The following is a 135,288-nucleotide window of genomic DNA, read 5'->3' as shown; positions in this document are numbered from 1 at the left end:
TCCTCCACTCATGTCGAAGGGGGCATTTACCGGACATGTCTGGAAGGTGTAGGCAGCATCTTTACTGCATTATTCATGACGGTTTGCCCGCTCCATGTAGTCATACTTAAACGATGATTCTGCTTTAAGTTTTTTTTTGGTATTTTTTTTACATTTTTAAAGTCAAATGATGAATGTGCAGTAAGTTTTCAGAGTGTTTAGCAGCAAAAAAAGCAACATCCTCTGTTCCTCTTGGCCCCTGCTTGTCTCCGTCTTTTCTCCTACCGAGACCTGACATTATAATTTTCTTGAACATTTTAAGTGGGACTGCAGTTGTTGGAAAATCAGGCTAAATAACAATGACAATCAAGTTAATAACAATGATATTCTTATACATGTACTCTGTTTTGTATATTTTTATAATTGTAAACTGCACAATGATAGTGTGTTACTGAATAGTTTGTTTGGAGATTATGTTTGTGTGCTACAAATAAGAGCATCTGAGGAGTTCATTAAGAGGACATGTTCGTGTGCTTTACTATTTAACACCTGCATGTACTTGGAAGTCATCCAAAAAGTCACACAACGGTCAGGCTCAGAAAGCTGAAGAGTCCCAAAACTACAACTCAAATAATCAAAGTAAGAGGGAGCAAACCCCCCCCCCCCCCCCCCCCAAGATTTGTTTTTTTAAAAAAGAGGAAGAAACAAGAAGCGAGGCACGATCAGATAAGCTTGACCCCAGCTACTTGTGGAAAAAACCTAATGTGTGAGGTCGAAAAGAATAAGGGGGAGGAACAAGCGGGGTGGCCCTTGCCCAGTGGATAAATCCAGATGCTCAGCGGACTGTTAGTCAGTGTACAGGGTAGCAGTGTCATGCTGTGCACTCACCTTGGTGTTTGATTGTGGATCCAGAATTAAATGCTTTTTGATTTGAAGGACAACGGCTTCAACTGTTTATTATTTTTGCTGCAACAATAGCTGATGTATCAAGATGGAAAACTTAGTTGATTTTCTCAAGAAAACCCCACCACGACACAGTGATGGTTCCAATTTGAGAAAGCATCACCTTCAAAGCCTCTGTGCACCAATACTTCACTGTCACAGCATTGTTTTCTCATGGGTTCTTTGCACAGTAGCCATTTTTGACATGTTTTAACAGGAATAGCACAGGTGTTACTGCTCAGTGACAGTGAACCAGCACTGTTCACGCGCTCTTGCGCAAAAAAGGGCACATTGAACCTTCTTTCAGGACAATATGGGTGTGAACAAACTAAATTTGACTGACAGCTTAAGTCACAGGACTACAAATGGTGCTTTTCCACCACACAGTACGGCTCAACTCTGCACCTTTTTCTTGTTTTTCCATTAGCGATAGTACCTGGTATCTAGTACTTTTTCCAGTAGTAAGAGAGCTGGGCTAATACCATGTGTGATGTCACAGATTGTCATCACTGGAAGAGTCATGAACGCAATGTCAGACACAGAAATCAGACTTGACAATCCTGAAGACGTTAATCTCCAACATTTAGCAAGGAAATGTCTAAAATCTCAATATTATAAGTCAGAATAATATTGTCTGTGCTCCGGTCTTTGAGGAAGTACTGAACAAATCTTTTTAATTAACTGAGTCTAGTGATTCAGTACATCGAAAACAACTGCGTCGCCGCGTCGTTTGTGTGTGTCGCGTATAAAACCATGTCACAGCAGTTTCATGCAGCTGTGCTATGATGACTCCGCCCACGTTGAGTAGAGCCATGTCGTGCCGTGCCGCGACTGTACAGTGGAAAAGTGCCATTCATTTAATTTTAATTGATTAAAAACACCTGTGTGGCTTTGCTGAGCCTTTTAACGAAATTGGTGCATAATTTAAACCGTATCACACAAGTTGGCCAGCGCCATGTTGAGGTCTTGCAAGCAGTGGTTCAGAGGGATGACCTGCAAAATCATACGTGACCCACTTTATCATCTATTTTCCTCTAAATGGGACCAAAACTGCCAACATTTGTGATACGTTTGACTTGTGAGTGTGATTGTTCTTGGAGTCTTATCAAAATCATGGACACACTGAAGACAGGGACGGCTGAGTCTGCAAACACAGCTGGAGTAAGACAATCTTTAGTTACAGCTCATTTAATTACAGGTCAGCTGTACATGAACACACGCCCACACAGACATAACGTAACTTTCTACCCTCATTAAATAATTATGAGATCACACAGCTACAGTGCTAAATCATTTTATACTGTATGTGTGACTGTGGATGCAAATGCAAGAGGCAATGAAAGAAAGACAACAGCTGTATTATCCTCTAAAGTGAAAATGTTAGACTCTATGTAAAGGAAGTTGTGCTTTCCCCGCCTTGGACCTCATCAACACTCGGTGTAAATAAAAAAAAGTCCACACTGATCTTTTACCCAACACATGCACACACACAGTCATAACCACAATGTGGCGGTTGCTGAAGAACAAATCGGGAGGGTCTCTCAGCTGGTTATGTGCATGTTTTCACCAATATTTCCTTTTGTTACACAGAGGTGTTCTTTTTTAAATTGAATTCAAATACAAGTTAACCTCCTCACTGAAATGTAGAGTACTTCCTATGATAATGACCTACTACTACATGACACATGTTTGATGACTGCAGCAGCTGCAAAAATAAAGACAATTCCTGTTCTTTTTCTTCAGGAGGCTGAGGCTGTCTGAGAGATTTGTCTCTGTGAGTGTGTGTCCACATGCACATACAGTATGCGATGAGCTCAGAACATAGCTGTACTGTATGCGAGTAGCGTTGCAGAGTTGCAGCTCTTTGGCTCAGTGTTACATCAGCCTCACTTGAAGCAAATATACAGCTCTGTAGCAGTTTGAGCCAATGTATACCACCAGACCCACTGAGGCACATCAAGCCTCGGAGCTGCAAAGACGACTTGACAAATCCAAAGCTAAAGAGGGAACAAACCACAACTGAGTCAAAGCAAAGGAAATGTAAGCAACTTACCCAAACCACACACTGACACGACCAATTTAACTCAAACTGACCTAAACTAAGTTGATGTGCTCAGGAGACCATGCTGCTCTGTGAGGCCCATCACAATGACCATGAGCAAATGGTGCAAGAGCAACAAATGTCAAAGGGAAATCAAATACTAACACACAACAACACACGCCGAAAACACCAGCAAGCAATTACATGCCAAAACACACCAACACACGGCAGCACAGTAAAATACCCGCACACGTCAAAACACCTGAATACTAACATTGCTTGTTCTTCAAAACAAAATTTCATTCATCACTCTCTTCTACTTCTCAAAGCGTCCTCCTAGACATCCAGAAAACCCATACAGGATCCAATCATTCATTCATTCATCTCCCACCTTGTTTGCTGTTCCGGGTTGCAGGGAAGCTCCAATCAGACACACCCAACCCAAAACAACCGTGGACAAAATAAGAAATCAACCAACGAAGAGTCACTCAGTTAACCATTCAAACAAACAAAGACTGGTTTAAGACGGCTACCGTGACTCTGTGAGCAGACAACAGACTTTACAGCCCCTAAAGGTCAATAATCACACTTTTATCTTTTATTTTTAATATGCCAGGGTTCAACTAACTGTTTCTTTATCTTCATCGTCACATGACAGTGGTATCAAAGACTTACCAGCAAACTTTAACCCAATTATACTGAGAGACGGAGCAATGTATGTTGTTTTCACCACAGAAGAAAAACAGATAAATGAATATTTAATGTAATATAATTTAGTTTGACTAAAATACATAATAACAATATACTCAAGAGATAAGGCAGGTTAAATCTGGATCAATCTAAATGATCTGTTTCATCAAATATTTACAAATTGACTTTGTACTTAGGGAATAACAGAGTCTCTGAAGTCTTTGAATATCCTGGTTAGACAAAATAAAAACAGTGCTGGTGACTGTGTACCTGCGGCTTTCTGTAAAAGGCAACTAACTGAAGTGATTATTGGAAATGATAAATTGTGTTTTGACTGATGCACTTCCTGTACTGGCTCTCATGCTCAACTTAACTTCCTGTTTACAGCTCCAACATCCCACAAACCCCTGCTTCTCTAATAGAAAATGCTGCGCAGGCCTTCTTAGTTCACACTGGCCCGACGCAGCCACATTTGAATCAAGTTCCTGAGGAGATTTCATGATGGAGTTTCTGCACACGTGAAACCTGTAAAGTGTGGACAGTTTGCTCAGGATCTCAGTTTAGGTTGTGTGGAATGATTTGTTATGTAACGTCAGATGTCTAATTATGACAATTTCATGCTTTTATTTTATTGGAAGAAAGTGAATGAATATCTATATAAACCTGCAGATAAGACACACTTTTTTTGTCCCCTGTGTCTTCTATTGCATAAGGTCCTGGCATGAACATTGTGTTTGTGAACCATTCTTCTGCTTTCATGTACGGCATTTTTTTTTTATGACACGGTGCAGACACTTTGAGAACACTGACACAGTGACACCGGATTCTTTTGTCTTCAACAAAAACAGAACACAGGGAGTTTACACAGTTTGGAAATGTCTCACATTTTGTCCATGCAATCAGCTGTAGAGAGGTTGACATTAGCAAAGACAACAGTAGTAGTTTTGGAAGCATGTTTTGTCACCTTGACATGCAATACGAGACATGAGATGATTGGTGACTTTGTCTATCAAGCTGGAGTTTGTTTGTTAGTATTTTGGTCATATATACCGTATATATATATATACATGTACATATTTAAAGTTATGATTTCCTCTTCCCTTTCCTTTTTGATATCTTGTGCTGCTTTTCTTTTTCTTTCTTTCTCATTATGTCAAACGTGATTTAAAGTAAGTGTGGCAAAAGCCACACGTGTGTCTGTGAGGGCAAAAGGGCAAATGTACATGCATGCGTTTGAGGAAGTCTTTCTGTGTACATTTGACAAATACAGAACTGTCTCTTATAAATGCTTAAAGCTTGTAGGATGTGTCCTCCTCCACCAGACATTAAAAATTAAACTAATAGAAGGAGAAGAAGAAGTATAGAAGAACTATTATGAATTCAACTGAACACTTTTGACTTTACTTTGCTGCACAGCCCGGGCTCGTGCTGTGCCCTCGGGGTTAATCACAGGTTTGTCTCACACAACATATAATTGCTGGCATTTAACAGAGCAAACGCGTCATTCAGTGACTCACAGTCAGATTTAGTGTTACTCTGTGTTGTAATATTCCTCCAAACAAAATAAGCTGTTATTCCTCTATGGTCAAAGCCAAGTTAAATGACAAATCTCTTTGTTGATCAATTTCGTGTCGTTTTTTACATTGACATTGTTCCGGATTCTCCCAAAGCCACCGAATGAGCTGCTTTTAAAGAGAGCAAATAGCTCTTCGGGACGCTCGATGCAGATCACATCTGAATCTGATCTACAACTGAAGACAGTGAGGTCATTTCCTGGCGTTTTTCCTCGGGGTTTAGTAATTTTAGCAACAGGCAATTAAAACTTTACACACGGAGCACAAATTATGGGCAAACTGCACATTTCCAACTGAACACATTTTAAATGTGATTGCTTCATTCATTTGTCAGTCTCAAAGATTTGATATGGGGAATTGTATTCAGAGCAATAGACAGGATCTAGATTTATAATTTCAGATCTTGTAAAGCAGGACACACAAGCACTGTTGCCTCACAGAAAGAAGGTTGCTTGATGTTGTTGATGATATTACTGCCAAATATTGAGATAATCAGTTGATTTTCTGATGACATTAAGAGTTAAGTGAGGATTTAAATGTGTATATATGTCATTTCATGCTTCAGTAATAATGCAATGGCTTCTGTTTACACCGTGCATCGCCCTTGCCCCCACCAATCTGGATGATATGCTGTTAATGTGTTTCAAATGCAATGCAAATGTTTTACTCCAAACGCACCCCTGCTGAGAAACATCTCTCCAGTGGAAATATCGCTGTGTTTTGACGCATTTAAGTGATTCATCAGTGAAAGTGAGCCAAACAAGATCAAGTCCAGCTGTGCTGTATTTTTTTACCTGATTATCTGAAGCAGATTCGGAAATGAAATAACCTTAATTTTAGCACATGAAATTGAATTTGAACTGTATCTTCATAGAAATGTAAAATCACATTTAGCAAAGTCCTTGTGAAAGTCATATATTAGCCCAGCTTTATTGGATAAATACCAATTGGAGAAGATGTGAGAGATTAACAGCCTCACACTACACGTGAACCTCTCCTTCATAAGACTTCCTCCTTCCACTGTCATGTGCCTCATCACACAACAACCAGAATATTTCATCAGCTGTTTGACTCACTAAGAGACGGCAGAGGCATGCACGCAGGCAAACATGTCTAATCTCTGTGAAGCCTGTGAAAGACCTTTTAAACTCCACTTATGATTAAAAAATCAGGTGCTGTTGCAAAACCTCTGCCACAGGTTTCAGAATCAAAAGCTTTCACATCTTCAAAAACAGAAATATCAAAGCTGCTCGATCACCTCAGGCAACTACACGCTGCTAAAATGTTTTTTTGTGTGCTCAACTCTGGGGAAAATGATGAGAGATACACCTGATTAAAGTGAAAAATTTAAAGGCTTACGCAACAGTGTAAGGGTTTGTATGCGTTGCTTTTATTTACTTTAGATGTTCAGTATTGCAGTGTGGGTCCATAGTGTTGCGTTGTATTGTTTCAGGCTGTTTTGTTTTGTTGTTTTTACACTGCATTGGTTTACATTGTGTTTTGTGCTGTGCTTTGATACAAATGCACAAAACCGTCAGTAAATCTGCTCAGGGAGAAATAATAACAGTAACAATGTGTCAATCACAGTCAATTTAAAGGGACAATGAGCCTGCATTTGGAAGCTGAGAGTAGGTGAAATAAGTCAAAGCGGATCAACGAGGCCTGTACAAATCTGTGGGATCCTCTAAATGCAGCTAACAAATGCACAGCTTTAATGAGCAGCCCAGAATATCCCACAATTATTTGCAATACAGAAAAGATTTCTCTTTTCCCCAAACAAACGCCAAGAAGAGATTAGACTATTCTTAAAATGTTAAATGATAAATGAAAATGTTCTATGTAATTTGATAGCTTTATTATAATGTTAACTATTTATCCGTGATGAAATGTGTTTATTATTGAGTTTAAATATGTTTTAACCTATTATTTTGAATGAATGTTTGGTTTATTAGTGTTTGTACCATAAAATATAAATGATTTGTTATGTAACATATAATGTATAGCTAAGAGAATTCCTGGCTGCCATATGCTGTCATTGGTGATAAATAGAAAAATAAAAACTTAAAGTTCCACCAGTATAGAAAGAAGTGTTGTGAGTTACAGTAAAGGCCTGGACAGCTGGTGATAGAATAATACAGTTAAATAGAGACTGAGCCAGGTTGTTGAGTCCAGACAGAACTGCACAAATAAAATAAAATCACTGAAGGCGCTCTTTAAATACATTTATTTTCTACAGTCTATTCATCTGCATCAGAGACAAACTTTAGACACGACATCATGTGAAAACAACACAGAAAACATAGTAATGCAGATTAAATTTGAAAAGTTTGATATAATCAGTTTGTTTATTTATTAAAAAACTAAAGCACAGAGACTTAAGAGACACGCGTTTTTTTTAGAATCATTTCTGCTTCATTTTCTCTCAGCCGACAACCAGTGTGATTAATGTTTGATACGTGTCTGTGGAAATGAAGAAATGATGTGATTCTCGGTTACTGTGAGGGTGGAGGCTGTGCTGTGGTTCGGATCAGCAGTCGTTCTTGGGAACAGGAGGGCACTCAGTGCTTCCTGTATCCAGTCACCGTTGTTGTCTAACCCTGGTCAAATGATTCATATTTTAACCAGAAGTCATTTGAACACAAACTGCATCTCTAGCCAAGTGTAGTTTCCACTTAAAGCTGGGATAGACGACTTTTTGGCTGAAACTTTTCATTGTCTTGAAACTGATTCCACAGTTTTCACCTTCCATATTTACATTTGTCTCCATTATCTTATTCTCTTAGCATCTGGTATGAGGGTTTTTGTCCACAGAAAAATGACAACTTAATTTATAGCACAAAGGAACTGGATTATTCTGCATGAAAAACAAAGATGAGAATAGTTCTTACCTTGTGTCAGTGGCACTTTTCACACCGGCTCTGAGGAAAAATACCTTTTAGCTACTGAGGAAACAATGTCTGACCCGGAAAATTAAACTAATGATTCATATCAAAATAATACACAAGGGAAATTGATTAATTTTTTTAGAAAATAGAAAAGTAAAATTAAAAAAATGCAAGTTAACAGGAAAAGTCAGTTCACAAAGCTGGTTTACCTTCACTCACCACGTCTACTAAGACACCTTATTTTCCAAGAAATGAAAACCAAGATGGTCCAAATGAGGAAGTGGTGTCACATGTTTACAGTGCTATATGCTATTGTAAATGACTACATTTGTTTCAAGAATCACATGCTCAACCACAAACTGTGGTAATACGGGTACTCAAGTACAATGAGGTTTAGTTTTTCTGAGAAATCAGAAAATACATCAAAGCATCTGTGGAGAGGACACAGCAAACACCTGATTTGTGTTTGACACGGACTCGTCCATGTGTGGCAGACGATCTTTCATCAGAGGTTTGAGTTGGAAATCATTAGAATTTTCTGACTAATTAAGAAAAATGGATGTGTAACCTTCCACAGGTGGATGACCAGTCTACAACAAGGATCACCGGTTTAAGATATGAGTTTAAGATTGTTGCAGCAAACTGGGAAATTTGCATTTTTGTTAAAAAATACAGCAGAGTCACTTTTCTAATGAAACAATGTCTGCTGGTGCAGGTGCAGGTGCTGCAGCTGGTTCTGTTCACTACCAGCTGACAACCAGCTCCACACCCTAATTCATATTTTGCTTCCTCATCTACTTTACTGTAAATGGTGCAGAAAGTGGATATCATACTGCAATGTAGACCTGAAACTTGTGACATAAAATGTTTATTGATGTAATACATCAAGTGACATGTATTTTCTCATAGACTTAAGACATGTTTCTAACTGGAACTAGGTGTATTTCCACCACAGGGGGAACTAAATGGAAGTACCATTTGTTTTCTGGCGCCCATGGAAGTATGGAGCAACATTTTATTCAGTCTCCTTACGTTAAAAATACAGCAGTTCAGGTTTTTTTTTTTTTTAAATTGCTGGTCTCTTTACAGCAGCACGTGTTGAAACTCCTTCATGGTTAATGTTGCTGTTGGTTTATTTGTTTGTAAAGGGTCTGGACTGTGATGCTCTTGACACAGTTTAATATTAGGAAGAAAGTCCAGATGACAGATGAAGAACGAGTGACTGAGGCCAAATTGTATTTTTCCGTCACTGTTATACAGTGTTTACTTATTTCTTTATGATTTAAAAGAAATTATAAAGAATTTCTTTTTTTTCCATGACATGTGGGGAAAAAAACACTATTTTGTGGCCACTAAATGTAGACAACAAGTTACATAATTATACTACCTCTACTGTACATGATAATATACTGTCCTTGTGCTCTGGTCTCACTGACGACTGCACGTAGAGATCATTGTGGTTTCTCAGGCTCTTTTTGATAAAAATTAGGCTGTAGCTTGTTGTCTACATGACTATGATTCAAAATATGTCTGGCATGTGTTTCAACAATGTTTGTGTCAGTTTAAACCTAATAATGGGATGTCTGTTAGCTCTGCTGCTTTAACCGCAGTAGCATTGTTGCATTGCAATTTTGTTGTTTATTGTTTTTATTATTCTGCAGTCTTGGTCAGTCTATAGTCTTGAACTGCTATATTAGTTCCAGTTTTCAGTTTTTGCATTAAAACTGCATTAAAAACCCATGGGAAAGACACTATTTTCCTTGTGTTTGTCAGTTATTGTGAACACATGAGCTGTTCTGATGTGGACGCCGCACCTTCTTACAGTCACACCGACCACATCTAAAGGCCTCCTGTGGGGTCATGGAAACTTTGTGTCACTGAGCCAAACAAAAGCAAACAACCTGAAATGGGTTTGTTTCCCCGTCAGTCCTTGTCTTTCCCATAAACCCATGATGACGACCATTCTTTTTTTTGGGTGGGGGGTTTGTCTCTTGAACTTCCTCTTCTCTGTGTTTCAAAGTTTGTCAGATTAATTAACGGGTCTGTGATACAATAAGCTCCTCATTAGCAGCAGATCATGATAGTTCTTTTTTTAAGATAAGAGACTCTGAAAATAGGAAGCTTTGAGTGCCTTTAAAACCTTTAATGTTTGGGTGAAATTATTAGTTCATTTTCCAAAAAAGGAACAACAAGAATATTATGCACACACGCAGAGAGAGAGAGAGGGAGAGAGAGAGAGAGAGAGAGAGAGAGAGAGAGAGAGAGAGAGAGAGAGAGAGAGAGAAAGAGAGAGAGAGTGAGAGAGAGAGAGAGAGAGAGAGAGTTGACTTCAGACTCACCTAAAATCTTCAGGTACTTTCCATATGGATGAGTCCCGTGTTACTGGTAATCACACCATACTGCAAACCCCGCCTTTGTTTGTCTTTGCACCAATCAGTGAGCCCTTTGCCTCAGTCTGAAAATAAATCTGTTTTCGTGCTGAAGCTGCCAGGTGGATGAGCTAGTTCCTCCTCTGATGTCCAGGAGATTCTTCAAGTTCAGTTGGTAGGAGTGTGGTGCAGTGCCACTGTGTCTGCACAGTGACACTGCACCACAACAGACTAATAACTCTCTGATACGTCACCAGATTAACAGCAGATTTTTAGAATAATATTTGAATCATGCAATCCATAATGGTTTATTTTAAATGCCCAAAACATGTTAGATCCTAGACCATGTTTAGACCTTTTCTGTTTCCCCCTGGACATATCCTTCATGTCTGTGATATTTGTGTCTTTATTTTATTGCAGATGATGAACATTTGTTTGTTTTTTTAATTCTCCAGGTAACTTTCATTTTTCTGTTTCATTTTTTTCTCAATCTTTTCATTTTATACGTATTACATTTCAAAAGTCATATGGCAGCTAAGGTTGACAAAATGCCACCATGAATGACAATGACACTTCTTATCGCCATTTCACTATTTAACTGGAACTGGTTTTTTTCCCCCGTCCCCACATATGCATCATTTCCCATAAACAGTGTCTCATGACCAGAACGTTTTTTCATGTTTATTTGATGTTTTTGGTTTCACTTTCTGTATCTGTTGCAAGTATACTGTCCAGGCATTGTCCTCTGAACCAAAATAAAATTTGACTTTGTGTTGAATCAGGATGCAGAAATACCAGGGTGGATCATTTAACAGCATTAATCTAACAGCAGACTGACTGGTCATTTAGTCCAGTCACTTAAAAATGCTTTACAGTATTATTGAAAAGCCATTATTAACTTAAAACCCATGGAGCCGGGAGACGCCTGTGCAAACATATACAACCAACAATGAATAGCACACATTCTTTAGTTGTGAGTCTCTTGAAGAGTTTTCTTGGATCCTGTTTGCCTGCAATGATATTGCACTGTAACACACTTCTGCACTGGATACATTTTGCAAATCCAGAGTTCCCTTTTATTGTTTAGCTGTGTTATCATCACCGCATGTACTCGGTATCTGCAGTGAATGCCAAGTTTCTTTTAAAAACTTTAACAGGGCACAGAAAAATTAGTAAAACAAAGCTTCAGTGGGTAACAAAGTAAACGTGGAAACCAGGTGCATGTTGAGGATAACATCAATGGTCTTAGGAAAGAATGCATAGAGTGGCATTCCAAAAAGAAGGCGTGTGAGGCACTCTGAAGTAGAAAAATATAAAAGTCCCTTAATAAAACATGGACAACTTTAAAGTCTCACTACTAAAGTTGCATCTGTCTTTTTTCTTCATTAGCTTTTCTCTTTTTTATTGAATTGTGAGAATTGACTGTGAAAAATATATAGAATTTTTCCAATGATATGATTCAAATTAAACAATACAAATTCAAATTATGTGATTCAAATTCAGTTTTTTAATGCAATTATTCAAGTTTAGCTATTTAAATTCAAATATAAATGATTCAAATTCAAGTTTCTGGTGGCACATGCAGTATCTCAGCCCATATTTAGTTCTCAGTTGGAGACACTATTTTGTTAAATTTTTGCGAGCAAATGCACACTTTTCCCTTTACCATTTTTGACAAAGGAGGACTTGATTGGCGAGACTATTATGTTTAAATGTTTACATGCAAAGATTATTTTTTTCAGCAAAGAAGGACTTGATTTCATAGAGGCTCTTTGTTTTTGCAATGTACATCTTTAATTATTTGAGCAAGTATTTGTAAATACACTGTATGGTAAGTTTTAAAATGTTATAAAAGTATATAAATAGTATGCTACAAGTACTATGCTAAGCAAACTTACAAGTATACTTAAAGTATAACAACAAGTGCTTAAAATTATACTTAAAGTATACTTCAAGTGGACTACAAGCTAGTACAATGGCAGTATAAGAGTGTACTTGTGGTATACTTTAAGTATACTTCAATAAACTAAAATGTGGACTAGAAGTATAAACCTAGTACACAGTATATAGATGAGTGAACTTGTATACTTGAAAGTGCACTTGTATACTTAAAATGACCTTATAAAGTATACTTAAAGTATACTTTTATAAACATGAAATGTTCCAATTTAGTCCAAAGAAGTATTAAATTAGTATACTTTCTAGTACACTACTAGTACATCGTCCGTAGTATACTTGCTATACTTATACTTATACTCAAGCTTACTTAAAAGTGTTCTACTTTTTGCTAAGGGGTGGTTTCATCTGTTGAAATAATCTGTCCCTCTTTTTTGCCATATTGATACCATTCATGTTTTCTTTAACTCAATGCTTTTTGATACATTCGTGAAATTGTCTATTATATTTTATATATATGTATACTGTATATATACATATATAGTATATTATGATGATAGAAAAAGCGATATCCACATCGGTGCCATTACAGCCACGTTTTTCCCTCCAAAACTGCTTCTCCATTGAAAGTCCTGACTAGTTATTGGCTAGTGTGTCAGCCAATGAGGAGCTGTTGCCTGGTGACTCAGAACTCTTCCCATCCTAATCAGTGTCCTGCCCTTTTTTTTTTTCTTTTTTTTTTACCCACTGTTTCATTTTTCAAACTGGCAGCTCCGTGGTTGTGTGACTCGTGTCTCATGTGATTGGCCGGGCGTTTTTTTGTACAGGTATATAAACAACAGCAGATATTTTGGGCTTGTGTTCACATAGAGAGACAGAGCTCAGCAGTCAGTGTTTGAGTCTTTGACCCGGGTGGGGCCATGTTATAAGTCAATTACATAAACATTTGTTTGAATATTATGTTTAACTGTTACTAAAAATACCTTTCTAACATTTTATTGGTTTCTTTTGAACTGTGGATATTTTACAAGATTTTAAATGAGTTCAATGATTTATTAAAATATTGTGTTGTTAAACCCACAGTAGTGCTATTTGAAAAGATTATTAGCTACTCCAACAATGCAATATATGTTGCATAGTTTACAATAACTGCAGTAGATGATCTCATATTAATAAATGAGTTAACTTAAAGCATATAATGTAAATTTGTAAAGCCATGTTTTATATAATTATATAATAATATCGACATAATATCCAAGAAAAGCTCTGTGAGATGATTTACCTCTCCAACATGAGCTGTTACGTTATAAATGCGGAAACCATCAAGATATCGTGTAATTCAGTCAAACGTTCCAACACTTTTCTGATGATCTGTTTGTTTATCGGATTATAGTAATTGGCATCATAATATTGTTTTAAGTATACTGCAGAGGGATACAGGGATAATAGTACTACTCTATGTAGACAACATCTGCCATCGCTTCTTATTCCAGTAGAGATAAACACATATGGGGTCCATATGGCGGTATAGTGGCTAGCACTGTTGCCTCACAGCAAAAAAAAAAAAAAGCCAGGTTCAGGACCCATTCTGACCGAGGGCTTGCATTGTTCTCCACACTCGTGTGTTCTGGTTTTCTCCAGGTTCTCTGGTTTGCAGAGGTTAATTAGACACTAAAATTCACTGTAGTTGTGAGTGTGAATGGTGTTTGTCTCTGGTGTTACATTTAAATTGTTATGTTCTATGTTTGTTTTCATGTTTTAACATGATTTATAAACACACTTCTTGATCAATAAAAACAAGAATATAAGACTGTTTATTGAACACATTTAACTTAAACAGTGTCAGTGAACACACAAATACATCACATGCTTGTTTAAACATGTAATGTTGAGTTGACAATAGCGAAGGATTCATTTCCTTATTCAAAATAATGAACTGTAAGTGAATAAATAAATACCCTGAGGGAAGCAGCACACTCAGACTCAAGACAAAAACGGTGCTATGATATCATCCGCTTCTACGTCAGTGTGAGTTTGATTGCGCAGTTTCACATTTCAACATGTCTGCCTCTTGTTCGTTTTGTCTGAACAAGAAAAACAGAGTGTTTCCTCCACACACACACACACACACCGCTCTGTGTGTGTGTGTGTGTGTGTGTGTGTGTGTGTGTGTGACAGCAACAAACTTCTCCTTTTTAGCCAAAGCTCTTTCTTTTAACCCTTCACATATAACTTGACATGAGTTGTGAAAGTGCTTTTTCTCATGCACAAGTTCATTTCTTCAAGCAAAAAGGTGGTTATTTTTGATGTTTCTCTTCCACTTTTTTGTACTTATTCCACTATAGTAAGTAGCAACATAAAGATAAAAAAAAGTAAAATTTGACTCAAATGATCTTAAACCACACATGTTCAACTATGTAAAAACATTTATGTCATGTACAATATATCTCACACACTGCTCACATAAATGTTATCTATTTAGCTACTTTCAAAATTGTACATTGTGTCACGTGTGTGTGTGTGTGTGTGTGTGTGTGTGTGTGTGTGTAGGTGTAGGTGTAGGTGTGTGTGTGTGTTTCACATGTCAGGGCATGAGTTGACTCACTTTCCATTGAAACACTGTAGCAATTGTGTTCCCTGCACAAGTTTCAATAGTGTTACTCATCAATGTACTGTGTATGTATATGTGTATGTAGTGTTTATATACTACAAACCCCTTTTCCACAAATGTTGGGACACTTTGTCATATTGCAATTATAACTAAAATATGTATTTAATAGACAAATCAATGAAGAACAGCTTTACATAGTAAAGAGAATGTAATGCTTGCAGCACTTTCATTCATTTCAACTGAAAAGGTTACACAAGGAACACAGGGAAAAAGAGCGTCCACCAAAGGCTTAGTCTTTGCAGGCAAGGATTGGTGGTGGCTCATCTCAGCAAAATCCTTCAAAGAAATTTAAGGAATCAGGGGAAATGTCTGTGTGTAAAGGCCAACGGTAGAAATTGCAGCTGAATGTGTGTGAACATCAAGTCTTCAGGCTGTGTTGTATGAGAACTGCTGCATCCAACCTGAAACAGTTTGAAGCAAAGAAGAAACCATGTATCAGTTTTGTGCAGAAAGGCTGGACCCAAACTCATCTCAGTGGAACCAAAAGATAGTAAAAAAAAACAAAAAATGATGTTCTGTGGTCAGACGAGTCCACTTTTCAGCTTATTTTTGAGGGAAAATGAATGTGGGGTTCAAGTTGCCAAAGATGCAAAAGACAATCCACACTGTTATCAACGAATGGTTGATGCTATGGAGGTTTATTGGTGCCCATGGCATGGGTGAGCTGCGTATACTTTATATCAGGGGTCTCAAATTCAAACGACCTGGGCGAGTGTCTAGTTTGGTCAGTAGGGGGCCAGATGCAAAAAAAAGTCCAACTTTTGGAGAAAAATATATTAAAATAATCATATTTCTGATGATTTCACAGAATTCCAAACTTGAATAGTGATGAATAGTTCACAATATAATCATGTTTATGATGCAAACTGAATCTATTAATAAAAAAATAAATAAAAATAAAAATAACTCACCATAACTTGATATTAAGTGACAGGTTGCATGAAATTGATTGGTGGGGGCGCATGTTTTCCGCGGGCCACAAGTTTGAGACCTCTGCTTTATGTAAAGGTACCACTGATGCAGAGACATATTCTATACTGTCAGGGCGATGTCATTTCCCAGAAACGCCATGGCTATTTCAGCAGGACAATGCAAGGACTCATTGTGAATGAGTTAAAACAGTGTCACTTCATCCACTGCATGTGCTTGACTTGGTCTGTCCACAGTCCAAATCTGTCTCCTATTGGAAATGTATGGAACATCATGAAGAGACAAAGATGAGTCAAATAAAACAAGAACGGACAAACATGCATAACAAGTAAATAATAATGTAATGTAAAACAATTAGTATCTATGATAGTATTTATGATTAGATAATAGAATTAAATGTGACAGCAAAAACAATGAAAATCTTTTGTCCCAAACTTTCTGAAAATAGGTTTTGTAAATGGTTGTGAAATGACATGTGCGTAATGCAGAGTCACTAGTTTCCTCCTCTGTCTTGAGCAACATATCACATAATCGTGTTAGCAATGTCAGAGTCATGTCTTAGGAAACAACATGTGATTAGCCTGTAGAGTTAATGTACTAAATGAAATGAAAGAATGGGAAGAAAAAGATACGTGTATATCATGTAACAGAGGGCAGGAGAGAACAAAGAAGTTCACAAGAGGCTCACAACACACAACGTCTGCCTTTGGTTCTGAAAAGTCTTTGTCCATAATGAGAAGTTGTGCATCAGGCACATTTAAATATCTGATCACAAAGACAAAAGCTTTAGTTGTTGTTGGGCTACAGAGCTTGGCAATATATCCATATTACATTACATTACATTACATTACATTTGCTTTTATCCAAAGCGACTTACAAGGGAATTGAGTACAACCTGCCAGGGGTGGAGTTGAAATGATGTCTTTTGCACACAGGGTACCGGTCTTAACCACTGAACCCATATTATATCTATATTGTGATATGAAGATTATAGATATCATGATAAAGTATCCCTGATGACTTTTCCTGGTTTTAAAGGCTCTTAATATATTGTATTGTCTCTACCTTTGAGAAACACCTCAAAAGAAAACTTCTCGTGAGCCCAGATATCAGGATATAACCTATAGATATTGAGATATATTGATATTGAATGATATAAAAAAAGTTCCCATATCACCCAGCCCTAGACCAAAGTCTAAATTTGTGTGCTAACATGTTCCACTCTTTACTTAATTTCTCCTTTTTGTTTCTTTTTCTTCTTTTTTTTTGAGAAGTGCTTTCCTCTCATGTGATCACTACAGAGTTGCATGTGTTATTTGCAGATATGAACTGGACAAACTGAAGGCTGATGAGATGTGACTTGCAGCTTTTACCAATTGAAACTCTAAAAATAGATTTCAAAGTCATTTTAAAAGGATGGGTTCCCAAAGATTTAAAAACATATTTTCTCACTGAACACATCCACATCCACACCTGTGGATTATTAATGTGGTGCCAATCAAGAAAAGCCATAGGACATGTTGTCTTTGAGTTATTCAAGTGAATGTATCCATCGTGGGCCAATTCCCTAAGGTGAGATCTTCATTCCACCTATTTATACACACATTTCCACTGTTACAAAAGCATCAGTCAGTTGTATCTACTCTACATCCAAGTTTGACGTTACTCATCTGTGAGAAATGATGCTTGTCCAGCTCGAGAACTACAGAACATCAACATGTATTTAAATGTATTCATAATGCACCTCCACAAAGAGAAACGGGTGTGAAGTTATGTTGTGTGATTTGTGTGACAAGCTTATCTTTGAAGAGTGTGGCTCATATGTGTGATTTACTGAACTCCTCGCGGCTACAAGCATGTCGCTGAGGTCACGGTTGTTGTTAATTTTACCAGCACAGTGAGTCCTTTGCGTCTTATCTGGGCTATAAACCAGCTCGCACAGCTGTGTTTAATCCCACTGCATGGCTGTCTTTTATGGACGCATGAGTGGCACAGTCTGTGTGCAAGTGTGTGGACCAATTTGGCTGTAAGACCATTTGGGCTTGGATGCATTTGGCTATTTGAGATTTCAGATTGGTTAAGGTAAGGGTAAGGGTAAGCCATTTATTTGTGATAGTTAGGTTTTGGTTAGGGTTAAAATGTAGCACTCAGGGTTTTAGGATGGGCATGGACACAACATGTTTTATTCTAATACTAAATCCTTCGTAAAATCCTGTTCAGTGAAAAACATGGTTAATGAGAGTCCTTAGATAGGAGTAAGGCGTCTCTCTCTCTTCTGTGTGTGTGTGTGTGTGTGTGTGTGTGTGAGCAGTAGGACATGTCTGGGCGTATTCTCAGTCAGATTCAGTACTGCACAGAGGCCGAAGACATTGAAAACACTGACGCACACTGGCGTCTGTCATTCAGTGACGCATAAAAGACAACTGATTAAATCATGGAGATAAAAAACAAGTTAAAAAAAAACACTTAAAAAGCATGTTGGTCTCTATTTTATTTGGTGAAACTCATGACCTCTGTATTTGTTAAATGTAATCAGTCAAAGGTTTGGACACACTTTCTCATTCAATGGTTTGCTTTGTGTTTTTAAAGTTAATGGGAAAATGAGACATCAATAAATAGGTTCCAGAGGAGTTAATAGTCCCAATAGCTAGTTTTGGTTCTTCATGTCAATTGTTGATTGTGATTGTGATGTGACAATTGTGATGCAGCATGATGTCAATTGTGTCAATTATGTTCCCATTTAGAGGAAAATTGGCAATAAAAAATGGCAAATATATTATAAGTGGACGTGAGTGTGATTGACAGCTGGTATCTTCTAATAAAAACCTGGATACAAGTGACTTTGTGAACTTCCATTTGCAGAACGTCAACATGGCTCTCACAAATCTGGAGACTTTGGAACGGGAGTTCAGATTCTTATGGGTGACATCACGACAGGTTTTCACTTGCATTTAATATAAAGAAACATCAAAGTCCATCCATCCATCTTCTACCGCTTTATCCTCCACATGAGGCTCATGCCAGACGCTGGTGCCAATCAAAAGCGAAAAAGGCGGGGCACAACATGGACAGGTCAACAGTCCATCAAAGGGCCACACAGAGACAAACAACCATTCACTCTGTGTCCAATTTGCGTAATTCCCAAATCTGCATGTTTTTGGAGTGTGGGAGGAAAGCAGAGAACACCCACACATAACCACGCACACACGGGGAGATCATGCAAACTCCATGCAGAAAGGCCCTTGTTCCCACTGGGTCATAAACCCTGCAAGAAGAGTGCTAACCACTACACCAACCATGTGGGCCTTCAAACACCAAAGTCACAAGATAAAATATTTGAATATTTTCTTTGTGCTGAACATTCAAATCAAAACAAATATCTCAGGGCACTATACATGGTATGTCAATGAAAAGAAAGAAAGCCAACAGATCACACAATGAGAAAGCTATTGGCATCAAAAGAAAGAAAAAAATCTACATTTCTATTATTTTAAATTATTGAGAATAAGGTTTTTAAATGGGATTTGTTGGAGGTCAGTAGGGAGCGAGAGTGTTGGCGCTCTAATAGTAAAGGCTTGATCTCGTCTTGTTACAAATTGAGATTTGTTACAAGAGGATGGAGGCAGCAGTGGGAGACACAACTCTTGTGTGCTGTAATATAAAAGCCCTGGTTTTCTTAGTGGACTTTGGTGTGGGGAGAGTGAGTGGTTTACAAACTTGAGATTCCAACTGGAAAAGAGCTGTCTAACAGTGAGGAAAAGCATTGAAGAAACTCATGTAGGCAAGGCCGAAGCAAAACAGCACCATAGTAAGACGAAGTGGCAAACAGCTGGACTTTGGCGCCATGGAGCACCCCTAAAATGGATTTTATTAATAACCCCATCCAGTTGTTTGTTGCAGCTGGGTAGCAGAGAGGTGGCTGTGGTGCGAGGTCGCCATGTAGAGATGCCAGCTGTGTTTTGGTAATTACGTGGGAGAGATTTTATTAAGTGAGCCTTTTGTTAAGTGGCTGAAATCAGGTGTTTATTCTGTGCCCGTCAGCAGTTATCAGGGACAGTGAGTATCGAGCTGGTGCGTTTAGTGAGGTCTGTGTTGATAAACAGACACTCATTAACATCAGCATAAACAGCGGTAGCTGCACGTTAGAGGTGTGGTTCGTCTATGGCATGTTAGACTGACTGAGTCACCTGGAGGGGAGGCGGCACAGAGAGAAACCTGATGGTATCATGTTGACACTGTTTGTTTGGATGGAACAAAGCGCATTCACAAGTGTATGGAGAGTGTACAGCAGCATTTACATACACTTAAAGTGTCCAGGTGCCAGAGTACAAGTGAAGTACATCTTGATTAAAGTCTGTTTATGAGCCTCTTCTATTTTTTTTACAACAGAAATACTGCTGACTCATTGTTGTCAGGAGAGTGACCTGCGCTGCACCCGATCTCATGAACGCAGCAGAAGAGGTGGGGTATGACCGTTATTGAAAGCAAACAGGAGAAATTAAGATCCAGGTAGCTCCACAGTTTACACAGTAACAGTTTGTGTGTTCTAAATTAGGAAACCCTTTAGGACCACATCATGCTTGTTTATCTCTTTCCTTACTTAAAATCTGTTCATTTATGGTTTTCTTTCACCTTATCTAACCTTCAATGTGAACAGCTCCATCTTTGCATCCACAGTGAAACTTGTAAATCTGCTTTACCCTACACCAAAAGAAATATACATATCATTTTTAACTTAATTGTGATCCTTGGGCCATTTCCAGTCCTGCTCTACAGTTTGTATGTTGTGCTTTTTGTAAAACAAGACTTCAAGTATAAAATGTAAATGTGTCTAAAAGAGGGTCAATCTTTGGAGCAATCTGGAGGACAAAGTATAAATGTGTAACAACACTTACACTTTTAAAAGACATTTTTTTACTAAATAAATGATATTTATTCAAACATATAAACGTCTGGATGAGTTAGAGTGATGTTGGTGATTAGGGTAGGCATTATAAGCTCTTAAGTATTAATCCAACAGTATCTTTGTTGCATTTTTTCTTTTCTGTCGTTTTTGTTGTGAGATGACAATAAAAAACCCTCTTCAGTTTTGACCGTCTTACAGCCTGTTCTCCTGGAGGAAACAATAAAACTGCTATGAAACATTTCTACAAACCATCATACCATTACTGGTATGACCCCAGCGTGGTCGTGGTATGGGACTTCATCAGCAGACATGACTTTTAACAGCAAACATTGGACGATTTATTCTGTTGTATTAAGGGGATGATGTTGTGAAGTTATGAGGGAAAATAATTTTCCTGGTGATCACGTTACAATACGTGCCAAATTAGCCACAGGCAGTTAAAACATTGTCTGGTCGATAAATGTTGTAAACCATTTGTGAGTTAAAACAAACAATTTACTCAATAACATAACATAACATTTCATTTGTGAATGATTCTCACTGAAGCCGTGAACTTTTACTCCATGTTGGGCCACACGTGATGTGTGAGTGGACTCCTTTGTCTTATTTACAGATTATTTGCCACATTGCTGCACTTCTCTTCTTAAGATTCAGGGTTTTGCTCATTTTCTTGCACAGTTTCTACGTCTGTATGTCATAATTTGTATAGAAAGCACTCGAGTGTTTCTGTTCCCTGAGAGTATTCTATTTTTTTTTTTATTTGCACAATAAAACAAATATTCATAGAGATTTTCAAAGGTAGACCCCTATGTAAAACAGAGCAGCAGCTGCACAGCAGATCTGTGTGAGACGTGTTGTAGAGAAAAGTCAGTCTTTGGTACTGGACCTCTCTTTCAACAATTAACTTCTGTGGACAAGCTGAAATAAAGGAGTCTCAAAAGATTCAAAAAGGTCACCGGGGAAGATCAGAGTTTGACGCAAAAGTGTTTAATCTTTCAAAGAATACAAACTCCAGCTGAAATATTTATGTCTTCTGAAATGCTGACTCAGCTGGGCTCAGTGCCCATCCAGCTGGGCAGTGGCTCCACCTGATTATTTTTTTATTTTTTTGTAAGATCGATTCTTTCTTGTTTTCTAATGGTATCTTTTTCTTTTTTTTTCACACTGGCATTTCTGTGACGTGGAGTGGAGCTAACTATGTGGTGTGTGGTTTTCTCAGATCTGTCCACTCCACATGCTTCTTTTTCTCCCATTAGATCAAGGTCACACAGCTGTGTCTTTTTTTAAAAAAAAAAAAAAGAAGAAGAACGAAAGAGAAACACTTTCTGGACACTCCACACATCTTCTTAGCTGCTACTATAGGCCAAAAGATTACACCCGATTTAATTTAAGTTCAATGTATTGTCATTCAACACACAGAATACATGTTTAACACAGCTTTTATATGTCACATGTTTCTTTGGTCTCAGGCGTACAGAAAATGGAGCCATCATTTCATTGTGTGCTCCTTCAAACATCCAACAAGCAACAGCTTCCCCAGTTTGTCAAGTTTTATTGGTGTATTGTTATCTCTTACGGTCAGACTCAGGATTCACTTCTGCTGAACTTTACTCAACAAGCCCAGAATTAGAAATGAGAAGCATGCTGAGCTTTATAGGCAGACAAATATATCTCTGCCCCTCTTTCTCTCCCTCCCACTCCATCTCTTTCACACGCACACGCACACTCTTTCCTGTTCAGATCCTTGTTCTTCTCTTCTTACTTCGCGTACTCTCTTCAAGCACACATATGCACGGCTGTGTTCCTTGATCTTTTATTTTTGCCTTCAGGCTGTTGACAAGCTGCCGTTGTGCCATAAAGGTCTTAAAATAAAAAAGAAAAGGCCACAGTTTGAACTCCTCTCTCACAAGCACACACCGTACACAACAAGAAGCTGAGTTTTACCCCATCTGACGGTTCACACTGTCAATCACGTCATAGAAATGTCTTCTAAACTCCTCTGAAGGACGTTCTCTGACGTTACAAGAGAGAAGTAAGCTCATTATAGACGTGTACAACTGGCCTCTTCTTTCAGTTTGGACGTGTTTTCAGTGACCACTAAGGACATTTCATACTTGTTCTTCCTCTTTGTGTTAAAAAGCACCACCTCTGTCTGCACACTGAAAGTCAACCCTTGATGCAATTATTTTCTCTTCAGGCTTTAGGTGTTTTCTGTGAGATTGATTGTGTGTGTTTACGCTGCCTACTACATTTGAAAGTCCATCCATCCATCCGTCCATTTTAAACCATTTTATCCTCCACAGGAGGGTCGCGGGGGGTGCTGTGCCAATCTCAGCTGACACTGGGCGATAGGCGGGGTACACAGTTCGCCAGTCCATCGCAGGGACACAGAGACAAACAACCATACACTCTCACTTTCACACCTATGGTCAATTGTGTCCAATTAACCTAATCCCCATATTGCATGTTTATGCAATATGCTCAAGGGTCATACGTTTTCTTTGACTCATACTCTTAACTGTATTAAGAGCTGTGTCACAACATTCCAGCTCTACTCATCAGAAACAGTCACCCCATGAAAGTTGTTTGAAATCCAGTGATGTCTTTTTTATCATTAGGCTACGTACTTTTCAAACAGCAATATTTGCTAACCATGCAATTTAAAATGAACTTGCACTTTAAGTAATCATTTAATTACAAAAAAAAAACATGTGTAAATTGTGCAGTTTAAGGTTTTAAGAAAATATTGCATTATTTTACATAAAAACAGCATATCAGTGAGAAATAAACAATAAAGACGTCTATTCATGATAAAAAATATTTTTACTTTAACTTGTATTTCTCCCCTTTTCACACATAAAAATGTACAGAGAGGTGAATGTGTCTTAGAAAGTGTCACATCTGGTTTTGTCCACATAATTACGGAGGAATACACAGGCTCTAGGGGGAAATATCTTTTCGTTGTGTTTAAGCTGTGGTCACCACTGTCATGATTTCAACAGAATCAGCATTACTTCACAGGGTGTGGCGATTTTGCATCCAAAACAGCCCAAAAACAGTTTGGCAAGAAAAAGCCCTCAGCACCAGGATAATCACCGTCCTCCCACAGGTGCTTAATGGTCACTGCAACTGTCCAAATCTTATTTACTGCTTCTTCAAAACCTGATGAATGTGTTCTTCCTTTCAACATTTGTAAAAAAAAAAAAAAAGTACTTCCTGAGGCAATTCCACAGCACAAACCGCCACTCACAGCACCACCTCCTCTGTCGCTGCCTGTGGTCACATCCACCAGGCTTCCCATCTCATGATGATGATGTCATGGCCCCAAAGTGACTCAGCGACATCTCAACTGGAGCAGAGAAAGAGAAAAGGCAAACACAGGCAGACAGAATGTTAATCCGGGAAAATGACTTCAAATATAAGAACACGAGGTGGTGCATTGGAATATAATGTGCTCGGTTATCTCACCCTTAAGTGCATGATAACAACTAGTGAACAAATAAAAAGACATCAGTCTGCGAGAACACACAGTGCGGCATAAACTATTTATTTTTACCGCCGTCAAATAAACTTGTGTTTGTGAAAGAAACACAATTTGCTTCCCCAAAACAAAGCAGACAAGACCAACAACATGGACTAACAACATGGACCTGGATTTATCAGGGTTCCTCAAACTGAACCATGTGTCTTATAATCAGAGTTATAACTTTTCTGTCACAATCCACTCTGTGGAGCCAAGTGTGACACAATTATTTCAGGCTACATTCACATTACCTGCAATACTGTTCAATTCTATACCAATCAAATTCAGACATGAGGATCAGATTTCTGTGACCTCACAGGCCTGAAAACGTCACATCAGAGTCACTTTCATCTCCCAAAATCACTGGAGATTGATCATGTGTGTTTACGCTGCCTACTACATTTGAAAGTCCATCCATCCATCCGTCCATTTTATACCATTTTATCCTCCACAGGGTCGCGGGGGGTGCTGTGCCAATCTCAGCTGACACAGGGCGATAGGTGGGGTACACAGTTCGCCAGTCCATCGCAGGGACACATAGAGACAAACAACCATACACTCTCACTTTCACACCTATGGTCAATTTAGATTGTCCAATTAACCTAATCCCCATATTGCATGTTTGACTGTGGGAGGAAATCTCTTACAAAAGCTCAAGGGTCATACGTTTTCTTTGACTCATACTCTTAACTGTATTAAGAGCATTACTTATCAGAAACAGTCACCCCATGAAAGTTGTTTGAAATCCTTTCATCTCCAAAAATCACTGGTTAAGTTCGTAGTTGAACCAACTCAGTCATTTCCTGGAGAGTATGTGCATATGCACTCGCACTCACTGAACCCAGGAAGCAGATGTCAGCTTTAAAAATGAGGTGAGTTCAGATGAATTGTTTCTTTTTTAATTTGATGAATTTAATTACATGATATCCTGTATTTAGCCGTGGTTAGCGCTCTTGCCTTTGCGGCAAGTTGACCCCGGGTTTGAGCCCCGGTTGGAACAAGGGTCTTTCTGCATGGAGTTTGCATGTTCTCTCCGCGTGTGTGTGGGTTTTCTACAGGTTCTCCCGTTTCCTTCCACAATCCAAAAACAGGCAATATGGGGATTAGGTAAATTGGACAATCTAAATTAACCATGAGAGTGAATGGTTGAATGGTTGTTTGTATCTAAATGTGTGCAGGGTGTACCCCGCATATTGCCCTATGTCAGCTGGCACAGAACCCCCCCACGACCCTCCTGTGGCGGATAAAGCGATAGAAAATTGATTAATTTTATGTTTCACATGCAAATATGTTTTATTCTGTTTTTAACATTTGTCCCAGGTCAACGTAAACACACGGTTGCGTTTCTTTACCTATGTTCACAGATGTAAAATACTAAATGTTAAAAAAACAAGCTTAGGAAGCAGCCATTTAATGTCACTGATAAACAAGTTCATCATCACTGTATCTTAACCCTGAGAACACAGAGAATGTGCAACATAGAGTCTTTTATATCCTTTTGTCAGCATAGGCCAAAAATATTTTTTTTATTCTCATTTTTTTTTAAATCACATTCAATTTGTATACGTCAAAGTTCAAAGTTCACTTCTTCTGACTTCTGTAAATTATAGCTACTCTTTTTTTTGTTTTTGTTTTTTTAAATATGCGATATATAATTAATAATAACTGAATCAACAACGGAATACCCCCCCAGGATGTCCATAAGGAGTTGTGTATTATTATTGCGGCAATTTACCACTTAAGCAATTCGCATACAAATAATACATCCATTCATCGGCAGCAAAGATTCCTAAATAACCTTTGACACAGACAAATATGAATGAGTTTGTGACCGTCACAGCACAAAATCTGTACATAATCCTTGCAGAAGAAATGGGCAAAATCTGCACCACAGATGATGTATGAAAAAAAAAACACCTCTGCACCATAGTGAGACTGATACATTTCCATTATAAGATTAGGATTACCTGTAAAGACATGCTCTAATTTGTTTAATTTGTAATTCTGTCACTGTCTGAACGCCCAAACGTGCACTCAGCTCACTCTGACTCCCTCCTGATCCTGATCTGAGCCAATTATCTGTGCAGTCACAGTTTCACAGTGTTCCTTTGTTATTATTCACTTTAGAGCCTGAAACCATTCCATCCCTGCACAAATACAAAAACATGACTATGCCAAACTCTCATGTTCATTTTATTTACTGTTTGATTTCTCTTTTTTCACATTTTCACTTGGTATTTACTAAAGCAAAATGGTTCAAATGTGTTTACATGTTTGAGAAATAAAGCTCAAACACAACTTAAGTCAATTAAACTTTCCTGACACCAAAGCTTAAATTCACATAATTTACGTCAGATTTAATCACAGGCCTAATAATTAGGGTCACTTTGATTTGACCATGCTTTGCTTAGTCATGGCAGACCCTGTCTGCCCAGTCTAAACAGATTAAAGCAAAGACTTTTTCCTTTGAGGATTTGCTGGTTAAAGAAAAAGTGCCTTTCTCATTTTGGCTGAACAACAGACAATAGGACCTCCTCCCAAGAGCTCTGTGCATCACTGGAAAAGATGAAAGCAGATATTTATAGTTGAGGTTTTTAGCAGATGATATTCTGGAAAGCGTACGCTCACTGTCGTGTTGAAAAGTTTTTTGAGCTAACTTGATCGTAGCACAACGCTCTTCATGCGTGATATTTATTTTATCATGAAAGGTCCCTTAAATTAACTAAAGACACAACTAGCACTGGTGACCACATGTATGGCTCGCATACTCTCCTCAAAACACAGTGGTTAAATCACTCTTTTATTGTTGTGGCTGTTCATGTCTGACATTATGACTAATTTGTGCTCTGCTAATGTTGAAAACTAAACATATATATATATATATATATATATATTCATAAAGTGGACTAGTGATAAGAACCCTTCAGTTAAATGGATTGTGATAATGGTTTTCAGATGGTACTTCTAACCAAAAACATTGCCAAAATCTGGAAGCAGTGTTGGACATATCTGGGACCTGATTTTTCTTTGATTTTGAATACATTATTTTCTTTTTATTGTGGTCGTTTGCATGATAAGTTGGTGTTTTCAGTCGCAGACATGACATTGGGGATAAGAACTCTAATTTGTGGTCACAAAATAGGTATAACGTGCACCACAAAATATTAATTAGTGGGCACAAAATGGTAATTTGAGGCCCCGAAATAGGTATAATGTGCGCACAAAATACTGATTAATAATATTAACATCATTCATTCCCATGAATTACCTTGAGAGCCACGTAAGCAAAAAGGGGGAACACATGGCAAGCCTTGTATAAGATTGTACCATCTTATACACTCTACTTTATCAAATAAAGTGAATATAAAATGCAGGAGGGAACTTGAAAATGAATACAATGAGCATGAGTTATTGCTTGTATTAAAAATGAGTTCTCTTGCATTAGACTACAGGAAACTCAACACAAACATTTCCACAGATTACATATATAACTCTATATTCGTAATAAAATGGATCCGAAAAGATCTCCTCTATGTTTAAAATGTCTTTTCTGGCAGTGCAGATAAATGTCTGGATATTGGTTGTGTATATCCAAAGAGCTTAGTGGAATTTTTAAAACCAAAATTAGAAAATAGAGTCTAACTCTTTCTGCTAGGCCTGCCGTCTAAGGGCGTGTCATCATTTGTTGGATAAACTTATTTTTCTCGGCAAGAAAATGTGTTTTGTTAAAAAAGGATCCAAGATACACCTCCTACTGTGATCATGTGGTATAACGACATCTTTAATGTACTTCCTCATGAGAGGATTAGTGCTGTTCCTGAAAATCTGGAAGCCGCTTATGGACTATACCTCCCTGCTGAGACTGTTTGTCTCTTTTATTTTGAAGTCAAAAGGTTTTCATTACCTGTCCTACAGTGTGTAACTTGTATGACTGAATATTGGGGTATTTTTAATCTTTACTTATTCTCTCTCTCTCTCTCTCTCTCTCTCTGTATTATTGTTTATGTGCTTGTTCCTGATGTTATATTTGATTTTCTGTCCATTTGACTGATCAGTATACTGTAGATGAATGACATTGATTTATTTTATTATTGTTGTTGTTTAAAACTTAAATAAAAAAAAAACAGAAAGTGCAGATTGTCATTATTTATGACATCAGTGTTTTTCAAGCATGTGTTTGTGCAGAGGGAAATTTCCATTAAAGCTTATTAAGGCGTGTCACATTATAATAAATATTTTTTATTTAATTTCCCTGTGTAAATTTTCTTTTATGTAAGTGTTATATTATATAACTGTAACTAACCCTAACCCTGTGTTGTCTACCGGAACATATATTAATGCATTGTTCTTACTGTTTTATAATCCGTGTATTTCAGGCATATTGTCCTCTGTATAGTTCAGTGAGGCACAAAAAAAAGTCCAATGGACTTTATCGCTGTCATTTTTTTTATATTGTCCTGTCCTTTACAAAAGGAATTTCTGTCAATTTAAAATCCTATTTTCTCAAAGGTCTGTTCCTGACCCCAATCATACTCTGAATTTTCTGAAATAAATTCCTTGTCTGTCTGAAAACAACCTTAGAGGAAAAACTAGCTAAGATGTGTACGTGCAAAAAAAAAAACCTACCCTGAAGCCAAAATGAAAACCTCTTATAAATAGTGTGTGTTTAAGTGGATAATGCATACTAACACGCTCCTCACGCGCTATCTTTATCAAAACGAACAGGTTCCTCACCTGAGGACAAATGTCTTTCGGTGCATGACACTGTGATTAAAGACCTCGTACGAAGTGCAAGAAGATAAATTGCACTCTTCCATTTATAAAACAGCCTTTTCTCTCCTCACACCATTACACCCACAACAGACCCGACGGTTCGGAATTCCTCAACTGCAGTGATGCTTTTAATCATGCTGTTAAGAGCTGAGGAGATGAATTAGTTGACTGGCCTTTTTAAGTGGAAAACCACTTAGTCTCACGCTCGAGACATGACTGTGACAAAATGATTTGGATTGTTTGGATTTCTTTCAAAACTTTGGTCATTTTAACGCAGAATTTCACTGCAGGAGCTAAATGATTTTGCTCAAGCCAAAGAAAAAGACCTCAAAAATAAATGATTAGTTACCATGCCTATACTCAAACGCTCGCACCAACGTTTGACCGCCACGGTCTGCTTCTCTTCCAAAGTAAACAAGTGCATGGCGGTGGTTTTACAAGACATTCCAGAAAATGGGGATTAAACAGACGCACCCATTTACTCACAGTGATCTTTTTTTCCCAGCCAACAAAGACCCAGAACTATGATGAAGAATTTACTGAAGGGACAGGACCAGATTAACCAGTCTGATAGATGACTCTGTGCTTTGTCTTCCATGCCTGATAAAGTAGGTCCGTACAGCCAGTTTCACAAAATGACAGGATGCTTTTAAAGCGTGTAACTGATGATGTTACGATATTTAACAACATATCCTCACTCACAAGCACTATGATTACATATACAGCAATATTCTGATATCACCCAGACTAAGAATCTCAAACAGAATAAGGTCATACTCTGAATAAGCAATTATCAGATTGAGACGTGGATTATCCTGATCTTAGTACTATGTATCTATGTATCACATTTCACATTTCACATCTGAGTATAAGGTATAACTTGTTATAGCACTTGGGGACTTTATGTTAGCAGCTCATGTAAACATCCTGATTGAAATAATGTATAATTCAGAATAAGGTCATCCAAGGTCATTGTAAGTGTGTGGAGGGAGTTTAATAAGAGAAATTAGTAAAACACTGGACTAAAACACAATGCCTCAGCTGAACGTATAAAAGAGATATCATGTTCAGGCCCAAAACACAAAAACAGTGAGTCTAAGTGATCATCTGTGCCAATTTTAAGAGAATGATCTTGAGGAGTTATTCTTTGTGAGGTCACAGTGACTATTAACATCCATTGGCTATAAAACAATTTACAATGTACATTAGAAAAATAACATATTTATGTTTTCTGTATTGTTAACCTGTGACACCAGATAAAATCTTTCAGTGTTTTCTAACTCTTTATAATAATAAGACACCGTTTTGTGTTGATTGTGTAAGTGCACACGATTTTTGCTCATACATCTGAAAATATGATTAGCTCAGTGCAGCTCTGACCCTCGACCCCCCCCCCCCCCCCCCCCTCTGTTTGTGTGGACTAAGAGTGTGAATACAAATTGCATCCTGGTTAAAGATCAGAGGTGACGCATTTGAGTTTCTCCACTCTGTTCATTACTGGTGACGGGAGATTAACCACGGTGAGGGACGAGTCGACGTTTGGTCTTGTTGTCTCTTTTTTGACAAAGTGGGATTTTGCATCAGCAGCTTTACGAGGACGTAGCAGACGCTTTATGTATCGGCTGGAGATCAGAGGTGGAGGTGAGGGACCTCTGCAGTGGATTCATCATGTTGCTGCCAATCCTCACGTTCAAAGTAGTCAAGACCACACTAAAGCAAGCACAGGGATGCACTTAATGCTCATTCAATCCATTTTGTATGCAACATGCATAGCATTAACATTTGAGCTGTGACATGGAGCTCACTAATTGATTTCCTTTCCTGTGACTGTTTCACGTATATGTAGAAATAAATGTCAATCAAGAATGTAGTTTGTGGAAATGTCTTTTAATGTGAATTATATATTAGAAAAAACAGCTCGGCACAACACAATAAGGCATGGGTTTAAATCAGGTTATTAAAATGTAACTTTCATGAAGATATAGGAATACAAAGTCTGTATTTACTGTGTATATAGCACAGTAAATAGCACTCAAAGCTGCTTTATGTAACCATAGATCTTCTCAGAGAGGATGTGTTGTTAAATATCTAAAAGAAAAAGAAAAAGTAGGCTAGTGGAGCCTACAGCTGAGTCATCATCGCTAAATGCAGGACAGCAGATATACTGTACCTAATAATCTGACAACTGAGTCTATACGCCTGTGTTATGTGACAAGTATTTACTTAAAACCTGTATTAATTGTTTTGTATATTAATTCATATAGAGATTCTTTGTTATGATTATTCTGAAGTGGTTGTGACAAAACTGATGTTAATTATAACGTTCAGCAGTTAGCGATAATAGTTCCCAGTCCATTCTGTTTTGTAAATAACAAAGTTCAACTTTAAACTGTTAATAATTATTAAATGAAAGCAATAAGGAGAGTTCTGCGCTGTCTCGCAAAACACTTGACGTGATTAACATCCTGATATTTCACAACGAGAGAGTCAAAAGTGCTCCAGATATAATCCTTCTTCATGAAAACCTAATAACAGAGACACGATGCCTCCCATAAAACAAATGGGTGTTTAAAACTGATTCTCTGTGACCCGGGGGGGAGAATAATGCCTCCAAGAGAAACCACACAGAATATTTATTGCTGTCTTTGGTTTGAAGAGCAGCGGTTTACAGCTCACCAGTGCTGTTTCTCTGATTTCATTATGACTCATATCCCTCTTGACCAATATTTAGCAGCTTGTTCAAAAATTGAACATTGTCATCTTTTTAAGCTTCTTCAGAAAAGAATTCTCTAAAAGTATTTGAAGAGATTTTTTGTTCTCCACAGCCTCACATTCACGAGAACGTATGAGAACCGTATCGTGACGTGAAACCTCTTGTTTAGTTAGCTTGGACAAATTCTAGAGACCAACTGAATGATTAATCATCGACTGGACTCGTTTGACCAGCGCTTTTGTATTTCACAGGAAAATGTGCTCATTTGGATGTGGAGATAAAATATTTGAGCCCGTGATCAGAACAAGGTGTGACATTCATGGCAAAATGTGACACACTCAGCTGTCCAAACAAGTCGAGAAACAGTGGCTTTATGAGGGAAAATGAACATCTGTTGATTTTTGGCGTGATGGTTTTGTGTGTGTGTGAGTACACGTTTAACTTTTGCCAAGAGTTCTGTTTGGCACCGGACTGAGGGAAGATGTCTGGAAACAGTCATGAGGTTCTTTCAGTTTCTACCTTTTGAACACACAGATGGACAAAGGCCTCTCGCTCGTCCCTGGAGAACATTTTCCAAACGCCGCTTCAGAAGAGTGCAAAGCAGTGTAAGACTCGACCCACTCCGGACATAACTTTTTGTGAACTTTTGCCCTCTGGAAGACGTTCCAGAGCCATGAAAGCTTCTATTCCAGAGTCATGAGTGCACTCAACATGGACAGAGTGAACCCTTAATGATTTTGATTTCTTCTTTCCTCTTTTTTGACATGAAACAAATCACTTCCTGTGTGCAGCACAGGACTGCCCTCAGCTCAGTTCAACAGTCTAATTTGATACTTGCTGCTCTTAATTGTGCTAAACCAGGGGCCTCAAACTCAAAATGACCTGGGGGCCAGTGAACTTCTAGACTGGTCTAGAGGAGGCAGAGGGCACTAAAAATGAACTGTTTAGTGATCAGAGATTAAAATCACGTCTTGATAATCCATGATTAAAAATATTAAGAATGATATTTCACACCATTTCAAAGTAAAAGTGTTTGATTTTATACAAAGTTCAGTAAAAAAACAAAACATTTATGATACAAAATTAATCTGTAAACAACAAAAACGGACAGAAATTAAAGCAAATCTAATTTTAAATCAAAATAACATGTATACAGTACATTGTAATTAAAACACTAGACAAGCTTATATATAATTAAATAAAATTTAATTTAATTTAATTTAATTTAATTTAATTTAATTTAATTTAATTTAATTTAATTTAATTTAAAAAAAAAAACAATAATGTTAAATGATGGTCAGTTTTCGTTATAATTTTAAAATAAGTGTAAGGCCGCAGGACATGGACTGAAGGGGTCGCAAGTTTGAGACCCTATGCTAAACATACCTTCAACATAATAAAGTAAGCACCCTGATACCTTTAGTTTGTACCTACATGGACATGACTTTTGCGTCTACCAGGCTACATCAGTTTCCCTTATTCCTGCATGTGGGCATTTGTGCATGTCCTCACTTTGAACTCTCCCAGAGCTGCTTCTCCTCTCAGAACTCCTCTTCACTTCAAAGTGCCATGAAAACATGACCTTGCACCAGTAACAGTAAATAGAACTGTGTGTGTGTGTGTATCAATCTCTCTGTATATCAGTAAGTCTGTATGTCTATCTTTCCAGTGGCTTTGTTAAGATGTCGGCTGCCAAAAGTCTGACTAAAACCTGTCATTAAAATGTTCTCGTGATTCTTTTACATTTGGCGCGTTGTGCTTCAGCAAACACGGGCCGCTGTCATCAATCACATGAGCGACATGATCACACTTACATTATTGCGAGGAAAGTGTAAACATGCCGTGACAGGCCTTTATTGAAACAGTCAAAGCAGGCTACTGTACGTTAGTGTTATATAGTGTTCCAACACTGAACTCCAGCTGAAGGAATAATCACTGTGATGTAGTAATCAGTGAGAGGTTTATCTGAGTCCTGCAGCCACACTTTGTCACCTGTATTCTACAAATTCTGGCTCTGGCTTTTCCTCAACCACTCGACGCTTGCTGCAGTTTCACTCCACCCTCCTCTGCACTTTTCCCTGAACGCTTCGTCAGCTGCTTACACTGTTCACACTTTCTGTTTTTTGTTTCCACCAGTATGAGGCAATGACACTTACAGTATTGATCATCGAGCCTCTGCGATGAATGGATGTGTTGCACTTTGGTTAATTAATCTGAGCTGCTGCTGCTGCTGCTGCTGCTACTGCTGCTGCTGCTGCTGCTGCTGCTGCTGCTGCTGCTGCAGCCGCACTCACAGTCAGTCAAACAGGAGGAGGCAGACTTGACACTAGATTTGTTTTTACAGGCACTTATTAAAAGTCATATACTATAAATTATTAATATGATACAATATACGTATTTTGAACACTGGAAGCTGAAACTAAAGCTTATTTTGCACCTTCCTCTGTTTATAAAACATTGTGACATGAAAGGATAAATTGTGTTATCTTTCTGTCAGTTGTAGTTATTCCATATTTCCATGAACACGTATAGTACAAGGTTAAATTAGTCGTATGAAATTTCTTTCTGATTTCTTTCTTTAAAAGTTCTCCACAGTCCGACATTTGTTTGATTTGTTTTTCTAAATATGCATTTTACTCTTAGCCTGTATTGACTGTCCCTCATTTTAAACAACCTCTTGACACATGATTTGTATGAATGTATCTGCAAAATATTTAAATTTGACTAGGTTTAATTGAATAAATAGTGAGCTATTTGGCTTTTCAAATTCATATCGTGATTACTTACTATGACAGGCCCTTTATTCCGAGAACATTCAAACTTAAAACAGGTCACAGGTGCTGATGAGCTACATACATGTACATGTACAGTACATATCATTATTTTTATGTGTTCTCTTTTAAACTGAAGATTATATGGCTAATCTGTTTTGGTGATAAAAGGGGATACAATTCATTTGTTTTAGAAATAGGACCCATTTATGTCACATGACGTTGTCTATTTCTCCAGCTTTTTACAAAAAATAACAAAACCTGAACATGAACGTGAGCTTCACAGCAGTCACTTTTCATCTCCATATTTGAACTTTTCCCTCAAAGAGACTCAGTGAGTGTGAAACTATCAAATGACCTATTAGGGAAATTGTGATTGTGAATATTTCATTACATTCACAAATGTTTTTATAGATTTTATAGATCAAAGCCTGCACTGCATGGCCACACACACAACAACACGGGGGGAGCCTCTCTAATCTCTAATAAAACAAAGACCAGCACCAGAAAAGAGAACTTGAACGTGCGGTTGATGGAGAAATGACGTCATTGTGGGTTTGGAAAATCTTACTTAGTGCTGGAAATGATCAGAATAAAAAGTGAAATATCATGGAGGCTTGTAAACCTCATTAACTGCAGCACAGGGGCTTCCCTTGTTCCCTTTCCTAACTAACATCACCTGCTGAGCCTATAACTCCATCTTACACTATCTGTCACTACACAGCTGTAATAAAAAGCAAATGTTTTAACCATTAGGTCTGATGATGCACATGTTTGATGTGATCATAAAGGCACTGAACATGCTGTTGTATAAACTTCTGTCAGAGCTGCTTCTCTCAGGTGGTTTCCCCGCTGCCTGTCAGGATGGGCGAACGTGGTGAGAGCCAATGTGACAGTCCTGTGGTGAAACCGTTTCTCAATCCTGCGCCTGAGCCCTGCAAATAAGACCAAAAAGAAATCCCCATTATAACAAGTCACCACATCAAAGGCTTGAGTCCACAAAACATATTCATCAAAACAAGCAAATGACTCGCTTGAGCACAATATATGATGTACAACATGTGAAGGCAATTAGGACAACTGCACTGGAAAGAAATCCAATCAAATCCCTGCATGTTCGGTGGTAAATTAGGGCCTAACTATTTGGGTTAAAATTCCAAACTGCAATCTTTCTTCCATATATCGCGATAATAATTTGATTTATGAACATTTTAAATCAAGCTTTTAGTTCAGCATTCCCTGTTAGATTGCTAGACATGAGATACTGTCAAAATATAAACTACTCCAATCCAAGTTGAGAATTTAAGGGTACTAACATGTATGTATTGCTTTCTCAAATTTACATATAGAATATGGAATTAATTATGGCATCTGCAATTTTCTAATTGTGATTTTTGTCTTGAAAACATATTCATTGTTCAGCCCTGGTGGAAATCAGTCTCTGATTTGATGGTAGAGTGAAACATCAGTGCTCTGACTTATTATCCCACTTGAAATTGGAAAAGAGTTCAATCGCACTAATAATCATTCACACTCACATTCACACCTACAGTCCAAAATGGGAGACTCCCGTGAACCTAACCCTAACCCCCAGAGAATATACAAACTCCACACTATAGTATACAGTATATGCACTGCCAATTTAAATATTAAAATGACTTTAGTATTATGAACAAGTAGAAATAAGGATGGTGACACATAGCTGTCATGACTGTTGTGACATAAAATTAAATATTGCCCAATTTCTCTCTTGATGCTTTGATGACGATCAGTTTGTCTGATATCTCCCTCCATTCAGCTGACTCATAAATGTCTCTGTATGAATGGCACAGTGTGTGCGTTCAGTATACTCGGCGTTCTCTGATTGCGAAACACCATGTGGAAGAAGCGGCACGAGTTCTTCCATTTACGTGAGCACCTGCTGAACAGGCTCCACCGCTCAACCACACAGTATTTTGTTAAAATGCATACGTCTCACAGAAAACTCGATCAACACTGTTTCCACTGCTGCACCTCTTTCTTTTTTTTTCTAAAAGATGCCCTCATTGTAGAAATGGATCATCTCTCATGTGTGAACCACTGAAAGATGCTGGATGACTACACCTTGTTTCATGATTAAATGATACACATGCCAAATGTATGTGTGTGTGTGCTACAGTATCAGAGAAGCTCCTGAAATACCATTTTTTATCATCTATGTAATGTGTGCAGTAAACAACACAGAAGTGCTGTAAAAAAAAAAAAAAACAACCAGAGATCAAACTGTATATGACATGTGAGAAGAGATGTTGGATTGCAGTGAACATGTAAAGTGTATTGTTTACACCGTGTAGTCCATGAAAACTGACCTTTCTCTGATGCAAGGTCATTGGAGCTCTCCTATTTGTCTGAGCGTCAAAGTCTCACCATTCACATGTGTTGTGTCACATGAGCCCGTGTCTGAAAAGTCGTCCCACACAGCAGTCTGATGCACAGAGGTCTTTGTGTGGGCAGTGTTTTGATTAAACCTGAAACCTGTGTGTGTGTGTGTGTGTGATAAGATACTGGTTGTTTGAAGTAAAGATCAACATTTGAATCCCTCTAATAATGTAAATATATTTAAAAAGAAAGTAAATTCCTAATATTACTTCAGATAGCTATAGAGCTATGACTATGTATATGTATATATATATATGCATATATATGTATATGTATATGTATATGTATATATATATATATATATATACACACACATACATATATACATATACGTGTGTGTGTGTGTGTGTGTGTACAGAAGGTTATAATTATCTTTTATGCCTCCCAGTGATACCACAATAGATATATTCAGAAAAGTAGTGGGAAAAGACACTGTTATTTGTTTAATAACACAGTAAAATAAATTATTATATGGGAAACAGGGCCAATTGTTCTACATCCAGCTGATAAAAAGATGTGATGATATAAAACACAGACAGGACTATGTCAGGGAAGCCTCAAGACATTTACAGCTCTTCTCAGTGGCTTTGGTGCATTTCTCACATCACTATTAACATTTGCACAGCACTGCAAAAGCACGTCACTTGCTCAAAATGGATAGTCCATTCCTCAAAAGCAAGTATTCATGTCAATGAAACTGCCAGTGTCATCAAAATGAGAAGTCTTGACACCATTGTTTATGAACAAGATAGTCAAATGGCTCTGTCAAGTTTCCATTATGACAGTTTATTCTCTCAGTGTTTTCCAATGCAAAAAAAGGTCAGAACTCGGTGACACTACCTGAAAATGCTCAAGACAGCACTATACACTACTTACATACAGCCATTTGAAAACTACAGTAAAGTTATACATTGCTATACGTACGGTTTCACATTTTTACTGTATATGCTCTTTGCAATTCTCCAGCATTGTGCAAAAGAAAAATACACTACAGTCACTTATTTAGAACAAACATAAGAAACAGCCTGTGCACAAACGTGAACAATATAACAGTACATATTGTTACTGAACATAGGCGAATCATTCTGGAACATCCAGACGTTCCTGTCTGTCTGGCCACATATTTTCATCTACATCACATATCGTCATGTCATCCCTTGCAATGCAGTGAGGAAAGTATCTCCTGGAGTGGCGAATCCACCCTCTGCATGACTCTGCCATTTGCTTGACATCATTTCATAACTAGTTCAACAATTTTGTATGTCATGACTCAAGCGATGAAATGAAGACTAGTCGTTTTTATGGAGAACGACTATTCAGCGTCCATAAATATAGTTCATTTTGACTGACATGACATAAGCAAATGATAATGTAATAAAACAGCAGAGAATTGTATGAAAGCAACTCATACATGTCCAAAAACATTTGCAATTTGTTCCGAGGAAGGAGAAATTGCTACTATGATGTGCACAAATGACTAAAGTTGAGGAGGTTGAACTAATAGTGATGAGAATTGGGTAAAAGAAATGGGTAAAATCCTGTTAGTCGTGTCACAAACGATACACAAGCATCTCTGAGCCTGTCACCTCCTGAGAGTCTGTGCCAACATTAATGTGAACTGGAAGCTGTGACCTTTTATCATGAACTTCCTCAAGATGCACTCCCACGTGTATAGGTCTCTTTATAAGTGAAGGCATCTGCAGTGATCTCTGCTTTGAGTTGGTTGAAAAATATTACTCAAATAAAAATAATTGCCTTTAATGTATTAGGGAAAAAATTAGATGAAGGTCACAGACAGAACAACCACAAACGACCTACACGAAGTAAAAAGCTAACACATCGATGTCTATCTGTTCCAATCCATCTTTTTCAGTACTAGAATGAGCGAGCAGTAAAACAACGTGTCGGCTGGTAAACAAAGAGGCTTCAAAAAGGAAGTGAGAGGTTTAATATCAGTGAGCTGCTGAGGCGGCGAAGGACAGGGAAAATCCAAAAACAACACATTTCCCTTCTCAGTGCATGCATGACCTCCCCTGACATATTTACATTCAGCTGGGGCTTACACAGCAATACAGGTCAGCGTCTGCAGAAGCAAGGTGGAATGCTAGAACAAAAGCGACGCATGGAGACGACACAGCGCGCACACATCGCGTAATCACAAGTGAAATGGAATGGGGTCAAACACAGAATGCAGACAAGGAGCATGAAGTTTTGTTTTGTTCTGACACCCATATCGGGAGGAAAAAGTCCTTTTTCTGTCTCATGCTAAATTTTTACAAATCAAGTGACAATGGTGCAGATGAAGGTTATATAGGAGAGGGCAAAAAAAAAGACCTGCTTTGGGGAAATATCATTATCTGGATTTAAATAAGTCCTCTTAGTAAACGCTGTAGTCTGCAAGTGATTTCAAAAATCTATATTAAGTACTAATCACTTACAGGAAACACCCAATTTTATCATAATGAATAACTGAGGTAGGCAGGTCAGGGAGTGGAGAGGTACACCAGCGAATCAAAGCATTCAGTCTGAATAAAATGATTGGTCTTATTATTTTAGACATCTTATTTTCCTTTCTTTTTTGTTTTGTTTGAGAAAACAAATAACAATGTATAGCTTTATGGTTAGAGGTCCATTTGTGTTTGTCGTTAGAGTAATAATCTCACAGTCCAGCTATAAAAACATCAAGACTGTTGCAACCAGAGATGAAACTGTTACTGTTATCACAACTTTTCATAGTTGCATAATATGACACATGAAACAAATGTTTTACGTAACGTTTGACATTTTGCGCCACCAACCATTTTGTTGCCACTGATTTTTAATATGTTGTATATGTGTCATGATGTTAAACATCCACATATTCTAAGCCAGATTTCATGTCACTAAGAACTTTACGCTCCACTGTGGTCAACCCACTGTCCACTGTCCATGCCCTCAATTTATGTTGTCGGGTTTTCGCCCAGAATTTATTGTCTTCATCTCTTGCTAGGACTTGCCAAAGTTCCTCCAGAGCCGCCGCATGAGACATTATACAAGAGAGGCCATTGTGGACGACTTTGAATAACCAAATTAAACTGGTGGAGTTTCCCTTTAATGGAGCAAAATAAACCATAAACAATAAAAAAACAAAATGTCATTTTCCACATCTGCAGTTCATTTAGTGAGCTAGCGCTACAATAACAACGAGAAAGAAAAAATAATTTTCCAAAACACAGTCAGTCAGTCAGTAAGCCTGTTCTAGCACCTGTATACAGACAGGTGTGTAGGGCAGTGTGTGATGACTCACAGACACATTTAAAAAACAAAAACTCCACCTTTCATTATGGTATTTGTGAAGTCCTCCTGGCGTGCAACACACATATTCACAAACAACCACAACACGACCTGGACTGGTTGTCATTTTGAAGAAAATACACAGTTTTTTAATAAGTGCAAATTAATTTATGACACAATCAAAAAGCGATTGCTCCTGGTGTATGACAGTCAGTGCGGCGCAGGATGTTATGAAACGTGTCAGAAATCTATTAAATGTGTGTATTATCATAAATGTGACCGTGAGCCTCGGAGGATGGAGCAGTGTGTGCATGTGTGTGTGTGTGTCTGTCTGTCTGTCAACAGTGCCATATTATAGCGCTCTCATGGTTGCTATGGCTGCTTGATTACACAGCTTGTTAAATTCGGGCCCTGTCATCAGTGCCACTTGACAGTTTTGTCTGTCGACAAGCTAAAATTTACTGACTCAATGTACAAAATCAACACATGTGCACACCCATGCGCACACACACACACACACACACACACACTGTCTCTCTCTCTCTGGTGACATTGACGTACATTATAATACAATTTGTCAGTTTTACAAAGTAAACTGAAGTAACTGGACTTTCTGTATATGAACTTAATTTTAAATATACTGTAAGACAACTGCTATGAAGATTTCAATGTCCAAAACATATGGATCATTTATTTATTGCTACTTTCCAAACTATAATATTGACATTACAACACATGCTGTGAATCAACAACAGGTAACTGTATCAATACAGTATTTGCTGAAGTGACAGCAAAACACAATGAGGTGAAACGCTGACAAAGATTAAAACAATTCATTAAAACACAAGCCATAATACCATTACAGCTTGTGTTTTAATTAATTTACTTAATTATATGATGAGAGCCTTATGTTAAAAATGTTTAATCACTGAACAAAACATCATCAGGGATAGGCAGTAGATTTGATATATGTGTGTGTGTGTGTTTTAAATACGTGTTTTTTTTTGTCATTTGAACTTTATTGAGCTGATGTAAATGGCTTCATATTTTGCATCAAAATACTTCAATGCAATGTATTTTTAAAATACTTTAAAACAGTGGGATGACATCATAAGAACACACAATGCAATGGTGTTTGGTGACTATCTTAATTTGCCCGGATTAGTTAGAATCGCAAATATCAACACACTGACTAAGTCACAAGCTTTCATAGCCACACTGAAATTTGCCTTTTTATATATTTTTATTTATTCTCCACATCACTGGAGTTATAAGAATTGATCATTTATAGAAAACTTGACAAAGTCACGATTAGAATGTATTGATCATGTCATTCTAAGTAGCTTAATTGATTATATTGGAAGGTAGTAGGATGTTAAATTTAAATGTGACTACCTGATTTTTATTTATTTATTGTTGTATTTAGATAAATAGAGGTTGTGCAGGGTTATAGTTAACACAAATTAGGGTTAACACAAATATAATAAAGCAGCAGCAACAACGTATTGAAACTAAGTTACACTTTAAATGATATGGCATTATGCAAAGTGACAGGAACTGAATTAAACTGGAAGGTGATCATGAATCAGTTCTTCATGATGCATTCCAGTGTTAGTAGGAAGCCGGAATTTCCTGTAGAAGGAAATTGGATCTTCCAAAACTTGGCACAACCTCACCAACCCAAGATGGCTGCCGCTCAAACACTGCTTCTTTTACTGTTAATTGCTCTTCTGTCATATAAATCAGTTGTACACATAGTAATGTTCAATTATTATATGTGAACATGTACGTAGAGGGTTTTTATCGACCGGTATTACTAACAATTGCTAGCCTGAGCATCCATGCTTTGTTCCCTGACTTCTCGGGAATGTGGACAACTCAGAGGTGACATCACTTCTAGTTCCAACCTCCGACTTCCTGTGTTACTAGAAAACAGCATTATATCCAAAAGCAAAAGAAATGGCATAGCTATACAAAGAAATTCACAGTATTAGGTCCTATGTATTTAGGTTAAACCTGATGATATGATCAATATTTATCATTTCAGTTTCATTTTCCAGAGGCTAAAGATATCCAGAGACACACTGACCCACAGGAACAGTCAAATAAAATGAAACCTAAATTTCTTGTTACCTTAAGTGTCTTTAACTTTACTCCTTGCTGCATCTAAGTCATCGATTATTGTATAAAATGTACTTTTAAAGTTACATTGGAAATACAGAAACAGACACTATAGAGTTTGATGCATCCACATGAATCTAGATCGCAGACACTATGTCAACAAGAGAGCTACGAAGTACGAAAACATTTTAAAATTAAAATTAAATAATTATTTCTCAATTCTGTTCTGCAGCAAACTTTTAAAAAGTCACTGATTAAACCAAAATGTTTTTAACTCTAAATAATGCAACTCATAGACAAACATAGCAAAGCTTCCATATACCGTACAGTCAGCTCCGTGTTTACTTAGCTTTGTATTCACAGGGATAAACTAATAAATAAATAAAAAATATTTGTACTCATTATGTGTGTCACTATATTCCCTCAAGTAAAGATAGAAAACAAGTGGTGACATCTTTAGTGATATATCTTCCATGTATGTGGGTACATGCAGTATAGGAAATTTAAAAGACAAATATATTAATAACCGAGTAAATAAATTATTTCAAATCCCTTAAGTCTATTTATGTTTTGTGCTTTGTAGAAATTTACACAACTTCCTCTTTGTTTACGGTTAGACAGAATCCACTGATGGATATGTAAAAAATAAGACTAAGAGTCGTAGTCAAGGACTCAGACCTTCATTTTAATTTATGCAGTCACGCAGCAAGCCTATATTATCATCGTAAAAACAGAAAATAATCAATAATCAAGTCTTAAGGCTGAAAATTAGTAAATTCAGAAAACTGTAGCCCAAAAAAAGTTGATCATATCAGTCCAGTTCTCACATTCACGCTGGCTTCCTGTCATGTCAGCTGTGCATGGGAAATGTGAGGATTTTAACTTGATGTCAACAGAACATCACATGTGTTGAATGAGTCTTGTGTAACACAGTGTGTGTGTGTGTGTGTGTGTGTGTGTACTGTTGCAGCAGAGCCAGTGGTTATCTTTTCAAAAAAGCATGAAATCATGTGCCTCAAACGACGATATACACTTTCTGATTTGAATGTGTAAATGTCACCTGGGACAACTGACGAGCAGCGAGAAGAGGGAACAACCACTTTTCACTCATGTGAGTGCAGAAACATGAATACACACCATGCAGTATAAAGTGTATACAATACATACACACACACACACACTCTCAGATTCTCTAAAAATCTACACAACTACAAAACTAAAAATATATATATATATATATATATATATATTATTTTTTTAAATTATCATTTTGTTTAGTGGTGGTAATGAAAATAAATGGTCTGTCGTCATGGTGATCAGCCGGGTTTAGATGTGGTGATTATAAAAGCAGTAGCATGTTTCTCAAACTGTGGTACGAGCTTCCTCTGGTGGTACTTACTGTTCTACTGTATAAACCAGGTGTATGTGGAGTGGATACAATGAAACAAATAACATTTAATAATAAAATAATAATTTGAGTCACCTTATCTCTCGCTCCATCTTAACCCAGTTTCACTATACCAGTGTGTATATGTGAGGAAGAGGACGATGATGATGATGATGATGATGATGAGAAAGCAAATTATCTTATTGGAAATTAATCTGCTTCCTGTGTAACGTCTGTAGTTTAAACATTGGCAATAATGGTGTTACTTTAAGATTTCCTCAGGTGATATTTGGTATAAGAAGTTTGAGTTTGACCATGGATATGAAAGAATGAAAGAATCTGGTGTTGTGTTGATGTAAAAACACTTACATCACTAACATCTTATTACTAAAGAGCTTATACCTATATTAAATTGACAAAATTCTTGTTGTGTGTGTTATTGTGAGTATGAGTTCTGTTATTCGTGCGTGTATTTTTGTGTAACACCACATGTAGACCCCAGGAAGAATAGCAACTGTTACACACGACAGTAGCTAATGGGGATCTAAACAAGTTAAATCAAGCATCGACCCGAATTAGATCTGCTTATAATGTACTGATTCTTGTTAGTTTGTTTACTGTTTTCTTTGAATATGTCATCAATTTTTTTTTTATATTTTAATATTTAATATTTAATATTTATTACTAATAACATGTCATCCACCTGCATCTGAGGTAAACAAGGACACACAAATGCAGAGATACACATGGGCCCGCTGCATAGGTGCATTCCCCTGATATAACGATAGTGTAAATAATAGCTGATAAAAACATGCACACACACTTATGAACCAAAATATGGTCACGCAGAGCTGTAATGTAGTGCAGAACACTGTGTGCACCCACCCACACACACACACACACACACACACACACACACACACAGAACACAACATAAACAGACATACAAGTTAGATGATCACATAAATAGTAGTGACACAGTATTTACATATTTATACACACACACACACTTTGCTGCACAATTATTATTAATATATATGTATATATATGTATTTAACTACCACTCCTACACACACACACACACACACATACACTTACATACACACAGACCTCAAAAATATTTCACTACACACATGTTTACACACATTACGGTCATTGTACCCTAAATGCAAATAATGATATGCACACACACACACAAACACACAAATATACACCTCACATGCATGCATGAACGTACTGTACACACACACACACTAAACACACACAATAAACACAGCAGAGAAAAGTTGTGAGGTGATTAGTAAAACGGTTGCTCCAAAGTGATGCCACCCACAGCCTCGCAACACTGTCTGACTGAAACCATAAACATGTTTTTATTTACTTTTGATCAGGGAGACTGAACAACCAAGTGTTTGACATTCAAAATCTCAAAGTAACCTCATGCGTCGTCTGAAAACTCCCACAGGAGAATAATTAAGGTCAGAGATTTAAATTACAACAGCTAGAGTCTCATCTACAGTCAAATCATAAGACAATATTTATTCTTAATTATTTTATACATTTTGTTCCTGAACAACATCATAAAAAACACCAAGTAACTAGTAAAGTGGGTCATAATAATAAATAAAACAAAAAAAGATTAACAAAAATATGAGTCCTTACTGATATTTATCATGAATAATGTTTATATTAAACTACGGTTGAAATTGTATTTTGAGACCACAACTTTCCCTAAAAGCCACTCACAAAATATCTCGAGCACACGTCAAAGTGCGACTGCAGTAATCACAGCTGGCACATTATTCAAAATAAACTCTGTCAGTGTTGTATTTAAGGGAGCTGACGTATCATTTTGAAACTGCTCGCCTCGTAAAAACCAGAAAAAAAGTGATCAAACAGACACGAGACGTGAGAGAGAAATTTATATATAAAAAAAAAACGCTCAAATTAAACCGTGACGAGAAAAGAGAAGAGGTGAGTCAAAGACGTCGGCGTGATCCAACAGAATCTTCACTCTGCAGTGAGCCAACACAACAACCCTGACAATATTCACTCAGACACATTTCACTCTTTTTTCGTCTCTTTTCATCTTTTTTTTTTTTTTTTGCATTTGTTGTTGCTGAAAAGGTTAACAGATTTTTTTTTTTTCTTCTTTCCAGTCGAAAGTGAGTGGGTTGTCAGAGAAGTGAACATTTCACAAGGCAAATTTCCCCTGGTGCTCGGGTAATATTATCACTCCAAAGCATCATAGTTTCAGTTTGACTTATGGATTTATTTATAAGAAGAAAACAAGCCTGACACCAATTAACACAAAATACGGATGCAGCTTGTGTGTTCTGTTGTCTGGGCACATTTTTTTTTATGTGACATTTATGAAAAAAACAACTATCGAGATAATAAATGTCACATTACAGTTTCAGTTTCTGCTTTTCTCTCAATATGACTAATACTAATTTCAAAGATTAAATTAACGGTGCTCATATTGTAGGCTGTGTGTGTTGTTTATTCCTGTTAAATGAGAGTGAATCAAATTCACATGAACTGTCCCTTAAGACACATTAAGCTTTTGTCAGTCAGTAAAATCACTCTGTCATAAAAATTTAGATTGCACATTAAAAAGAAAATACCCGTTTGCCAACATTTAACACCACTCCGCCCACTGCTGAGCAGTTTATATGTCACCTTTAAAAGTCTCACGATCAAAGCAGATCTCATTTTGATTCAGAGTTTCACTATTACTGCGCATATTATTTATTAAAACACACAGACCTGAAGCAAACAAACCACACTTTGTGCAAAAGTCCATGTTCAAATAATTGTACTTCACCACCAGTGTAACTGACACCAACAGTCAACGTTTGTTTCTCACACTGACAACACTTCATGACACGTTCAGGGGCCTGTGACAAAAACAGCAGCTCCACACACCGACTACAATTTTCTAGCTCCTGACAAAAATGGTGAACACAAAGTCAGAGCAGAAATGAGGTGGACAATTTTTCCCCAGACGACAGAGACTGGGGTTGTCTCCGTGGGACGTGAACACTCGTCACTACAGACGATCGTCACCCACCGACCTATTTTACAAAGCACACCTGAAAAACATGACATAATGTGGCCTGACTGCGCCACCTAAAATATAAAGTGGAGACAGATCAGCTTTTACTCGACGTCTTTTAGTATCAAAATTAGTCAGAGAGCAAAAGAGAAGCCGTCGAGGCTGGGCTTTGATGCGATCAGGCAGCGTGTGTGTGTGTGTGTGTGTGTGTGTGTGTGTGCGTCTCAAAAAGTGAAAAGGAAGCTGAGAGGATGAGAGAGCGGTGGGTAGGAGAGCTGAAATCTGCTTTTCCTCTTTCTCTGACGCTGATATTTTCAAGTTGAAAGAGGCGAGAAAGTGGAAGAGAAAAGCAAAATAAAGACTTTCCACAAATTACAACAATTATAAACCTATTTACTTCTGCATTTGAAAGAAAGAAAGAAAACTGACTACAGCCTTATTTACAAACACTTTGAGAGCTCAAATTCACTTCCCTCTTTTTTTTTGTCTTGCAGATATTTTATGTAAATAAATACAAAGAAAATTTAAGAAGTAAAAAAGAAAGTAGACAATGGTGCGGTTGAATTATAAAACAGGTGAAACTATTTTTCTTTTAAAAAAAACAATAATTTGAGGGCTTTTAATGTGTTTATTTAAAAAAAAGAATGGTCATACATTCTCTGTTATATATACAAGGTTCAAATTTCACGGTGAAGCACTAGATTCTAAGACGTGGATTGAGTTTGTCTCATGTCACCTTTAATGCCTCATTGATCAAAGTAGTTCTCTTTTTGATTCAGTTTCACCACAAGCAGAGGAGGAGATGATTCTTCCTCTCTGACTTTTCTGTGGGTCTGGACGTTTTGAAGCAGAGACAAGAGAAAAGATTTGAAAAAAACAAGAAACGAGTGTGATGGAGAGAAGAGATGAGAAGAGAAGCAGAGCAGAGCAGAGCAGAGCAGAGCAGAGCAGAGAGAGAGAGACATGTTGGTTGAACTGTGGTGCAGCAGAGAAAGGTGGGAGGCTGAAGAGACAGAGACAAAAGTCCGCCAGAGAGCTGTGGTCTGAAAAACAGCTGCCTCCATTTTGAAGTGAGATGTGGGAACAACAGCGCCATCTGTAGAAAGAGCTGAAGAACGACTGAGCTGACAACTGCATCTGACAAGGCCTCACAAACATCCACACTAACTTTATCTCAACAATCTCTTTATTAAAACAAATAATATGTATATATATATATATATATATATATATATATATATATATATATATATATATATATATATATATACATATATACATGAATTCTGCTCCACATTTGAATATGTGACTTTCTGACAGTGTGATGTTGCAGTATTTTTCAAACAGTCCTGTAAATAATTAATCATTTAATCATTTAATCATTTAATCATTTAATCGTTTACACAGTGGTCTGAGTGAGTTCTGAATCATGTGGTGTTAAGGGTTAAATCAAGTGGTTTGGATTTACTCACTCATTGTGACTAATAACAAAACCTGACTGCCTGCCGCTGGCGTGAAATCAGACAAGCTCGGAAAATTGGAGAACATGAATGAGTAACGACCTCCACAACCTCAAAAATTGCATTATATCACTCCCGAGCAACTTGACATCATGTGACAGAGGGCGGTCGATGGTTGCCTTGCACAACGACCAACAGTGGACAGAGTACGGGTGGAGGGCACGGTCAGGCTGTTGCTGAGAATCAGCCGTGCATCTTTAGCTTTACATAAAGTATCATTTACATCCGTCAGTGCCGGAACAGTCAGTTGTCAACCACAACAAATGATAGTGATGTGTCGCTCACAGATGGATCCAGACCTCCATCTTGTTCAGATGGACTTTTTTAGATTCTCAGCTCCCCTAATGCACACGCTGAAGTGTCCCTGGGTAAGACACGTAACCCCACGTTGCACGTGTGAGTGGGCATGAAAGATGCATGATAGTCAATAGATACGCTGTATGAAAGTGTGAGTGAATGGGTGTGAATGGGTGAATGGCAAAGCTGTAGTGTAAAGCAGCTTTGAGTGTTCGTCGAGACTGGAAAAGCACTATATGAATTTAGACTATTTACAATCCTTCCATTCATCCTACAGCAGTTTAGGATAATTTAAATGTGTGAACCCAAACTGAGTCTGTTTCGGGTGGAAGTATTTTATGATAAAAACAAGATGGCTGTGGTCCTCGCTGCTGATGTGAAGAGCTTTTTTGATACTATAAGTCTACATTTCATGGCTCTGTTTGGTAATCTATCCACCTGAATCCCCCTTTACTATTATAAACTACTATAAATGCACAGAACAGAACATCTACTTATTACAATGATTCATGTCAGTGAAGGTATGAATTGATGACTACTACATTCTAAACCATTGTCAAATCAGTTCACACAGTTCCAAATGACTCTCTGTTTGTTTAGATCTTGTGTGTCCATGCTGCACACAGGAAGTGATTCGTTACATGTCAAGACAGATGGAGGCAACAGCAACATTGAGCTGTTTGCAGCAAGATAGCTGCAAACAGGTTGGAGAATGACTGAAAACACAAAGAAACGCCCACGGAAAGTTTCAGAAAAGAACTACTACTACTGCTAAAAACAGCAACAACAACAACAACAACAACTACTACAACAAATAACGGTTTAAATGTTTTTTTTTTATCACCACCTCTCCCTACACTGCTGGTGTATACACACAAATGCTCCCTCACTCAGGTCTTGTTTGACAAACACTGTTTTCAGATGAAGGACGCAGCAAACAAATAATGTCATATTGTTTCACTTTAGAAACGAATAATAATAATTAACACAAATCACCAGAAGTAACACACTGCAGCTTCAAATACGGGTTTGTAAGTTAGAAATATGCATCACACTTTATCTTGGACCCTATACAAAGCTACAGAGCATGACATGGGGGAAAAATCCTCTACCACTTTATCCTTCACATGAGGGTCGCGGGGGGGCACTGTGCCAGTCTCAGCTGATAGAGGGCGAGAGGCAGGTCACACCCTGGACAGTTCCCAGTCCATCACAGGGACAAACAACCATCCACTCTCACATTCAGTGTCCAATTTACCTAATGCCCATATTGCATGTTTTTGGACTGTGGGAGGAAACCGGAGAACCCAAAGAAAACCCACACACACACACACTCAGAGAAATAAGTATAATGTGAGCACGAAATTAATAATATTAATAACATTCTCATGAATTACCTGGAGAGCTGCACAAGTAAAGCGAGCAAAGAGGGCTGAAGCTTTGGGAGTGACTGATCAGTTCTTAAAGTAATTGGATTCTGTATGTCACTGTGCTTTGCGTTTTATTACTGGCTGCAGCTATCGCGTACATCATTGTTCCTTATATGCCGTCGCACATTGTCCTTCTTTGTATGTCCGTAGACTCTCTCACTGGCTGATTTTCATTTATAAATCCATTCTTGGACTTCTGCCTACATATTTGTGTTTACACATGTGTAGCAACCACAGTCGATATGGCCTGCGTTCTATGGACATCATACAGATGCAGGTCCCGAGAGTTAAACCTGAACTGGGCAAAAAGGCTTTTAAGTTTCCTGCCCCGTCTAACTGGAAAGCTGTGCAAAGAGACTTGAAATTGACACATCTTGTAGCTCAGGGGGAATTCAAGACTATTATAAAACCCAGAGAAATAAGCTCAATAGGTTTTTGTGATTGCATTGTGTAATCATGCAAATCCCACTCTTCTTTTCCTGCAGTGTGTGATTGTATTTTACTTGTGTCTTGTGTGTTTGGAGTAACATTGTGTATTTGTGCTGCCGTCTTGGCCAGGTCACTCTTGGAAAGTGAGTTTTTGACCTGGTTAAATAAAGGAAAATGAATGAAAAATGACAGAGATAGTGTGACTGAGTTTTCTTTTAGGTTGGCAATGAGTTTTTTTTTTTTCCCCATGTCATGTCTGGGGCTCCGTACAAAACAATTATACAAACATTTATGCAAAGTTATTAATAAAAGTAAGAACAACAAAGACCTGTAATATGTTGAAATAAAATAAACTGGAGAAACATTCAGGACAAACTGTGCTGTGCACATTGAGATTGAATTAAAACAAAAGCCACAAACATCCGTCCGGTATTTTACACATTGTGTCAGTTTTTCTAAGAGCAGAAACATGATGTTATCTGGTCAAGTAGGAGGTAAACTCACTGTCTGGTCGTTAAAAACCTTCACACTTTTATTTCTCCTCATGTATAAATGTGTGTGGTTGTAGCGTGCAGACATCTAGCTGTCCTCATGTGAAAGACTGCAGGCCTCCTACGGTCTGGGAGACGAGCTAACCACAAGTGGGAGTGGGCAAATTCACACGCACATACACACGTACATACACAAATACACAGACTCTCACTGTTAAGATTGAATGGTCCTTTTTAAACCTGGGCGTCTAATTAAAAAAAGAAAAAAAAAAAGACATCTACATTTAAGTAATAAAAAGGTGATATATTATTTTACTTCTGCAAGAATATTTAAAACAGAAAAAAAAGAAAGAGTTATTTTGTAGAGGAAACTCAAAGTGTCCTGACAAAAGTGAATTACTTTTTAAGTAGAATTATTATGCCGTTTTCTGCCACTGCCGATAACAACAGTAATTCATTATATGCCGATGACAAAGACTGTTGTTTACTGTGGTTGTGAAGCGGTGGGTCTTAGATACAGCAAGCAAAATCATCTTGAATTAACTGCATTTTCCCTTGAGGTGAAAATGAATAGCAACTTCATACGAGAAGCGCAGAGAAGAATGACATTTAACTCTGTGAGGGACCAAGGACAGAGGGTGTCACTTACTGCACAGACTGTAAATTGTGTTTGTGATGTTGGGTGATATAAATAAAAATGGACTTGACTTGACAAACAAACTGATGTATCAGTCTATTTCACAGACAGTCGAGCGTTTATAAAAAAAAAAAAGAAGAAGCCGCACAGCAACAGACTTTACAGAGAGACGCACGTCACAGCTAAAAGTCAAACATTTGCATATATTATGTGAAAAAAGACTGTGGTGCATCAGAGCTGCACTTCTATTTGTGCTGCTTTCACACTGATCTAAAAACTCTAATTTCAAGGGAACCAGATGGAAACAAACACTTGACAACAGGAAATAATATGAGCAACGGAGGCAAAATGTGCTTTAAATTTCATGATGAACGCAGTACTATATATACTGTGTGTTCAAACCACCTGTGCACTGCTGCAATTTACAGTAGGTCTATTATGGGCTGATTTAAGTCACAACTTTGTGATAAAATGACCAAAAACATGTTTAATAAATGTCACCTGACTACACATTTCCCCCACAGATGAAATGACCACAGTTAAATGTGTTATGTTGTGTCTTTAAAAGTCCTACATGCATTCAAACGAGGCTGCAGGTCAATGATTTGGCAACACCAAGCGTCACTAAATGTTTTGAAACATCTGCAAGTGACTACAACCCAGTCACAGTGGGAACAGTGATGTTTCGTTTCTGGTTCTGTTTTATAGTCATAACAGATCAGTTTCCTACTAAAGTCAGACTCGCATGTTAAAAACCACTGTGTGTGCCAATTCTGTTTTCTCTGGCAGCCGTAAATCCACCTCAGAATTGATCTTAAATTGTTTTTTGGATCAATCTAATAAACAGCAACATAATAGGGCTACTTCCTGATAAATTACAAAGATTCTGAACCAGCGCCAGTACACCCTGAAGCATCTCAGATGTATAATGCTGCACTGTGTAAAACCATGAGTGAGTCTTTAAATGGGAAGCCAGACGCATTAAATCATTTCTTAATAAAAAAAATAATAAAACCGTTCACTTCACGGTCTGTGAGCTCTTTATGAGATGTTCCTCACTAAAGCATGAAGATGTTATTTGTTTTTATTCCCTCCATCCATCCATCCATCATCACTGCTGGTCATCCAGGACCAGATTCCCACTAACAGCGGGTGAAAGGCAGGGTTGACCTGGGTCAGATCATCAGTCTAACAGTCACGTTTACATCTACAGAAATGTAGTGTCTGCAATTAAATGAACGTGAACGCACGCAGAGGCGTGGAGATGCCTCACAGTAAGGCCTTGGTCGTACTGTGATTCGATTGTTGAACCTTCCTGCCATGGGGCAACTCTGCTACCCACTGCACCACTACGCGGTAGTTTTACGTTTAACTTTGTCAAATGAGTTCAAATAATAATGATGACGCCTCCACACAACTCTCACTGTGTTTTAGCAACGTTTTATTGCTGTTTTATGTCAAGATAGTTTGAAGAAGGGATGTCACGATTATTTGATTTCACAATTACTCGGGGTATTAAACGCTACGGTAAATTAATCGTAAAGTTTCCTCAATACCGTCAGAAAAGATTATGCCTGAAGCCCGGAACCATATATAAGGTAGTTCAGCGCACCTCAAACGGAACGAAAACAAAGTTACACAACAACCGCGTGTTAGCGCTTGTGTTGCTTTGTTGTTGTTTCACGCAAGATGCAGAACAGAGCCATTCCCAAGAGGAAGAGTTATTCCCTCCAACAAAGCGCATCAAATCAGCCATGTGGGAGTTTTTCGGCTTAAAAAAAAAGCACAAGGTGTCATTGTGGATAACAGCGCGCCAGCCTGCAAACCATGCCACAAGAAATTGCTGTGAAAGGAGGAAATACGTATACTATGTTTCACCATCTGCGGGATAACCGCCCGGCTCTGTACGACTCCCTCAGTCAGGTCTGATAAGTTTTGCTTGAAAGAAAAAATCATGTTACTTTGTTTCTGTTCACAAAATAATAACATCAACAACAACAACAACAACAGAAAAATCACCCCGAGGCTGTACAGTGTAACTTTAAAGTATAATCATGCTTCTGTACCTTTGTCCACACAAAAATAATCAATCCAAACCAAACTTGGCAAGTTTGACTCAATTCCGGGTTCATGCAGTTTATGTCGGACAGTTTTATTGAGCCTTGAATGTGACTTCACTCAATTTATCTTTCATGTGAAATAAAAACATGAAAAATAAAAACAGCGGTGCATTTGTAAGCTTTCCTACACCAGCAATGCATCAATTATATGAGTGCACCAATCTAAACAAGAGATCTTGGAGCAGCATGTGCATCTTGTCCGCCTGCCATGCAATTCCCCCCCCCCCCCTTGTTTTGTCAGCTGGCAGCTTCCTCTGCAGTTTAAAGCTCTGCAACAATAAATCAAGATGGCAGCTCCTGCTCAATTCAACGTCCTTGTTATTTGCGCCGCCATGTGTGGATCCGTTGTGTCTCACGCAGCTAATGGCAGCAGACTGAGTCGCAGCACAACAAGTGTGTAGGTCCAAAACCTACAGCTGGATGGCATATGGTCAAAGAGTGTGAAAGAGGGCACGTAAGATAAAAGCGGCGTAAACACCTGATGACATCAGGACATATTTGCATTCTTTATCAGTTTGCCTCCCTCCTGTTCTCTGTGCTTCATATACAACATGTTAATACAACCAAATATCCAGTGAAGTCTGCTGCAAACAACGTCTGTGTCATTGGTTGTGTTTTTATTAAGTTGTAGTGTTTAATCGGTCGACACGCACACTGCAGTGCACTGATCCTCAGTAAGTCTGACGCGTGCATGTTGTTTTCTGTTTCGGTTCTCTGTCCCGTTAAAACTACACCTTATACAGCAGCCGCCACCAAAACCCTGACTTTACAGACAAAGACGTATCATTTAAAAAATAAATAAGCTTCAGACTTGGCTCTTAAATTAAAATATGTCTTATTAAATTCATGGTGAAAAGCAGCAAAGTGACAACACATAAGAACTATGGCTGTGTAGTGATTTTAACTTTATTGATCACACATGGAGAACTGTCGCTGTGGTCAGTGGAATGAGACACAGAGTTGTGTCTGCAGAGGCACGGCACGACTTCTCAGAGGTCAACACTGGCAACATTCTTCTGCAGAAAGTAGCCAAGGTTTTCCCAAAGAGTCACTAAATTAGTCATTTGAGTAAAGGGACAGTTTTATTAGTTCAAACGTTCCTTCTTCACCGCCTGTACTGAGATCCCTATTATCCCAGGCAACATTAAAGATACAGTGGGTATCTTGGGCATCATTAATCAATAATGCCATTACAACTTTATAAGTTGTATAAGTCAAGTGAGCTGGGGGAGAATAAAAATCTGCACCTGGTTTAGGTTCAGTTTTTAGTTTACATCCTTTGTTAAATCTGGCCAATCAGAGGAGACATTGACCAATCACTGGTCAGTTCACAGGGGAGGGGCTTATTGACTGATCTAGTACAACTACTCTGCATACAGGTCCCCTCCTCTATGGAAAGATTGCTTCTCTGCACACCCTTTAAAAGCAACTGCCAATGCTCCAAAGAAACCAAAATACAGGAGAGGATCAAAAAGAGTTGGAAAATAAAAGAACGTGTCAAAATCAGCAGAGACCTTAAGAGATGGAGAGGTTGCCCTGAGTCATCTGTCACAATCTTGCATACTGCAGCTTTAAAAATGTCCCTGCTGCAGCTAATGTCTTTGATAATCTTTATTACCTCATGGGTCGTGTCACGTGGGATCGAAAATCAGAAGGCGAATGACTTTTTAGAACTGAACCGATATTTGTTTGTATATTTTGTAACTATTGCTGGCTAAAATATACATTTGAATTGTTTTTTTAACTGCTTTTGATTATAAGGAACCACCTTGTGACCATCTGTCACAAGGTGGTTCCTTGCATGGCTTTCAGGGCGTAAAAACTGTCTCACCCACATTCAGAGGCTAAAGGTGCAGTCAGAGCAGATTTTCAGTAAGTTATTCTGTAACTGTAAAGGAACAAGAGTGACACACGTGTAGTCGGCTCAAACTTGTAAAATCTGAGGCGTTTCAGGCAGGATTGAGAGAAATAGCAGAGGCGACTTGCTGAGTGTTGGAATACATTAATAAATAAAATAGTGTTTGTTTGTTTTATTGATGTAACTGTTTCTGGGGAACAAACTGAGTACACTCTTCATTGTTTCAGAAAGGAAACCCGACACATTTCAGTTTTATCCTTTCAGACATTTTAAATATTTGACTGACACCCAAGCAGGTGCCATATAAATATAAAATCTTATATATAAAAGATTTTCAGATCCTGCGTGTAATAAAGATTGCTGAATATATTGCTGTATAAAACAATGGGAAAGTCCAGTTCCTGTCGACTGAGTCACAGTTCTGCTTGAACAAAGACGCAGCTTCAGATGAGTGAGATCAGATGAGCGGCGGGCAGTGAGCAGGTTCAGTAACTAACACATGATCACTTTACCTCAAATTAGCGTATTACTTCCTCACACGGCACGCCGTGACCGGCGAACAGGCACAGACATGTGATGGGGGAATCCATCACAAACCCTCTGTTTCTCATAAATAAACAGGTGATGAGTGGCGAGGATATGTTCCAGGGATGTGTCTATTTTGTCTGAAAACATTTGGTATTTATTCAGCTTCAAGGTGAAACAACAGGTTTTTTCTTTTGTTCTTTTTTTTTTTTTCTTTTTTCTCAAATCTTGTCAACTTCTGAAAAACAAAACCGAGAAAAGGTTTGTGGGTTTCAGGCGATGCTTTACTATTCAGGGAGACGTGTTTGACAGGAGGCAACGGTATTGCTGCATGCTGACATTTAACGTGTGTGTGCGTGTGTGTGTGAGTGTGTGCCACACACACACACGTGGAGGCAAACAAAGCCCACACACCTGAACTCTCGGCACCCAAATGTGACTTTTGCCTTCTTTCTTTTCTATTTTTTCTCCCTCTATTATACTCTAATTCACACCACGTGGAGGTTTATCTCTTGACAATTTGTGCTAATTGTCGAGCCGATTATTCAGTTCATCAGTTGACAGTAAATGAATCAGACACAGATGCTATTTTCTGGTTTATGTTTCAAATCAGAATCTCTTTTTTGTTTTTTGTTTTTTTTGATAAGCAGAGTAGAGAAACAACTTTCTTTAAATAAATGTCACCTCATTTAAGATCTTAGACAGGACTAAACAAATAAGGTTTGTTTATGAAAACCATTGTTTTAGATTATTTTTTCATCTTTTCATATACGATGTTGTATGTAAAGCTAAGCAGACTTGGGTTATAAGAGTGACTGGCTTGCTTATTTGCTAATAAAGCAACAGTTGTATACATGATAATGATCAAATGTTTCATTCTAACTTGAAAAACAAACAGTTTCTCTGCACAGATATCTATGCATGAACTCCGCCACTTCGTTTTTCAGTAATGTGGAAGTCCCACACACACCCCTGTAGATTCTTTTTTTTTTTAGACTCTTGCATACGCGGTGGCGCAGGAAAAACGTGCCTGTTATTCGCAGCTGTGTGCAAGATTCAAATAGTTTTCTTAATGTTCAATTTCAAAGGTCATGCTCATCTGCTCTAAATGCCATGCAAGCAACACGCGGAACATCAGGAAATGCTTCAAACTGCAGAGAGTAAAGTGACATTTTCTGACAGAGGAGCTCAGACAGGTGGTTACATGTCTCTCTGCTTTTACTGTAGTGACGGCAACGAGTCACTTTGCTGTGGATTTGCATTAAATTAGGGTTTAAATTTTGCAATCACCTACGTTCTACGAAAACCACGTCCTCCCTGCGCCTTCAAACTAGTAAAAGACTTTCTCAGACTTTTTATACCAAGAACCACCTGAGAAAATATTGAGCTCTCAAAGTAACACCATGATCACCAACGTTAAAATACAGTGGTGTAAATAAACCGGGCAAAGACAGCTACAGTTTTCACAGGAGGCCGATTTACTCCCTCATCATCCTCATCTTCCTCAAGTAAACTTCACACACTGATATAGTGTAATTAGATTAAGATGGAGCGAGAGATAAGTGACTCTAATTACTATTATTGAATGTATCATTAATATTTGTTTCATTTTCTTCTTTTGTGTTGTTGAGTCAAAGTTATGATTAATCTTGTATCACATTTTTAGTAGAGATATAATGTAGCAATAATTGCATAGAAGTCACAAAAGACAGAGTTTATCCTTCCGTATTTCCAAATTTCACAAATTCAATCAGATTTTACACATTTTTAGTATTTTTGCTCAGGTGTGTTTATATAATTGGTGAAATTATACAAACAATTTGGTGCTGAAAAAAACTGATATAAGACACTCTATGTTGCATATTCTTATAACCCCTGAATATACTGTACATTTTAACATAGGAATGGAAAAAAAAACAGCCGAAATACTCTGTGTACTAAGGGTTAACAGGCATTCAGGCAATAATATCAGCAAAGCTAATCTGTCAAGGTGACACATGAACATCCCCCCGTGTGCCAGACGTCCGTATAAATCACAAGTGGCACATCATCCACTCGGCAGACGTGTTTTCTAAGATGTACATGCTGATGGGAGCACACACTCATCGAGCGCTAGAGTATGTGGGTGTTTACCTGCGTGACTCTGTATGAGGGTGTTAGCAGATCCGGGTGTGTAGGTGTGCACTGTGGATGTGTGCTGTGAGTGGGACACGGTGGCTTCATGATAATAATCTCTCATTTCCATAGCTGGTTAGGCTTTACAGCGGGATCCTCGGCTGGTTTCCTCATGAAGCCTCAGCGAGTTGTTGCAAACCATCGGGTTTCAAACCCCCTGCGATGATACAAAGCCGGGACAGAACCTCAGCTGTACTGAGCGACGCACTTGTTTTAAAACAACTATATCTCTGATAGACGTCAATACTGGGACAGTGAAGTGTGTTTTTAATGCAGTTATTTATTCAACATCATCACACATGGAGGCCCTACACAACCTCCTGCACGACACACCACAGCATCAACATTACACTCAGCCAATCGTCCATTAAGGATGTTTGGGTAAAACGCCACAAAAAAATAAAAATAAAACTTGCTGTTTGTGCAAAATTTCAGTTTGATACGCAGTGTTTGCATTCCTTTTGACATTACATCAGATTAAGTTCTGTTTATTTGAAGTGTGGTTGTGTAACATGCAGTTTTAAGCGTGTCTGTCTAATGTTAGTCTTTAGTTTTTTGAATTAACTGTAGGCTGTTAAGTTTCAGGGGACTCATGAGGAAATAGAAATGTGTTCCATCTTGTAATTTTCTTGTATTTGCTGCAGCAGCAACGATACAAAGACATGTTTGATTTTGAATTTAATGTCACAGCCCGTGGGAGGAAAAGTATCTCCTATACTGATATTACATATTTTATTCTTACTCTATACCACAGGTTTATATATTAGGGCCATCAAATAAAAATCATAAGTGGACTTTTATCTGGTCTGTTATAATTCTTCTCCTGAGAGTGAAGTCCTGGTGATAAAACAGCTGCAGAAATTCAATTTATAAAACAAAACGGAATAAAAACAGCAGCAGGCAGGTGAACAAAACTGTAAGTTGTTGTTTTTTGCCTCCAGGCAGCAACAAAGAGGTGGAAAGAGCTGAAGTTCAACTTGAAATTGAAGGCTATGAGTGAGGAATAGTGTTTGCAGAGGACGGCGAGGGTGTTTAATGTCAGATATTTGCTTTACAACCGACTGATGTCTGATTCTGAGCAGCCAGTCCTATGAAAACATAGCACAGCCGGGAACAACAGCAGAACAGGTTTGACTTTGATGACCACCCCATGTTGTCTGACTGTTCGTGTCGCTTTATCCTGTCTGCAGTAAATATATTGGTCACATCTTTATTTATCTGACATTTTATTGTGATAATTACAGCTGTATATACAGATATATAATCATTGTATACTTGTGTGTCTATTTGAACAGTTTTTAATTTTATTGAACTTATAAATCTTCCTGCTTCCGCTCTATAAGAGTTTTAGGCTGTTTAAGATTTAGAGACAAGTAAAAAATGAAGATCTAAACTTTAAATTTGAGATCTTCTTTCTTTATTCTCCACGTCACATTTGCACTGTGTGGTTCCTGCGGGACACTGAGCCTCACTTTACTGTAACATAAGCCAGTGAACCAAATAAAAGTCCACCTCAGCAGGAAGAACCATTCTGCCCTCAGCAATTTTAATATCCACTTGATGCTGACTTAAAGTGAGAGACATCAGTGAGGTGAATATTATCTCCCTCACGACCGCAGGTGACTCAGAAACACACAAACACACTCACGGGAGAATAAAGATGTGAAACTTTATATATTCAAAGTTCAAAGAAAATGAAATTCAAACACTGGTGTGTTGTTTTTACAGATGGGTGCTTGTCTGAGTCGCTTTAAAGTGTGAGTTTCTATATTTTAGCCTTTATATCACATGGAAACATGACATGACTCAGGGCTGTGGAGGAGAACTGCTTTTCTGTGACACATGCTCCAAATTTAAATTTACAGAGAAAACACCAACGGTGTAAGTGAGTAAATGAATAATGTGTTGCCCATAAATGTTGACGGGGTTTCCAAGCACAGATTTGATCATTCTGCAATTCTGTCAAATTTTAAAGAAAATAAAAAAGTAAAAAAACACATTTGCAGCAGGTTTCCCCAAATAGAGAACAAACAAATGTAAAGATATAAACGTTATATTGTGATTTATTTACAAAAACACGTTCGTTAATCTCTGCTTTTATGGACTGTGAGAGAGAGAGAGAGAGAGAGAGAGAGAGAGAGAGAGAACAAAGACAAAATGTCTGCCCTGTCATCTCTCATGACACATACACTGTCGACCTGTGTCCTTTTCAGTGTCGTTTCTTGCTGTTATTGTTGTGATTATTATTGTTATTGTTGTTGTAGTAGCATCAAGTACACGTGGATTTTTGTCTGACATCGATTTTCATTCATCCATTCATCCATATTCTTCTCATCCAGTTACGGTGGATGTGTTTTTTTCAAATGTATATTTTATCCGATAACTTTATTTATTTTACTTACATCCTACGTTGTTTTACGTTAAAAAAAATACATCTCTACTTTTTACTTTTATAATTTGTATTTGTTATTACTGGAGTTTTTTATTTATGTTTTAAAGACGAATAAAAAGAACGTTTTCCGAAGTGCCTGTGCATATATAAAATACATAACATTATAACATTATGATTATATTAACAGCTTGATTAAAAAGTAATTAATACACTTCTGACGCTAAAACGCTTATTTTAAAAAAAAATGAAAAGTTAAAAAAGGGGCTGGAAAATGGCAGCTAAAGACCCTTGGTCTTGCATTTTTTTATATTTATTCAACCAAAAAAAATCTAGAAAGTATTTTGTTTGCCAATTTAAAAAAAATATATGAATTTCCTGCCTCTGATTTCAATAATAATATAATGCGAAGTGATGACGCACTTCAACAGTCCCGTGCGTCCATGTGCGTCTCTTCTTTTGGTTTGTTAAAGGTCATAAATAATATCATTCACTTCATCTAAAAAAGTGCGTCATTATATAAAAATCACACGTAAAACATAGAGAACGGGCTGCAATTATTAACGCCGAGTCATTCTCTTAGAAAATCACGCATGAAACGTGAAATAAACGCATGTAAAAAAATTATGTTTTTTTTCGTTTTTGTTATTTAAAAATAATTATAATTCACCTGCAGCAGTTTTTAAAATCCTGGTGATTAAAAAGACAACATATGGGCTGGACACATGATCTGTGGACACAACAACACACAATGGTTTTATAACAACAATAATATCCACACAAAAAAAGAAGAAGGAAAGAATCATGTGGGGACAATAAATACAAATATTAAAAGAAACGATATTAAAAAAAAAAGTCGTGCTGTTTGCGGAAGAAACGCAAGAGCGTTTTATTTGACTCTAGGGAATAAACATAAAAGATACTGAATATAAACGATTGTAAAGCACCTGAAAATATCTCTAACCTGTGTAAGAATGCATCACAGGTGCACAAGTGGAACTTTAAATTACACGGCTGTTGTATGTTGGTGTTGTGGACGATGTGAAGTGTTTTTTTTGACCGTCGGCCGATGCAAAAACTGTTGAAACTGAGCAGAGAATTAAAAAACCTGTGGAAACACAGACGTGGTGCTGCTCATGAAACTAAAACTGTGGTCGCTTTGTTGTCGTTTTGTTGTTATTGTACTTGTTGTTTGATCGAATTTGAAGAAAAAACGGGTCGAAAACAACGTTTAAATGTAACAAAGGGGTTTTAAAACGCAGGAACACTGAGGGTTTATGAGAAGAGGAAAAACACTAGTGGAGGCCCATAGGCTGCTTTCTATGGGGAGGCGTCGCCCTCTAGTGGATACAACACGAAACTACATCAATCCCCTTATCAACTGAACACACAGAGACACAAACACCCACTCAGAGAGTGAGTGTGTGTCACTCTGCTCTGGTTTCACTCAGAGCTGCTGCTGCTGCTGCTGCTGCTGCTGCATCAGCTCCCACAGACTCACACTCCACACACACGTGTGTCAACACTGTGCTCAAACACTGACACTGTTTCCTGGGACGCAGATGAAAACCCAGGTAACGTTTGGAGCAACACAAAACTGACTAAGTACCACACTCACAGCGGCAGCAGCAACATAAGCAGCAGCAGAGGGACGAGTTTATGCCACATGGTTCCAGTCTTTATCAGAACAAACACCTCAGACTCTGCTGTAGGTTCTCCAACATGATTCCTTACTTCTGTGCCTTTTTTTTTACTTTAATATTGTTGTAAACATGTGGTTCTTTTCATGATTAGCTGCATAAATAAACTTTGATTTTGACCTGAACGAAGCTAAATGTGTGTAAATATACTACAAAAAATAGACTTTCTTGTCTATTATTAAGAATGATAAATCGAGGTAGTATCGGTTAGATTGTTGGCTAAATACAAATGCCCTCAAATCCTAAAATAACATTAATTTTCATACAGTCCTTGCCACACAAACGATAGATAGATAGATAGATAGATAGATAGATAGATAGATAGATATGATGTACAGTATGAATTTATACTAAATTATTTAATAAATTGTCACAAATGACACGTTTATATCTACAAACCAATATAAAGTAAACTTCTAACTCTCATCAGTACATTGCATTTATGTATGTAGGTTTTTTTTATTCCACTACATCAAAAGTGACTGTTAGCTTTTAGGTTATGATTGAAATTGATACAATTATTAAATATAATAAATGACTCAAGATTAAACTGGTGGTTCTCAACCCGTCTGACTGTGTGATGTGACTGCTTACAAAATAAGAAGTAGCTGCTGAACCGACTTTCTTTAACTTATTTAGTAAAGAACAGGAGGGCATGAATTCTGCCAACATGCCAGACGGCTTCGTCCTGCAGCTGTTGCTTTAGCACTGACTGACGAGTCAATATTCCATAATTAATATAAACAAAACAAAGGTTTCTGCTGTAACCTCCTTGTGTAAAAAACGTGCTGTGGGCGACTTCCCTGTGTGCACTGCTGCTGTCTCTGCACGCTCTCACTTCCCACTGACATCACACACTGTTTGTGTTCAAGCCGAGTCAGGTTTAGACGTGGTCCCCACACTTAAAGCTGAAGAAGGTTAATAATAATAATAAACTGCTGCAAAGGTAAAAGCTAAAATTAGGTGAGCGGTCACATGACATCAGTCTATGATTTGTTTTTTCTAATGTTCTGTGACAACCGTTTTAAAGAGAATCTGCAGTGACTTTATATGCACCATCAAACCTTTTGCTTTTACTGTTACTGTGTATTTTTAGCTGCTGATACATGAATCAACAATACCTCATTTTATTGTTGAAAATGTAATAAATCAAGCAACTTTTGAAGCTACAGTCTGTAACATTTAATGCTCACGATACTTATAGGGCTGCAACTAATTATTATTACTATTTTCATAAGTGATTAATCCAGAGGTGTCAAACTGGTGGCTCGTGGGCCACATGCGGCCCCACAATCGACTACATGTGGCCCACCACCTAGTATCATGTCATGACAGCATGGCCAGAAATATTTGTCTTTAAACGATAGGTATATCACCCTATCGTTTAAAGATAAATATTGCTTAATTACAATTGTCCACAGTAGTTTTTACTTAGCTTTAGATTTATTTCTCTCTTCTGTTTTTGGTGTAACTAGATTTATTTAGCATCATAAATATGTCATTATTGTGAAGTATGTGTGGTTCCATATCAAAACAAACACTTTTATTTTGAAACTCTGTGGAATATGATCATGAATATAATTGTGATATCGTGACACCATATTGTGCTATAATCTTAAACTCATACTGTTTTTTCCCCACTTTTTCTTGTCTAGGTCGGCCCCCTTCTGACCAGACTAGACACTCAGGTCATTTGAGTTTGACACCTCTGGATTAATCTGTCAAATCTGTGCATAAAATAAAGATTTATTTACCAATGGGGCAAAAAAAAGAAGACTCAAATTGATTAATTCATTATCAAAATAGTTGGTGATGAATTGAGTTATCAATTAACAATCATAGAAGGACTAAATATATCTCCAAGCATTTGTTCTGCCATGTCAAATAGGGTTTTATCTAAATAGGAACAACTTCAACAGCAAATAAAGCAAAGTCAGTTAATCATTGCAAGGCAGTTAAAAGGCTTAATGCAGCACAGAGGCCACTAGAGGCTGACAGACGTCTCAGTGAAGAATTCTCATTCAGAGATGTCTATTCAAGTCCTCTGACTTTATCAACGTGGACACAGTCCAGGGTCAAAACAACAGAACGGATGGGTAAAAAAAATGCATAAAAGAGATGATGAAAAAAGAAACTTAAGGTGACAAACAACAACGATGACAGTGGAATATGAGCTTGTGAAAGCTTGTTTGTCATTTGTGACTTATCTTACAACTCCTGAGTAATGAGCAGAGAGAGGTTTGTGGTGTTCCTACTCATTTAATGTATCTGTATCTCACTAACACACACACACACACACCAACAAACGAGTAACCCGCTACTGTTTTCACCTTGACTGTGTGTTCAGCTTTGGCATTTATTGACCTCAAACCTGACGTCTGAGTCATGAGAGAACACAAAATGTTATCATCCAGACACAAACACCTGCTACACAAATGATTTAAAGCTTGACAGTTGTTAGACAATGTCAATCAATACACAACACACATTAAAACTCTCTAAATAAATGGTATATTGTCACGACACATTGCTGACTCGTGCATTTATACCATGACGAGGCATTTTAAGGGCAATGTCATGGTTTCACATTCGGGCCGGTCAACACCAGCGTGTGCTCTTTTGCTTGTTTTCATGGTCTTTTTTATTGAGTATTTCAAAATCGCTGTGACATTTGTTGAGTAATATTATGACGAAGAGTGATCTTAAAACTGAAAGAGCAGCGACCCTGTTCTGTGCAAAGTCATTTTCTGCTCTTTCATTTTAGCTGTAATTCTCGGATTTACACTCACTCACACATTCTCGCTACGTCCGGATCTGATCTTATCAGCGGGAACCAGATAAATCAAATCAAATAATCAAATAAAATATCATGTAACCGAACCACATAGTCAATAAGTTGACTAAACTGGAATGGTCTTAATGTGATAATGTGATATGAATTGGCTTTGAGCTTCTTCTTTTTTTTTTAATCCTGGGAGGTAGAATTTAATTTGATTCAACTGATCAGTCGAAACGATATTTAATATTAGAGTAATTCAAAATAAAGTCAATAGTTGGGTGGGTTCATATCCTGACTCCCATCTTAGCAAAAGAAGGCACCTCAGTTATGGTCAGGGACAGATCATAGGTTCACTTAAATATCATTAAACATGATGTTTCATGTCACCATTAATTTTTTTGTTTGGAAATACACTACATAAAATGTGAGTGCCTGGATGTGACCATAAAAGAGTTCATGTTGAGCTTGACTGCGCATCCTCCACCTTCACACTAACACAAGTTCATCTTCTGTAACAAAATAGTCATCATGCTGTATTGAAAACTTGAAAATTGATGATTGAGATCATTAACTGTGCAAGAAAATTATTGTTGTTGTTATAAATTAGACACACTAACTCACATTATTTAGCCACCAGTGGATGTAACCCTCTTTACTTGCATAATAACAAAGCCAGCCAAGCTACAAGGAATCCATTAATTATATTATATTATTAAATACTGTAGATTTGCAGGTACCTGCAGGTACCTAAGTTAGTCCTATAAGATTCTTTGGGAATAATAAGAGTTTATCCACTTGAACGACAGACACAGTCTTTTTCTGGTGGTAGGAGAGTGTTTGGTGCTTCTCTACCCGGCAACAAGGAGCTGAGTCATCTCTGTCACAGGCCTCCCACGCCTACCCACGCTGCACTGCTCTCAGTCTCTCTGTGTGGTGAAGGTGCACAGCCACGGACATGATACCAAAACTAACTGCATCACTTCATCCAGGCCCACGGATGAAAAACACTCATTTACCGTAAACTGGGGGGAGCCTTGACGGAACAGGGCTGGCATGAGTGGGTGTGACTGTGCCTTGTGATTTTTTTTTTATTATATATTTGCGCGTGTGACCTGACAGAAGCTCATTTCTGAAAAGCTGGTTTAATTTAGGGCTAATATTTTGTTTTGTGGTTAGATTAATTTTAGGATTAGACATTAGACAGTTAAGGTCAGGGATAATTGTCCTAAGAAGAATAGCTGCACAAATATGTGTGTGTCAACATTAATGACTGACTGAATTATTTTGGTTTCATTCATTCATTCATTCATTCATTCATACATTCATTCATTCATCCACTTTATTCGGCTAATAGTCGTGAGGGAGGAGGAGCCAATCCCAGCTGACAAAGGAATGCGAAAGGTGGTGAAGACCATAAACCAGGGGTGTCTAAAGTTATTTTTTAACGAGGGCCAGGGGCCAATGGTCCCTTCAGACCATATAAATGCACTGTTTTATAATCATTTTATTTTCATTGTCACAATCATCATTTTTAAATGGCAATGTAACCAAATCTAGAAAATGCAGGAGAATTCTAACCCTAACTCAAATGGGTTTTGAACCAGAGACTCTGAGCTGAGCTATTGGGGATGACACAAGACAGAAGCCAAATTTCTGTCCCACTCTAAATCTAACCAAGGGCAGTGATTGGCTTGAGGGCCGGACTTTGGACATGCCTGCCCTCGACATTCCACCAGTCCATCACACACACATTCACATCTATGGTCAATTTCACCCAACAATTACCCTAGACCTCAATCTTTGGACTGTGGGAGGAAGCTGAAGTACCCAAAGAGTTTCAAGTTTTTTGTTAAATTAGTTTCTCACAGGTTTGTAATTTGGCATTTTAAAAAGAAAAGACTAGAATCACAAAATATGTAAGGCATCTAAATGCAACCACTGCAGCTCATTCCCCCTTCTTATTGCCCTGAGTCTAAAAACATCTAATTTTGGTCTATGTTGGTCTTAAGCCATGGAATTATGGAAATACATGTGCACAGGCTCCATTTTTTGCAAATCCAGATGGAAAAGTGACCACACATTGTGAGAGAGTGTCGAAATGAGAGGACAATTTGTCCAAATCCTGCAGCTTTATAATTCTACTTCACATGCACAAAGAAGAGAGAGAGCGGAGAGGACATTAAAGAGATGTCGAGCTAAACAAAAATAGAGTATGTATGTCTGAACACTTGGCTTTTGGGCTCATAAACTAAAAATAAAGATGGATCATTTGTCACCAAAGGCAAATTCAAACCATCTGGATCATCGCCTGGAGACTGGCTGCAGTACAGCTCCTAAAGCCCACCTTCCCCATCCTAGTGGAGGGGACAAACTAAATCCATGTTTCTCACTACCCAACTTTCACAGTTGTAGGATTGCTGTGTGTTTCACATCGCTCTCCTGCGATGGGGATCTGTCATCATTGTGAGTTCACACTACACAACTGACTGGCAATAGTAGTGTAGTAGTACTAGTATGTCTCGTGTCTAAACTATGTTTGGTCATAACAGCAAGTGAGGCAAGGCGTGCAAAACTAGGTTTGATTCAGCCTAATTTCATGTCTACAGGTTGACGCCTGAACTCCGTGCTCGTGCTCATTCGTGTACCTGCTTAGCAATGCGAACCAGTGGAAAATTCTGGCTTCTCTCCATTTTTCCTCTTCCACTAAATTTCCCCGCAAAACCCACAGTTCTGAGAGAAACCCCACAAATATCATGAATGAAAATGTGCGATTTGCGGTGTGCTATTGTCTTTTCTAAGTCCATTACCAGCTAAAGTCCTGCACCCGACAACATTGGCACCAAGAAGCAGACATGATCAAAGGTTAGTTTTATACTCTCCTTCTTCTCTGTGATGGTCCTGAGTTTTATTTCCCATCATTTTTGATTCTTTTTAATGCTGTGAAAATGGGGTGAAACTTAGTGGTGCGAGTTTATTGGTAGAGCTTTAATACCGTGGCTCCAAGATCACCACTGCAGCCTTGGGTTCAAATGACCTGGTGATTATTGTAGAAACTAGCTCCTCCAAAAGCTACCCACACTGTGGGGACTTTTTCTATTTGTGTTTAGGAGCCAGTAGGAGCCAGTAGGAGCAGTCATGTGGCATAAGCTGGTCAATGGTACATATATGAGATGTAATGTGTGCGAGACACGTAAACTAAAATAAGAGCAGTGTAGCAATGCTACAATGGCTTATGAGTTCAGCCAGTCAATGTACACTTGTATCACTCATGGTTCCTGGTGAGCTGACAAAGTCTCGACCCTGAAGTAGGAGCTAAAAAAAACTCTACTGATGAAGTTCTTAGAATTACTATTGATTCCTGTTACTGTGCAGAGTGGCAACGCCCCAAAGGGAGGTATTCACTTGCTAGTTATCTACAAGCGGCTAATTAATACGACCCATAAATAATCACAATCATGTAAATCGCTTGTATTTAGACAGTGATTTTCACTCACACGTTCATGCATCACGGTTGCAAGCCGCTGTATTTTCTATCACACATCCATCAAACACATTCACGTGCTGCGGGCACAGCTGTCAAGCTCAGGGACGCAGACCAGCAGAGCCCAGGACTGAATCCCTGAACCTTGTGGTTGAAAGAAGTCAAGATGACTCACTCGAGACACTGATTCATGGCAGCCCATGAATGCCACATAAAGCTCAAATACACACATTGATGAAATAATATTAAAGATAATGTATAGCGTTCGGCGATCAAATACATTTCTGTGCTTCTCTCCATCTCCGACTTTCAACAAAACAACACAGAAGCATGCTGTGTCATTGATTCTGGCTGCTGGCGGTCTCCCACTCCCACAGCAAAGCCTTTCTGTTGATTCAAAAGGTGAAGCTGTATTGCAGCGCAGCACCTCATATGGCATACAGATCTTATATAATGTGCATCATTACAGATTGTGAAACTCTCGCAAACGTCACTAACAGACTCATTCCTGTACACCGATTGATGAAGGTGACGCAGGTGCTCCTGAGCTGGAGCTCTCCACCTGAGTCCATCTGCTGTAAATATCACCAGGAGTGACAACAGCGAAACTTTCACTGCAGCCCTTCAGAGGTCCGGTCGCTGCGTCACACCATTATCACATGACTACTTTTGGAGGAACTTGCCAAAACAAAGCCAATAATTGCCACAGCCGAACCAACTTTCAAACAACCTGAAAACATTTGACCTTAAAAGAACTGTTTCATCTGCTCTGTGATCGTCATACTGTCAGCTTCTATTTTTAAACTATGGCTGCAAAATGTTTTGAATGCTGCAGCTCTTATTGATGCAGGAAAGTCAAGAACTATGATCTAGTTCATAAAACACAGATTTCTTGAAGACGAAGGTAACATTCAATAGACCTCTAACCCCTAACACACCCACCAAAGCTCTCAGAATGTGTGCAGTACTTCTTTTTACTGCTTTTTTTTTATACAATCACAAATAAATGGCTTAAAATACACATTACTGAACTGACTGAAGCGGAAGTGCTCATCTAAATTGACATCGTGAGCATCTTTGACCAGCAAAATTGTTCAAATATGAAAGATGATAGTTACATTCCTCCTTAGCTTGATTCAAAAAAAAAGAAAACAGTCAGTGTTGTACAAAGTTAAGCTTGCTTTTACTTACCAGTTCGTCTGTCTTCAACCTCCTCTTCCTCTGAAACTCTTCACTGAAAACTAAAGGCAGAGAAAGAAAGAGGGGAGAGGAAAAAGAAGAGAGAAGGAATGTTTTAATCACTGTAAAGGAAGCCAGATATCTTCCCACACACATTGCTGAGTGTCCTACTCACAGACACAGACACACATCAATTCAAAGACCCCAAGATAATGAATGAAAACTTAAAAAAAGATGAAACGGGAGGAGAAAAAAACAGATTCTGATTGAAAGAATGAAAGAACAGAAAACAAAGAGGCAGAAGATAAAAGAGGAATGAATAAAATTTCGAAAAAAAAAAAAGCAGATGACAGAGGGAGGGGAGAGCAAAGAGAGAGAGAGAAAAAAACTAAATGCAAGGCTTGGCTGAGTCATCTGTAACCACCACTTCCTTGCTTTCAGCTCTCTACTAATGACTGGCCAACTTCGGAGGCAAGCACAGGGGTGTGCACGTGCATACACGCAAACTACACACACACACACACACACGTATCTCCTGTTTTAAGCGGCAAAGGTTTTTCTTCCTCTTTGTTATTTTCCCCATCAAGTCACATGAAGGAGGTCGCTCTCTCTCTCTCTCTCTCTCTCTCTCTCTTACTCTGTGTGAGCACATGCAAACTCATGGAGGCAAGCAACCCCATGAGCTGACCTCACTGTGTGTCATGAGAAACTGCACAATCTGCACGGCTACAGTCAAAAAATAAACAGCTTTTCCCTTTTCCCAGAATTCCCAGGAGCATGGTCATTTCATTATTTTGCCCACCCGGAGAGGACGAGGCATCGTACACAGCTATATGAGATGACGGTGAGGCACATTGGTGGAGCCCTGAGATCACACGCGTTAAAAAAAAAAAAGGCTGATTGTGTTTCTAGACTTTCACGACTTTCATTTCATGTCCTTTTAATAGGTTTTCACCCAACTTGTCCTCATGTTTACGCGTATAAAAAAGGATATCGTCCTGTTTTTTCTATCCATATGTGATATTTTAAGGCTCTTCAATCGTGTGACCTTATTCTCTCTAAAACTGCATGGAACTTCTGAGACAACACGTCTGGAAAGAAGCAAAGAAAAGAGAAGGAAAGTGAGGAAGAACGCAGTAATAGAACATTACGGACCCCAACTGCAGTAAAACAACAGCAACAAATCTGAACTCATCCACTGTGAAAACTGGTTTTAACCACATTCGGCGCTACAGCAACACAAATCCCCGCCCTGTCCAGCTCTGTCCGGAGGAAATCATGAGAACTCTGAGCCAAATTCATAAATACACACATCCTCCTCCCTGGTTCCCACGCTCCCCCCCAACCACAGATACACACACACACACAAGATGTCTCATGTGCATTGTGTATATGCATACAAACTTGACAGGAAGAGGACACACATTCACAGGATTGTCTTCTATTCATTTGGACAGACTAAACAGAACTGCATCCCTTACCTTGACCCGACTTCGCCTGATTTTGTCTCATCAAAATCTGGTTCTAGTCCTCATGAGGACCAATGGTCCAAAAAAAAGTCAGTGTTTATGTGAGAAAAGGTCACACACTGAAACGGTGATGCAGTTATACGGCATACTGATGATGAACAGGATGTGACAGTTCTCTTACTGCAACACTGCAGACTGCTTGTCCTGGTTTCTGGTGGAAGACTGTGCAACCAAACGATGCCCTGCCTTATTGCCCCTCAGCGCCTTCACCCTTCAGCTGAAGTCATGGGAATTCCAACAGACTCTGTGGGCCCAAGGCAAAGGAGACGACTGGGCCCTACATCAAACCAAAGAAAGCTAACGTCACCGGGTCTAGTTAGTAGTTTTCCAACCATGGTGACGTTGCAGTCTCCTGCACAAAGCCAATAATAACTTTTAAGGGCTCCCTCTGAGCATAACAGTTGCCTGATTTGCCTTCCCTGTTGTAAAGCCCCTGGCTTGAAGACAGAGGACTATTGTATTGGACTGAATCACAACATGTTTACCCTGCCTACGTTAAAATATATAGGAATGTAAACTCAGAGCAGATTTTAACTGAAATACTTAGCCTGGTTGCAGGTGATGCGTCTGAACTCCTGTTTGCAAAATATCAACATGGCACCGGTAAAGTCATGATTCTGGAGACTTCAAATGGGTGTTCAGTTTTTTATGGGTGTTGTCACGGCACAACACCCATAAACGTACTGCATAATGAGTGTAGGAACATCTAAAACTGTCAAAAAGCCCATGAAGAACACAACAAGGGATTTACTTGTTGTTTGGATTTTCTGCCAGAAAAGGCACTGAAATCCCATTAAAGGTGGACATTCAAGAAGAACATGAAGAAGCATCTAATTTTCAGTGTGAACTGAGATTAGAGCTGCAACTAATGATTATTTGCATAATCGATTAATCTGCCGATTATTTTCATAATCGATTAATCTGTCGATTAATCGTTTGGTCCATAAAATGTCAGAAAACCTTAAAAAATGTTGATCGGTGTTTGTCAAACCTGGAAATGATGATGTTCTCAAATGTCTTGTTTGGTCCACAAACCAAAATGATTCACTTATAATGATTTCTTTGTTATCCAGAGCAAAGAAATTAAGAAAATACTCACAATTAGGAAGCTTAAACAATCAGTAATCTTGTTTTAATCATGAAAAAAAGCTTCAAATCGATGAATCGATTATCAAAATAGCTGTCGATTAATTTAGTAATCGATTGATCGATTTCAGCTCTAACTGACATACTAAACATGTCCACTTGTGATCAGATTAAACAAGAAGCTGAAACTGATTCAACATTATCAAGAATATTGCAGAGTTGTCAGGGTGCAGTTTGACTTTTTTATCAAATGATCTCCACACTGCTTGGCCACAAAGATAAGACGTGTGAAATAAAAAAAAAAGGGAGGTCTTCATGAAACAGCTTTACAGCCTGTTTAGTTCAGTGACACATGGCGACACAAAGTGACATGAAGACGAGACGTACACACAGAAAGAAAGTAAGAAAGACTTTGGAAAAAATGCTGGCTCAGTGAAGAGCTCAGTGTGGGTGGATGGTGCGTGGGAGACTTGGTCTATGGATGAGTCAAAGGAGAGACATTGCAAATAATATCAGAATGAATAGGACAGCGGTCTATTTTTAGTGTCTGTGGGAATCAGACTTTAAACCCTCACATGTTGATGGGTAAAGCTTTTTTTTTTATTAATGTACTCGGAAGAAGTACTGAGTGTACTTCCTCAAAATACAAAAAGTGACCTCAAGTGACACTGAGTGACACTCCGGGTACAGCTGGATGACATTTTTAGATAGATTTAGATTTGTCTGTGTGTGTGTAACGCAAATCTACTTTTTTTATTTTTAGAAATCAGTGAATACTTCTTCAACGTCATGATACATAACACAGTCACAACAATAAATAAGACTGGTTTCTCTTTTTTTTTTACTAACCAACTGTTAAACACACACACAGAAATGCAGACGCATTCAAGGCACCACATACTCCAATTTCTTTTCTATTTCAGTCATTATTTATGGTTGGTTGGCGGCCTGTCTGCATCTGTCTGCTGAGACCCTGCTGTCTGCCAGTTTGACTGATGCTTTATTATTTCTAGATGTTCAGGATAGTAACGGGGGTTGGCGGGGTGAGACGACAGAGACTCAGATTGTTCCTTTAAAACAAAAAGCAGCTTTTATTTCACAAAGGTCCAGATTCCCCTGTTCACCCCTTCAGGCACAGCTATACCAGAAAGAATGGTCCCTTCTCTTAATTTCAAGTTGTGTGCCCTTTAATTCCTTTTAAAGTACATATGTTGTGTTTGTGTATATCTTTTAGGTCTATTTAAATGCACAACATCAAGTCAAATTATTTGTATGTCTAAATGTCCTTGGCAATAAATACCGATTTTGATTCTGATTCTGAATTCTGAATTCTGCATAGTAAGCTTCCACCTTAAAAAAAGGAGACTGCCCTCTAACGAAACATCCAGGAATTCACTATGACATAGTTTTCTTAATTCCCAACTATGCATGTTTTTGGACTGTGGGAGGAAACCGGAGAACCTTGAGAAAACCCACACACACACACACACACAGGAGAACATGCCAACTCCATGCAGAAAGGCTTGTGTTCCAACCGGGTCACAAACCCAGGTCTTCTTGCTGCAAAGGCAAGAGTGTTAACCACTACACCAACCGTGTGGCTCGTATGCAGGAATTACGACCTATATTTATGCTTTCAGAACTAGCGCCACCTTGCGGTTGTTTAAATTACTGCAATCTGGTACCTTGAACGTGTTGTCATCCGGTAGCTTCGCTGAGGTTTCCATCAGCAGTTCACCTAGTGGTTAAAGCATTGTACTTTGTGGTTGACACAGGTTCGATTCCCACATGCTAATTTCTAAATGTTTGCTCCCTAACCCTAACCTCGCTAACACCTGTGCATAGTTGAAAAAATAGCGTAGTAGTAGTAGTTAGGTTTCAGTTGGGGGGCAGGTTTGTAAAACGTGACATGCTCACTGTGGCTGGTGTGTCCATTCAGCATGCTGTGGCCTCCGTAAAGCAAGACCCTTGCCTAGGGTTCACATTACATTTTTATAATTGATGAACACTTGAACACTTATACAAACCAAACATGCTTTTAGGGAGAATATTTAAACCTCTGCTAATGAACCCTGTTAAGTCCACCCATCCATCTTCTACGAAACGCGGGGTACACCCTGGACAGGTCGCCAGGTCATCACAGGGCCACACCTTGCTACGTGTTAGACACGCTGTTGTGTTACATTAGCAAACACTGCCAACAAAACTCAGCATATCTGCCCTTTGACCTTTAATCTCCTCATCGGCCCTCAGGTTGGACCATACACATAACATATCTTGCAATTTTTCCTGACAGATACGTAATTATGATTTAATTTGCAACATAAATTTGAAGTCAAACTTCAGGTCAACCTTCACTATGTAATGAATATAAAACGAAGGCACATTATCATGTGATATACCATCAAAAATATTAATATTAAAGAATTAAAAGATATAAATTGGTTCCAGTAGGCTGAACAGTTGCTTGAACGATTAAAAAACTACAGTATGGAATGTGAAAAGTGGAGAATGAAAAACAAGGAAATCACACACTGACCAGGTGCACCCTCCAAAACGGTCTCCACCAAAAACGGATCATTGCCCCCGGGCATATTGTATTACACTGTGGTGTTAGTCTCACTGTGACTGCTCCCCTCCCTCCAGGAAAACCTAACTTTTTCCTTTTCCATTCTGTCTGGGACAGTAGAGCCTGAGTCTGGGTCAGAGTGTCTGAGTCAGACACAGCAAAGGATCTGACTCATCTCCTCGTGAGTCTAAACACTATTAGTCTCCAGGTTTTAGACTAAGACGCTATTGTGTTTCTGATTAGCCAGCGGAGGCTATTTTCCCTCAGATGGCGTGGGAGTGAGTGAGTGTGTGTGTGTGTGTAGATTTTCCAAAGTCTGCATCAAATAAGTGTGTACATCAGTGTGGGAGGTTATTGTCGGTGTATTCCCAGATTTGTGTGTGTGTGTGTGTGTGTGTGTGTGTGTGTGTGTGGTCCAGAGGGTGAATGTATGTGACACAAAAGAGAGGAAATGTGTGTGTGTTTCATCTGTGATTAATGTGCGAGCAGTAAGACCACCAGGCTCGATGATGCTGTAGGTGGGACATCTTAGTCTCCGGTGAGGGTCCAGTAGTGACTCATTCTCACTGATTTTTTTTTTTTTATTGCAACTTTAAATCAAGAAAATGATCTGCAGATGGGACATAAATGTGTTATTATTATAAATTGACCAAAAATGTAATTACAATTCTAAGACGCCTATGAAGACATCTAAGAACAGTGGGTGAGAGGATAGAATCAGCACAGTCCTTATATGGGCTTATACTTCAGTCATTTCAGATTATTCTGTAATATACTGACTGATCCTCTTGTCATAAAACCACCATAAAGGACAATTCCAATGTTCTGTCAATTGCTCTCACATTTCCCATCCCTGTCATTTAAATCATCTATTATCTTCAGCATTTCTCTGTCATTTATTTCAGTTACTTAAAACACACAGCAATGAGTGTGTTTCTTTTGTCTGGCAATTCATTTCTTTCATAAAGATGTAATTGTTTACTATGCAAATGAAGACAAAATTCATCCTTTCTGCTATGCAAAGGCTGCCATAGTTCCCTGATGCACTTGGGTCTCAGGGTGGAGTAAAAGCAGAGTCTTCTGTTTGTTAACTCCCATCCTAGGAGTCACTAATCCTCACACAGTGGACCTTTAAGTGATTGTACTTGTAATTGCTTTTTTTACCTGTTGAAATCGTGGTCCAACTGATCTATTCAACATAAGATTTTGGGGTGGAATATCCCTTTAAGGAATGCACATACGCCTGGAAAACTTCACTGCAGCTCAATAAATAATCAATACCTTGCACACGCACACACACACAATTATGTTAATGCAGTGGCACAGCTGTGTCTGATCTACAGTGTGTGAACCAAACCCCGGCAGCTTCTCACTACTCTCCTCCATTGTTGTCAGAAACTATGCTAATCAATATCGCCAGCTGACACCCGCCGACCAATCAATAACTTACATTATCCCCTGAAGGAGGGGCTTCACAGTATAATCCGTCACTCTCTCCCTCTGTCTCTGTCTGGAAATCAGAGAGGCTGAAAGAATCCATTGATGGTGGTGGTGATGCCGGAGGGCACAAACACACTGGGTCACAAACGTGAGGAGGATGATGTGGAAAACACCGCCCTCTTCTGGCAACAAAAAGACCAACATCCACACAACAGTCACAAATAAATACAAGGTCTACTTTGAATGTAGGGTGGACTATGATAATAACCTATTATGGATGAATTGATTTTCTTTTCGCTTAAATACGCCTAGATTTTCAGAGCCTTTTTGGGGTTGTCATTCAAGTTGACTTTTTGTATTTTTATTTTCTTAATTACTGCTGCATTTCAGACCCATTTTCTTTCATTTACTTTACTGAATTCAACCAGAAATTAAAAATAATATCCAAGCACATAAATGACAACATATCGTCATATTGTTTCTGCACATGTGATCAAGTTCTTCAGTATGAACCCTTAAATATTACAAAATAAACTAATACATGTGCAAATGCTGACCTTTTACTTCACAGTTTAACAAGTAAAAATCAACAGCTACAGAGCACACATGAATTAAAATACATTAAAGAGATTGACATTTAAAAAATGCAGTGTAGAATAATAAATACAATTTTGTGAATAAGATACATAGTGATCTATTGGTTTAAATGTTTGAATTTCAGCAGTTTTCACACTCAAACAGCAGGTGGAGCCAGAGAGCTACTCTCAATTTGATGCAAAGTCTTTCATATTTGAAGATCCATTTAATTTAATTTAATGAACTTATCTTTTTGTTTTATTTTAAGAGATGTAAGAGATTTAAGAGATAAAGAGATTAAGAGATTAAGAGATTAAGAGATTAAGAGATTAAGAGATTTTATTTTATTCATATACATTCAGGCTTTGATATCTTGGTGGACATTCTGCTGTGCAAACCTAGTTTAAGAACATTATATTACATTTTGAGGCTTTTTTTATTTATTATTATTTTTTTAATATAAAGAAGACCAGCTAATTGCAATGTGAAGACAGAAATATGAATGTGCCTGTCCACTAAGGGGCGCTATAACTCTGCATACAAGTACAGAGTGGTGACACCCACAACCACTGACATTTAAGAAAAAAGTGATGTGCGTTAAAAGCTGTACAGAATCAAACAGGGTGAAATAAAGTTTAACCGCACGTATATTACGTGCATTTAATTTAATTAATTAAACGCACGTAATATAAATAAAAATAAAATGCATGAAAAGTTAAGTAATTGGCATACGTCAACTTCTTTTTTTTTAACAGTTTCAGACGACAACACCACCACTTCCTCTGCTGTGAAGCCACTGGGTGCAGGTCTTTACTGGAAACCAGTAGCTCTGACTAAAAACCCCACAGCCATAGTAGTAGTAGTAGTTGTATACTGCGCTATGTGTGTGTGAGAGACAGTTAACCCATCAATGACATCTACAAAAGAAGTGTTGCACACCCTCCATCCAAGCAGCAGCATCTTACTGGAAGCCAGGAGCTTCAACTGTTAACCAGTGTGGTCGCCCAACGAAACCCGCACACAGAAATTGTAAGATATAGATTGTTATGACTACAACGGAGGGAGGATTTGTTTGACAAGTTGAACACAAGAGCTGAATTCTTGTGGTGAGGTCGTTTTTGTACATTTCTGAAACGTTTCTGAGAAACACACTGATAACCCAACCCGCTCGCAGCTCACACAGCACACAGCACAGCACACTCCAGTGTAGACCACATGCTTCACAAGTTTCCAGCTGATAAGATTTTTGAGAACTTAAATAGGGTGAGATAAGAGAGGAATGCTAATCAGCTTTTACTCCATTGTAATTTCACTTCACCTCCAAAATGAAAAGAGAATGAACGACCACAGCTGGCCACAGGAGAAGCAGTGCAACCATTCATTCATACAGTGTGCACAAACGCCCTGTGTTCATTTCTGTGCTCAACTCTGGGAATAAAGTCCTCCACACTTTTTCCACACATGGACAGAACCATCACTGAAGCAATGCTCTAGCCTAAATTTTGTGGTTTTCGTGTTTTGGAAAAACGTCTCACTAACCCTCAGACTCAACAACACTCAACCAAAAATAGTATGTGTGATGTGTAAAACCAGGCTGCAGTCATGGTTCCTGAAAAGCTAGGATGTCAGAGTTTCTCTCATGACAAAATGAAGGTTAGACAGTGACGGGAGGAAGTGCTATACTGTCCCTGTGCTGTGAGTGATGCACGTATTCACACTGACATGCACTGTGATTAGACATGTTCTGCAGCTACACTGTTTAAGCTGATGTCAGCTGGTGCACTCAATCGTCATGGTAATAGCCAAACGCGTGACGCCAAGTCAACCAGAGCTTTTAATGCTTATAATTGACATTAGTTCACTTCGGCATCTTAAATTCCACTGTTTTACGTCAGACTTTGAGAGAAACATCAACAAAAACCACCGTGTGACAGCTGCAGGACAGGATTATGGGGGGGGGGGGGGGGCGTCAACACATTAGAGAGAACTGCTTTTAATTTTCTATTTGACTGACAACAGGTTTTCATGCAGGGACTCAATGTTTTCACGAGGAGAAACATTTGGGATGGGATGAGCTTTTATTTTACATAAAGAAAGTGTAATGCTGGTGTGGCTGGTACAAAACTCACTAAATCAACTGTTACAGCTAAGTCTAAACTGTATAATGTGTGTTTTTAGGGAATGAAATACTGTAAAGGTTTCTTATCAAACAGTAGCTGCTGGCTGGTTGCTTGTCACTTTTATTGCATATTTATATTTGGTTAAATGGTGAAATATGGTTAATGGTTATGCAGTATTGTAATAAGCCTTACAAGATGTGAACATTTAGTTATGATGTCTTGCACACATAGTCCCTGTGTGTAAGAGTGCTGTCAGAACATTCAAATGAGGTAATTTTCTGTTTTCACAAGATGAGCATATTGCATACAAGATGAGGATATTGCATATAACAACACTTGTTAAATCCATGTATTCTGAAAGCTCTGAGCTCAGGATGTCCTTTACACAACTACCCGTATTGTAAATATGAGTGCATAGGTTATTCTTGAATGCAGCAATAGACACACGACTCTCTGTAGTACTTCAAAGCATTTATAAAAAAAAATAAAAAAATTTAGAAACCCTATCTACCAGCATCTCTCAGCTAAAAGCATTATGGCTATAAATGACTTATCACATATGAGGCTTCTGGGGTAAATTAAATTAAAACATGTTTTAAAAAAAGGGCTTTGCATCTGTGACTTCATCCACTGGGTTGTTAAAAAAAGGTTTTGTCAGAGGCAGTGGTAAAAGAAGAGGAACAAGGAACTCTTTCAGCTGAAGTGAGAGCACGAAAATCAACCTGCAGCTGCAAGTTTTCTGAATGACACAGACATTTCAAGTTGACAACACCCCAAGATCAAATCTATTGTATTAGTATAATTTTGAAAAGCTGCCTACTCATTTGGATCTGTCACTGCACAACAAACAGGTTTACTTTTATTTGAATGTGCTATCTGTGGTTTGCATCTCTCGCACTCTGTAACACAAAAAGCAAAAGCAAGTTTGAGGCAGCAACAGGTGAAGCTTTGATGCTTCTACAGTGGGTAGACTCTGCAAGGACGGAGATACTCAACCTCCTTAAGATGTTGCACAAAACAACTTTGACATTTTATTTTAAGTGGCCTGCACACCATCTGCCCAGACTAACAACAGCAGACAAAGGTAGAGACTTAGAGGGCGAACATATTGGAGCATTTAGCAGCTCAGGAGTGGGATATGAGCCATTGGTAGAGGCTAAAAGTGAGATAAAACGGGAACAGATATCAAACTCACTTTCATCAGCAAGGCATAAACACGTCTACAAAATCATGCTGTTGATTTTGATGTTTAAATGTGTGCTATATTCAAAACTAATGTCATAAACTGCACCTGTCTCCTTCACCTTTTATATTCACTGGTTTCATAAATGTCTCTTAACAGTCTGACCTCATGAAGCATGATTTAAAAAAAAAACATGATTGTGTTCTACACTGTATCTGATGCGCACCAAGAGCGTCACACAGACAGGCCGTTGAACTTAAAATGAACCTCTCAACTTTCTCTGCTTTCTCCATAGTAACACCTCTTGTGTACATTTCCCCTAATTTGTTTAGATATGAGGAAAAGAACACTGAGCAACCTGCAATCAGTTAGTTCCTGGTTCAGCTTTATTGCCATGCACACGGACACAACAGAGCCAAAAGAGAGGGCATTCTGTGATCATGGAGACTCAACCAAGGCCAATTAATCCCTACAGGGGCTTAAACTGTGCTCACGGCGACACATATTTTGTGTGAAACTTAAAAATGCATTAAGGTGTAATAGGTTTTCATGTGGAATAGCTTACTCACTCACTCACTCACTGGATGTAAATTGTTTGACTTAAACTTTAGTGTTTTTATTTCAAAGACAGCGCAGTTGTGCACTGTTGAGGTTCAAGAAGACATGCAAGATACTGTCTAGTTATTATTTAGACTAATATTTTGATTATTAACTGATACCCCATTATTTAAATTTCAACTTAAAGGTACAGTGTGTAAAAACGTTTCAGGTTACAGCTGAATATCCTTCTGCTCTCCCTTCCAAGTGTGTTGGAGAATCTATGTAGCCTTCATTTAGCATCAAAGCTCAAAAACATGTTTAGTTTGTCCATTACGGGCTATTGTAAAAACATAGAGGTGTACAATGGTAGAGATGACCCTGATCCTGATATAAATGTAAAAGTTACTTCATAAATAAAACTAGAAATAGGATGTTGCATGAGTAACGTCAAACTGTTTAACTGAAAGACTTTTCATCTTACTCTTCATGATGGTATCTCCCAAGTCTCACGGTCACATGGGTGTTTTCACTTGTTCTGTGGTTGGGTGGAGCTATTCTGGAAATTATGTCACCTAATACCTGTAGCATTTGTTTTACTTTCCACCGGTGACATGTTTGAGAATTCATAGTAGCATGTCCTGGTTCGGTTCATGCTGGCTCACTTTCTCTCTGTAATAGACAGAATCATGGGGGAACGATATGGTCACTATTCAACGTCACACTCTGCAATTATTGAACCACTTATTGAGATTTATGGATGTTAAATCTTATTTAAGGCCATATTGGAATACCACTGCCGCCTAGTGACATTTCACAAGGGCTGTAAAGAAGATGATCAAATTCAACAGTAGAGTGAACTTTCACAATGGCAGCATGATCATAAACTGGAGTGTAGACTAAACTATCCATCCTGCAGGATAACATCTGGATTATATGCCGATGTATCAGCTGACTGAAGACACTGCGGCTTATCAGCAAGACTGAAACAAGTCATAAAAAAGTATAAGAATGTCACATGTAATCTACCATCTTTATCCCGCTCTACACAATGAGACATATCAGCTATACCGTCAGGTGAAATGTTCAAGTGTCCATTTGTCTGATAAGCATCATATTCAGTTGCTGGAGATGCAAAATGGTGCAGAGGACAAGAGGAAGCTTGTGCTGCAGAAGTCACTAGGAAGTAGAATGAGGAAATGACATGTGCTCACGCACACATATGTTCACTTGGCTGTCCTTTTAGGGACATGCATTGACATTCAGACATTTGGACAGCCAAAACAAAGCCTTAACCATAACCAGTTAATGTCTGACCCTAACCTTGTCATAACCACAAACTTAACCAGTTCCCTAGAAATTAGGTTATGCTTCATTAGGACCAGGTTTTGGCCTCAATAAGGACTACTGGTCCTGACAAGGTCAGCGTTTACGACAGAACACATCCTAAAGAGGACACAAATACAAGAACACACACAGACACACACACTCCATCTCTCTTCCACCCTCAAACACACTCAGTTCTCGGCTCATATCCGGGTTGATAGCTCTCTATCTGTCAGTCTCCAGCCACATGAATGAAGGAAACGAGGACAGGGAAATCCCAGGCCACTCATTGTGAAACACACTCAACCGAGTTCATCTACATCTTTACTTCTAATGTGTTCAAATAGTGGGAAAGTGTTGGACGAGGTAGTGACATGATTATAGGAAAAGAAAGTGAATCATAGTGAGAGATAATCTCTTGAACAATTTCTTTAAATGATTTGCTCAGAATATATTAATAGAAATGGAATTCATTATTATTTATATTGATGTTTTGCACAATAAGCTGGTCTTTCTGTGTATTTGCATTCCCTTAAGGTCACTTAAGTTCTCCCATGTAGAAGAAGGGTGAGAATATTGGCATTTGGTTGATTACCCTTGCATTAAAGGAACTGTATGTAAGAAATATAATCATAATCATAAGTCATAAAATGACCATGATATGGCTTTAAATATTAGGAAACATGTTTAATTATAATACCATTTCACTGACATCATTGGTAGAGCCAGTACATAAAATTAAAGTTTGATTTACCGCCTGTAAATACTGTTTTCAGTTTGTGTTTTAGCATGTTGCGCCACCCAACGCCAATTTACCAGTCACACAGCTAGTAGCACTTTTTAACACCGAGGTTGCCAGATTGGTTAGGAAGCCACAGCATCAAGCAGCTATGGAGACAAGCAAGCAAATGCTAAAGGGCCCCACTACCACTCTCAAAAACATCTAGATCACACTCTACATTATAGATGTGGGTTCTTTTGGGGTACATTTAAATAAAGAAAAGAAGAAAACTGAAAGGAATTTGATGACAACGTGGCACATTTTCTCCACAGGTAAGCAGATGGGCTTGAGCTAAAGTTATCTAGCTGTCTCTCTGTCTATTACATGTTGCTGTTGAATATAATCTGTCCATCAATCATCTCTCCTCTCATCATGTGATCATTCCCCACTGCTGTGACTCTGCTGCTGCTGCTCAGAGCAGACACACTTCCACTTCCAATGTCACACTGCTAACACACAAATAAATGAAACAAATGTGTTTCCATGTAGTGGAACAGTTCGGTATGTATTGTTTTGTGTTTCCATTAGGAATAGTACCAAGATAATTGGCCCCAACCCATTTTTCGGTACCCTTCCCTTGAGCAGAAAAAGCTGCAGGATGCCGTTCCATGTTGCTGTTCGTTGTCGTCGCAACGGTACAACGTCGCACTACTTGTCTCGCTAACATGACCATCGGGTACAGTGCACACTGTGTACAAGTACAAGTACTGTTCTCAGTCACAAACACAAGCCAAAACGAGGGCCAAACACGGAGGCTGGATTTTGGAACTGCGCGCAAAGAGCACATTGGGTGCGCGTGGACAGCGCATGTGCGAAATGAACTTCTACCCCACCACTAGGTGGAGCATTAAGCCCCACTCACCAAGCAGAAAAAACATTTCGACAACAAAAGAAGTAGTCGCCAAGGATAGTCATCCGAGACCTGGCAACCTGGCAACCCATGAACCGGCTGACACCCCGACTCCCCTGCCCGACGGACCTTTCAGCTGTGAACCAGACGTGTACGAGGGTGCTGAAGCATTGTTCTCACCTTCTTTGGTAGCAATGTAGTAAAAATGGTTATTTAAATATCAATCAACTGAACGAATCAGTCAATTAAAGTTAACGGAACAGTCTTCAGTGCGACGATACAGATTCTTCAATTCAAAGGAATTGCAGATGTCAAAATTGTAGGTATCTCTGATTGGGAGACTCTCTACAACTGAATTAAAAACACTGGATACATGGAATGTCACAGTAAATATCTGAATAGCTCACTTTGACTAGGAAGTATTGAATTACAGATATGGGCTTTAACACTTGACTTGTGTTCATCAAGTTATTTCAGTAACGCCCTCTGCATTCTTTCCAGGAGGTGACGCCCACCACAAATGCTTCACACGCTGATCCGACTAAAAAAAAGAGAATACAGTCATGAGAATATTTTTATATGGATGATGACAAGGAGGGCAATAAATCCCAGAGTGCAGCTCATCTGCTGAGCATTTATGGCCACAGAGATGCAGGAGGGAGGTGGGGGGTGTCGACAGAGTGACACCAAGTCAAAGGAAACCTTTTCAGGTCAAGTCATTCAATAACTTTTGTGAAAAATACAAAAGGAAGAGGAAGGCCGGGTTACTATCTGTGCCTGACACCGCATACTTCCTACTATCTCTGCACAAACCGCCCATTACGCATGAGTGTGATCTGCGCGCGGCTCCCAAACTTCTGTGAACTTTTTTCATCACACAGTCCGGATCTGTTTTAGTGATAAGTCAACAAATGTATTTTCTCCACAGTCACAAGCTGCTTCCTCATTCTGACTGTGGTGCACGTTTTAATTCATAAAAAGACAAATGAAGTGGAGAAAACAAAGTGAAAGACTTACCCCCGCATCAGTGGCACTCAGGCGCACAATGTGCACGTCTTGTCTTTCATTTCTTTCTTTTTTTAACTTCAGTCAAACATAGCTGAAGCGCGCATGTGCACCAGTTTGACCCGACACTGTCTCTTTCTTTCACTTTCAAACTTTTGCTGTACAGAGTCATCATCCTGAGAGCGCGCGGAGTGCGGTGTGCGCGCGCGCGTGCGTTTCCTCTCCCCCTCTCTCTGGTCTCTGTCACTCCTCACTAACTTTCTTCTCTTCGTCAGACTCGTCCTCTGCAGCTCCACCATTCATACTGACGAGGCAGCGACACTCGCACAGAACATTTTTGTAGTTTGGTCACACCCACCATGCACATGCAGCCCTGCCCTCCTGTGCGCTGCTGCTGAGCCAAGAAAGCCTCGGTATGAATGGACTTCTGTTTGTCATCATTGTGACTCTAGATCTCTCTCTCACACACACCCACTAATATACAGTATTTCAAAGTAAATGGACCTTTATGAAAAAGTGGGGATTAATGTTTGAAGTTCACACTCTGCCTCTATTGGACTAAATGTGACAGTGCCAGTTATTATTTTGTGATCTATGTTCATATGTAGAATTGCACAAAAATGTATTTTTGATGTCCATTGTATTATCTGACATACTGTATATACAGTATGTGAAACTTTAGTTTGTTTGTTTTATCCACAATCTGTCGGAAAATAAAACTAGATGGCCTCCAAAAAAAGTTTGAGGTGCAGCTCTGGTGTGGTGAGTATGTGACACCACTGATAATGACAAGCAGGGGGAAAAAGTCAAAATACACTAATAAAATAATCAATGAATTGATAGGAATAAAAAAAAATAATAATAAACAAAAGCTTGTCTGTTTATACTTGACCATTTCCTCATAAAGAGGCTCACAGTGCCTCTATTCCAGGGGTCTCAAACTCACTCAAACGACCTGGGGGCCACCGAGTGTCTAGTTTGGTCAGTAAGGGGCCAGTCAAGTAAAAAAAAGGCAGACTTTTTGAGAAAAATACATCGAAATAAAAAAATTGTGATGATATTTCACATAATTTCAAAATAAAAGTGTTTGTTTTGATATGGAACGATAAATAGCTCACAATATAACCATATTTATGATGCAAAAATGAATCTATTAATAAGACAATCTTAACATTAAGTGGTGGGCCGCATGATATTGATCGAGGGGGACCACATGTGGCCTGCGGGCCACGAGTTTGAGACCTCTGCTTTAGTTTATTAGTGATATCACGGAGACCTTAAATTACACACGATAACTATCAGTGGTGTAACGTGTTGTCATGTTAATGGCGACCTTATTCCCCGTATTACGGTAGACTGATCAACTGCACTGTTGTTTGATATAAGATTTACGGTTGTGCAGCGGTTCTGAATGTCTGATGCCTCACAGCTGAGGTTCTGTGTTCAATGGAAGGAAGGTTAGGGTTTCTCCTTCAAATGCTGCATTTATACTATTATTTAGCTCATTAGAAAATAGTCAAACTGAAATTGACATGCTTTTGCAGCTGTAACTCAACTTTAAATGCCTACTCAGTTTTAACATGATCAATCAGATATTTACTGTTTTTTCTGCTTGAGAACTCACCTGGATGGCTTTTTGTATCACGATACCTGGTCCTCAAGTTCTTCTTTCCACCTTGAAGTGCAAACAGTGTATATAAGAACACATTGTACATCCAAATTCAAATGACTTCATCCCAATCAAAAAAAAATAACACACTACACCAACAATACGCATGCAGACGATGAGCATCAGCCTTCTTTTGACTTCCTTCCACACACCTCATTTATTATTAATAAATGTATTTTTATGCAGATATATTAAAAGCTGACACACATGGAAACTGAGAACATTATTTTACTCATAAGGAAGCAAAAGCAGTTGTGGCGAAGCCTGGGGTCACTTCCCTGTAATTTGTTTCATTTACGTTTTACCGCTTTGCTCAAAAGGAAACTTGCTAATTCAGAACAGGAAAGGGGATCCTTCACTGTTGTGTGTTTTTTATGAACCAGCCTCCGTTCAGTAATGGTTCCTGCTTGGATCTGTACAATATGAGGATCTTCTTGTGTAAACCATCTGCTCTGTATTTGACCAAACTGAAAAATGGGCCCATCATCTGTGAAAAGCTCAGTGAAGACATCTCCAGTCAAGATTTACATAATTACTGTGTAGAAACCACTGCTCGTAGCACTGATCTGGTGAAGAGAAGTGGACGTTAAAAGAGAGGGAAGTACTGATGTTGTGTCATATCGGAGTTTGCTCCCGTGACAAATGCTTTGAAAAGTCAGCGCCTCCTCATTTTCTGTTCGCCCGTCAATGGACTGAGCGTCACAGTGGGCGCCAGACAAAGATGAGAGACTACAAAGAGACACAAAATGACTACTGAATGCACAGAATGGCCACAAAGATACAAAACCCCAGAAACAAAAGGAGACAAAACAACTACACAGAGAAGAAACATGACCAAAAGAAGAAGTGAAGATGACCGTCCGTGACTAAACAACTACAAACACATAAAAACGAACCACAAACAAACCAATGACGACATGTAACATGCCTGGGGACAAAAAACATGGGACTACAAAGAGACAAAAAGACGACCATGACACAAAAACAAAGACAAAAAACGCCAAGAGGCACATAAAATGACAACAGAGACACTGGATCCTACAGACAAAACATCAAAATGGCCACAAAATGGCCCAAAACAGATGGAAACAAATGAATACTAACAGGTTGTATGATTCGCAGTTGTCACATGTCTCCTTCAGTCTGGAGTGCTATGCAGGACATGAGAATGTCTTTGGTCAGGAAACCTATTTTCTCTTAGTTTGTCAGTTTTGATTTCTTGGTGGTCAACGTCCAGACTGTGGTTGAATGAGGAAACTGCTCTTTGTTCAGTGGTAAGAGTACGGGTTAAAACAAACTGGACATCGGTAATCTGGGTGTGAGCATACGGAGTTAAAGCGTGAGAAAAAGTCCACAGAGCTGGAGCTGGAGGGCGTGGTCACTGTGACACAGATGGCCTTATTGTGGAAACAAACACCAGAGCATTTACAAGAGTCAGTGCTCATTTTCCCACAGGCTCAAGAAACAGCGCCAGAAAGACAGACAGACATACAAACACTGCACTCAGTCAAGGCTGCTTGTTTCACAATACATGCACATCACAGTCGTCTGGGACAAAACACAACTCCCACGACGTTATTACACAATCGCACACTAAGTTTGAGCATTATAATCTGAGCGAGAGTAACGCACAACAAATCCCCCAACAGAAACGCTCCACATCACCAGATTATTGATTCACTATATTGTGATTACATCATTACCGGAGGGAGGCCTTGTGTGAATATCCGGGGACAGACCACAAAAGTGTACAACTGTTTGTTCTTGAAGTGAAGATGGACAATGAGGCACAAGGAAACTGAGCTGTGTTGTGACAAACTGCACACTAGCACACCATGTGACTGATGCTGATCATGTGAATAATTCTTCTGAATTATGAGTCATCATTTTCCCGTGAAAACTGTCACAGATACCAGGATAACATCTTGAAAGCAAGGCTTATATGTGACCAGTATCAACACAGATTTGGCCATTTTTGTATCATCATTACACTTACACGTTATTTTTAACAGTGCTATGACAGTGCTGCAGTGTTGGCGATGTTTTTAAATGTAATTATTCTGCCTCCGTTTGGGTTCCGTGGACAGAAACGGCGTGACATTCATATTGGTTTGCTGTGTTGCTCATCTTCTCCACTAGACCTGACTGAGGGAGCGTCTGGGTGAATACAGCAGCAGCACAGGGAAGCACTTTTTCATGGGCTCTTCTTTCCATTCCCATCATACTCCAATCTGTTTGTAGCTTTATTAGCACAATGTCGCTGTAGCCTCTGTCTGTCTTAACGTAAGATGCGATTTAACAACTGTATGCACTACAAAAACCTCAGAACCAATCCAGGACTGTCCTGACTAAACCTATAACTTAATGCAACAGTTATATATCTGCTCCTGGTCTCTCTCTTCTGTCTCTACCTCACCTGGCTGCACATCTTTGAGTCTGGTTGTGTCTCTCCAAGGATGCATCGCACTTTCTCATTGTGTGAACTGCTGGGTTTCTCTTCTCTCTGTGATATTGTAAAGGTTTCTTTCTTACTATGTACGATGCATTACATTACCAACATCATCATGAAAGCAATTACATGAACTTAAGGAAGGATGGAAGGACTCAGACCTTTAACCATATAGCTTCATATGCTGACAAACTATCACAAGTGTTTGCTCAGTGACATGTGTCTCAGTCTCAGTGCTCTAACAGTAAATCTAAGAGATACTTTTCAGAATCCCACAAGTAATACACCGACAGGTTAGACAGAAAGTTAGCAGAAAGTCAACCTGTCCAAAGAAAAAAAAGCCCTTGAGCCAAGTCCAGGCTTCATTGAGGAAGCATCAATTGGGAACCAGATGTTTCTTGGTACATATTCATATGTAGTTGTGATCTGAGGTTGCTTCATGTGATCAGATCAATGTTATATCCACAAATTTACTGAATTTTGGGCCTATTCCAGGATGATAATGCCACGATTCATTGGGGTCAAACCGTGAAAGAACGGTTCATGAGCCAAAATGTTGTGGGTTAGGGTTAGGCAGTGTACAAACATGTTTGTTTACATTTAATGTCCCATTGGTGGTTTGACTAAAGCAACAAAAGCAAAACATAAAGTTAGAGAAATATTGTGTTTTTTTGTTTGTTTTCAAACGTACAGTAAGTAAACATGCCTGTAAATGTGTTGAAAGTGTATTCAGCGCAAGGTCAATTCAGGATAAAATGAGGAGAGAATACGTAAGAAAGAACCTCATCTCAGTGTGAGACAGTTACTCTTTATTTCTGAACACCACCGTCACCTCTCAAGTGAGTCACATTAGTATCAAATGTGTGATTTGCGGTTTCACTTTCGTTCTGCCGTCACTTGTATTTTGCCCCTCTCTGACTCTTACTTGTGCTTTTCATTGCCAGGTATCACAACTGGGTTCATTGGGTTTTAGAGCAGGGTTTCTCAGTCCTGGTCCTGGGGACCAACACACTTGATTAAAATGGTCAGCTCATCGACAAGCCCTGTAGAAGCCTGATAACGGTGTAGCAGTGGGTCCCCAGGACCAGGATAGAGAAACCCTTATTTAAAGGACACACACAGAGACACACACATTTTAAGGACATGTGTGCATGTCTTACCCACAGCTTGTAATAAAGCGAAATTGGCTTCAGACTAAGCCTCTCTTTGTCGAAACAGGTCTTTAGTTAGCAAGACAAATCCATGCTTCTTCTGATTTTGCAATTTCCCAGCATTCATCCTTTTGTGTTGGAAACACATGTGGTCCTGCGGCAGCACAACAGCGGGGATTCAAGTATCTCACACATATAACTACAAAAAGGAACAGCTATCATCAGTGGAGACGCCAGGACTATTAAAACCACAAGATCATGTTTTGAAGACACCCGGAGGCTGCTCCAGTTCCTGTTAGCTCTGGACTGGGATGATTTCATGTGACAGTTCTCTAGGATGTTTGTGGAGACACGGTGACTGAAGCAGCACGTGTTTACCAGGAAACCTCTTAATCAGCTGGACACACAGTCTAACATAGCACAAATGACACTGCAATACCATGTGGGTATGCTGGTATTATGAGAAGTATATATAATATAAAATAAGACATTTAATGACACCAGCATGAAAGCAAAACTTCTTAATTTATATTTAAATATAATTTAACTAGGCAATAAAGCTGCAATTAATTGTAGCCCAAATTTCTATGTGTATTTACACACCCAGCAGGCATGAAGTCTCATTGGAATTCACCTTGAAATCAATATTGACACTGCTGGGGCAAATATTGGCACTTGATCTCAATATTCTAGCCAGTTGCATGCTGCAGTTGCTGCAAATAACAGAAACAATAGAGAACAGGAAAAACAATAGCAATAGCTAAGGAGAACTAAAAGATGCTAGAACTCTCAGAGAAAAATGCTTCATCTCTGCAAGTGACACCATCCATCCAGCCATCCATTTTCAACCACTTTATCCTCCACATGAGGGTCGTGGGTGCTGTGCCAATCTCAGCTGACATAGGGCAATAGGCGGGGTCACACCCTGGACAGTCCATCACAGGGCCACAGAGAGACAAACAACCATTCACTCTCACGCTGACAGTCAATTTTGAGTGTCCAATTCACCTAATCCCCATATTGCATGTTTTGGACTGTGGGAGTTAACCAGAGAACCCGGAGAAAACCCATGCACACACGGGGAGAACATGCAAACTCCATGCAGAAAGGCTTTTGTTCCAACCGGGGCTCAAACCCGGGTCTTCTTGCTGCAAAGGCAAGAGCACTGACCACTACACCAACCGTGAAAAATAAAGCTCAGCTCATCTTTAACGAACAATGCTCATGTACACAGGTGAGGCATTGACAAAAATGCTTCTCATTCAGTTTGAATGGAGAGGCATGTTGATTTCCTCTGCTCACATTGCCTGCGTCAGAAGTTGACAAAAAAGTTGCCAGTCAAATCATGTTAAGCAAATATTTCCCCACTGGCATTAGCCAATCCAACCACGTTCATTTGTTTAGCTCAAGCAAGCACTACATGGCACAAACAGGTTTTTAGGCCTGTGTTTTTTTCTCAAAGAAAGTGCACTGAAAAATAGCAGACATGACGGACGTCACACCACCACCACTTTAGCAGCAGAAGAAGCTATGTAGTTAGCCATGAAAACACCACTCTGCTAACAGCTACTGACCACCTACAGCAACAGAGGTGGTTATTGGGAAAAGACAGGTTTTTATCCACCCCTGCACCAATCAGCAGGAACACTCAGTTGAGTGTGAGCAGTTCCGCACTCTGCTACTTCATGAGTGTTCCAGTGTGATGCCTGATGTGCACTGTTGGTGAAGCAGCTATGTAAGATCAGGTAGATTATTATAAATTTGTGTGCAAAGATAAACAGAACAAAAGCTTGAACATGGGTCAAGTAGCACTAGTTAAACAGATAAGGTGTGTAAATAAGAAAAAAAAAGTCTAACTGGAGGGTTAAATGGAAAAAAAGGACCTCCTCTGGCTCAATGTGAACAAACTCCTATGGCAAACCAGAGCAATGCGGAGACAACGTCCTTGATAAAGAGGAGTTCTGACAAAATCCTCCTCTTTCTGAAGCTCTATCCTCCCTCAGGACTGAGCCAACGTTCTACGTTGTTGAGTTTACGCCAGTTTATTCTCAAAACTACAGTTTTAACGATGCAATGTGGAAAGTGTGGTTTCTTCACCTGGTGAATAAGTCAGTTAATGAAAGACTTCAGTGGCAATAAATGAATCGAGTAAAACTGTGATCCATTCTTTGACTCCAGCAATGGCTCATTTTCAATTCACAGATCGACACCTTCAACACTTGAATGACTCTATATTCTAATACAGGGATGAAAACAATCTATGAGCTACATTGTTATTTTCATAGATTTAGAATTGCAATGTGGACTAACTGAAAACAAATGTTCCGTCTCAATCTCTGGTGCCCTAAATACTTCAGTCACCGTTATTTGTACAATGGTGTTGCTCAGTGTTCAATAGCAATTATTGTTACTGAGATTAAATCAACATTCAGAAAAGCCAGTCTTACAGAGAATAATAATTAGTGTTCAGATTGACGCAGGAGCCGTGTCAAGTATCCAACCAAATGACTCTGAGAGATCATAAAAGCCTGGAAATATGTTAGAAAAACAGAAAAGAAACAAACCACAAATTTCCTCTCATGGTAATTTAAAGTCCAAACACACTGTGTGGGTCTGAGTTTCTTTTCATCCATAAAAAAGGACTGTATGTGTTATTGTCTGGTTGCTATTTTTGAGGCTTTTAAAGGTTCCAGTGCTGAAAGAACTGTTCAGATTGGTTTGTTTAATACTCTGTTCAGTCGGAAGCACAGTGGTGTTTGAATGTGGGTGGACCAGAGCTCAACAGATGCTTCAAATGCTGCGTTTTGTCCGCCCTAACAGAGGAACTGCTCTTGGAATGAGGAAAGGTAGACTACAAAAAGATAGAAAGGACATTTGCTGTTCCATTATAATAACTGTGTTTTTTGCCAATGAGTAACTATCAATAGCAAATGCCATCATGAATAGCTGCACTGATTTGCAGTAATAAGCAGCTGAAACTCTTACTTACTTGACCTGTTTTAGCAAAGTAGCTTTTTAAGAAAACTTACTGTCTAAATGAAGACAAACACATTTTAGAATCTAGACTTTGGTGTGAGTGTGAGGAGCTGCTCTGTGTGTTATGGCTCTGTAAAGCGGGTGTGGGCCACTTGTTTGTTTGAATGTTTTTCATTTTCTCAGGAATGTTCCCAAGGCTGTTGTTTAAAAATGATCCAAGCCCAACCGAACACACACACACATCCTCCCACACACCATCTTCATGACATTAGGGTTTCTACATTCATTTGAGCACCACAATCCAAGACCTTCACTGGATTCAAAGTCTGACACTAGGATACACACGATGGGGCATTCTGAGCATCAGTAATACTCAAACAAAACTGCTGCATTCCCTTTGAACAAACTGGTCTGAGGTGAGCAGTCTAGTTCTAACACAATTAAAAGCTAGTTAAAGCTAGGGTAGACAATATGTTCTTGGCATTACTGATCAGTGATTAGTTAATAACCTATCATGTGTTATTTGATCTGAGAGAGAAGTACATTTTGGCACCTCCTCTAGACTCTTTCCAGCCTTGGGGATGTCTGGCCTGTGAAAGAGGGAGTTTCTCCCACTCACAAGGCCGTTTCTCTATGCAGCTGCACGTACATGTCCACTTGGTGAAAATGTCACTCATCCAGCTAAAAAGTATAGTGCAAAACAACCTTAAAAGGTCTGTAAGAGAATTGGGCAATAATTAATGTGTCACTGTCAGCAGAGTGTTTCAGAGATGGAGCGATTGCACCGGTTTACATGGCGCATGAAGTGTTTCATGTTCTGGCGATGAGTCATAAATCAAGTATTTTTCAAGCGTTCCTGCCGACTGCAGCTTTACAGCATCACAGTGTAGAGTTCTCCTGGACGTACTATCTCTGTAAAAAACGTGTCTATTACTTTTAAACTCTCAGGGTCTGATTCTAGCAGTTTAAGTCTCTGACTATCACTTGGTTACACTTGGTTCCTCTGCAAAAACAAAGGTCCAGGTGCAGAGTGGGAAGAAAGAGACTCGATTTTCTCTGAGACAAATGAAAATTAATTTGAATCTCTTGTTTTTTTGAGGTTACAAAAAGTTGGATAATGTTGCTTGACCATCATCACACTGGGTAAACAATGACAGGGGATTAAACCCTAACACTGATGTCATTACACAGTATATCAGAAGAAAACGTTGACAAATGTTGACAAAACAAATAGGGGCTGTTGAATTTTTGACTCAATTAATTTTCTGTTTACACATTGTGTTTATTAATTCTATTTTATCAAGAAGAAGAAGCCTTATTTCTGGCGCTCTGCAAAATGATTAGACACAGAATAAACCACAGTGTTCATGAAATGCGCCCGTACTTTTCAAACCTTTATTGTCTTGTATAGTCCTCAGAGCAGTGGCCTGAAATGTGGAGTCCTTGCAAGCAGCGAGGTCCTTGTTTGACCTTGTTTGTTGACAGTCTCTAGATTTATGGCACTCATCAGAAAATGTCCTGCTTCAGCATTTGCTGGAACACAGTTGCATGTGCGCCGTATCATTACTGACGCCTTAACTTTCTTTTTACAGTTAAAAAAGAAACTTAATACAAATATTATATTACAAAACTCTTCAATGTTTTCTTTTTTGTCACGTCTGAGAAGGTAATAAAATGTTTACTTTCCAAACTGTTCTACTCAGAGGAAGGGCAGCCACCCCACAAAGACACAGCAACACATGAAGACATTTCATGGTGGCAGTTTGTTCCACTTAGTGCAATCGCCCTCAGGTGTTACATGTTAAAATCAGCTGTGTGTCCTGCTGTGTTCGCAGTGGGGAAGTAAGGCTTTGAACTGCATCTCTGAGTTGTTACTGGCCTGTGCAGTAGTTCTGAGCGGATCAGGATCAAAAAGCCTGCAGGGAGAAGCCTGGCAGTGTCTGTGGTGTTAATGCAGAGCCCAGAAGAACGGGTACCAGCCTTATCAGGTCTCTGAGAGGGATGCCCAGTTGGCTGCTACGTGACAGCAAATCCCCGAGTGAGCTGCAGCCTGCAGGGAGAGAATACAGAGCTTTAGACTAGTTCAACGTCACTGTAACACAAGTCATTTTCTTTGACAGTTTACAGTTGTTCCAACCTCGAATGTTTGGCTTAAGGAGGCTCGAGATGCTGTATTAATACTGTGACAGAGAAAAGTACAACCACATTTAAATCCTGACTGACCATCAATGTCTGCTGGGTTTCAAGTTTCATTTAGACTGACTGACCTGCTGCATTTGACCATGTCTGCAGCTCATTTGCATTCACTGGTGACATTTACCAAGCTACTATTCCAGCATATTCCAAAATGACAATGCCAGGATTCATCGGGCTCAAATTGTGAAAGAGTGGTTCAGGGAGCATGAGACATCATTTTCACACATGGATTGGCCACCACAGAGTCCAGACCTTAACCCCATTGAGAATCTTAGGGATGTGCTGGAGAAGGCTTTGCTCAGTGGTCCGACTCTCCCATCATCAATACAAGATCTTGGTGAAAAATGAATGCAACACTGGACGGAAATAAGCGAATGAGTGCCGTAATCAAAGGGGGTCCAAGGGGGTCCAAGGGGGTCAGAAAACCCATTTGTGCTAAATCTGAAGGAAGAAGTGATGTGGAAATGGAACCTTGTCGGTAAAAGCTGAAAAGTCACATGTGCAGAGAAGAAACTAAACAAAAACAGTTTGTACAGCATTATTAGCTTCTAAATTTTAATTAAGCAATGTGTAAGCAGCAGTTTAGTCCAGTGAATCACTACCAATGGTTCAGGGTTTTTTCTCTTAGCCTTTGTTTGAAATATTGTACTTTCAGATCAATGCAGTGTTGTAAAAAGTAATAGTTCCCTCTGAACTGTGGTGAAGGAAAGAAGTAGCAGAAAGTGCCTCAGAATGTTGGAGTTGGAGTTTCTTTCTGCTGACAACACAGTGCTGAGTGTTTACATGAAAGTGTTTACCACTCCGGTTCAGTGTTAACACGTGTTTGTCTCACCCTCCAGTTGTGTGTGTGTGTTCCTGAGGCAAGGGATAGACCGGTACACCAGGAAGCAGGCCAACGTGATGAACTGAGTGTCGTCAGGGAGTGCCTCGCCTTTCATGTAGGACCTTAGCACTGAGCTGTTCTCTAGAAGAGAAAACATACACACAAAAAGCATACAGGTTTATTTTTTTCAATTTACTACAGGTTTTGTAGTACACAAGTGTCAAAATTAGTCAAATTATTAATGAAAGTAGGTGTTTCTTTTTCTTTTGGTTGATTCGGTTCATAAAAGATGTAGTACGCAACCTTTAGGTATAATGAAACGTCTGTTACATTCAAATCATTGTCTAATGAGCTGATTAAGCATATCAGCTCCGCAAAAACTGTGTTTCTCAGAATAGTTGTGTTTATATCTCATCTAACCCTTCAACATTTCTGTACTGCACACAGGAGCTGAATTGTTTCATGTGAAGAAAGATGTGGACAAAAGCAGCATTGCACTAATAAAATGAAATAGCTGCACGACTAAAAAGACAAAGAAGCGTCCACGAACAATTTCAGAAGTGAATTTTTCTGCTAAAAAAAAAACATAAAGAACCAAAGTCAATCTGAAAAATGCTTCTGCTGCCCCTGCACTGCTGCTGCTGCTGCAGTATATGCACAATTGCTCCCTCAATCAGATCCGACTGTATTGTCTATTTTCAGATGATCAACAAAAAAAATACCAAAAGTTACACACTGCAGCTTTAAAATTGCAGTTATACAGTTTTATCAGTTGACTCCATTTTATGTGAATAAAACTATCTGACTGTGTATTATGAGTTGGTTGATTACAACAATGATGACATGAACACGAAAAAATCGGGCTGAAGTAAGTAAGTATTCTTCACAGCAGCATTGGCATTTGATGAATACAAACAGCCCAGAGAGCTCAGTCATAAAAACACAGAGGGATTTACTGAAAACAGTAACACCCCTGATGCTGGAAGTCAAGTCAGTTTTCTTTTCTTTATTGAAATAGGCTTTGTGAGGCATGACGGTAAAGACATGTTTAATCACAGGCTCTCACCTGTTTCCCACACCTCTCACTTTACGATTATTACTGCAGGTGTGTGTACATGTGCTAGTAAGTGATGGAATGTGTGTTTGTGTGTATACACAGCCTGTTTAACTTCTAAACTATGACATTAGTGTGCTACACCCAGTGCGCGGAAACAAGTCGAGACACATCAAGCGTGTGAAAATGTCAGGCAGTGACACCGCTGTTTTCACAGAGCCACTTCACTTTTTGTCACTGGCTACAGGTGTAAATATAATGTTTCTTACTTAATTTTTTCAACATCTGGGCTGAAAATATTCACATTTGACTAGCCACAGCCAAGGTATGGCTATGTAGGATGTTTCATGTCATCAATCCATCCAGTCCTCACCTTTAAGCCAGCTGTCCAGTGCTATGTCCACCATATTCTTCATGACAGGCAGAAACTCTGAGGTGAGCAAGGTGTCACGGCGATTAGCAGCACCCTGCAGCATCCTGCTGTCCCACAACTCCACCACCAGACGCAGCTGCCAAAGGGGGAAGGTCTGCAGCAGGTCTCCTTGCCGCAAACCCCGCACTGCCTGGGAGACACCGGGGCAGACGTGTTAGTCACAGATATGTCGAAATCCCATGAACAGCTTTCCTACTAAAATAAAACATGATACCAACCTACAACAGACACGTTAACATTTTGTTTCATTGTGTTTACTCATTTATTGGCTTTCTAATTTCTAATTCCCTCTCAATTAAACTGTGACAAGTACAAGACAGATGATTCAACAGTTCAACAGTGTGCACGTTTGTGTTTTACCTGCTCGATGGCGATATACGTGGGCAGCATCTCTGGACACTCCTGCGTCACACACTCGTACAACATGGCTGAGAACAACACCAGAGTATCCTCCCTCTGCAAGAGCACAACATGGTCTGTGTAAATGTGTGTGAGCTATTACACGTGAGTATAGTCAATCCAAAATTTTATCCAACTTAGCTGGGAGGAAAGCACCCCGAAACAAAAAACAATAATTTAAAACTAAATCTCTGCTTCAAACTGTCACAACATGCTGTGGGAATCTTAGTCACTTTACAGTGTCACATTATGGCTATGAAGTCTTACGGCATAGGAATAACGGGTAACTTACAATACGTAATATATAATAAGAATAATATCAAGATATAGTGATTCTGCAATAATTGATACACTGACAATCTTATAACAATATTTAACAATATCTGTTCAACTGAAAAATACTACATGTCTTTAAAATATAAAGAGCATGATTTGAATGAGTTCTTTGTTCATGTTGCTCTCATTCCTAAAAGTGTCATCATGCTGAGAACTCTGCATAATTAAATTAAAATTGATATTCGGCACAAATTTGTGACTATCTCAAAAGTATGGGCGATGATATTTTGCCAAAACAATATTTAGCCGAACCGCAACTCATTCTTGTGGAGACTAAAAGCAGTCCCCTATGACATATAAAGATGTTAGCATTAAGATTATGTTAAGGTTAGATGACAATGTATAAGGTTCAATGCAACGTATAAGTATATCAACGACATGAATTATCTGTTTTTACTTTGTCTTAATAGTTAATTAAATAAAATGTATTGTGTCTTCTGAAGCCATACAGACACAACTTGTGTGTATAGGGCAACTATAGGATTTTCATATGAGCAAAACCTAAAAGTTTATGTATACTCAAAAACGACTGTGTATATACACTACACTGTAATATCAATTACAAGCATATATTCATTTTCATATACAGACTAATAGAAATATGGGGTTCGACAGGATACAGCTTGTGCACTGAGGTCTAGACATGGACCTATTTCACACTACATTAATAAAACCAGACAAGAAATCTTGCAATTACTTGCCAGTAAACACAATGTCATAAATATGAAACTTGTTTACATTTTGGCTGTTTGGCTGTGTGAGTAGGAGAAGCAGTGAAAGGCAGAGATGGTGTGACTGGACTGATAATAACAGATAATCCGCAAAGAAATCTCGCCTTGTTGTTGTTAAATTCAATAATAGAGGAGGTTATGCTAGGAAATTACAAATTTTCTCCTGTGTGCAAGCCGAAGCCAGTGACCTAACCAATTAACCTGAGGACGTAATGAAGCACCCTCTTTTAATCAGAAAATAGGACTCAAGTGATTTACAAGCACTTGAAGAACTGCTCTCAGTGTTTTACATTTAACACACATTTACATTTTTCATTTTTTCATTAATAATTCACAAATCTGTTCTCAGCCATTCAAGTGATATGGCATTATGAACATCAATGATAGTCCTTGTTAAGTCTCTACATTTGCTTCAGGAATTAAATTTTTAAAGGACATTCATTGCTCTTGATTAAGCATCTTAGCATCTTGATAATCTATAAAGACTATAAATATAATATTATATCCTCCCAAATCTTGAAAGTGAAACCAATGTGGAAGTGACAGAAACCCTATATTTATATTTTATTGAAAATTAGCCTATTTCTCATTTGATTTATATCAGTAAATTTGTTCTTGATAAGTTGATGATCTCAGTCACTAGTTTCAGGTCTCCAATATAGTATTCTGTCAACTTCCTGTAAATTTGGATCTATTTAGACTTGAGAGGCCACTGGATGTCACAACACCCTGGTCCTTTTTCAATAAAATACACCACTTGTGTCCCTTTCCCAACTTTTCCCACACTGTCATCCAAATATGGTCTTTTTTGGTTTAAGAAACTACAGCTTTCAAAGCATTGGATGACGTAATGTGGCTTGCCACATAATGCTACCAGAGCCTCATAGTGGTGCTAGCATGGATGTAGACGAAGACATTGTGCCCATTTTTAGTCAGAGTCACAATAAAAATGTCTCTCAAATTATTTCAAGCACCTCCATCCTATTGTTTTGTGTTTGTGTCTTCCTTAAACAGTTTAAATTTAGGTTTCTCTCTCTGTAAATGCAAAGTCTGGGCAACACTTGATAAATTAGCGTTTAACCTTACACCATTACAAAAGCCTGACACAGTTCTTTGTTGTGTGAGACATTGATTTTTCATTAATTTGCAGATATTTAATGCATCTGCATCCATACTTCAGTGTTATTCTAGGTATATCATTTTAAAAAGAGCTGAAATATATAACATTAAGATTGGAACATATATTTTTCAAGGCTATATTAGATACTTGAAGAGTTAATTGCTTTATATCTGTTTAACAGTCACTAACTATAGTATTTCGTTACCAGCAAAACATGTAGTTAAGCAGCCAACATGTAAATCTTGTGTTACAACTCACTATTTTTGTTCCTTCAGATGTTTTGCAGAAGAACTCTGCAAAGGAGACCAAAGCGGGCTCAGATGTAAATGTAGAGATGGCCTCAGGCTGCAAAAAAGCACAAAGAAAATGAAAAGGGGAACAAGGGAAACAAAAGACAGTCCTGGGAGAGTAGGTAGACAGAAAAAAGTCAAAGTCAGAGGGATGAATGAAAGATAACTGTACAAGGGAGACAATCAAGAGAAGAAAAAAGGAAGCAAAGATGAATGCACAAGAACAAAAAAGATGAAGAGGTCAAAGGACAGTGAGGACAAGTGGAATAACTAATGTGCTTTGTGGACCTGCAGGCGTATTGACAGCATGCAATGACGCCATTTGGACACCAATTATAGTGTGTCAACCACATAGCTGCCTGCGGAACCTGTAGTGACAACCTGCCAGGACTGGAAACAACTAGTCACAAGGGAGGAGGTCAGTTAAACTGCACTCACTCCTGTTTGATTCTATGTTAGACTCATTTGTCCAAATGTGTTTGTTTTCAAACTGAGAAATAAAGAAATATATTGAAGGCCAAGTCCACTATATTTGGTATAAATAGAAAGTTTGTATGTGTTTTGTCAAGTGTCCCCAGTAATTCTCAGATTCTGGGTGTTTAACAAGATATAGTGTGACTAAACACTGCAACCTTAACAACACAGACATAAGATAATGTATAATATATAAAGTAAATGTTGTCTATGGTTGAAGTAAGGCACTGGAACTCACAAAATGTATGTGGTGAATGAACATTAATATTCAGTCAGTATGCTGGCCCAGATCAATCTCAAACAAGTTCTATAGAAACTGAAAGAACATCACTAAAGGTGTTGGTTTAAGCAGGTAATGTGTGAGTGTTTACCTTGAAGGTTTGGACTCCGGAGTTGCGATGGTTGACAGAAGATGCCAACAGGCTCTTCCATCCATGAGGGTCGTCTTTGTAGGGCAGCTGGCCGGCCCGTAGTTTTACATACAACACCCCGTCTCTAGAGAGGATGGACCTGAGGAAGAGAGAGCGCAAGAGAAACTGTACTTTAAATTCAGTCGACTTAATCACCACATCAGTGAATCCCTAGATTCCAATAATCCATATGTGGCACAAAAAGACAAAGACTCTGCCTGATCACTTCCACATGCTGTATATTTAGTGGTTTCATCTCACTGATTGCCTTTTGCAACAGTTTTAAAAGAGATGCTGGACCCCCAGTACTTACTTCAGATGTTGTGTTTCTTTGCTGAGGTCGACAATCAGTTCCCAGTAACGTGGTCCCTTCACCTTTATCTGCAATTAATAAATAAACATAAATGAGAAAATGAAAGGATTATGACATGAGGATGGTGCTTGATTTAACTGCAAATATTTTGGCTAGCGTGAGGAAACAATACTGGTACTATTGTCTCCACAACAGTCAACGTATCACACTGGCAAATCTAGTTTCCACTGGGTTAATGTCCACCAGCAGTGCAGTGTTGTTCTTAGGATTTACCCGTTTGAGATGGTGCAGCTCCGGAAGCAGGGTGGGGGCCATCAACTCTACCGTTGTTTCATCGTACCACCTCGTCTCCTGGAATATGTCATAGAAACAGAACACACCATGAACAAAAGGTCATGCACCTGAGGTTTCATACTTACGAACTGAATAAATCTGACCACAGACACATTAAAACTGATCGAGTTCTTAAAGTCTGAATTCAACACTCAGCTTACTAAAAAGCCCCTTAACCCCTTAGCAAACAAAGTTTGCTAGAGTGAAAGCCAGAAAGGCCCTCAGTTGGGGATCTTTTTGATGTAAGGCCGTGTGGCCCAGCAGAAAACATATGAGGAACTAAATAGAAGAAATCTCAGGTAGAGCTCCGGTGGAGGAGGTATCCCTCTTGAGGGACAATTTGTTGTCCATCTGTCCCCAAAGATAAATGTAATTTAATGACATTTAATGTCAAACGAGCATTAACTGACTTTAAATAAATATTACAATATTCTTATTTCATTAACTTGGAACTTGTCATTGACTAGTTGAGCTACATGTGCACACATGTACTTTTTATTTAAATAATTCTCCAGTACATGTAGGAATTATTGTTTTACATTGAAACAGTGGCACATACCAAAATCAGTACAAATGGGGAAGAGAGGAGCAAAAAAATGAGACTGCCTCATTTATCACTTAAAGAGCAGCAACAAAAAGAGATTTAGAAATTACAGCAACATGAGAAAGGATCCAGGACTGACTGAAATTCCACTCATTTCATTGCCGATTTTAAAGGCAACTCCAAACAATTTGATAGTTTTCACATTTGGGCTTTTACCATTGTGATCTGGCTTGTCAGGGGGTAGTCGCCATGTTCCTCTGTGTCTTCATTGGCAGACATTAGGATAACATACCCTACTGAGATTGTTTACTTTCCATTTCTAAACTAATCAAAACCTCAGTCTGACCTACAATTATTTAGGTAGACCAATTTTGTATGAGGTACAGCAGTTTCCTGTTCTATTAGATGAACTGATCCACTTACAACGGCAGGTGGAATGGAAATATGCTGTGTGCATATGCACTACCATCAAGCATAAACATTACGCAAACAGTAATATGTCAGATGAAGTATAGCAAGTGTGACAGAGATGGAGAACAAACGACAAGTATAGAGGAACTGCACAGTTACGTAACAGAACAAGCTAACACTAAGTTTCATTCTGAGAATATAGAACTACTTAATAGTGTCAAGCACTTAAACCAAAAGTCATGGCAGCATTACTACAAAATCAGCAATGTGAAAACCTTACACAAGGGAGGAGCAGCTCATGGGTAATGAAAGCGTGTCAGCCAGACCACCACTTACCTTGTAGGTGACCTCTAAGAGGGCGTAGCAAGGCTTCAGAGAGTCCACATCCACAGGGACCAGCAGATGTGGTTCAGCAGCCAGCACAGCTAGATGCCGCAGGGCCTGCAGGTGGTAGCTGCAGTAACCACAGCAACATCAACAACACTTTTAGGGTCAGAGTTCAGTTTCTACACAAGTACAGTATGTGTGATAAGTATGTGTGTGTGTGTCATTAATAAAAACACATATTTTATGCAATTATTGAACTTCAAACTCTGTATTTGTAAGTTACACACAAGCAAAGTTTCATCTACACCTATCTCTAGTATTAATAAATCCAGCATAAGGGTGACTCACTTGACAGTGATTTATTTTTATTATTTGTTTTAAATCAACTATCTATATAATATCAAACATTTTCTAATATCTATTTTTCAGAAACATGTCAAACTAATCCACTGCTGGCTGCAGTTAGCTTTGTGCCTGTGTTTGCATTTACGAGCTGTCAATCAAATATTCACTGACAATAAATAGTGTCTGTGGGTCTCACCGGTTATCAGTACTGTGAGCAGGGAAGTGTGGGTACAGGGCACATAGCAGAGCAGCGATGGCTGAATTGGAGGTGCTTAGGGAGTACCTAAAACAAGACAACATAAAAAAGAAATACTGTAAAATGCTTTCCACCTCCTTTTTTTCTCTCAAACACACCCTTAAAAGTCACCCCACTTTCCACAAACGACAGTTGAGTTTTCATTCAACTGCCCACTTTTTGCAACCAACACACAAACATAATATAAGAGGGACAGAAGAATAAAAGTAGCCAAATTACAGTGTTTAAACCACACAGTCAATACAGTTTGGAAGGCTTTGAAAGATGCACTGCTCAAAATTCAACAAAACCTTTGTTGTCGTTTATTGAAACCAGGTGTGCATTGTAATACAGTGTACGTCATCACAGACCACAGCAGAGCCTCTTAAACATAATAGCTGGAAATTAAGTGCATACTTTATCTAATGGAGGCATTATAATAAAGTTGGGTCAGATAATAAAGGCTGCTAACACATAGGTTACTTTTGAGAGCACTTCTTACGGTCAACTCAGGTAAATTACGGGGCTCTTCAAGTGAATGGATGCTTGTCTCATGTTTAGCATGTTTCAAAATGTGAACGTCACTGATCATTACTCCTTTTTCCACAGTTATTACAATGAAAAAGACCTCTAACAAGATATTTGAAAATAAGCAAGTTACAAACAGGGGATGGATGCTGAAAATGAAAACGATGATGGTGGAAAAAGTGAAAAATTCATCTAATAGAGGATAATTTGTTTTATTGGTCTAAGAAATAAGCAAATAAGCCTTCAAATGTAAGGCTATAAGAATATAGAAAGAAAAAGTATTTACACATACAAGTACTTACATATAAATATATATATATATGTAGATATGTGTAATGAGAACAAGTTGGGGTAGGGGGGAAAAATGCTGTAAAAAGAATGTTTTCATAAAATTATAAATTCTGATTGTTTATTTTTATTGATTTACAAAAGTCAAAGTGAGCAAACAGAAGGAAAATTTTAATAAAATCAATATTTGGTGTGACCACTCTTACAGGGGTCTTTATTTATAACCCCCGCCCACACGCACAGCTTTCACAGCAGGTGCTTGACTTTGAGGAACATGCATTGAAAGTTGTCAACCAATTGAAGCTTGCTTTAACAAGTCTTACTGTAGATGTGTCTGTTGTCGATGAAGAAAAAGAGTCCTCACAAATTCTTCAGACACTGTTGCGAGGACAACACCACAATCCTGCTGTGTTTTGCTTACCCTGATAGAGGAGACTCTCCTCTGAAGAGATCAAATGCAAGCATAGCTTTGTATAAACAGCATTGTGTAAGCCTATAGAATTGAATATAATACAAAAATGAATACAAAAATTGCTCTACCACCAAGCCCTGGCAGAAATAGATAAAATACTTTACCTTACATGGTCTTAGTTAAGGTGCATAAGAGACAATGAAGTCGCTACAGTTGCACTGGCAGCTATTACTGTGAATGCCATGCGCGTCATTTTAGAAAACATTTAATTTCACTTCTGTTTCCTGCTTAAACAAATGTATAAATGGGAAGAGAAACTAAACAGAAAAAATGAGGGAGGCAGGGTGAAAAGAAGGTTAGAAAAACACCCAGCAACATAAATTGTGAAAGGCGAGACAATGAATGCAAAACTAAAATGACTGATGACAAAATTCATAGAAATATTTGGGGGGGTTTTTGCATCACAGTGTGAACTAGGAAAAAGTGAGCAGACAAGTGACTGAATGGTCAACAAGTGGAGGAAGAAAATGCAGGAAATAAAACAGTGACATGGCAGGAGTCTGCACTCCAGCAGGACCTTAAACCCCCGCGGGCCTGTGGATAACAGTCAAACTCACTGTAAAATAAAACATAACCTAAATAAAACCAAAACTGTTTGCAGCTGTATGGGGAGAAACCCTTGCAACATGGAATCAGATAATAAACAGGCCAACGTCAGCGGTTAGTTTAGGTGTGTTCATGTCTGTGTAAATGTCACTCATTATGCACAACACAGCACTCAAAACGGGCGGCGAATTTGTGTGGCTAACCCACATGCGGTGTGTGTACATGTTGTACCAGGCTCTTCACCGGAAAAGCTGTCCTAAATCAGGTAGGTGTGTCCTCTTATGTACACTATGTGTTCTATAATGTTTGAATTAAAGCCTGAGGTAGATATATAAGCAGGTTGATTTTATACAATAGGATAAATGAAGATATAGTATATCAGAAACAGTCAATATGCCAATAGGAATACTTCTCTTTTCACCAAACAATGCAGAAATAGATGCACTACAGTAGAGGGATTTAGTGTCATCTCCTTCTTTGACCAGCAGAGCACACTCTGACTGCATTGATTACTCTCAACACATGGTTTACCATTTAAGTTCCTAATTAGTTTGTAAAATACAGCGTTTGACCCCATAATTTCCCCTTTTCAATATAACTAATATAAATAAACTAAATTTAATATGATCTTTCCTATAATGACTGGCTCTCTGGGATGTTTTAATGGGATACAGTTCATTGTTAAACTGTACAAAATATGTGTGTTTATGCTATGTCTTAAAGAGGTCACAAATGTGGACAAGTACACAAGCACTTGCACACACGCAGGTGTGTGTGTGGTTGATTTTGTTACCTCTTTGGGACATTTTCTGACATTCTCTGACACAGACCTTGTCAGGACCAGTAGTCCTCATAGAGACCGAAACCTGGTCCTAATGAGGCAGAACCTCTTTTCTGAGAAACTGGTTAACTTTAAGGCTAAGATCTGAATTGTGGTCATGGTTAAGGTGAGGGATAATGCTTTGTTTAGGCTGTACAAATGAATGGAAGTAAATGCAATGTCCTAAAGAGAATGGCTGCACAAATGTGTGTGCATGTGTGTGTGTGTCTTCAGGGTGTTCACTGTGTTGCTTTAATAAGTAGCAACAATCCGTGTTTATGTTTCACATATGTGTCTGCCTGCAACACAACTTAAGTAAATGCTAATTGGGCTATGTGAAGGCTAAATGAAACATTTGTTCATCTGATGCAAGAATACAGATCAGAGTGAGTAGCACAATGATGACCTTACAGCATAATGCAAATTTAGTTTGGTGGAACTGTTGCTACTACAGCACTGGCAGTAACTGCCTATGTTGCAAGGTAAGCTTAAAAAAGAAAAGAAGGAGCATGTGTCCCTCTGTTGGTGCTCATCTGGTGGGAAATGTGTGGGTGTGGGTGACAGTGTGTGGACATCTTACCTGCCCCCTCCCAGAAAGAGCAGGCCCAGAGCCATATGATGGGCCATGTGAAATCCATAGTTCATCTCGCCACCAGTTCGCTTGTGGAAAAAACGACAGAGCTGCAAGACCTTGAGATTCCCGGTGCCAGACATCACCATGGACATGGCCAGCAGGATCATTGACAGACAGGTCTGTAGATTGTAATAACCCGTCTGCTACAGGAACCAGCAAGCATGGTGGCAGAAAAAATGAGAAACATTTGACATCATTGCCAAAATAAGACTTTTTTATTAAATGGGATATTGTAAAGATTATATCTACACATCATACAGAAAAAACTTACAACAGTTGCTGTACCAGCAAAGGACAAGATCTTCATGAAGGTCCTGGCAAACTCATAGAGGCAGTCAAAGGCATCCGAGTTAGCAGAGCCAGCGAAGCGTAAGCCCAGTGCCATACAGGCTCCAGCTGTAATGTAGTCTTGGGCTTGGCTGATGGAGCAAATAGCATGATATGATCAGCCATGGTGGTGGGACAGAGTGGAAAACACTGTTGCTGCTATTGCTGCTGCTGCTGCTGCTACAACAACAATTGCATACTTACGCCATTGTCTCCATGTTAATGTCCTCTGAGGCATCAAAAGTACCCCTCATGATCTGAAAGAAAATAAATACAAAGCTGAAAGAAGATGAAGAAGTTGGGAATTCTTTACAAGTCATAGTGACATGTTGCCTGCAAATCTGCAGCATCACAGCTCCTCTAACTACAACACAGCTGCTCCAACTACAACACATCTGTTCAGTAATGCTGTGTATGTGTGCACATGTGTATCTTTTCTCACCTGGGGTATGTTACTCTTGACCCACTCTGTATTAGGGAGGATTTCATCCCACATGATTATACACCGAGCAAGGGTCTGTGAGGAAAGACAGGTAAGTTGGGAAGGGGAGAGAGAGAGAGCGAGAGAGGTATACCAGATTGAGAGAAAAGTGAGGATGATCTCACTATCACACTCGGACACCCTCACACATACACCTAGTGCCACACTAACCCTCAGCAGCAGAAACTCTGGCTTGATGAAATCCAGCAGGAACCAAGTGTCTGGAGGTTTCAGCCAATCAGCAATGGACCTTGTGGAGAAAACCACAAAGAGACAAGGGGGTGTTAATATCCTCCTTCAACAGCCACAAAACCAACAGACAGCTGGCAGCAGCAGCAGCGAGTAACGAAGAAGAAGACAGGAGCCTCTTGACCAATGGCAGAAAGCTATGAGTTTCTCTGTAGCGTAATGTGACGACGGGACTCAGTGAGGTGTAAGATGTTTCATCAGGCAGGTTAGGATGCTCCACTGAACGGTACAGGAAGTAACACACACTATGATAAAACTCAACATAAAGGTATCACAGTGATGGGATTCATAAATGTAGATGCTGAGTTTTACACTCTGCATCTATAAGCTCAGCAGGTCATTTATCAAAAATGCACTTATTTGCACAAATCTGATCTTTGTGTTGCTTTGAGAGACACGTTATTCTCACTAAATAAACAGCGACCATTTTGTCTACGTTCAAATAAAAAAACTGTTGTACCATATCTGCACACTGTGTCTAATAGACTCCAAACAATGTGTGCACAATTAACATATGTTTTAGTCACTGTAGCACAGTGCTTTAAAATAATTGCGATTTGGACAATGGGATCTTTATTTAATTGTTGCGAAACTTGTGAAACTTCAATTAGTTTAGTTGTGATTTACATGAGTGTTGTATTAATAAAGTAAAGTAAAAGTTTTGATTAAAAAAAAGGGAAAACTTCATCTTACACATAGAACAGATTCAAACTATAGGTTATCATTGTTAGCTACTGTTTCTAAATATCATACATAAAAACAAAACCACACTTTAACTTACTATGTCTGTCTATATAGATAGATACAGTAAGTAAAAGTGTGTGCAATTAGAGATAATGGCAGTATTTTGCAGGTTATTTATAAAACTGCACCACAGCCAAATACCAACACATGGAAAGAACAAGAAGGTACTAATGGTCTTTAAAAGTAGTTCTGTGCTCAAAAGGGCAATGAGGATGAAGTGATCAGTTACTTGTCTCTTATCTCACCTGTTGTTGGTCTTGAGGTAAATCATAGCGAGGGCCAGCGTGGCCCCAGGACATGTCACGTCCACGTTGATTGTGTCACCTTCCTGCAACAACCAATGACAGTGTTTGAGAAAATGCTCAGCTGTCAGTTAAGGCCCCAACAACAGTAACTATTTGATTAGTAATAACTATCAGCATCTTACAATACTTTATGTAATAATTCTTTCTTTTTGTGATGTGGTTTATCAAATAATGTGAGTGTACCCACTTATTTCAGGTAATGGAAATTGAAGAGCATATGAATATTAATACTTTTTAATGATGACATCCATGATATATTTTGTATTTTCATATATCTGGTAACCAATAAAACCTGTTTGTTGATTTAATGATTTAAGATTCAGGAAGCACAGACCTATAGATTTGGAGTGTGTCTTGTCAGCACTCTCTGGTGGACCAAATACATATAAAAATGTTACTGAAGTGTCACAAATAAAATAAAATTATTTAAACTTCTAAATTGGAATGTGTTTATTACCATACTCTTTATGCCAATTAATTTCATGTTTTATATGAACCAATATTGGCCATAGAAATACATCTGCCAAGCTATAAAAAGCAGCCTTATACAGTTATGATTTAGCATACAACAATAACCGTGTTGTGAAATCATTTACATGCCTTTCAAGAGTTATTTCACTGTAAAATGCAACTGATGATATTTGGTGGTAGCATTTTCACCATTACATTACCTTGATCTGGTAGCTGGGGGACTTGTGTCTCTCCCTGTTGGCCCCAGCCTGAGCTCTGCGATGCCCTCCCACCATGTACTGATACAACTGCTCAGGAACATTCAGATCTGTCATCCCTATCAGGTTACTGCCATGCTGCAAGAGGACAGGAGGAGGAGGAGGACCAGGTTGGGCAAAGGAAAGAGAATATGTGAAATTTGAAAGAGGTGGGAGAAGTTAAATGACAACCTTCAGATATGGCAACCTTTAGAGAGGGAAGAGGGTGATGTCAATTTCACATCTACTTGATGTTTCCTCATTTTGATTTAAACATATCCCATGATGTTTTCAGTTATTAAAAAAAAAACTACTGGTCATTCTGGTAGGAAGAATCAATCCTCCTCTTATTGATGATACCACATCAGGCATCATAAGCCAAAAACGATGGCGATCTGCACTCATGATGGACCACTATTAAAAGGAAAAAATCCAAAGGATACACTATGAATTCAAAATGCATTATCTGATTTACTGTGGTATGAGCATCACACACAGACAATGGCCAACAGGTCAAAACAAGTAAAGTAAGTAAGTAAAACAACAAACATTGTGTGCTCCATCTCATTGGAGAAGAAGCAGAAGACATGTGACATGACTTACACCCAGACAGACCATGCCCAAGGCCAGACCAGCAGCAAGTGAGTACGACTCTCTGTCTGTGCAGTACTCCATCTCTGGACCAGGGGGGCGCCCTGACACACACACACACACACACCAAGAAACAAAGTCATGACTTGTAAAAGCAAGAACCACAATTTATTATATATATATATATATACAGTGGGGCAAAAAAGTATTTAGTCAGCCACCGATTATGCAAGTTCTCCCACTTAAAATGATGACAGAGGTCTGTAATATTCATCATAGGTGCACTTCAACTGTGAGACAGAATGTGAAATCCTGGAAATCACATTGTAGGATTTTTAAAGAATGTATTTGTAAATTATGGTGGAAAATAAGTATTTGGTCACCTACAAACAAGCAAGAGCTCTGGCTCTCACAGACCTGTAACTTCTTCTTTAAGAAGCTCTTCTGTCCTCCACTCGTTACCTGTATTCATTGCACTTGTTTGAACTCATTATCTTTATAAAAGACACCTGTCCACAGCCTCAAACAGTCAGACTCCAAACTCCACAATGGCCAAGACCAGAGATGTCGAAGGACACCAGGAACAAAATTGTAGACCTGCACCAGTCTTGGAAGAGTGAATCTACAATAGGCAAGCAGCTTGGTATGAATCAATCAACTGTGGGAGCAATTATTAGAAAATGGAAGACATACAAGACCATTGTGCAGACGTTTCCCCTGCTTAAGCCAGTACATGTCCAGGCCCTTCTGAAGTTTGCCAGAGAGCATATGGATGATCCAGAAGAGGATTGGGAGAATGTCATGTGGTCAGATGAAACCAAAATATAACTTTTTGGTACAAACTCAACTCGTCATGTTTGGAGGAAGAAGAATGCTGAGTTGCATCCCAAGAACACCATACCTACTGTGAAGCATGGGGGTGGAAACATCATGCTTTGGGGCTGTTTTTCTGCAAAGGGGACAGGACGACTGATCCGTGTTAAGGAAAGAATGAATGGGGCCATGTATCGTGAGATTTTGAGCCAAAACCTCCTTCCATCAGTGAGAGCATTGACGATGAAACGTGGCTGGGTCTTCCAGCATGACAATGACCCCAAACGCACCGCCCGGGCAACGAGTGGCTCCGTAAGAAGCATTTCAAAGTCCTGGAGTGGCCTAGCCAGTCTCCAGACCTCAACCCCATAGAAAATCTGTGGAGGAAGTTGAAAGTCTGTGTTGCCTGGCGACAGCCCCAAAACATCACTGCTCTAGAGGAGATCTGCATGGCGGAATGGGCAAAAATACCAGCTACAGTGTGTGCAAACCTGGTGAAGACCTACATTAAAAAGGTGACATTGAATGCTTGTATCACACATATGTTAGTTATGGAGGTCTACTTACATATATTAACTTGTTTTCACGGTTAAAAACGTCCTAATCGCTGCAAACGAGCCGATCAAAATATCTCCTCACTGACGCTCTCGTCAGCCGCGCTGTTTCAGACCAAAACCACACCCCCAGAACGTGGACTGTGTTGTGATTGGCCAGCCAACGAGAGCTTTCCCACTGTCCTGTGATTGGCGAGGTACCTGGAAGTGACGGAATAGATAGGCCAGTTCTCAGATACACAGCTCCCCCTCTGGCACGGTGGATGCTCTGCATCTCAGCAGCTACAACAAGAGTAGTAGCTTCTTCTGCGGTTGAATGTACGCAACCGGATGTGCCCGGACTAGTGCCCGCACCAGGAGGCGCTACGGTGGTGAGAGGAGTGGTGAGGATTTCTGATGACGACATCAAATTAAGGAAGTGCCGATCCGCTTCGCAGAGCCCAGGAAAACAATACAACACTATTTTCTCAGCAGTGGCTGAACTGTTTGTTCTGAAACTTTAGGGTTTCATAAACGAGGTAATGACGCAGATACACACACAAACGCAGCGTTAATTGGAGCTTCCGGTCTATGTGGGCTTTAAACGTTTGACCTCTGTCATTGCCAACAAAGGTTATATTACAAAGTATTGAGTTGAACTTTTGTTATTGACCAAATACTTATTTTCCACCATAATTTACAAATAAATTCTTTAAAAATCCTACCATGTGATTTCCAGGATTTTTTTTCACATTCTGTCTCTCACAGTTGAAATGCACCTATGATGACAATTACAGACCTCTGTCATCATTTTAAGTGGGAGAACTTGCACAATTGGTGGCTGACTAAATACTTTTTTGCCCCACTGTATATATAGCATTTGAATGTAAATAAAGTCACTGTGTAATGCTCAAAATTTCTTCAAACTACAAGTGTTCCAAGTATATAGACACACACACACCTATCTCAGACAGTAAGACTTCAGCATTGTGTCTGTGACCTGTTCCCTGGTACACTAGCCCAATGCCAATTACAGCAGCAACCTGCAGAACAGAGAGAGAGACATAACTGAATTCTTAAGAGTTTCATATTCAAGTAGAATGTGGTAAGAGTTTGCACATTTTAACTACAAACTCAAAGATCTTTGATGTAATTTCCCTCCGCAAATAATTTCAAATGTCTGGGGCAGAAAATTTGACTGATTTCTTACTACTACTCCATGACAACTCACTCTTACCTGCACATTGTGTGGAACATCCAGCTCAGTAGATGTGGGTGGGAGCAGGGCAGGGATGTGTATACTAAGCAGGCGAGTAATTGACATGTCCATGGTGCCAAGTTTGGCTGAAGACACGCCCAGCAGGAGCCCAATACTGGTCATCTCATGGCTCTGACACAGAGAAAGAGAAAGGAAAATGGTAAACGACACAGCAGGAACTCCAGTGAATTTGAGGTGATGAAGATATACATGAACAGCTGAGGAATAACAATAACTTCCTTGCATTTTGAAAGCAGAGATGTGGTCTTTTCTTCAAAGTAAAATGCAGACATTCATTTTTTACATTAAGCAATTGATGTATATGTTATGTGTTCCGGTCTTTGAGAATACTGTGAAAAACTGTTTTCACATTGGCTCACAAGGACTGACAGCTTCAATTCGACTCCTGAGGATCACCTCGGTGTCTGTGTGTGTGTGTTTGTGTACACATGTCTATAGTAGGCTGTGTGGACCAATTGTCAAGCAAACCTATCTTTGTTTCGACCTTGTGGGGACATTTTGGCGGGTCCACACAAATGTAACAGGCTTTTCGTGGATTACAACTTGGTTTTATATTACATGTCATTTAGCAGACACTTTTATCAAAGCAACTTACAATAAGTGCATTCTTTCTTTCCTTTTTTGTCTCTTTGACGTCGTCTTTGTCGAGGTACAGTTGAAAGAGACTCTTTTAGGGTTAGTTATGATGGTTAAGGGTAGGGTAAAGTGGGTAGGGAATGCATTATGTCCACACAATGCATGCAAAACCAGAGTGTGTGTGTGTGTGCATATGAACAATGTCACAGTCAGAGGTAACGGTCAGGTTAATCAATTATTCAGACTAGTTAAATTTCTCTAATGGATTAAATAAAATACATATTGGTTGGTTACATATCAAATGTTAAATTATAAACATAAAAAAATAAATCTAAAACTCTTTCGACGTTAAAGGCACAGCTAACAAAAATAGACTAAGTATGTTTTTTGTAAAAAGCTGCAGCAACAATGTGAACACACACACCCCACACATATTTTTCTCAAGTTGACTGTAAATGAGAGATGTAAACTAGCATCAGAACCAGGCACCCAGTCAAAATGAAACTCAGTCCTCTGAGAACTTTGAAGCAAGACGAGTCCTTCCCACTTTCAGGTGAGAAAAACAACAGGATGCTGCAAACCAAAGCTTACAGTATTTTTGCTGAATCGAAAACCCTTTCTAAAGATGCAGTAAAGAGGAGCCTTTGTACCAAATCCTCAACAGTATGTCCACACTGTGTTCGAAATTGATTCCTTTTTTTCCATTTGCTATATTGATTCAAAGGCACCTGTTCATTAAGATGATTGAGTCATCTCTATACAGAATACATGAAATGACAAATTCTAGGACGAAATTTGATTCATTCATCTTTGATCACCGATCCACAAGATATTAAACATTCAGAGTGAAATGCACTGATTTATATTCCAAATAAGACAATTAAGAGTTGGATATGTGACACTGACAGCCTCCAGTCTGGATCAAAGATCGTGGTTGATAGTGAATCCTTTTTGTAGCAGGTGGTTTCTGGTGTGCAGTCGATGAGGGGTTAGATTTACATGAACTGTATTTAGGTTTTGTTTCACTCACTTGCAATTCTTTGTAAGTTGGTGTGTGTGTGTGTGTGTGTATGTGTTCACATATTTGTTCCCTCATGAGGATCTTTTCTGACATAAACACCAGACCAGGTTTGTCGGGACCAAAACCTTGTCCAGATGAGGCAAAACTTAATTTCTGAAGAACTGATTAAGTTTAGGACTAAGAGTTGAATTGTGTTTAAGTTTAGGTAAGGGTTAGGTATTAACTGGCTATGATTAAAGTTAGGGATAATGCTTTTTTGTTAGGCTGTCCAAATTAATGGAAGGCAATTCAGTGTCCTAAGGAGAATGGCTGCACAAACCTGTGTGTGTCTGTGCAGTGAAACCCATGGTATGAAACATGTGCACTATTGTGTGAATAAGTGTGTACCTTGGTGAGGTAGTCATGTATGTTGAGCGTAGCCAACTTGGTGAGGTGTCCATTGAGGCCCAGAGCCATGAGGAAACCTGCATACTCATTTGCCAGCTCAGGACTTTTTGGCTTGTTGTATGCGATCCAAGCCGAGTCAACCTTTAAAAAATTAAAAACAAATGTATTTGTACAAGAATAAAGACGTGTGTTTACAGGAGGGAGGAAAAGTGTATAATTAATAGTCACATTTGAAACGATTGTGACCAGTTTCTATAGGTATGTTCAAATGGAATTGTTTTTTCTTGTATACAAGTATACATTTCTGTGTAATACTATATTATGAGTGATTATGTAAAACTGCACACAAGAATCCATGGGGATGCAGTTGTGGTTAAGAACAGACCTGTGAAGCTGGGGCTATTTTGAGTCCAGCAGCGACTCCGTTATGGAAGCTGGGCCAACCCGTCATATTAGAAGGAACATCAATGTTTCCACTGTTAAGATCTACCATTGTGTTTCTAGGCGGAGCGCGGCCTAGAGTAGAATGAAAAAAATAGTCAATTAAGTTTAAATAAAGAAATACAAAGAACAAAGGATTCATTTTCTAAACCTTTAAACCTAATTACACTGGTATAACCTAAAAAAAGTATCAGGGTTCAAGTTTATTTAATTATCTAAGTTTTCCATACATAACATATATTTAATAATGTTTGCCAATGCACAGATATGAGTAAGGATGTTCACACATTACCTGTAAGGTTAAGTTTAGGGACAGGTAAAGGCTCAGTAGGTACAGGGTGATAGGAGAAGAGAGTGAAGAGTCCTCGGCCAACTGGAAGAGCCATGGTCCTCTGACACAACTGTAGTAGTCTGAAGACAATACAAAGATATGAGCAAAAAACCTTCAAAAAATATATACAATATCAAAGTAAACAAGACAGTAACAAAGATCTGAAATAAACGAAGGAGAAGAGAGACAAAGGACACCAAACAAAACTGTAAATGTCCCATGAAAGCAGAGTATGGGCGGGTCTTTGTGACTAGATTTGAAGCAGTCATGAAACACACATTATACTCACTTGTTCTCTTTCTCCTCAATGTACTCATGGTCAGAAACCTCCGGTAGCTGGACAACATTGACTCGCACTGGTCTGGAACTCTGCAGGAGCCTCCTGACCTCCTGGACCCTCAGATCCTGACTCCAGATCAGCCCTGTTACCTGGTGAGAAGAAATTAAATTAGTAAATATCATTTATTCTTACATAAAATAATCCAAGTATGTCAAGAGTCTAAAATCATGGTCAGATATTCTATGCCCCAAAGAGTCTCAAAGAAGCAGACAGCACTAAGCCAGGTTACTTTACTTAACTGGTTACAGCTCATATAGATTAATACAGAACCCAGAATATTTAATAACACATTATTTGTTATTATTTTTATTATTATTCTGTGGAGATAATAAACTGAAAAATGATAGATAATGTGCTGTCAATACTGTGGTGAAACTTCAGACAAAAAACATTGGGAAGCATTTCTTTAGAGAAGTAAACACAGGTTAGACAGCAGCGTCTTTGGAGTGGAAAGAGACCAGTCACTAAGGAGATGTTTATTTTCTTGAGTCTGTTACCTCTTGAATTATGTCTGACATCCCATCTTCTTCCTCATCTGCCTCTGTGGTCACAGGAGGCTCCAAAGACAAACCAGAACCGACAGACTGGAGACACACGTTCACATAAAGCCACAATAACAGTTACCATTACTATACAATATTGATATAATTTCATTTTAAGCTCTAAATCTATAGACACACTGGATATTTTTTAGAGATACATGCTTTCCTTTAAACAGTTAGGCTGGTTTTATGCTTTATAGCTGATATAAAACAATGTCTGTTTTATCATTTGAGGGTTTTATTTAATGTCACACTCACAGCTTTGCTCTTTGCCAGGGTCATCTTGTGAGCTTGTCTGGTGAGATCCTGTCGTCCAATCAGCATGCAGACATCCTCAGACCAATCAGAGGATGGCTGCTCTCGGCAGCGGTAGATGGCCTCTCTGATGGGCAGAGCAACACCAAACGGCACTGACTCCAGGTCCTTCAGTGTGAAACCTAAACCAGTGAAATGAGAGGAGAGTGTTTAATTCATAGGTCACACAAGAAGCCTCTGACTCCCTCCTTCAGAGCCATTCACACAACTGCTGTTAAGTTGTAAGCAACACTCCACAGCACTCTGAAGTACAGTAAATTCATATTGTCTGCCAGAATTAGGATAGTGTTATAAAGGGGTTACAGTTTCAGCACACCAGAGGTGAAGAAAATATCTGCTCATCTTACCTTCTGAGGTGAGCCAGACCATCAGCTGCTCAGCCAGGCTCTCACTGGAATATGCGACTTTCACACTGCTCTGTCTGGAATGAGTGCACAAAAACAATTAGCAAAATAATGGTAAATGCTTTTTATTCATAATTATAGCACTTTTCTAGTCTTGATGACCACTCAAAGCTAGTTTACACTACACACCCATTCACTCACATTTTCATAGAGCACATCTCTGTGTAGCACATTTTTCTTTCATACTGGGGTTGTGTGTCTTGGGCAAAGAAACATAGGCTATGCTTTACAAATACAATACTATATTTAAATAGCTTTAAAGGCTCATAGCTAAAATATAACTTTCTTCTATTGTTATATTATTTTAGTCCAATCACAAAGCATGAGGAAAAAGCTTGAAAGTGTTCAATATTTAATTCATTTTAATTTCATGTAAAAAAAAAAAAAATAAAAAACATAATAACATAAAAACATGAAAACCCTCCTCTCAATGCTGGGAGATTCATTACCTTCTGTAGTGCACTTCACTGACACGGGACTTCTGGCCTGAGACGGACAAAGATGAGAGTATAGGGAATGAGAGAGAGAGAGAGCAAAAAAGTGGAAAAAGGTCAACAGGTTCATTAATGTGTTCTCATTTGTAACATTAAAATCAGATTAGTTGCATTTTCAGAACTAGACTGACTGGTTATTGAAATGTATGACAAAACAATTGACTCGGGTAAATGACATATGTTATTGTTGTGGCATGTTATTGTTTGGTTTCATTTTGTCAGAGAAAATAGCACAGTGTTATACTGTATGCTCTCACACCACCCACAAGCTTAAAATCTATTTCTATGTCAGTTTAAAAAGACCTGCAGCTACTGCTTTCACCTCAGCCTCACTTCTTTTGTCTCGTCTTTTTTTTTTGTCGGCAGCAAAAATCAGGTGACACAAATCTGCGTCATACACCTTTCTTCCTTTGTTACTGGTGCCTGAAGCAGGAAAGCATGGGACTGGCAGCTAATAAGCGCAGCTTGTCAATAAAGGATCACACATACACACAGCAACACGGTTCAGTCAGAAACACACATGGTCTCAAGATACAATCAAAGACAAGTGTTCACCAACAAACCTGCAGAGAGTTTGACCAGGTACTTTGACACATTTGTTGAAGTCGCATTTTCATCTCCAGAGATGTAGAGAGCATAACTCTGAGAGAAGGATGAAGGAGACAAGATGGCAAAATATCAAACAACAGGCAGCATCAACATAAAAACAGCATTAAAAATGCAGAATTCCTTTTTTTAACATTTGAATAAATATGTTGAAAATTTCTGCAGAGCTGCAGCTCTTGTATGATCAATATCCTTGTATTAAATGCATTTAACTGAATGTTTTTCAACATTTTAAAGTCCACCTCAGATAGAAAGAGAAGCAGTTCAGTTTTCAGTTCATCTGAAAAGTAAGACCTAAAGTCTGTCCAGATACTGGGAAAAATATTTAACTCGGGAGACATTTTGAATTACAGGGAGGTGAACCAGAGGTCTGCATCGCTCATAAGCCATTTCTCCTCTAATAGCATTATTCTTCCTAATGCAGATCCTGGCAAACATGACATCCATCATAATATAAACCAGCACCGTAAGTCTTGGCAAAGCATACAAACACAGTCTGTTCTCAAACTGGTCATAGACACATTTGCAAGTAAAAAAAAAATATGGAGGACTATTTGTGACTAGATTTAAAGTCATCTAAAGTCAGCATTATCCAATGACAAGGTGCAGTGTCTGCAGGGTCAAACTTGCAGGCCACTACATAATGCGCCACCTATGGTCAAAAAGAGGAATGTCAAAAACTGCAAAAATAGACATGCTAATGAGCGCCAGCTATCGTAGATTAATCTCTTAAGTGTAGATTCTGGGCACAATTTTAGATGCTGTAAATGCTCACCTTTTCAACAGCTCTGAGGCTCGATGTTATTACAGATATATTAAAAAAAAAAGTTATGTTAGTTAACCCAGGTTTACCATCAGTGATACCTGCAGACCTGAATTTTAAAAAGATGTTACCCTTTTCAAAAATGTCTAGTGACTTTTCTTTGAAAATTAAAACCTAACATACAGTAAATCAAAGTATGCTTCTACATACAACATGTATTCTACTCTAAGTGACTCACAACCTAGGATACAGGTTACATCCTTTTTTCATCATGCGGCAGACAAACCGCTTTTTGTTAATCATCTTCCAGAACAACAGTGACCAAAGTGTATGTCATGACATAGAGTACACCAAGCAGGGCTTAATAATCACCACCTCCATCATCGTCTAGACAAACAGTAGCAGCTGTAAACAGGATTTGTTATAAAGTGTCCTTCCTTCATTCATAGACAAAGGGTAAATCCATCAGCCCTACACATACAGCAAATGTACGCTTCTTCATCCATACTGTGTTGTGATTGCTCTTTATGCCCAGAAAAACAATCATGAGCTGCACAAACAGATTATCTGACAGTGTCTCAATCAAAGCTGAACTCTTTACCCTCACAATCTCTTTCTCTCTTCCACTGCCCCCCAAAGGTAGATACTCGATGTCAAAAACACTAGCAAACAACACAAACTCTATAAAGAGTGCGGATTGAAGTGAGAGTAGACCAAAACAGTGGCAAAATGTTGACTGTGTATGCTTTTGTCAGTCATGTATAGATTGTAGATTATGTTTCAATTGCTTCTCTATTTAGATTTTTCTTTTTTATCATTTTAAAATGTATAGACAACCACCATATTTCGGAATTTCTGAAATTTGTTTGACTTGTAAGCATATGTGAGCTGAGGAGGTATGTGTTCAAATATGTTTGGCAGCAGCACATACAACCAAACACAGAGGTTGGCCTGCTTTGTCATCATCTACTTAATAATTTGGTATCTTTGGTCATCTGAGACAATTAGCGCTTCAAATTAATGGGGAAAAAAACAATAGGAAACTTGTAAACCTAACTGTAACACAAGCACTTAATCTTATGAAATACAGAGGAGCTTTGGTCATACCAGAACCAGCAGCCTGGTCCTCTGACAGATGCCAGGGAGGTAAGGGAATGGTGAGATCGCCTCTCCTCTCAAGCAGCTACTGAGCCAGCTGAAAACACAGGGAGGCTCTGCTCTCATGAAGGATGGACGCTGCATCTGACCGATCATAGCTGAGGGAAGGTGAAGAAGAGGGGAGAGAGGGAACGGTGAAGTACATAAAGGGATGAAACAGGTGTTGAAAAACAAGTAAAAGAGAATGAAGGAAGGAAAAGGGAGCAAGGTAGGAAAGTGACAACAGAGGGAGACAATTAGATGAAAAACAAGTAAAAGAGAATGAAGGAAGGAAAAGGGAGCAAGGTAGGAAAGTGACAACAGAGGGAGACAATTAGATATAATGCTATTGTATTAAAATAATAGGCATAACAATAAGTATGAAATCTTTAAAGCTCATGGTGTTCTGAAACAACATACGGATACTTTTCGGCTTAAAGGTTGATGATAATCTGTATTTACTTATTGTCAACAAATCCCATTCAAAAATCTGATACACAACATCATGTATCACCGTGCCAAAGATAAGGATAAGACTTGCTGCTATTGGGTGAGACTGTGAATCTGCAAGATTTGCTCAAAGCAGATCCACTCCCCAATCATGACTGCACTGACAAATCATCTTCTGCTAATGACTGCAGCAATTGTAACTATAACATTTTGGCTTTTTTGTTCAGTGGAAGACGCATCATCCATCTTTATATATACTTAAGCGCAAGTTATAATGCCAGTGGGGGCTGGTACCCTAAATAATGAGCCTATAGTCTTCCGCAAAGACCACAGGTTCACTTGTACCTTGTGGCCCTTTGCTGTGTATCTTCCCCTCTCTCTCCCCCTTTACTGCTATCATCTGTCCAATCTATCAACAACAAGTGTCAGAAAGGTACCTAAGCCTAGGATAAGCAAAGTTAGAACCACCTTTTGACAAAATAAGACATTTCATAACCATCTATTCCAATAAATCACGTCTAATGTGTTTCCTGACTTGATACCATTATCAAACTATTAAAAAGGTCTTACCCTGGTCTATGACGCAGTTCTCATTGAAACCACTAATTAATGAAGGATAATGTCTCCAGTAGAGATCCACGTATTCATCCAACTGAAGGTCTCTGCAAACAAAACAAGGTCATTATTATAACATACAATATTCCTGTACAGCAATGACTCTATACACATGAACATGATAAATAATAATAATCCCATACTCAAAAAGTATTTATTGTTTAAGAGGCTGGATTCAACGTAAATAGTTGAAGGACATTGGAAAAAACAAAACTAAAAACAGCTCTATGTTCTCAAAAAGCCCCAGTGGCATTTAACTTGATTTTCAGCAGTAATTAAAAGACATGGCCAGAGTAATTAACAACTGTGAGTCATTACTATTCATCTTAACATCAAGTAATCAATAGTTTTTAATCCTGCTATCAAGGCCCCACTCCCTAACACCTACCAGCTGTGTGTGTGTGTGCCTGTAAAATTGATCATTAATCTTAACCCTTTATTCTTTCTCATCTTTTTTGTATCCTGCTATTTTAATTAATGGTATATTTTGGAGTTTAGTGGTTCACACATAGTTTTTGACCTTATAGCCTAGTTTTTTTAATTAACAGTGTTTTTCTGTGGATTAAAATGCTTATTAACATCCTGCTTGAGGAAATAGAATATCAATAGGAAAAATCTATCTTTACAAATCTAATTTTCAAGACCGAATTTAAAAAATATATATATTTGAAATACAGAACTTATCAAATTTAACCCATGTAATAAAAATATCCAAATCACAATTTTGGCCTTATCCACAGTAAGTCGGTTAAAGCGTACTTCAGCCCACATACTAACCAACACAGGCCAATTACTGTGTAGAGCGCTTCACTCTCCCACTCCGCCTATTCTGTTGATGTCATTGCCACCAATCACAGCAGTCACTTGACAGCCTGTTGAAGTTTATTTCACAGTACACACGACAAAAGACCCTTGATTACACACTAGCTTTCACTTAAAAACACAGTGAACCAGGTTGTCTTTTGTTGTGATAAATATCACAAGTCTCCTCTTCATTGTGTGACCTTTATGCAATAAAGCAGCAGTTTTTGTTCTGCTATTCACTTTTATGTGAGCCTTACTTTACCTTCACATTCTAAATACAAAAACAATCAATAAAAGTGGACGTCACAGGCGAAGTCCACTTTACTGATTTGCAGCACGCTCTGTATCTGGCCAAGTGACTGTTCTTGGGATCATGGGCAAGCCAGTCTTTTCTTTGATGAGCCAGAGATCTTGGAATTTGTATTTCCCAAGCATCACATAACTTGCTCTCTCTGGTTTAACATTACTCGCTCATTGTTCTGTAAGAGAGCAACCGTGTACAGTGCCCACAACACTGCTAGCAATTACGACTCAATGTTTGCTCTGCATAGGCCTAGTCTTAACATCAACCAATCAATGAAGGGCGCATGACACAGTAGGCACATCGGCAGCAGGATACATTTACCTAAATATCAACTTCTTTCTTGCACAAAATGTAAGCACTTTCAGTGACCCATGTCTACTTAGGGCAATTTTCAAAAACTTTCAAGGGCCCAATCAAATTCACACTTTCAAGGATTTCAAGGACCTGTGGGAACCCTGACACAGGTTTGTGCAGCTATTCTTATTAGGACACTGCACTGACCTCTATTCATTTGAACAGCCCTAAACAAAGCGTTACCTCAAATGTTAACCGTAACCATTTAAAGACCAACCCTAAACTCACAACAGTTAAAATGAACCCTAAGCTTCACCACTTCCTGAAATTAAGTTCTTCCTCATTAGAACAGGGATTTCATCCCCACAAGGACTACTGGTCCTGACAAAGTCAATGTTTATGCCAGGAAAGGTCCTAAAGAGGTAACAAATACGATAACAAACACACTAAGTCCAGCAGCAGTTACCTGGCCAGCTGCTGAAGAAGACAGACCAGTGATGAGGCTCTTGCCCGCTGAAGCTCATCCAGCTGCAGCTCCTGATAGAGTAGATGGAGGACATAGAAAAGTGCAGGTATGTGGGGGAAGAGAGGAGCTGAACTATCCAACTTCAGAGATGGACTGGAGGGAGAAGAGTTCTAGGACAGAGGAAGAAGAGAGGGTTCAGAATTCAAGATTCAATTAACTACCTTTTACTTTTCCTGAATGATTTCCAAGTGTCACTTGCCAACTAGTTCCCATAAACACATCAATTTGTTACCGTCTGGATGTATTCCTTTGATAATATAAACAATAATATAGATTGATATACACAGCCAACAATCTTTAGACTAAAGTGAATGCAGTCTAACTCAAAGAGTGAAAATAAAGGAGCAGTAAAAACATGGTATGAAAAATATCAGTGCATATATACAGCACATATACAGAGCAAACATAGCAAACAATTTACACACAAAGGACAGGCCTGCAGTTTCTGTGGAGTCCACTGAACCAGATACAGGCTGGAAATTCATCTGACGGTGAAAATGAGATCCCAGCAAATAGTCCCAGTCCTGCAGAGGGAAGAGACAGAAGCCTGTCAAAAGGTGGGTTACCTCTCTTAAGAGTCAAGGGCTTGTTCTGACACCCACTCTGGAAACCATTCCTTCATTATTAGGGATGCGCCACATGAAATGAATTGCAGTCCATTCCAACAAAGGTATTACCTTCACGGATTACAAGTCTTGTAGTTACCTTAAAGTAGACACCACTGATGGGTCTTTAGAGATAAATATACCACAAACATCACAACACATCATACTTCAAACACACACCTCATCAGAGCCTCCATCAGAGGGTCTTGCTTTCTTGGCTGCAATCACTGGGGAGAGAGGCACTTCAAAATGCAGCTGGAGAAACAATGAGGACAGAGGACAAGGTCAACAATCACAGGTGAGTGATCAAAGTGAAAAATAGGCTTTTCAGGCTCTACAGCGGACTTACGTTTCTTGTCCAAGTGAGTCGCTCTGTGTTGTAGCCCATCAGTGTCATAAAACAGGTGACAAACAGGTTCCACTCTGCATGAGCACTGGGATCACCAGGGGCGTTGTAGATATTATACCACTTCACCAAAACCTGCAAAACATAAGTCAACAGTTTTTTGTTTTTTTACATGTTAAGAGAGTTTCTCAAGTATCACAAATGTATTTAAAATCCATAAAAATGTGTATTCTAGGCATAGTGTTTCATTTTCATAGCAGACACAACCTCTGGTTCTGGAAAAGAGTCGCACAGTGTTACATATAAGCTAAAACACAACAACTCTGGCATGGCTGTATTTACCAATACATAATGCAAGTAATCAGAGGTTTGTCCACAGGTGTCTTACGATGTATCCATGCCACGCTTAGTGAGAGAACTTAACACTGAACGAGACAAACCTTCATGGCAGCTTCCTTTGGCAGGATAAAACGAATCGCCTGAAGGCATTTCCTCACTGAAATAAATCCGAGAAGAACAGGGTTATGAAGACGGAACGGTTGAAGGCATCAAGTTAATTCCATATCAGTCAATAAAAAAATCATGAACTTACTCCCAACTACTTCTATTATTATGGTGTTTGATTTTAAGGCAATCACCATGCACCATACAGAATTAGGTAAAAGTACTTTTGTCCATTCGGAATCTTTTGTATGGAATATGTTGCAGAAAGCCTGGAAATTAACTTGAGTTAATTTCATTGAGCACTTTTAAATCCAAACAAGAGTTCTTAATAATTGTTTTTCATAATCTGCTTGTAAATTTAATCTGGTTTGTCTTTTGCTTGTGTTTTAACTGTGTAAATTTGTAACTATGTTGAATGTGTTATATTTGCTGCTGCCTTGGCCAGGACTCCGCGTTGAAAAAGAGGTTCTTAGTCTCAATAGGATTTTTCTGATTAAAGAAAAAATAATAATAAGGCACTACATCATATCGATTGTTTTGACACAACCTTTGTTTCATGGCATTCTACATCTCTTCCTGTTCACTGTTAATGTTTTCGTATTGTTGAAGTTCTTATATAAGGCATTAAAAACACAGGATTCCTAATCATCAAAGAGCAGGAAGTCTCAATTAAAGACCTGTATTTTCCTGACATGCACAGTTTCAATCAGCAAGAGTAAGTCATAAATATTATATTTAATATAGTATCAAGATTTTTTGAAGGAACACACAGTAGCACTTTCTAAGTCTTCGTCTTAAGGTCTGGTAACAATCTGGTAAGGAAAAGTTTTAAAAAAAAAATATATAAACAAGGACACTGGGAAAATAACTTTGCAGGAGAGCAGTGTTTGAGTTTCTACCGTCAAAATCAAATGTCATCTATTTAACATCCTCTTCCCCTTAAGATCAGAAATATAAAGGAGGAAATTTAAAATGAAGCACCAATTCGACTGTAATTAGTGATACTGTGTTTCCTAACAACTCTGACCAATCAGATTCCTAATCAACATCACCGGGCTGTCTTAATGTGACAGCCAGAGTGGGAAAGGTCAGAGAAGAGGGGGATAAATGCCATCTCATTAAAGGGGCAGAGCCTCGACTGGGATCGATTAGTAAATAATGGGGCGCAAAGCATGGCAAAGACAGAGAGGAAGTGACACACACGGTAAAACACACACCCAATGCTGCTTATGACTGTATTTAAAAGAGCAAGCTTTTAAAAAAAAGTTAAAAGGTGATTGAAAAACTTAATTCAACTCGGAGCAGATGCTGAGAAGGAAACTGACCCATCCTCCAAAAAATGTATTATAAATGTCAATTTTAGTTGCCTGCCAAAGCCTGGTTTGTACTTTGCTGCTCAAAAAGTAATAACTGTCCCTGGACAGAGTTTGGCAAGTCACATGACATTTTCATCTTGCGCTGCGGCCGGCTCTTTTGTCATTGATTTGTCACAAGATATCTTGGCTGAGTATGAAACATCTGAATGGAGACGGTGACTACCAATCACACTGCATAACATAATATGATGAAGTCTACCACTCAAGAAAATCCGGAAGGGTGCCTGGAACAAGTTAATTCAACAGGACGTTTGATACCAGGTGTGTTTACGTTTATATTCTGTACAAACCCTGACAAACAGTGACATTCACAGACTTTAGGTCGGTATGTGGCTATGACTTCAGTGGACACGCCCCCAGAGTCTCAGAGCAGAGAATGACACCGATTTGAAAGCTTTCAAATTTCCTTTGAAATCATTAAAATTTGGTGAGTAGTAACACATTTTTCTGTGTGGTGACAAATTTAGAGGAGATATTTCTATCACTTTATAGCGACTTCAAAAAAATAGTAAATAAAATTGCCATCACAGCATCTGTTTGAGAAATCGCTTTTGTTATTGTTCATTGTTCATCCCTAGTTGGTACAAAAAATACAGTATGAGCGTCATCAAGTAATGAAAGACTATGGTGGTTTGTGCTCTAACTGCGTACCTTCATTACAGTAACCTCCTGTTTAAAGAATGAAAGTATAGTATGTAAACCTTATTGATCTAAAGAGTGATGCTCTTGATTCATTTGCTAATTACCCGAGGTTCCCACGCATAACCCATATGATATTTCTCATGTGTACCTGTCTTTTAGCGCTACACTTCTTCACTTAGTTATTTATTTACGTCTTAGTAGAAACTTTGCTATTTATTTACATGTCTTAGTAGGTAAAATGGCTCCACTGGGACATAATAAAGATCTTGTATGTATGTAAAGATTTTTTTAATTAGGGTTCGAGCACAAGGTGCGTAGAACCCTATTGAAATGCAAAAGATTATTATTCTTTTTTTAATGTATAGTTCATTAAGATGTTTGGTGCAGAAAAGGGATAAGAAGAATTTAAATAAAACAAGGATTTGTTTAAAAAATCGGATTTTTCTCAGAGATACACTGAAGTGATTTTGTTTGGTTCTGTAATTTTTTATACAAATTCAAAGGTCTCTCTCAGAATAAAGAGCTGGATGTTAATAATGTTGAGTATGAGGTGACGGTAGTTCATTTGGAGGTACAGATGTGTTTGTGGGTTCGGTGCGACTCACCAAGCTCTGAAGTAGCGATCTCTGGGATACAGATCCTCGCCATTGTGCCACTGTTGAGTTCCTAGAAAGAGAAAATAATTGAAGACTTACATCAGTGCAGTACAGTACAAAATAAAATTAACAATGGCTCTTCCCTTATGAAGTGTTCCGAACCATTACAGTGAAAGGATGTACAGAATAATCAAGACACCACCTACATGGAATCTGGCCATAATACGATGTATTATTTACACCTGCTGTAGAGCAAGTTGTTAATCACAAGGAGAGGACATACCTCTAAAACACAGCAACATAAACATAAGTTCTGCACTGGAACAAATACTTGTATTCACGTATCAATATAACAAGTCTGACAAGGATAACCCCTGAAGCAAACATTCACAATTATATATAGGACCTGAATCTCTCTCACACACACGCAACTGACTTGAAACAATACATTTAGGCTCTCACTAACAGCAGTGAGTTTAAGCAGAAGCTCTCTTTGATGCACATCTACACTCTATTGAATGAACGACAGACAAAAATCCCTTTGTCTGTTATCAGGCACATTAAAAGGATGATTTTATAACCTAACCCTATTGGATTTCATTGATGCCCAGTACGATTTTAATGTATACTTTTCTTCAGTGTCTGCCAGACATCTTGCACCTGAACTGATTCAGCCTTGGCGGATAACTGTGGTATTAGCTAGAAACATGTCCTGAAAATTATCTTCTATCTCCATTTAAATAAGGAAAAAGTGAAAGAGACAACATCTCTTTGCACAGTGTTGTTTAAAGTGCTGGATTTATGGTGAGGGTTGTCTTTTGGAAAACACACACAAAAACCAACCTACCAGGGTGACACGGTTGCAAACGGGATCCCTCAAGGCACGGATGAAGGGCATAGCTTGGTGGAAGGTGTAATCTTCCAAAAATGAAGATTCATGGTGTTTCATGTTTGGACCCCTCAATTCTGATACTGGTGAAGGCATCACAGCCTCAAGAAAAGAAGAAGAAAGGAGGTGACATCAGACGTGAATGAGGAATAAAAAGGGTATCACAAGGTAAACATGGGTATAGCAATACTGAGCTGATTTCCTGATAATTTTATGCAGCAGAATGCAGAATTTAACAGGGAACCAAATCGATCTTCTGTGTTTACTATGACAAGATTATCTTGGTCTGTGGAAATTTTTTCTCAAGACAAGAAAACTGATATCTACAGCTGTGAGACCTGAATGCAGAAAACAATAAAAATGTGTAATGTTTAAAGAACAAAATGTTTACAAAACATGGCAGTACCTCATCCATTCTTTGGAGGTGTCTACTGCCAGCATTTGCTGGTGTGCTCACATTCTCCATTGGTGTGCTGAGATGAGGGGGCTGGTTGGTCAAGGTGAAAGTGGGTAACAGGAGTCCAGAGACAAAAACCTTACTGACCTAATGGAAAACCAAGAAAGTAGTTCAGCGATTTCACCACCTTACACAAGTAAAAATGTGCATTAATTAAATTGAGTCTGTCCATACCCTGGTGATTCCCGTGTAGAGAACCAGACTGCCACAGGCTTCCAGAACCAGCATGGCATCTATAGTCTGTGAAACAAAGTCAAATGGCAAGAAACATGTTAAGACCAACATTATAAACAATTATTTTGCAATTTAGTAATGAATGTAATGATACATCGACACAAGTTTAAAAAAAACGATATACCGATTGTTTTTTGTTTTTGTTGTTCTTTTATGAAGTACAGACACACATCAGCGTGTTTCTACAAATGTCACCTTATTTGCCAACAATGTGAATATTGGCCTGTATTAACAGCTGATAAATCCTGCATCCAACAATGAATCCTTTAATTTTACAAAACGTCAAATCATTATTTCACGTACCTCAGTTTGTTTTGGTGCGTTTGCATTTATTTGGCAATGATAGAAAACCAAAAGGTACAATAGTACATTTAGAACTGTAATACAAGGTCTGAAACTGTGAGCAGAAATGTTTAAAACATACCTTCTGTTTCACAGTACAACTCACAAAAAAGAACCTCACTGATATACAGTATCTAGTGATGATGTGCAATAAACTCCTGAGACAGAGCTTTAGCTCAGATAAGTATATACACAATGGTTGCTGTAGGTAATGGAGGCAATTACAGATCTAATTATATCAGAGGGAACAAATAAACACACGGTTGGTGTAGTGGTTAGCACTCTTGCCTTTGCAGCCATAATACCCGGGTTTGCAATTAACTGAACATTTCTATAATATGGAGAGAAAGTGTCACAGAAACAGTCAGACTTTCTTTTATCTTCTATCTGGAATTTTATGTAATATGTAGTTCAGTTACTGGTGACTTGTACAGGGTGTACCCAGCCTATTGCCCTATGTCCCCTATGCCCCCCACGACCCTCAGGTGGAGGATAAAGCGGTAGATGATGGATGGATGTAGTTCAGTTTGTCAGCTGATTAACAAACCTCTCTGTTCGCAAATAATTTGCATTTCACTGAAAGAAATAGAAGTCTGTGTGGATATTTATTGCCTGTGTCTACATTATGTATGTACCTGCAGAGGTTCTGCATCTTTGGCAGGGATGGATGTGACAGAGGTAAAGATGAGCTGAGGTGAATCATTGCTCTCAATAAACTTCACACATCTGTGGAAAAATACAAAAAAGATGTTACACTCTAAATAAACCTTCAATGCAAGTTCAAGGTTACATTTTAAGTGATTTCTCAGATGTTATATATACTTGAAGGATAAAAGTCTTGGCACAAATTGTTTAGCTACTTTTAAGACTTCTCTGTAACACTTCACAATTAAGTAATTGTAACTTTTCTATACTTTTTTTATAGTATTTTATAGACTTTTATGTATGACATACATTAAGTAGGAATAGATCATGTTAGTTAGTTGACCTGAGTTGTTGGTGAGACTCCACCAGGAAACAGAGATAGCGGTTTTCACAGACGTCAGAGGTCAGAAATATTTTAGAAGCCTGGCTGCTCATCTCCCTACAGAAGCAAACAAGGTGGTGAGAAACCATGAGCTGTTATCAACAAAAATTAATATATTTTACGCATCATGTTCTACTAAAAAGAAAGGTAAATTTGGGTCAATGCATCAATATAAGAGGCCAGTACAGATGTTCAGTAGGGTCCACTCTTGCTATATAATGACCTGTGACATCCAGCGGTAACTGTCTCACTCCACAATTGTTCCATGCAGAGGTCAGGCTTGATGGGCTTCATCTCTGGCACCAGCATCGTCTCATTGACTGTGCTGTTAGGAGAGGTTAACAATCCATGGCCCCCCCGGGGGGGCGGGGTGTTGAAAGACGTGCTGAAACGAGCCACTCCTGAAAAGGATGGAGCCGCCATCCCTGGAGAGTGAGCACGGCTGGGATAGAGGGATAGCAAGTGTGAAATTAGTGCGTTTTTTGACCACAAACGATGTTATTATGGAGACATGTACAGTGTAGCTAACTGAAAGACATGTTTTATTCAGGATCTTTATGTGTCCTGTCCTCTACTGTCATATACTGCATACATATATTTAAAAAAATTACTTTCTTTGAAGTCCAACTCACCTGAGAGCAGCCATGTTGGATATACTTGGGGAATGAACACGAGAATGTACCGCTGGTGAGGATGTCAATATCCTGCTCTGATGGCTGTGCAAAGTACTGTAGTTGAGTGGAGAGCCCGTGCTTAAAAGGCAAAAAAAAATCAGGTCCATTTAAGTCATGTAGCAATTGATACATTTCACATTATGCTAATGTATTCAAATTTCTTTTCTGTGCTTGATTTTCTTTTAGTTAATCACATAAATTAACGGCATGATTCATAATTCTTTGTTTATTTATTCTACATTTTTAGTGAATTACTTTTAATGATAACCCTCATACCGATCATCAAATAACCATTGCCACTCTATGTGCTTTAAACACTCACTTCACTTTCATTACCTTGCTCCAGTTCCAGGACCAAGCCCAGCTGCCCCACTCCCACCAGGGGAGTCCAGACGGGGGATGTTACGGAGGTGAGAGGTCAGGAAGCCCGAGGCCATCAGACTAAACGGTGTGCCAACTGGCTCTGGACAACGTAGGACTGCTGATCGCTCCTGGTGAAGAGAAGAAGCAAAATCAGAAACAGGTCCTCTGTGGCTACACCTGTGTGTGTGTGTGTGTGTGTGTGTGTGTGTGTGTGTGTGTGTGTGTGTGTGTGTGTGTGTGTGTGTGCGTGCGTGTGCGTGTGCGTGTACGCGTGCGGAGATGGGACAGTATGCGATTCTGATGATGTGATAACCTGAAGCAAAAAGGTCACAGTATTGGGATAACAGCTATAAAATGTCACTTCCTTCAGTGAAAACAAAGCTGACTGAACTCCGCTCACACCAAACCAGAGAGATTAAAGTCGGTATGGAACAGTATGGTAGATACATTTTAGTTGTTTTGATGCCTTGACTTTGTAAAGTCATGGTATACTTTGAAACCAGTTATTATAGTGTGTGAACGTGTAAGACCGAGTTTACTCACATCATGAGTAACCTTGCGCAAAGCCCATACAATGTGAATTCCCTGTATTGTGTCATAGGTGACAACTACAGAGGGCTGTGCACTGCTGAACACAATCTTCATGGTGGGGTCAGAAGCATACTGCACACGGGAGCCTTCAAACAGACCTGGTAAATACATACATATACTCAGATAAGAACATGTTGCTTATTATAACACATTCAAGAAGGTATAAGTGACTGTGTATGTCGTACCTGCAGGCTTACACACCACTGGTGCAATTTCATCTAGAGGATGCAGCATGCTGAATACAGTGGGCAGAGGCTCTCTGATGGGGGAAAAAAAATGCAATTGCGTCACTATACAGACAAATGACAATGTATCTGTGTGACAAGCAGAGTTTTAATGTAAACATGATTGTGTACCCAGGGAGGCTGAGTTGTGTATCAGTCACTGTGTTTTTTCGCTCTAGCAATAGTCCAAATTTGGTTGCCCAAACATCTGAGACCTAGAGGAGACAATAGGTTGGATGTGAGATACATGTTAAACATACCGTATATTATTTTGTTAAATAAAATGGATATATGAAGATCAATATTAATTTAGTAACGGATGTGTTTTTATAGACTTCTGCTTAAATCATTACAAACACTCACCTGGAACGGAAGTGGTGAGATGAAATCCTTCCCAGTCACAGTGTGTACGTTGACACAGCTGCTCTGGATGATGCATACAGTCTGCTCCAATTCCTCCTCTGCAAAACAACAGTAAATATGTTTAAATTTCATTGGGAAAAATCTCACCAGAACAACAGAAAATTTAAATATAACTTCAAACAGTAAGTGCGTATGAAATTTGCAATATACTGTACCATCTTTTTTGTCCTGAGGAACAGCAAAGTTACACCACAAGGCCTGCAGACGGAAAAAAGACAGCTTTAAACGTTTGCCCAACATATCCCAAATTATATAGCATGGTGGGAAATAAGGAGAAATCATTATTACTATTTCATTCACATCCATTGCTTATCTGTTACCTAGGAAAAGTACCCAAATTTCACTGACGCCTCAATTATTTAAAGACCTACAGTAATTTGATAAGTGAGTTTCCATGTGTGTCTGCACGTTATGGAAGAAGCTTTAACGGCAGTTAACTTGAATAGAAATGAGGATTTCTATGGACTTAATGAGTGTTTTAAACTTTTTGTACAAAATGTTGTAAAGTACAAAACTCAACAAAATATATCTCATATATCGATATATATCAGCCTTATCGTTTTTAGATATTTTTATCCATAAATGTTCCATATTATATCCCTAAAAGGTGTAAAATGACATTAAAAATGAAATACTTAAGAGACATCCAGACCTGTTGCACAGGGCTATCAACAGTAAAGGCCTTGTATACATTGGAGGCTTGGGTGCGACTGCCCTGGCTCCAGACAACCACATTTCCTGCTGTGTAGAGCTCCTCTTCAAACTCCACATCCTCTTCCCTCACGCCAATACAGCCTTTCCTAAGCTGCCAACATTCCTGTGGCAGTGAAAGCACAGGTAGTAAAGGTAAAACAACATGAACATAATACAAAATATTCATCAATTTGTGAAAATATGGCTTGCATTCATAGTTTATTTTATTTTTTGTTTGATCCATATATCTCACTACTCCCATTTTTTAATATTAGTTTTTACTTGAGTAGCTGCAACATTAGTACTTTATAGAACCAAACTATAAAATCTTACCCTTTCTCTCTCCTGTAGACTAACTTCCTGCAGGGACCCCACCAATCCTGCGGCGCCATCTGAGGACCAGAGCTCGGAGGCAGGCTGAAGCTCTCTGAGCTGCAGGTTGAAGGCATTTGGATGGTTCCTGCAGTGCTCACGTCCAAATGGGACAAAAGACTGCAATTCCCCTGCGGCGATCATTGTGGCTGTCTCTTCATATACGACTTCCGACATGAGTTACGGATATCAGCATTATTTCTGGGTAGAATATGGGATGAAGGTCAAAATAAGAGGGTGTTGTTTGTTATTGTTTTTACTCAAGCGGGGAAAACTGAACTGCAGAATGTTCCTTTAAAACATTACCTACATTAGATGTGCAATGTAAACATGGCACAATATGACTGATGTACAGTATCATATAAATTTACTGCCAGCACACTTTTCACAAATTTGAAGCGAATGTACCACCAAACACTTTAAAAGAAAACATGGATAGCTGAGGCTGTGCCACAGCCTTGGTAAACGTGCTAAACTAGTTACGGTTAGCAAGGACTGGTGTGCCAAATAAACGACACAGGGAAACACCATTAAGCTCAAGAAGCATTAATTAAATGAGGAGTTAAAGCATTCATAGCTGTCATTTAAAAGAAAATTGCTATATGAATCCATGACAGTCCAGCAATAGTTAAAATGTGGTGCTAGGTAATGACAAGCTGGATTCCATATTGCACCATTTATAGCAAACACATGTAGCGGTGAACATAATGCAGCAGGAAAAAATAAATAAACACGTTGACAGATAATGTTTGATATGGGACTGTACAGTTAGCATGAGCATGCTCCTGCTAAAACCCCACAGAGTACGTTGATTAATGAGGCTCGGTTAGCCTGGAAGCTAACGCTAGCTTCAGCTAGTTTGGAAGTTGCCGCATCTCTGCCGCTAACCTGTTAATAAGGAATAGTCTGGCTCTTGTCGCGGAGTCCTTGTCTTTGCTTTGGATGAGTCTCCGCTGGCAACGACATGAAAACAACCCGAAGCAGGAGCCAAACTGCGGATTTGGCTACAGCAGGTTTTCAAAAGAGCGCGGACATCTTTGCTATCCCGACATCCTCTTCCTCCACGAGTCAGCCAATCAGCGGCGAGGAGAAGAGAACGCGAGCGATGATTGGCTGCCTTCACATAGACGCTGCAAACTGCAGACAGCTCCCAACATCTGTCTGCTCCAGCTCCAGGTCCACCTCATCCTCTTCTGCAAAGAGGACAGACCCGGTGCCAGGAAAGCAAGTGAATATGCCACAATGAGCAGTGGCGTGCACAGACATTTGGAAGGGCAGGGGCGAAAATTAAAAGGGCACCTGCTCACCGGTAGACAGGGACCACTATAAGGTTCCACATTCTCACACACCTGTGTATATATATGCAGGGACC

The 135,288-nt window shown here is 38.8% G+C and overlaps 1 protein-coding gene and 1 long non-coding RNA gene across 3 annotated transcripts; both read right to left on the bottom strand.

The window, feature by feature from the left end:
- Positions 1-34,469: 34,469 nt before the first annotated feature.
- Positions 34,470-85,232, bottom strand: LOC131474456 (uncharacterized). The gene is made up of 3 exons (XR_009242289.1): positions 84,945-85,232; positions 69,943-69,992; positions 34,470-35,598 (listed from the first exon to the last, which is right to left on the bottom strand). It is a non-coding gene; the product is annotated as an uncharacterized LOC131474456 (long non-coding RNA).
- A 9,326-nt stretch (positions 85,233-94,558) lies between these two features.
- On the bottom strand, positions 94,559-134,975 carry anapc1 (anaphase promoting complex subunit 1). 2 transcript variants are annotated; one of them, XM_058651985.1, is made up of 53 exons: positions 134,805-134,975; positions 133,878-134,117; positions 133,504-133,668; positions 133,007-133,049; positions 132,792-132,889; positions 132,561-132,643; positions 132,390-132,463; positions 132,157-132,302; positions 131,587-131,741; positions 131,209-131,328; positions 130,800-131,018; positions 130,538-130,633; positions 130,185-130,275; positions 129,148-129,213; positions 128,923-129,060; positions 128,475-128,618; positions 127,637-127,697; positions 125,010-125,065; positions 124,573-124,704; positions 124,404-124,478; positions 124,044-124,142; positions 123,559-123,728; positions 121,646-121,737; positions 120,596-120,744; positions 118,683-118,761; positions 118,075-118,111; positions 117,569-117,642; positions 117,165-117,343; positions 116,862-116,948; positions 116,314-116,453; positions 115,986-116,104; positions 115,638-115,768; positions 115,253-115,393; positions 113,227-113,379; positions 112,951-113,032; positions 110,656-110,747; positions 110,017-110,151; positions 109,286-109,368; positions 108,219-108,297; positions 108,009-108,083; positions 107,771-107,823; positions 107,511-107,658; positions 107,186-107,382; positions 103,913-103,999; positions 103,381-103,498; positions 102,030-102,107; positions 101,757-101,824; positions 101,405-101,543; positions 100,528-100,614; positions 98,044-98,139; positions 97,624-97,813; positions 96,206-96,337; positions 94,559-95,227 (listed from the first exon to the last, which is right to left on the bottom strand). In XM_058651985.1, the coding sequence occupies exons 2-53, from the start codon at positions 134,091-134,093 to the stop codon at positions 95,085-95,087; spliced, it is 5,910 nt and encodes a 1,969-aa protein (XP_058507968.1). In that variant the 5' UTR covers positions 134,094-134,117; positions 134,805-134,975; the 3' UTR covers positions 94,559-95,084. The 2 variants fall into 2 exon arrangements, with proteins under 2 accessions (XP_058507968.1, XP_058507969.1); XM_058651986.1 differs by having other exon boundaries at positions 107,186-107,379.
- Positions 134,976-135,288: the final 313 nt, after the last annotated feature.

Source organism: Solea solea, chromosome 15 (genome assembly GCF_958295425.1).
Source record: "Solea solea chromosome 15, fSolSol10.1, whole genome shotgun sequence".
In the NCBI taxonomy this organism is placed as follows: Eukaryota; Metazoa; Chordata; class Actinopteri; order Pleuronectiformes; family Soleidae; genus Solea; species Solea solea.
This window is presented reverse-complemented; position numbering and strand designations above follow the sequence as displayed.

Bases quoted from the DNA above. Each gene is read 5' to 3' on its own strand.
- anapc1 (XM_058651985.1), bottom strand. From the start codon at position 134,093: ATGTCGGAAGTCGTATATGAAGAGACAGCCACAATGATCGCCGCAGGG. The intron at 128,619-128,922 runs GTACTGCCATGT...TCTTTTCTTGAG, and splicing joins ACCTCCAAAGAATGGATGAG to GCTGTGATGCCTTCACCAGT. The intron at 124,479-124,572 runs GTAAGTCCGCTG...TTGTTTCTCCAG, and splicing joins GACTCACTTGGACAAGAAAC to CTGCATTTTGAAGTGCCTCT.